Here is a 121896-nt window from a genome sequence, read left to right on the forward strand (position 1 = left end):
CAAATGGTATTTTCATTTTGTAAGAGATCCCACAGGCAGCAAAAGAATGTAGAGATGAGGGAGTCAGGTGGTAGCGCAGCAGCTTAAGCGTACTTGTGCGAAGCGCAAGGACCAGTCTAAGGATTCCCGTTCGAGCTTCCCACGCCCCTACCTACAGGGGAGTCGCTTCACAGTGATGCCGGTCTGAAGGTGTCTTTCTCTCCCCCTCTCTGTTTTACCCCCTCCACTCTCCATTTCTCTTTGTCCTATCAAACAACAACGACATAAATAACAATAATAACTACAACAATAAAAAACAAAGACAATAAAAGGGAAAATAAATATTTTAAAATATATATATTTAAAAAAAAAATGTAGAGGTGAATAAAAGGAAGACAGTCCTTACCCCTGAGCAGATTACAGTAGAAAGTGATGAACAAACTGTGTATGTATACACAGAACACTATAAAGCAGGGCTTGAGGTAAAAGTCAAAGCATTTGAGAAATGCAAAGATAGCAATAAGTATTCTCAGTAGAGAGGAGCTGGTAGAAGAGGCTTGTTGGGCAAGAAAGCATTTGTGACAACCAGTTAAAAGAATGGATAAAATAGTAATACTAGTAACAGGGTTAACACAGAGCTTGCAGCTGCTTGAAGGCCTGGAAGTGGGTTGAAGGCATAGAAGTGGGCTATGTAAGGCAGGAGTTGAGTCTAAATAAAGTGTGAAGAGATAGAGATGAAAAGATAAAGTGTGGAAAGGTTGTGAAGAACCTGGACTACCTTCTTTAATAATACAGTAAGGGAACCCTCAAAGAGTAGTCAGAATGCCTTGGGAGAACTATTGCAGTTTCCACTGGAGGGCAATGCGGACACAGAACTCTGGTGGTAGGAATGGTATGGAATTATACTGCTAATATCTTATAATTGTGTAAATCACTATTACTAATAAAAATTTAAAATAATAAAATTTTTTAAATAATCACAATGCCGGGGAGTTAACAGCAGGTTAAGCTCACGTGGCGCAAAGCACAAGGACCTGCATAAGGATCCCTTTTGGAGCCCCAGGCTCCCCGCAGGTCTGTAAAGGTCTCTCTTTCTCTGCCTTCCCCTCCTCTCTCCATTTCTCTTTGTCCTATCCAACAACAACAATAATAACTACAACAACAATTTTTAAAAAGGGCAACAAAAGGGAAAAATAAATAATAAATAATAAAATAATAAAAAATAAATAATAAATAATTAAAAATAATCACAATGCTAAAGCTGATCTCATAGAATAAATCATAATTAGTACGATACATTTGTAAGAATGAAATATAGAGGAGGTCCTGATTTCTGTCAGTGGACACAAGGATGGGAAAAGAAAAGAACTAAGCAAGCGCACTTAGACATAGTCTATGAAGCAGTGTCCTTTTGAAGTATAAATTAAATCAGAAGTCAGCAAACCAGTTTTGTCTAGGGCCAAAAAACAAACAATTAGGCACTGCCAGTCTTCAGTGTCTTTCACAAGTAGGTAGCTCTGTTATTGTATGCAAAAGCAGTTAATTAAGCTAATGTTAATTAAGCTAATGGAGATGACTGGTTTCAGCAAAACCTTACTTAAGAACATTGAGGTTTAAATTGCACATATTTTCCCTGTGTGATGATATATTCCACTTGTTTTAATTCTTTTGTTACCATTTGAAAATACAAAAAGCATTCTTCATTTGTGGACCATAAAAATAAAGGGCAGTAAGCCAGCTTTGGCCTGCAGGTTTGTGTTATGCAAACTTTGGGATTAGTTTTCCATGGAAGAAGCAGCAGCAAAGCCTCATGAACCCTGGGCTCCCTGGGTTCCCTGGGCTCCCTGAGTTTAACTGCCTGAGGTATTTAGGCCAACTTTACTGTTGCAATTTCTTTTCACTTTGGCAACTGCTATTTGCCTCAGATCTGTAAGTGTCGGGCTGTGCCCGCCGTGGAGAAGAGAGAGAGGAGATCTGGAGCGAAGAGGAAACACAAATCTTTATTTGCACTGGCACCTCAGAGTTGGGTGAGAGAGAAACAGGTTGGGCCACATGGAGGTAGCGAAAATGGCCGCCTCCTCATGCAGTAACCTTTCCTGCGTCTAAACACCCAAGTGAAGCGCTGGCAAGAGAGAGAGATGCAGAAGGAGAAGGGCTTTTATGGGAGCAGCTCTCCTGAGAATGGGAAGGGGGAGGAGTAGCCACAGCATTCCAGGGTAGGATAACAACTCTCGTGAGAATGGGAAGGGAGAGGAGCAACCAGAGCACCGAAACCATTGCGGGGAATAGACAATGCCCTGAGGGCACAACATGGTGGAACAGGTGCTCTGAGAATGTCCCAACTCTCCAGGAACTAGCAATAGCCCGAGGGGACAACATGGCAGATGTGACTGCATCTGCACAATTTCCCAGCATCTTCCCCTTTCCTTTTATCTAATGGCCAGGGCAACAGTCTGTAAAGTCTATGAACTACTCAGGGTCAGTCTATGAAAAACCAGCAACGTGAAGGGAAGGAAGCTGCTGTAAAATTGTCTAAAGTGTCCAAAGGGTATACCAGCAAGTCCGATAGAAGTCTCAGTCCAAAGTAGGCGACTAGGGGGAGAAATGGCAGGGGATGAAATGCTGCATGAGGAAGGTCAGCCTCTGGAATTCCGCTTTTCTGTAGAGTGAGCTGGAACTGCCAAAACGTGACAGGCAAAGCAGAAGCAGGAAAGGCAGACAGGCAGTAAAAAAGTTCTGTCCTTGGAGTCTGTGAATCAGGTTCTTCAGATCGCGTCAGGTGACATCTAGGGTTGGGGGGGGGGTGCCACTGTAGTCATGCCATCTAGTAGGTGATGTCAGGGTGTGCAGGGGTCCAGATGGTTTTTTCCGGGATTCCTGTGGAAGAAACACAAACAATCTGCTTCTCGTGGTTAGCAGGGCATCTGATTTGAATTTTTTATAGAAAAAGAGATTTGGTGCCTTAGCCAACTGAGTATTGGGGGATCTATCTTTCCTATTTATTTATTATTATTATTATTATTTGTCATGGTAATCAGCCGTTATCTGGAAGGTCCTGGGTGATTCATGGGGAAAAAGAACTTATCTTTTAACGAAGACTCTAAGGTGTAGGGAAGCAGGAACTTATCTTTTTTTTTTTTAGTATTTATTTATTGCCTTTTGTTGCCCTTGTTGTTTTATTGTTGTAATTATTATTGTTGTTGTTATTGATATTGTGGTTGTTGGATAGGACAGAGAGAAATGGAGAGAGGAGGGGAAGACAGAGAGGAGGAGAGAAAGAGAGACACCTGCAGACCTGCTTCACCGATTGTGAAGAAACCCCCTGCAGGTGGGGAGCCAGGGGCCTGAACCAGGATCTTTATGCCAGTCCTTGCACTTTGCACCATGTGTGCTTAACCTGCTGTGCTACCACCCGACTCCCAGGAACTTATCTTTTAACAAAGACTCTATGGCCATGCCAATAGCAACCTTGAGGGCACATGTGGCTCCCCACATGTAAGAGGTCCAGAATGGAACAAATTTTAACATAAGGCAATATTACAAATGAAATTATATAATGTAAATAAATCCCATGTGAGCTCATAGACAAAAATAGATGGAATGCCATTAGATACTGGGGTGCTGCTTTAATGTCTTTGTGTTTCTTCTCCCTTCCCTCTCACTTTTTCTCTTAAGATTTTGGGTTTGGGATAAGGTGGTCTATCAGACATGTGCAAAGATCTGATCTTGAGCTGCAGCACAGCAAAAATTAAATTTAATTTAATAGAAGAAGAAGAAGGAGAAGAAGAAGCAGAAGCAGAAGCAGAAGCAGAAGAAGAAGAAGAAGAAGAAGAAGAAGAAGAAGAAGAAGAAGAAGAAGAAGAAAAGGAGAGAAAGTGTGTACATACTTACCCACACTATTTTACACTCTCATTTATAGGAGAGTACGTCTAGTTCAAACACAAACAACCCACTCTCCTGTAGACATTCTCCAAGCTTTGTAGAAATCCTCAAGGATATCTTTGGCATTTCTGAATTTTCAGTGCTATTGTCCCAGACTGTCATCTCAGGGGTACACACATTTCACATTTCCCTCAAATAGTAGTCAGTACACTTCACTCTCTACCAAAGTACTACTCTCTTCCCTCCCTCCATCACTGCCGCTGGCTCCCTCTCAACCAACCCATGCCGTCAATTCCCTCTCAGCAACTGTCAGAGCTGCAGTTCTAGACCCAGGGTCATATTTGTTTCACATTTGCCTTTTCCCTGGCTTTGCTTCTTAAATCTCACAGAAAAGATAAGGTCCTCTTGTTAGAAATGTGAGAAACAAAATGTAACATAGACAAGTCAGGTAGACAAAGGAAAGCTTAAATCAGACTGATTATGAAGGGGTGCTTTCCCCTATATCAGGCAGGGAGCTTTAGAGCCCACCTCAGGGTAAATTAAAAGAGTTCCTTTTTTTTTATATTTATTTATTTTCCCTTTTGTTGCCCTTGTTTTTTATTGTTGTAGTTGTTGTTGTTATTGATGTTGTCATTGTTAGGACAGAGAGAAATGGAGAGAGGAGGGGAAGACAGAGAAGGGGAGAGAAAGATAGACACCTGCAGACCTGCTTCACCACCTGTGAAGCGACTCCCCTGCAGGTGGGGAGGTGGGACTCAGACCGGGATCCTTACGCTGGCCCTTATGCTTTGTGCCAGGAAGAGTTCTTATAGGGTCTAGGGTCAGGGCTATTTTTGGCAGAGTGGTCTTGAGGAATCTGGGATGTGTGTCCAATGCAGGCAGGAGCAAAATAAGTTCTCCTCATATGGGTGAGGGGTCTGCCTGGTCTTCAGTACATCTCAGTCTGTTTGAGCAAGGTAAGTTCTTTCCCTGTGGGTGAGGAGCTCAGGCTTCAATATATTTCCTTCATGTCTGGTGTTTATCCTCCTGACTGACTTTACTGAGTGTGATTTCCCCCTCTGGTTCAATCAATAATGTCACAGACAATATCTCTGCTTTTCGTCCACACTGTGTGCATACATAAAACACCATCATCCTCCCTTGATCGGCCATTCCCCCGGGGTTGTTTGCATACCTCAACTGATATGCAGAGCATTGCCCTGGGAACAGAGGAAGATGCCAGTATTTTCCTTCTTCAGCCTTCCAAGTAGGGCTTGCTTGACCACTTTCACAGACCTCAGCGGCTGTAAACATCCCTCACTCCTTAGATCCCTTCTTTGTTCAAAGGCAAACTGTCCTCTAGCCAGGAATTGAAGCTGCAGAAACAGACGAGGATAGTCTAAGGCAGTACTATACGACCCCATAGTCAGTGTTATAAACAAAGGGGAGCAGATATAATTCTTCCTTTCACATATCCTACAGTCTAGAAATCATTATTAAACACACACATAAAGAAATATAAACTGTGGGGTCGGGCGGTAGTGCAGCGGGTTAAGCGCAGGTGGCGCCAAGTGCAAGGACCGTCGGAAGGATCCCGGTTCGAGCCCCTGGCTCCCCACCTGCAGGGGAGTCAGTCGCTTCACAGGCAGTGAAGCAGTTCTGCAGGTATCTATCTTTCTCTTCCCCTCTCTGTCTTCCCCTCCTCTCTCCATTTCTCTCTGTCCTATCCAACAACAACGGCATCAATAGCAACAACAATAATAACTACAAGGGCAACAAAAGGGAATAAATAAATAAATATTAAAATAAAAAAGATTTAAAAAAAGAAAAAAGAAATATAAACTGTGTACTGTGATCAAACTGTAAAGGCGAGTTTAAAGTTTAAATACTGTTAAAGAATTTTCTGTTTACTCTTCATTAATATTGTGTAAGGAACACCAAAAAAGATGTTCTATCATGTCCTATACTGAGTTAATTACATTTAGGAGGTGCTTTGAAACCACATAAAAATGACTTGTCTCCTGTGGTCATTTAAATATTTTAAACATTCTTGTTGTTGTTGAAATTTCTGTTTGCATGTAGTTGCTTTGATATTCCATTTACATTCATCTGAAAGAGGTTCAGAATAAATTAAAATGTGATATTTTAAATAATAAAATTAATTATTTTTGAAATTAATACACATCATTGGCATCTGTAATTATTTAATATAAATAACAAACATTAAAATTATTTGTGATAAAATAATGAGAAAGATTATTCAAAATCTCTCATGTAAATAAATGTATCTTGGGTAGAGGTAGATAGCATAATGGTTATGCAAAGAGACTTTCAAGCCTGAGGCTCCAAAGGCCCAGGTTCAATTCCCTGCACTACCATAAACCAGAGCTAAGCAGTACTCTGGTGTAAAAAAAAAAAAAAAAAGATATAGATATATCTTATAAAATGACATTTGATCCTAAAATTCAAAATAACTAGGTATTAAAATAAAATGATGTGTCAAGTAATTATTTTAAATAACTGCAAATTTCAAGTATGTAAATACTGTTAAATACCTTATTATTAACTATAAATAAAAATGAGAATATGTAACAATTAAATAATATCTACAACAAATACAAATTTATAGCGCTGTTATATATTTCTACATTATGTGATATAAAATGTTATTTTATTAAAATTAATTATTAATATTAAATTTAATTTACAGGGCTAGAAAGTTGGGTTAGGTCAGAGAGTAGCTCCCAATCTTGAAAAAAAAAAAACCTATGAATAAAATTAACTGTTTACCCCATCTACCTGACCCAGGGCCCATCTATATTTATACTTAGCATAGGAGTTTGTGTAACCAGAGTCCCTGTTGGTCTGAGCTCGCAGTTCATGGCCACAATTGGAAACATTGCAGGCTGCACTCATTTCAGGACCAGTCTTAATTGAGTGGCATGGCAGGATGACCCAGCCTCCCTTTAGAGAGTAGGGCAGTCCCTACCATCGCTGCTTTATAGTGAGGGCAAGGTCCTGGGAAAGAAGACTTCTGATGACCTTCCTAATGGAAGTGACCAGTGATGGTGGTTTCTCCCTATTTCTCTAAGTCTGTTATTAAAAAGCCTGACAAAGAAAAATAAAAATTGAGTGGTCACCTATGGGATGTACTTGTTGAGCAGGCACCAATTCCTAATGATTACTATTTTGGGAAATAATAATAATAAAGAGCCTGGTGTCCTCCTGCTGGGGTGTAGCTTTAGGAGTGGTGAAGGAATGCTGCAGGTATCTCTGTCCCTGTCTAGCTCCTCCACTCTCAATTTCCATTCTCCAGCCATTAGCTTCCAAATACATAGATCCCAAGAGAAAGAAAGCAAGAGGGGATGTTTCCACAAAGCACCAGCTTAAATAAATTGTCAGTTCTTACGTTACTACAGTCCATGTTGGTACATCATGTGCTAATGCTAAAATGGCATCTGCTAATCATGCCCACGTGGCCCTGCCTTCCTCTTTATGGACTCTGACAAGTAACAGGCATAATTCATCACTTATTCCCAACAACTAGCAAGAGACCTACTGTGCTTTCCACCATGACTCAAAACCTCCACGTAGGATTTACACAAATGAACAACTGCCCAAAGACTCAAGTCTGGGGCCCCCAGCGTGGCATACATTTCTTACTATCCTTTAAGAAAATAACAAGTAGCACAGTACTGATTACAAAATGTTAAATCATGGGACAAGGTTATGCATGAACCCCAAACATGACTGAGAAATATGTTATATAGAGTGCTGAGCTGGTGTAGTGGCTCTGCACATGGACTGTGAGACAGACAGAGCTTCAGGTTCAAAGCCTGTCCTTACCAGATATAAGTTATATATTTGACTCAGACCCTGAAGGTGTCTCCATGGAACATATACCCGTAAAGGAGTAGGGCGAACAACAGATCACCCCCTTAAGGACCAGAACACTTTTTTAAAATTTTTTTTAATATTTATTTTCCCTTTTCCTGCCCTTGTTGTGGTTATTGATGTTGTTGTTGTTGTATAGGACAGAGAGAAATGGAGAGAGGAGGGGAAGACAGAGAAGGGGGAAGATAGACACCTGCAGACCTGCTTCACAGCCTGTGAAGCGACTTCCCTGCAGGTGGGGAGCCGGGGCTTAAACTGGGATCCTTATGCCGATCCTTGTGCTTTGCGCCACGTGCGCTTAACCTGCTGGCCACCGGGCAACTCCCAGAACCCTTTTTATAGTAAGTTTTATAGTACATCAAAAATTCTGGGTTACAAAAGAGCTGATTCAGCAGGAAGCAGGATTTTGGAGGTGGTAATTAAGTCTTATACATTCTAGACCTCATTTCAGTATCATTGAGGCTACTATGCTTTAATGAGTTATTCTTTTTCCGTCACATATCAAGGGTTAAAGATTAACCTGGCAGCTGTTGCTTCCTGAGAGCTATTGCTCTTTTTTTTTTTTTTGGAGGATTAATGGTTTACAGTCAACAGTAAAATACAACAGTCAACATCAATAACAATAACAACAATTTAAAAAAAGCAACGAAAGGGAAAATAAATAATTTTTTTTTTAAAAAAGAAATGTTTTTCAGCCTGATTGCACATCTTAAACACCTAGAAGAAGAACAACAAAGGAATCCTAAAGCAACCAGAAGGACAGAAATCACTAAAGTTAGGGCAGAAATAAATAACATTGAGAATAGGAAAACCATACAAAAGATCAATGAAAGTAAATGTTGGTTCTTCGAAAGAGTAAACAAAATCGACAAACCTTTAGCCAGACTCACAAAACAAAAAAGGGAGAAAACCCAAATAAATCGGATAGTAAATGAAAGAGGAGATATCACAACAGACACTGCAGAAATTCAACATATCATGCGAGGCTTCTATGAACAACTATATGCCACCAAGCTAGAGAACCTGGAAGAAATGAATGATTTCCTAGATACCTACCAACTTCCAAAACTAAGTAAAGAGGAAGTGGATAACATGAACAGGCCCATCACAGCTAATGAAATTGAAACAGTTATCAAAAATCTTCCCCAAAATAAAAATCCTGGACCAGATGGCTTTACAAATGAATTCTACAAAACTTTCAAAGAAGAACTAATACCTCTACTTTTAAAAGTCTTCCAGAAGATTGAAGACACTGGAATACTCCCTGCCAGCTTCTATGAAGCCAACATCACCCTGATACCAAAAGCAGACAGGGACACAACCAAAAAAGAAAACTACAGACCAATATCTCTGATGAACAGAGATGCGAAAATATTGAACAAAATTCTAGCCAACCGGATACAGCAGTATATCAAAAAGATTGTTCATCATGACCAAGTGGGGTTTATCCCAGGCATGCAAGGTTGGTTTAATATACGTAAATCAATCAATGTGATCCACCACATCAACAAAAGCAAGACCAAAAACCACATGGTCATATCAATAGATGCAGAGAAAGCCTTTGACAAAATACAACATCCCTTTATGATCAAAACACTACAAAAAATGGGAATAGATGGAAAATTCCTGAAGATAGTGGAGTCTATATATAGCAAACCTACAGCCAACATCATACTCAATGGTGAAAAACTGGAAGCATTTCCCCTCAGATCAGGTACTAGACAGGGATGCCCACTATCACCATTACTATTCAACATAGTGTTGGAAGTTCTTGCCATAGCAATCAGGCAGGAGCAAGGAATTAAAGGGATACAGATTGGAAGAGAAGAAGTCAAACTCTCCTTATTTGCAAATGACATGATAGTATACATGGAAAAACCTAAGGAATCCAGCAAGAAGCTTTTGGAAATCATCAGGCAATACAGTAAGGTGTCAGGCTATAAAATTAACATTCAAAAGTCAGTGGCATTCCTCTATGCAAACACTAAGTTAGAAGAAATTGAAATCCAGAAATCAGTTCCTTTTTCTATAGCATCAGAAACAATAAAATATCTAGGAGTAAACCTAACCAAAGAAGTGAAAGACTTGTATACTGAAAATTATGAGTCACTACTCAAAGAAATTGAAAAAGACACAAAGAAGTGGAAAGATATTCCATGTTCATGGGTTGGGAGAATTAACATCATCAAAATGAATATACTACCCAGAGCCATCTACAAATTTAATGCTATCCCCATCAAGATCCCAAGCACATTTTTTAGGAGAATAGAAAAAATGCTACAAATGTTTATCTGAAACCAGAAAAGACCTAGAATTGCCAAAACAATCTTGAGAAAAAAAGAACAGAACTGGAGGCATCACACTCCCAGATCTCAAATTGTATTATAGGGCCATTGTCATCAAAACTGCTTGGTACTGGAACATGAACAGACACACTGACCAGTGGAATAGAATTGAGAGCGCAGAAATGAGGCCCCACACGTATGGACATCTAATCTTTGACAAAGGGGCCCAGACTATTACATGGGGAAAGCAGAGTCTCTTCAACAAATGGTGTTGGAAACAATGGGTTGAAACATGCAGAAGAATGAAACTGAATCACTGTATTTCACCAAATACAAAAGTAAATTCCAAGTGGATCAAGGACTTGGATGTTAGACCACAAACTATCAGATACTTAGAGGAAAATATTGGCAGAACTTTTTTCCGCATAAATTTTAAAGACATTTTCAATGAAACTAATCCAATTACAAGGAAGACTAAGGCAAGTATAAACCTATGGGACTACATCAAATTAAAAGCTTCTTCACAGCAAAAGAAACCACTACCCAAACCAAGAGACCCCTCACAGAATGGGAGAAGATCTTTACATGCCATACATCAGATAAGAGTTTAATAACCAATATATATAAAGAGCTTGCCAGACTCAACAACAAGACAACAAATAACCCCATCCAAAAATGGGGGGAGGACTTGGACAGAATATTCACCACAGAAGAGATCCAAAGGGCCGAGAAACACATGAAAAAATGCTCCAAGTCTCTGATTATCAGAAAAATGCAAATAAAGACAACAATGAGATACCACTTCACTCCTATGAGAATGTCATACATCAGAAAAGGTAACAGCAGCAAATGCTGGAGAGGGTGTGGGGTCAAAGGAACCCTCCTGCACTGCTGGTGGGAATGTAAATTGGTCCAACCTCTGTGGAGAACAGTCTGGAGAACTCTCAGAAGGCTAGAAATGGACCTACCCTATGACCCTGCAATTCCCCTCCTGGGGATATATCCTAAGGAACCCAACACATCCATCCAAAAAGATCTGTGTACACATATGTTCTTGGCAGCACAATTTGTAATAGCCAAAACCTGGAAGCAACCCAGGTGTCCAACAACAGATGAGTGGCTGAGCAAGTTGTGGTATATATACACAATGGAATACTACTCAGCTGTAAAAAATGGTGACTTCACCGTTTTTAGCCGATCTTGGATGGACCTTGAAAAAATCATGTTGAGTGAAATAAGTCAGAAACAGAAGGATGAATATGGGATGATCTCACTCTCAGGCAGAAGTTGAAAAACAAGACCAGAAAAGAAAACACAAGTCGAACCTGAAATGGAATTGGAGTATTACACCAAAGTAAAAGACTCTGGGGTGGGTGGGTGGGTGGGGAGAATACAGGTCCATGAAAAATGATGAATGAAATAGTGGGGGTTGTATTGTTAAATGGGAATCTGGGGAATGTTATGAATGTTCAAACTATTGTATTTACTGTTGAATGTAAAGCATTAATTCCCCAATAAAGAAATAAATTATTAAAAAAAAAAGAAATGTTTTTGAAGTTCTCTGATTCTCTGATGGAAGTAACTCCAAGGGGAGTCTCAAACAAGATGGCTCAATTAAAACTACAAGCTTAAATCCGAAATACGAAAATATATTAAGATTGTTGACCAGCATAGCAGAAGTGAAAAGCACAATATTGGGCTTCTAAATTCTATTTTATGCTCTTCTGTAGTAATTTAATTCTTGAACAAATGTCAACATCGTATTCCTCTACTTATCCACTTGCTAAATAAACATAATTATTTTCTTTGGTAGTATCTGTGGTATGGAACTATACACTATAATCTTACAATCTTGTAACCTACCATTAATCACACAAAAAAATTTTTTTAATTGTTATTTCACTGTCATATGACTAGTTTGAAGAGATGTACCATATATATATGTGCTTAACCTTTAACCCAGTGCACTACTGCCCAGGCCCCTCGAAGAGATGTAACTGTAATCTTTTGGTTGCAATAATTTCTATTTTTTATATATTTATTTATTTCTGGTTAGAGACAGAGAGAAGTTGAGAAGGAAGGGGGAGATAGAGAGGGAGAAAGACAAAGAGACACCTGCAGCCCTGCTTCATCACTCATGAAGCTTTCCCCTGCAGATAGGGACGAGAGGCTTGAACCTGGGTCCTTGCACACTGTGATGTGAGTACTTAACCAGGTGAGCCACTGTCTGGCCCCTAGTAATTTTTATTTTTGTATTAATTTTGGGATTATTCTCACTTTTACTTGTTTATTTACTATACCCACCCATGGATCCCACAAATATTTACTGGATATCTAAACCCATTGTCATTTTAGATTTAAGATAGCCCATTGCTATCTTAAATCAAGACAAAGAAAGCAAAGAAAATTGCATATTGTTACCCCGGAAGTGACACAGTGGAAATGGCTTTGGACTCTCAAGAATGAGCTCCCAGGTTCAATCCTTGGCAATCCCTAGGATGCTTCCTCCCCCTTCTCTTCTTCCTTTCCTTCCATGTCCTCTTCCACCTCCATTTCCTTCCCCGCCACACACACACACATTAATTGACAAATATTTTTTATTGTTTTTATTTATTGCATAGAAACAGCCATTAATTGAGAGGAAGGGGTGATAGAGAGGGAGAGAAAGAGGCAGAGAGACACCTGCAGCACTGCTTCACCACTCATGAAGCTTTCCTTTTGCAGGTGGGGACTGGAGAGCTTGAACCCAGATCCTTGCACGTTATAACACATGTGCTCAGCCAGGTATGTCACCACTTGGCCCCGTAAATCTTTATTTAAAAGTAAAATGACCTTATTCAGCTTTTGCAGTCCTGGTGAGGAAGGTATCTAAGTCTAAGTAGACACTATTTCATTAGGAACTTTATGGTGTTTTTTTAGGTCTTTCTACTTGTTTGCTGCATATACTGACTCACTGCAATCTATTGTACACTTTTGCTTTCTTCCGGGATAGCCTGAGGGTGCTTCTTCCCGAGCACCTGCTCTCTGGGTTGGAGAGAACGCGACTGGAGCCAACCTAGGCTGCTGTGTGGGAGAGGGATCAGTGTTGGGACCATGTGTAAGCCTGATAGAGCTTAGGGAGAACCACCCCTGTCTTTGGATGGAGGTCTGAGAAGATAACCTCTTGGTAAGTCTCTCTCAACCGAGGTGAGCATAAGGGGGGAAACTCAGACTTGGTTCTTTCCTTCTTGACTCTCAGGCCCACAGAAACCCCAGTACTTCCCTCCATTAACTGCAGGCCACATGGCCACAGATTCACTTACTCAAAGTCACCTTCTGATCACAGAAGAACACACCTTATCACACACTTCATCACACACCTCAGACCCCAGACGAGAAATTCCAAACTATATGGCCTTTTGATATCCATCTTCTTTCTGTCTCACCCTACAGGTTTAACCCCTATGCTTCTCTCAAATACCTTTGGATAATTAAGTTGCTTGTGTCATGGAGAATAACTGTCTTGTATCTCATCAATTCCTGTCATACCAGCCCCCTACCTTAGGGGCATGCTGACTGTTAAGAGACCTGTAATTTCAGACATATTTCAACAACAATTACCTCCATTGCTTTTCTATTTAACTCATGTCCACTTTGCTAATAAACGGACTCTAGGATTCTGGGATTCTAGGACTCAGATTCTAGGCACGCTAAGAGTCCCCTGGTGTCTTTTACTTCGTGCCACCCGTCGTGAGTGAGAAAGAACCAGTCCGTTACCCTTCCCCTGGAGACCACCCCGCCGGAGAGGGAGATACCCCGAAAGATCAGGAATTTGTGTCGGGCTAGCTTCGCAGGAGAGAGACTCTTGGACTTGCGGAGCCAGAAAGCAATCCAATGTGTTTAATCAGAAAAGAAGCTGTATTTATACTGACCAAGAAGGAAATAGTAGGGTGGAAAACAGGATGTGACGAAGAGAGGGTGGAGCAAAAAGAGTGCAAACCAATGGGGATTAAACAGTGGGAAACAGGGTGTGACTAGGAGAGGGGGCAGAGCGAAGAAGAGTGGGGATTAAACCAGTGCCCTGCAGGCAGGGCAGGTCTCAGGTAAAACAGTGATTATGTAAACAGACCACAGGGTTAAGCAGGGGGGAGCTGGCAAACTGCCCAACAGCTTTCAGGTATAAATTTTGCCCTAATTTATGGATACATGTGAACATATGCCCTATCTCATGGGACCTGGTCTATATCTAGGTTTTTAGACTTTCAGGAGGGAAGCAATTACAGAAGCCAGACTTTCTACCTTCTGTACCCCATAATGTCCCTTGGTCCATGCTCCCAGAAGGATAAAGAATAGGAAAGCTATCAGGGGAGGGGATAGGATACGAAGTTCTGGTGGTGAGAATTGTGTGGAGTTGTACCCCTCTTTTCCTATGTTTTTTGTCAGTGTTTTCTTTCTTTTATTCTTTTGTTGCCCTTGTTGTTTTATTGTTGTAGTTATTATTTATGTTGTCGTTGTTGGATAGGACAGAGAGAAATGGAGAGGGGGGAAGACAGAAAGGAAGAGAGAAAGATAAACACCTGTAGACCTGCTTCACTGCCTGTGAAGCTACTCCCCTGCAGGTGGGGACCGGAGGCTCGAACCGGGATCCTTATGCGGGTCCTTGCAGTTTGCGCCACCTGCGCTTAACCCACTGTGACTCCCAGTGTTTTCTTTCTGTAAATAAAAATAGGAGGCATGCAATAGCGCAGCGGGTTAAGTGCAGGTGGCGCAAACCGCAAGGACCCGAGTAAGGATCCCAGTTTGAGACCCAGCTCCCCACCTGCAGGGGAGTCGCTTCACAGGTGGTGAAATAGGTCTGCAGTTGTCTTTCTCTCCTCCCTCTCTGTCTTCCCCTCCTTTCTCCATTTCTCTCTGTCCTATCCAACAATGACGACATCAATAACAGCAATAAAAAAAACAAGGGCAACAAAATGGCGAAGCAAAAAATTAAAAAAACAAAAACAAAACAAACAAAAAAAAACAACAGACAGAAAGAAAGTGAAAGCCACAGCAACAAATCTCCCCTCAGTGCAGTGGGGGCTATGTTCAAACCTGGGCTGTGCACATGGCAGTATACTATCACATAAGCTATTTTTCCTGTCCAGAAATTTTTAATATCTTACAATAGCACTGTAAGTTTTCTACAGTCTTAATGTGTCTGGTTCCGCAATTTGAATCTCTTTTTAAGTCATATTAATTCCTTGTGTCCTCACTATTCTTCCAGAGGACATTTTTCTATGGCCCTGATGAATTTACTATTTTTAGTCATACTTCACTTTCTCTTAGATGCTCTGATTGTTGAATTTCAAACCACTGATTATATCATAATGGTGAAAGTAATTTGCATAATAAGAGTGGCAAAGTAAATGCACAATCAACTAAATTATGATAACCATTCTGATAACATAATTAGGTCAATTTTTAAATTTTGATCTGTGATTGGAATGTATTATGTGGTACATATTCCCATGAGATACTCCAAGAAAAAAAGAAACTAATATTCAAATAAATGTGGAAGAATCTATACTTATTCTCAGTGAAAGTTTAGGTATTACTATTAGCATTGCTATTGATTTTATATTTGGAGACATGCTTCTAACTACATTATATATACACTTATTTGTAAGTCAAATCCTCAACTCCAAAAATATTACCAGGTAAATAAATTTCAGCCTAGAATTAAGAATGTATTGTATATCTTGAGTCTTTAAAAGTACAAATATGAAGTAACATATTAATATTTGAGAAATCTCTAATTAATAATAAAGTATGATTAATAAGGGGGCAGGTGGTGGCACACCTAGTACATATAGTACACAGCACAAGGGCCAGTGCAAGGATTCTGGTTTGAGCCACAGCTCCCCACCTTGCAGGGGGGGTTGTTTCACAATCGGTAAAGCAAGTTTATCTTTCTCTCCCCCTCTCTATTTTCCCTTCCTCTCTCAATTTCTCTCTTTGTCCTATCCAACAAAAACAACAGCAACAACAACAACAAAAATTAGAAAAACTGGCTGCCAGGAGCAGTGGATTCTTAGTGCAGGCAACCAGTGATAACCCTGGAGGCAAAAAATAAATATATATGCACATATACATATTATTCACAGATGATATTTAAAATTTGTTTGTTTTACCTTGGATTACCCAAAATTACTTGATTGCAAATTTTTTATTTTATGTATCATCCATTCACATGTTGTGACTCCAATGAATAAAATATTCTGGCTTAATAACATTTGACTAACATTAAAAATAAACCCCCACAATAAATAAAAGACACCCCCCCCAATATTTCCTTCAAAGGGGTTAAAAGATTGTTATCAGGAATACCTTGAATTTTTTTCTGACCACATTTCCCACTAGATGGTAGTGTTACATCAAAAACCTTCACAATAATAGTCCAGCAATTCCCAGTGTTCCTCGAATGTCTGCTCTCAGACACCTTCTAACCTTGTTTAGTGACTTTGTTGAAAGAACTCAAGTATCATCACTCTCAGTCTGACATGTTTTCCTTTTCACATAGCATATGTACGTATGAAAGTCATTGCCTTGTTTTCTTAACCAGAATGCTCTGAGAAGCTGTGCATAATTGATATTTGAGCAACATGGGTTTAAATAGTGAGGGTCTGCTTATGTAGATTTCTTTTTCTAGCTGTGAATTCTGCATTCATGAACTTACCAACCAAAAAGAATGCTGATTGACTCCTCTGAAAGTGAAATCCACGGGCACTAATACCCTCAAACTTTGGCAGGGAAGATGACAGGAATCCTGAAACCAGTCCCTAACTTGGATACCAAGAAATACCTGCAAGTGTTATGTGTGGAGGGGGTGGGCGACACAAAAGTTCTAGATGTATTTTCAGCTGTCCAGGAGTTCAAACCTATAGCCCCCTAGTTGTTCAGACTAGCCATACTTACACACTTGTGAAAGAAATTTTTCTAAAAAGTGTACACAAGAAGACAAGTCTCATGGCAGCACAAAAGATTCATTAAACCTTAGAATTTTTATGACTTACTAAACTCCCAGAAGGTGATAAAGTTTGTTCTAGAAACAGCTCAGCTCAGGGAAAATTTAGAGTCAAACTACAGAAATACATATGATTTAAATCTATTCTCTAGGCTCAATAGTGTGCTCATGACAGGGATATCGCTATTATAACTTGGAAGCTAGTTGGCAGGCTGGTGTAATGTTGCAACATGAAGTCACCTCACTTGAGACCTTTATTTTCAAGTGAGACAGCTCAGATGAAAGGAAAACAAGCCATTTGTCAGGAACATGGGAATATCTGCACAGCAGAGTAAAATATAAGCACATCTGTGGCTAATCATTTTTACTTTCTTCAATAGACATCTTTGTATCGGAAGCAAAACCCATTTTGGGGGTCTGGTCCTATTACAGTCTCCTTCCTATCTGGAAATGGTGACTATCCTACTCCTTGTACCAGGACCAGAAATTTATCTGGCTAACACTCTTAACTGTCCCCAGCATCATTTTTACAATTCCAGCACCTGGCAATCACCAAGGGAGCAGCCAGTTATGCCAGTGTACTGGAGAAAATATACAGGTCGCTTTAATTTTGCTGATACCTATTTTTTAATTTTTATTAGTGTTTTAATAGTGATTTACAAAATTATAAAACTACAGGAATATAGTAATACCCCACACCCACCACCAAAGTTCTGTGTTCTCCTCATCCTTACCTGATAATCACTATAGTTCTCATAAAGTCTTGGAGTCTGCAGTTTGGTTACTTTTATTTTATTTTATTTTTATTTATTTTTGCCTCCAGGGTTGTTGCTGGGGCTCAGTGCTTGCACCATGAATCCACTGCTCCCAGATGCCATTTTTCCCCCTTTTTATTGCCCTTGTTGTTGTAGCCTTGTTGTGGTCATTATTGTTGTTGTCATTCATTGATGGATAGACCAGAGAGAAATCGAGAGAGGAGGGGAAGACAGAGTGGGAGAAAGACACCTGCAGACACTGCCTGTGAAGAGTCTCCCCTGTAGGGTCCTTACTCCGATCCTTGCACTTTGAGCCAACATATGCTTAACCTGCTGCGCTACTGCCCGAGCCCGTTACTTTTTTTTTTGCAAGTTCATGTGTTTAAATTTTCTTTTTATTTCTTTTTTAAATAGTTTTATATTTATTTATTCCTTTTGTTGCCCTTGTTGTTGTAGTTACTACTATTGATGTCTTTGTTGTTGGATAGAACAGAAATTTTAAAAAAAGAAACAGAAAGAAATGGAGGAGGGGAACAGAGTAGAGAAAGATAGACACCTGTAGACCTACTTCACTGCTTGTGAAGTGACTTCCCTGCTGGTGCGAAGCCAGGGGCTCAAACCAGGATCCTTAACGCCGGTCCTTGCACTTTAACCTGCACTTAACCCCACTCTCGTGTTTAAATTTTCTATTTGACAAATACAAGTGAAACCATTTGGTAGTTATCTTACCTCCTTACTTACTTTACTAAGTATAATCACCTCAAATTCCATCCATTTTGTCCTGAAGAACACAGTATCATCTTTCTTAAATGTAGAGTAGTATTCCATTGAATATTGTTCCATAACTTCTTTTTTTTAGTTTTATATTTATTTATTCCCTTTTGTTGCCCTTGTTGTTTTATTGTTGTAGTTATTGTTATTGATGTTTTTATTGTTGGATAGAACAGAGAGAAGTGGAGAGAGGAGGGGAAGACAGAGAGGGGAAGAGAAAAACAGACACCTGCAGACTTGCTTCACTGCTTGTGACAACAATAACAATAACTACAATAATAAAACAACAAAGGCAACAAAAGGAAATAAATAAAATATTATTTAAAAGATTACTAAAACAGGAATATATTATAATTTTAAAAGCAATTGCTATGCATAGTAAATAACTTCCCCAACCAATAAGGCTCCCTGCACTGAGGGTCACTCACAGGGAACTTTGTAGGGTTAGGCAACGGTGTACCCAGTTGAATGCACACAATACTTACATAAAGATTTGGGTCCAAGCCACTGGTTCCCATCTGCAAGGGAAAGTTTCACAAATGGTGAAGCAATGCTGCAGATGTCTCTCTTTCACCCCTAATTCTCTGACCTATAAAAACTATAAAAAAATTTAAAAAAAAAAAAAACATTGATCAAGCACAGGGAGCTTGTGAATTCTGGTCAGAAGTATTAGTACATGTAGAAAATATCATATAGAGCCAGGGATGTGGTTCAGTGGTAGAAACTGTGCTTCACATAGTATGAAGTACTGGTTTCAGTGCCAGGCACCAAAAAAGAAAAAGGTCATGATGTGTGAGAATTAGCTTCATTTAACTAAATTTAAATGAAAACTCAATCAGCTGGACATGACTTGTTTTTCTGTAGGGAGATTACTAATCTTACTCAAGGCCCCAAGGTCATAGCAATCCTCTATCTTAAAGAATTCTTGGGGCGGGGGAAATAGCATAATGGTTATGCAAACAGATTCTCATGCCTAAGGCTCCAAAGTCCCAGGTACAATCCCCCACACCACCATAAGCCAGAGCTGAGCAGTGCTCTGGTGTTTCTCTCTCTCTCTCTCTCTCTCTCTCTGCATCTCTCTCAAAAATAAATTATTTTTTTAAAAAATGTTCATTTCCCACATTATGTAAAAAAAGAAAAAAAATCTTGATAGTTACCACAAAAGCACCAGAGTACTATCTGCTAATGTTAAGTACTCAATAAGTAAATGAACATTTATTTGTCAAATACAATTTACTTGCTAATAGATCCAGGACCTTACTGAAATAAACAGCCACTCTTGGCAATAAAATCCAAATCTTCAGGTTTGGAAAAAACAATCTTGACCTAAGTGGAAAGAGCTTGATCAAGGTCAAGTGGTCCCCTTGCGCCTGGTTCATACTTGATTTAGGGTTCATGTTCAACTCAACTAGGTATCATTCATTATGAAGATCACTTAGTATCACAGAAACCAATTGTAGATAGACAGAAACATGTAAATAGACCATTTTCTTTAAACTTTTGTGACCCTTTCAAAGCATGTTTGCTTCCCTTTTCCAAAAACTTGAAAATAAAGTGACACTGTGGATAAGGTATTAGACAGTTGATCCTAGCAGCTCTGGTTCTCTTTCTCTCTCAATAATTTATACCTTAAATTATATCTTATATCAAATATTTATTGAATATTTGCTACATAGAGTAATAGTCTCTGTCCACAAATAACAGACACAGACAAAACAGAAACTGTAATGTGAAGTCACACATTATTACATGATATGGGATATATATATATTAAAAAGTTGAAACAGTCCATGCTAACATACAGTACAATTTGGAAAATATTGTGCTGAGAGAAACCAGTCACAAGTAGTTATGTAGCATATGATTTCATTTGAGTGAAATATCCTAAATAGGGCAATTTATAAAGACAGAAAATAATTAGTGGTTGCCTAAGACTGGTGAGGAGACAACAAGGAAAAAGGAAAGGCACTATTAAAAGAAACAAGATTTTTTTTTTTGGGTGGTCCGGGAGGTGGCACAGTGGATAAAGCACTGGATTCTCAACCATGAGGTCCCAAGTTCAATCCCCAGCAGCACATGTACCAGAGTGATATCTGGTTCTTTCTCTCTCCTATCTTTCTTGTGAATAAATAAATTCTTTAAAAAAAAATTGGGGGGCTGATTAAAATGTTTCTTTTATTTATTTATTTAATTTTTTACGAAATCACTGATCAGCTCTGGCTTATGGTGGTGCAGGGGACTGAACCTGGACTTTGGAGCTTCAGGCACGAGTCTCTGCATAATCATTAAGCAGTTACCCCTGCCCAATTAAAATGTTTTAGAATTGTGATATTTATATAACTTTGTTATTATACTAAAACACCATTAAACTGTATGCATTTTTGACTTTGTGTGCAATGGTCTTGAGTATACATAACTCTACTACTTTAAGAAGTATAATCAGGTGCCAAGAGCCATTCTCTGCTTTATAGAAGATAAGCCTTTGAAACAACGAAAGCCCTCAAGATAAGTTTCTATTTCCCCCGCAGGTAGGCCATTTACCAGAAATCAAGTGACACACCACATAGTTATAGTTAATAGACATAGTTTCGGCTACGTATGTTGCAAGGGACATTCCACCCTGATAACTGCTCCCCCTCCTCCTCCTGCACTCCCCCTTCCCCAAAGCCTTATAATGCCTGTAAACACAATAAAATTTTGCAGCTCGATCAGAATCCTGTCTTGCTGTCGTTCTTTGTGTCTCCTGTCCCTTTCATTCCAGGTCCCAGGGTTCCTAGCCCCTGTTCTCGCCCCGCTGGCCGGGGCAATCAGGGGAGTCGGGCCAAAGCGCAGCAGGTTAAGCACACATGGCACAAAGCGCAAGGACCAACATAAGGATCCTGGTTTGAGCCCCCGGCTTCCCACCTGCAGAGGAGTCACTTCACAGGTGGTGAAGCAGGTCTGCAGGCATCTCTGTCTCTCTTCCTATCTCCCCCTTCTCTCTCAATTTCTCTGTCTCTATCCAATAACAAATAAAAAATTTTTTTAAAAAAAGTAGAATCATCACATCTGGTTAATACTGAAGAGTGAGTGGGAAGGCACAAGCATATAAAGCATAGTATCTTAAGACCACAGAAGAGTCCTTTGTTAGGCTATTGAGAATCATAACACTTAACAGTCACATTGTAGCTTTCCAGCACATTGCGGACAAGGGCTTGATTAAGAAAACCCTTAGGTTTTCAAAACAAATATCTATTGTGAATAAAGGGAAGGTTGAAGGGAAATGCTATTCCACCACTTTGTTAAAGCAATCATATTCTGTACTGAGTATTTAGCTCTTGCTCAGTAGTCTCCCTTAAAACATTTCCTTTGATGTTAGAGCAACCAGGATTTGCCACCAGGACAACACCTCAAACCAAACTATCTCTTCACCAACAAGCAGTTACAAGCAGCATTTCATTTGGTACCCTGGAATACATTCTCTAGAAAGCAAAGGCATAGTACTACACATGAATTTTCACTTGCAAGTATTCTTATAGGAATGCAGAAAGTGAGGAAGAGTTAACAATTCAAAATCCCAGGAAGGTCTCTTCTCTTAATCATGTGAGGCCATAGCTGTGGCTTCTGTAAGAAATAGTAGTCAGTTCCCTGGGCAGACAACTTCACCGATGTGTCCCAGAACCTCACCTCTCCAAAGCCCCACCTCACTAAGGAAAGATAGAAACAGGCTGGGAATACACATTACAGTGCACAAGAGCCCAGGTTCAAGCTGCTGTTCCCCACCTGCAGGGAGGAAGATTTAGGAGTGGTGAAGCAGAGCTGCAGGTGTTTTTCTGTCTCCCTCTATTACTCCCTCCCCTCTCAATTTCAGTCTCTAGCCAACAACAACTATATATATGGAGAAGAGAGGAGGGAAGGAAAGGGCAGGGGAGAGGAAGGGAGGGGAAAGAGGGGAGAGGAGGGGAGGGGAGAGGAGAGGAGGGGAGAAAAGAGGAAAAGAAGCAGGCTAGGGGCATGGGTTGACCTGTCAACACCCATGTCCAGCAGAGGAGCAATTACAGAAACCAGAAATCCAAACTTCTGCAGCCACAAAAGAATATTTGTCCATACTCCTAGAGGGATAAAGAATAGGTAAGTTCCCGATGGAGAGGATGGGACACATAACTCTTGTGGTGGGAACTTATGGGCATTATACCCCTATTATCTTACAATCTTGTAAATCATTAAATCACTAATTTGAAAAAAAAAAAAAAGGCTGAGGATATGGACCAATTTGCCAACACCCATATCCAGCAGAGAAGCAATTACATAACTCCCACCTTCTGCACCCCTCCCCTAAAATGGTGGTTCATACCCCCAGAGAAGAGCAATGTTATGGGAAGATGACCAGAAGGCCAATTCTACTAGGACCCAGAGGTGGGGGGGAGGACATTTGGAAGTAGCAACAGGTATAGGTGCGACTTGGAAAGTAGAAAAAAAGGGCATATATATAATAGTCAACCGTTATCAACCTTGGAAGAACTACTGTAGCTTGTAGTAAAGTGAATGGGGACATAGAACTTTGGTGGTGGTGGGAAGGTGTGGAATTATACCCCTGCTGTCTCATAATTTTGTAAATCAATATTAAATCACTAGTAAAAAGAAAAAGTAGTCAGATTCAGGGCACAGTAAAAACTGTTGTCACTAACGAATGTTCTCCAACTGTTACCATTTGTATTTCTTTCTTGCTGCTGCTACAATAACCAACCACAATCTGGTTGTTGGTTAAAACAAAAAAACAAGGTCTAGGGAAAATCCTGACACCCATGTGCTGCCTATGCAGACAAGATTGGCATTCCCAGGACTCAGTCAACCCATTTTTTCTTATATGCTAGGTAGTTATACAGTGGCAGAACTTGCACTTTGTGTCATTAATGCAATCAAAATGGGCATTTCCTAGGACTTAGTTCTAGTCCTTTTTTCTTTTCATATGTCAGGTGGATACAGTTAGAGTATCTGTATATTCTGGGGTTTCTCAAACCTCTCCCTCAAGCTCAGATCTTTGTTTAGAACTTTCAACTTTAATCATTATCTGGATGTCCAACAAACATGGCATATTCCATTATGTTCCAACTTTCCCATCCACCAAGAGTGGCCAAAAACTAATCTCCCTTTCCTCTTATGTTATCTGTTTTAGAGAATAATAATAATGATATATCCAACCGCCCAGACTCAAATGAATATGTATTAAATGAGTCTTATTGTATATATGCCAAGCTCCTAACTTGGCACAGACTGTTGAGCTATAACATTAAAACAACCAGAACTGTTTCTTCACAGCCATTGAAACCAATTGTTTTAGGCACAGTATAGGGCATTCCAAATATAGGGATATCTAGGTTATTATATCCAATAAAGAAAATTAACTAAGGTTAGATCACAACTAAGACTGTCACCAGAAGACACACTATTTCAGACAGTCATTCCACAGTTGTCAAAAATATTTATTTTAAAAAAACAAGGCAAAACAATAATAATAAAAAAAATCTTTAACCAGAAAGTCTGATTAAGTTTAATATTAATTCAGGTTCTCAAAAACATCATATTGAGGGGAAACCAACAGGTGCATCAGAAAAAAGCAGGCAGCTGCTGACAATTCTTTGGTGGAAAAGTAAATTGCATACTTACACAGCTGCCCTAATGATTAACAAGCCCTAGTTTTGTTCTTCAAAAATGCATCTCAAGATATACCAAAGAAACCATACACACCTCAAACAGTACAAAAATTTAACAATGAACTCTGAAGAAACAGAGAGAGCCAAATATGACAATACACATGAATAACTTATAAAACCAGCCTGTAATCCTACAAAACTGAAATGAGGAGACCTCATAAATGCCATGATACATAGAATAGCAAAATAGCCCAAAGTACTTTCATAATAACTAAACCACAAAAAGGACATATTACAATACTATCAACATGTAGTTTTTCTTCTGTTATCATTATATATATATTTTTTAGGATGAATGTGTTCTACTCCATTATCATTGTTTTATTTTTATCCTTTCCCTATTTGTATTTTTCCTTTGGTTTGGCCAGTTGAACTCAAAAAGGTTTGGAACCTAAAGTGAGTATCAACTCTTACTGGAATAGCACTTGGGAAGTGCAATCCTAGAAAAGGCAAATCATAACGGAAGTAGCTTGACAAAGTTAATCATCTGTTGTCAATGTGACAGTGTCCCCCATGTTAAATCACTAGGTTAATGGCATCTCATGGCCACATCAGATAACCCAGTATAATAATGGAGTGTTCTCTGGTGAGGAACTAGAGTTCTGTGCAAACACCTACCTGCTTAAGCTTTCAATAAATACAAAACATTTTAAACTATTTCAGTACAATAAATTAAAAAATATTGCATTTCTATAGACCTGTTTTGCTTCTTAAACTGGCTTGGGGCGCTGTTCATGATACAGAAGGTACAGTTAATTAGTTGCCACACCAAGCTCCTTAGACTTCAATATTTCCCGCTCTTCAAGCCTCAACACTTTTTTTGCAGCAATAATGGTATTTTTCATTAGCATCGCCACTGTCATGGGACCAACACCCCCAGGAACTGGAGTGATATAACCAGCTTTCTTCTTGACTCCTACATTAGAAGCAAAACAAGCAAAGGAAATGTGTATTTTAGCATATGTAAAAAACATTCCAAGAATAAAGTCATTCATTATTCATACACTTTCATGTGCCTTAAAGTCATTTAAAAAATCCCATCTGCACTATTCATGATTAAAGGCTTATAAACATACTAACAGTATATACATAATAAACAAAGGTGTTCCATGACTAACCTATAATTAAATAACCTATAATGTATCGTGCATAGTTTTCCATATTAAGCAAATTCATTTTAAAAATATTTTATTTATTTTAATAGGGGAGAGAGAGCAGAACACTGCTCAGCACCAGTTTATGGTGGTGCTGAGAGACTGAACCTGGGACCTCAGAGCCTCAGACACAAAAGTCTTTTGCATAGCCATTATGCTATTTCCCTCAACCCCCACATTAAACCAGTTTTAAAAAGAACCATAAGGAGGAAGTTGGGCGGTAGAGCAGAAGATTAAGCACACAGGGTGCAAAGCGCAAGGACTGGCATAAAGATCCCGGTTCGAGCCCCCGGCTCCCCACCTGCAGGGAGTCGCTTCACAGGCAGTGAAGCAGGTCTGCAGGTGTCTATTTTTCTCTCCCCCTCTGTCTCCCCTCCTCTCTCCATTTCTCTCTGTCCTATCCAGCAACGACAACAATTACTGACATCAGTAACAACAACAATAACTACAACAATAAATAAAACAACAAGGGCAACAAAAGGGAATAAATAAATAAATAAATAAAAGAACCATCTCCATTTGGGGAGGTAGAGCAGTGAATAAATCATTGCACTCCAATCTCTAGCATGAGGTCCCAAATTCACTGCTTAGCATTGTATGTGTCAAAGTGATGCTCTGTGCTCTCTCCTATCTCTTGCATAAATCTCTGTAAAAAAATAAATAAAATCAAACATCTTAGGTTAATTGGGAAGCATACCTAAAATAATAATACACAGTACCTACCCACAACATTTTAATAAGTTTTCTGCATACTTATTTTAATTACTTATTATTCATTCAAATCACCAAGCATAGTAATTTTCTTTCTTTTTATTTCTATATTTTCCTTTTTTTTTTTTTAATTTTATTTTACCAGAGCACTGCTCATCTCTGGCTTATGGTGATGAGGTGGATTGAACCTAGGACTTTGGAGCCTTAGACATATGTCTTTCTTCATACCATTAAGCTATCTCCCCTGCCACTATAGTTTTCTTTTTTTCTTTTAGTATTTTATTTATTTTATTTTTGAGAGAAATGCAGAGAGAGGGAGAGAGACAGAGAGAAACACCAAAACACTGCTCAGCTCTGGTTTATGGTGGTGCGGGGGATTGAAACTGATATTTAGGAGCCTCAGGCATGAATCTGTTTGCATAAACATTATGCTGGCAAACGCTAGAAGAAGAACATTATGCTGTCTCCCCCGCCCTGTAGTTTTCTAAAAAGAAGTAAGACATAAGGGTTTTTAACCCAGTCTTTAAAAATCCTTAAATTATCTAAGCTTGGAACTATTTTATTTATTTATTTATTTATCTTTTTGCCTCAAGGGTTATCGCTAGGGCTCAGTGCCTGCACTATGAATCCACTTTCCTGGAGGCCTTTATTTATTTTTTCTTATCTTTATTTATTTATTAAACAGAGACAGCAGAAGTTGAGAGGGAAGAGAGTGGTAAAGAGAGACAGAGGGAGTCGGGTGGTAGCACAGTGGGTTAAGCGCATGTGGTGTAAGGATCCCGGTTCGAGCCCCCGGCTCTCCACCTGAAGTTGCTTCACAAGTCGTGAAGCAGGTCTCAGGTGTCTTTCTCTCTCCCTCTCTGTCTTCCCCTCCTCTCTCCATTTCTCTCTGTCTTATCCAACAACGACGACATCAATAACAACAATAAAACAAGGGCAACAAAAGGAAATAAATAAATATTTTTAAAAGACAGAGACACCTACAACACTGCTTCACCACTCTAACATTCTGTGATCTTCCCTCTCAAGAAAACAAGAAATTTATAAAACTCTTTAGGAGATTCAAGTGGTTTAGGAAAATGACTTCATTACATATTTATACTTGCAAAATGTCATAGTTGTTTTCATTATTTAGTAATCCCACGGAAAAAAACAACTCTGAAAAGTTTATACCTACTCTTTATAATTTTATGTACAAAAATATGATATTTTAGAGTGATATATTAATTTTTTAAAGATTCCTCTTAATGATTTTTTTAAATATTTATTTATCCCCTTTTGTTGCCCTTGTTGGATTCCTCTTAATGCTTATAAAGCATGTTAATGTGGTATTACCAGGGTAAAGTTAAGGGGAAATTTAGTGAACTCTCCCAAAGGTAGCCTTTACTGCTTTTATTTAAAAAGGGAAAAAAAAAAACAGATGAGTAGCTGAGTAAGTTGTGATATACATACACAATGGAATACTACTCAGCTATTAAGAATAACAAATTCACCTTCTTCAATTCATCTTGGCTGGAGCTTGAAAGAATCATGTTAAGTCAGAGATGGGAGGATAAATATGGGATGATCTCACTCACAGCAGAAGTTGAAAACAAGATCAGAAGAGAAAACACTAAACAGAACTTGGAATGGAGTTGGTGCATTGCACTAAAGCAAAAGACTCTGAGGTGGGTGTGGGGGAAGGGTTCAGGTCCTGGAACATGATGGCAGAGGACTTAGTGGAGGTTGTATTGTTATGTGGAAAACTGGGAAATGTTATGCATGTACCAACTACTGCATTTACTATCAACTGTAAAACATTAATCCCGCAATAAAAAAAATAATAAAAGACCCTGGGTTGGGGGGGGGGGGTTCAGATCTTCAACCATGATGGCAGAGGAGGACCTAGAGGGGGTTGAACTGTTATGTGGAAAAATGAGGAATGTTACACATGTACAAACTACTATATTTTACTGTTGACTGTAAACCATTAATCCCCTCAATAAAGAAAAAAATAAAGCCATTCTTACCTTCAAAATCCACATCTCCAACTAACTTGGGTTTACCAGTTACAGGATCCTGAACTCTATTTATTCCCACGTCAATGACAGTAGCTCCTTCTTTGATCATATCTGCTGTGATCAGATTTGGAATGCCTGGGAAGAGAGATAAGAAGGATCAGGGGCCAGGTGGTGGTGCACCTGGTTAAACACAGGTTGCAATGTGAAAGGACCTGGGTTCAAGCCCCTGATCCCCACCTGCAGGAGGCAACCTTCATGAGTAGTGAAGCAGTGCTACCAGTGTCTCTCTCTCTCTCCCTCTGTCTCCCCCTTCCTCTCAATTTCTAGCTGTCTCTATCCAATAAATAAATAAAGATTTATTGGGGGCAGGGGTAGGTAGCACAATGGTTATTATGTAAAGAGACTTTCATGCCTGAGGCTCCAAAGTCCGAGGTTCAATCCCCTATACCACCATAAACCAGAGCGAAGCAGTGCTCTGGTAAAAAAAAAAAAAAAAAAACCCAAGGTTGGTATTGTTGGATCATAAATAAAGATTTATTAAAAGGGGAAGCTGAGGAAGGATTACTTTTGTTCCAAGGAGTCTGGAAGAATTTTCATTGTTTTTTGTTTGTTTTTCCTTTTGCAGCTAGCCTCACTTCATGGGATTTTACCACTCCTTGAACATAGAAACATGTGCACTCAACCAGGTGTGCCACGACCTGGCCCCGAGATTTTACTACTCCTAAACTAGCATTTTTAGGCCAACATTTTGTCCCCATTCTTTTTTTTTAAATATTTATTTATTTATTCCCTTTTGTTGCCCTTGTTTTATTGTAGTTATTATTGTTGTTATTGATGTCATTGTTATTGGATAGGACAGAGAGAAATGGAGAGAGGAGGAGAAGGCAGAGAGGGGGAGAGAAAGACACCTGCAGACCTGCTTCACCACTTGTGAAGAACACCCTGCAGGTGGGGAGCCAGGGGTTCGAACCTGGACCCTTACGGTGATCCTTGTGCTTTGCGCCACCTTTGCTTAACCCACTGCACTACCGCCTGACTCCCTCTCTCCCCATTCTTCTCATAGAAAGAAAAAGACACCACAACAAAAGAGCTTCTCCCCAATGCCACTGTGCTCCCATATAGTGCAGGAGGGCTCAAACCTGGGTTGTGCACATGTTACGGCCCATGCCCTGGCCCTTATTAGCTGTTTTATAAAAACAATTAAAGCAAGGAACCATGTAAGCTTATAGCAACTAAAAATATTGAGGCTTTTAAAATACTATTCTCGCATTAAGTCTCTAACAGAACACCAGAAATTCTGACCACAAACTCACATCTTTATAGGCAAGTTACCAGTATCATTCCTAGGAGAATACTGACTGGAATGGTTTTCAAGCAAGCAAATTCTAAGAATCCCAACCTCACTCTTTTTTTTTGTAAATATTTTTTATTTATTTTTCCTTTTTTGTTGCCCTTTTTTTTTTAATTGTTGTAGTTATTGTTGTTGATGTCATGGTTGTTGGATAGAACAGAGAGAAATGGTGAGAGGAGGGGAAGACAGAGAGGGGGAGAGAAAGATAGACTCCTGAAGACCTGCTTCACCCACCACTTGTGAAGCCACTCCCCTTGCAGATGGGGAGCTGGAAGGCTCGAACTGGGATCCTTACCTGCTGCGCCACATGCGCTTACCTGCTGCGATACTGCCCAACTCCCCCCAACCTCACTCTTATATAGTGAAGTCCACAAGCCTCTCCCACATAGTCTTACCTGCAGCAGAGATGACAATATCTGCAAGAACTGTATGCTTCTTCAGCTGCTCTTTGGGAGTATATCGATGAGATATTGTAACAGTTGCATCACCTATGGGTTAAAATATTGATGTCTTGACTTCTGAATCAAAGTTGAATTAGGCCTCAACTAGTCATAAAATATAGAAAGTCAACATGTCTGAAGAACTGACCTAGTTAAGGAGCCATACTATCTGAACAGCCACATAACATTTACTTTATCTTATCATTTACTTTTTCTAAATGAGTACTTGACATATTAAAACCTTTTGCTATTAATCCTTGCTCTGTTCCTTAGGAGTTATATAATTAAGTTTATTCCTTATCCTGTGTAAGAGTTTTGCAAGAATTTTATCTCTTCTAAGCAAAATAGAACTAGAATTACCCAGGTTTTTCTTAAGGCATGTTTTTTTTTTTTTAATGAGGCTAGAGATGAGTAAACCATTTGTTTATTTATTTATTTAAATATTTATTTTGATAGGACAGAGAAAAATTGGGAGAGATGAGGAAGTTTAGAGAAATTGAGGGCTTGGGGCTTGAACCTGAGTCCTTGCATGGTAACATGCAGTGTATGCCACCATCTAGTCCTAGAAAATATATGGAAAGACAAAGTTTTTCCATTTGGTCATAATCATATGTGATAACTGGTTCATGAGGCTTTCTCTCAAATTATAGAATGATACATTACAGAAATATCAATTTAATTATTTGCTAAGGTCCAGCTTTTTTGTCCTACTAAATTACACAGAATGGGATACAAGCTTTGAATTAGAACTGATTCTTAGCTCTATCAAAGCCATACTGGAAATTTCTCATTGCCTATAACCACACTTAAGCTTAAAAATCAAATTTGCTTCTACATGTGTCCACTACTAGTTTCCTAATAAAGGGATATAAAACAAATGGTACTGAGTATAATGTCTTCTACTAAGATTAATTCCCTAATATCTGTCCACAAATAGCATCAAAAATAGCAAAGTTTAATAATAATTATAAATATCCATAGGACAAATCTGCAAGTTTTCACATAAGAGAACACTCTTCTGAAAGTTTCTTTTTTTTTTCCCTTTTTTTTTTTTTTACCAGAGCACTGCTCAGCTCTGGCAGTGTAGGGGACTGAACCTGGGACTTTGGAGCCTCAGGCATGAGAGTCTGTTTGCATAACCATTATGCTATCTACCCCTGCCCTCTAAAAGTCTCCTTACCTCCAGGACGTTCATGTGCCCCATCTGTGTGTAGTAACATTGCAATGGGCATTCCAACATTTTTTGACCTTCCAGCCACAACTACATTCTTCCCTAAGGTTGGAATGCCTAGAGGGGAAGAAAACAAACAAACAAGAATTTGCATCATGGGCATTGCTAGCTGACTCTCTGGAAAAAGGTATAGGGGGGGCCAAAGGAAAAGGGAAGTAGATGGCCTAGGACACAAATCTAGTTTTGATAATAAGTAAAGTCACTCCACTTACTGCCTCCTCAGTCAAAGAAATTGAAGAAAACAGCGTGTAAGGCACAAAGTATCATACATATGTGTACTCTGAGTTCTATTAAAACTTAAGTATCTTCTATGATGTTTTGGATTAAACTGCAATAGTACCCAGAAACAATAGCAAAGCCATAATTGAGGGGAGTAGGACCAGAGAGAGTGGAATAAGAGTTCCTCTTCTTTGCTACTATAGAAGTTTTTACCATTTGCAGGTACTTTTTTTTTTTTTTTCCAGAGCACTAGTCAGCTTTGGTTTATGGTAGTGCCCAGGACTGAACCTGGGACCTTGGAGCCTCAAGCATGAAAGTCTTTTTACATAAACATGATGCTATCTCTTTGGCCCACCACTATTTACAAATATATATTTATTAATTAAGAATGGAGAGAGAGAAAACCAAAGAATCACTCTGGAATATGTGATAGCTGGAATCAAGCTTAAGACCTCATGTTTTTAAATCCAGCACTTTTACCACTGTACCACCTCCCAAGCTGTGCAGTTAGCACTTTTATAAAACTAACAGACACAGAATTATGAAATGGGGGGCCAGGTGGTGGCGTACCTGGTTGAGTGCATATGTTACAGTGCACAAGGACCCAGGTTCAAGCCCCGAGCCCCCACCTGCAGGAGGAAAGCTTCACAAGTGGTGAAGCAAGGCTGCAGGTGTCTCTCTGTCTCTCACCCTCTCTATCAACCCCTTCCCTCTCGATTTCTGGCTATCTCTATCCAATCAATAAAGATAATTTTAAAAATTAAAAAAAAAAAAAGAATTATGAAATGTACCTACCAGTTCGTTTAATTATTTCCCATACTCCCCATGGGGTAGCTGGTAACATAGAATACTGGTCCAAACACATCCGCCCTACATTAATCACATGAAAGCCATCAACATCCTTGTCTGGAGAAACAGCATTGCAGATCTTTCTCTCGTCAATGTGCTCTGAAAAAGAAGTGAGGGCAAAAGCCTTAAATCACTGTTGTTAGCACCACTTGACTCCAGTCCATGTGTTTGTCACAAAAACCTTACATACCCTTCTATGACTTGCCTGTGTAACTTACTTCTACATCAATGCAGAAGTAACACGGAAGCAAAGCCAAATACCAACGTCAAAGCTTCTTGGGCTGCATTTCCCTATGGTCTTCTGTATCAAGATCTCAATACTGAATGAGCAAGTAATTGGCATGCTGAGTAGATGTACTCTGTATCAAATGAAATATTCACTCTCTTGAGTTTTCCTTCCCTTTAAGTCAATCCACACAAGATGTCTAATAACCAAATCGGGTCACGCTTCAGAAATCATTTTATTTATTGACTCCTGTTGCTACCAAGGTTATCACTGAAGTTCAGTGCATACATGACGAATCCGCCAATCACAATGGCCAATTTTTTTTCTTTTCTTTTTCCTTTTTTTGGGGGGAGGTGGGATAAGACAGAGAGAAACTGAAAGGAGAAGGAGAGGCAAAGAGGGATACCTGCAGCACTGCTGCATGGTTCATGAAGCCCCATTCCCTTGCAGGGGGATCCAGGGCTTGAACCCAGACCCTTGTGCATGCTAATGTGTGTACACTCAGTCAAGTGCGTCACCACCTGGTCCCAGAATCATTTTAGATAGTGGAGTCAAACTCACCTGGAAGAGGTAACTGAACAAGAAGGCCATCTACATTATCATCGTTATTCAGTTTATTAATTAAATTCAACAGCTCCTCCTCTGAAATTGAAGCTGGTTTCACAATTGTCTCACTGTTAATACCTGTAAGAAAATTGTATGGTTAAAAAATATGAAGGCATTTGCTGAGCAATGTTATGTTGCCTGGCATAGTCTACTATATTTATTAGCTGAGAAGCTTCATGCTTAGGGAGAAACCTAAAAAAGTAACTTCAGAATATACATATACACTAGAGAGCTGGGAAGATAGCATACTACTTACACAAATGACTTTGATGACTAAGATACCAAGTTCCCAGGTTCAAACTCAGTATCACCATAAATTAAGAGTTGAGCAGGACTCTACTTTTTAAAAAATTATATATACTCACACAAAACACACACACACACACACACACACACACACACGTATGCTAGCTTGACTCTGTTCCTTATGGATTTTTGAAAATATTTTGTTTATTTATCTTAATGAGAGAGACAGAGATGAGACTGCTGCTCAGCTCTGGCTTATACTGATGTTAGGGATTGGACCTGGGACCGCAGAGCCTCAAACATGAAAGTCTTTTGCATTACTGTTGTGCTATCTTCCCCCAGTCCCTTTGCTCTTTGTATATATTGGGCTATGCAACCTTCACCAACCTTTCTTTAGATAGGAGAGGACACCAAGGCTTAGCAAAGTTGAAACACAAGCCAGTAGTGCTGAAGCCAATCTTTCCAGTTTCATTGTTTGTGTTCTTTCCACTGGACTATGCTACTTCCTAATTTTAGTGAGTTGTGACTTACTATTTTCTAAATATTCTAATGGGTTTTCAACGGAAAAGGGCAGAAGATATTAATCCTGTGATTAAAAAAAAAAAAGGGAGTTGGGCAGTAGCTCAGCGGGTTAAGTGCACGGGGCACAAAGCGCAAGGACCGGGATAAGGATCCCGGTTGGAGCCCCCAAATCCCCACCTGCAGGGGAGTCGCTTCACAGGTAGTGAAGCAGGTCTGCAGGTGTCTGTCTTTCTCTCCCCCTCTGTCTTCCCCTCCTCTCTCCATTTCTCTCTGTCCTATCTAACAACAATGACATCAACAACAACTACAGTAACAATAAAAACTAAATTTAAAAAATTTAAAAAAAAAAGTATACTAAGGACTCAGTCCAGCAACAATGGCCAGCTACATAGATCTTCAGAAAGAAAGGTCACTGACCTAAGGTGAATGAGCAAACTCTGATGAATCCATTTAACTCTGGTTTCCTATCACATGGAGCAAGAACATAAGCTTCTCACCACCCAGACCCAATTATTCTGCAGCTGAAACCCCTGTAACTTCTAACCTTAATGATTTAACTGGCTTTGGAAATGAATACTTGGTGAAGAAATCAAGATTTACTTTCCAGAAGTCAGAGTCATTTTCTTCACATCTATGACAATGTGACATCTAGGCCACATTACTGAGGTCTCTTTAGTCATCCATCTCCCTAACATTTAGCCTTAAATTACAAATGCTCAAAAATCTCAGCATTGGGCAGGGGTAGATAGCATAATGGTTATGCAAACTGACTCTGATGCCTGAGGCTCCAAAGTCCCAGGTTCAATCCCCTGCACCACCATAAGCCAGAGTTGAGCAGTGCTCTGGTAATTAAAAAAAAAAAAAAATCTCAGCATTGACTGTCATCATTGCTTAAGAAAAGTAGAGTTTGAAGTTACTATCAAATGTTAAGACTAACAGAAGTTAGCACAGAAGGCAACGTATATTTACCATATTTTCACTGTTGTAAGTATTCAGAATAATCCATCTTTATATCAAAGTTTTAGATAGAGTTCAATTATACTAGCTCCTCTGCTTGGCTTTTCCCCAAGAAAAAGGGATAATAAAATTACTATTATTAATAGTAATTATTATTAGTAATTAGTTACTAGTAATAATTAATTATTATTAGTTTGCCTCAAGAAGTTGCAATTTAATAATAGAGTCTGAGAGTGATACATACCTACATCTGCAGCTGCTCTCGTTTTATTGAGGACATAGGAATGACTTGCAGGATTCTCACCAACCAGAACCACGCTGAGGTGAGGCCGTTTGTTGCCCAATGCCACCCACTGCTCCACCTCCTGCCCCACTTCCTGCTTGATCTGCTGGGCAAGTTTCCTTCCAGAAATGATAACAGCTTCATTTCTGTAGAATACAACAGTCACAAAGTCAAATAGCTTGAATTTTTGTGGAAAGTAAAGATCAGACTATTGAATGGTGTTATCTTTTAACATTCTTGTTTTTTAGGTGTTTTTTTTTAGTATTTTTAATATTTATTCCCTTTTGTTGCCCTTGTTTTATTGTTGTAGTTACTATTGGTGTTGTTATTGATGTCGTCGTTGTTGGATAGGACAAAGAGAAATGGAGAGAGGAGGGGAAGACAGAGAGGGAAGAGAAAGACAGACACCTGCAGACCTGCTTCACCACTTGTGAGGCGACTCCCCTGCAGGTGAGGAGCCAGGGGCTCAAACCATGATCCCTAAGTCCTTGAGCTTTGAGCCACCTGAGCTTAACCCGCCGCGCTACCGTCCGACTCCCTTTATTTATTTTTTTATAGGCAGAGAGAGCAATTGAGAGGGGGATGAGGGAGAGAAAATGACCTGCATCACTGCTTCACCACTCATGAAGCCTCTCGACCAAAAGTTTGAACCCAGATCCTTGCATATAGTAAAGTGTGCACTCAACCAGATATGCTAACACGTAGCCCCTAAACAGTGCTATTAAATACCAAAACTTCAACTTAGGATAAAAGTTGCTTAGTGCCTAGTCTATGGGATGACTGAAATTTGAAGGACAGATTCAGGATGGCAAATCTATGTTCAGCGATATGTTTAGGAGAATAAAGTTGATTGAAATAATTATTATCACTAATCTGAAGCTCGGAATTTAAATAACTGACAGCAATTGGCAGTTAAGTCTCATATTCATATCTGCCTATATCTTCTGCCACATCAATCGCTCTTGACCACCGACAAATTGACATGTGCTGATAATATCCAGTCATGTGGTCTGGGAGGTGGCGCAGTGATAAAACTTTGGACTCTCAAGCATGAAGTTCCCGAGTTCGATCCCCGGCAGCACATGTGCCAGAGTGATGTCTGGTTCTTTCTCTCTCCTCCTATCTTTCTCATAAATAAATAAAATCTTTAAAAAAAAAAAAAAAGTCAGCTTTCAGATCATTTTCCATTCATCCAATTAGTTCTTAATTTCCACCAAGCTTTTAAAAATGTAACTTGCTGTGCAATTAACCCAATAAACAATATATGGGGATGATCAAACCTCAGTTGCCCAGTCCCCACAACCACCCCAGGGAATAGACTTTCACTGGTAATAGGAGTTAGGAGGGAGACTAGAGATTTCATCTCATAGTGACAGTGTGTTCCTACCACAAGGCCCCACTGCCCATATACAGATGACAGAGCAGGAGTAAGTCTGAAGCCAAGAACAACAATTTTCACATTGGCCAGCAAACCGGTTTGTGCAAAAGTTTAATTACAACAGGAGCAGTGATAATTAACTTGACCAACAACAGTTTCTCTCTTCCCACACTAGACCACATTTCAAACACTAGAGCTACAGAGGACTTATTGATAGGAGCACAAGAAAAACATACAAAGAAACTGAAACAGACAAATAGTAATCACATTCATGGTAGATGAGAGGATGGAATAAGAAAACTACTGTTAAGGGTTGAGGCAATAAAAAAGTTCAAGACCGGGAGTCGGGCTGTAGCCAGCGGGTTAAGCGCAGGTGGCGCAAAGCACAAGGACCGGCATAAGGATCCCGGTTCGAACCCCGGCTCCCCACCTGCAGGGGAGTCGCTTCACAGGCGGTGAAGCAGGTCTGCAGGTGTCTATCTTTCTCTCCTCCTCTGTGTCTTCCCCTCCTCTCTCCATTTCTCTCTGTCCTATCCAACAATGACAACAATAATAACTACAACAATAAAACAACAAGGGCAACAAAAGGGAATAAATAAAATAAATAAAAAAAAAAAAAGTTCAAGATCCCGTAGAATCTTCAGTTCCACTATATTTAGACCTCGAAATAGCCCTCTCTTCCCTTATCCCTTGGTTATGGAACTATTCCTCTTCCAATATGAGAAGCTTCCTTTTCTTTTATTCATATATTTGTATATTGTCATCACTGGGACTTCACCATTCAAGGCCCAGGCTAACTTTTTTCCACAGAGAGAAGGAAAGCACAACATCCAAGCATCCTCCAGTGTAATGGGATTGTACCCATTAAACAAGTGCACTGTCCAGATGAGCTGTATTTGCTGGCTCATGGCTTTCTTATTTTTCTTTTCTTTTATTCCTTTACTTATTTAATTTATTCATAAAATAAAAAATAGAAAATATCAACAAAACCAGAGGATAAGAAGGGTACAATTCCACACATTTCCCATTATGAAACTTCCATATCCCATCCTGGAGTCTCCACTGGAAGCGTTCCTATTCTTTATCCCTCTGGGAGTATCTTCCCAGGATCATTATGGGGTGCAGAAGGTAGAAGGTCTAGCTACTGTAATTCCTTCTCTGCTGGACATCGGCATTGGCAGGTCGATCCATACTCCCAGCCTGTTTCTATCTTTCCCTAGTGGGGCAGGGCTCAGGAGATGGGTGTCCAGGGAACAGTGGTGAGATCATCTGTCCAGGGGAGTCAGGTTGACATCATGGTAGCATCTGCAACCTGGTGTTCTTTTTTTCTTTTTTTAAACCAGAACACTGTTCAGCTCTGGCTTATAGGGGTGCAAGGAACTGAACCTAGGACTTTTGAGCCTCAGGCATAAGTCTCTCTTTACATAACCATTATGCTATCTACCCCCATGTAGTTTTCTTCTTTTCTTTTTTTTAACTCTAGGATTATTGCTGGGGCTCAGTGACTAAACCACACAATCCACTGTTCCTTGAGGCTATTTTTTCCCTTTTGTTGCCCTTGTTGTTTTATCATGATGTGGTTATTATTACTGTTGTTACTGATGTTATTGTTGTTGGATAACACCATCAATATATCCTGGAGCTCCACTTTCCCAGAGCCCCACCCTAGTAGGGAAAGAGAGAGGCAGGCTGGGAGTATGGATGGACCTGTCAACACCCATGTTCAGCGGGGGTTGGGGGGAGTGGGGGGGTGTTCATACTCCCAGAGGGTTAAAGAATAGGAAAGCCATGGGGAGGGGGATGAGATATGGAGTTCTGGTGGTGGATATTGTGTGGAGTTGTACCCCTCTTATCCTATGGTTTTGTCAATTGTCTCCTTTTATAAATAAAAAGTGTTAGATGATAAAAATATCCATCAACATTCTTGATCTATATTAGTACCAGAATACCTACCCCAAGTAAAAATGTACTCCCAACCAGAGAATACTATAAACTGGAAGACTCCTTAAAAGGGGATTTGGTGATCTAAAAGACCTGTGACTACCACACAAAACAAGGATCACTGAATATTGAAATCGTTGTCTGGGAGATAGCTCAGTGGATAAAGCACTGAACTCTCAAGCATGAGGTCCTGAGTTCAAGCCCCAGCAGCACATGTACCAAGGTGATATCTGGTTCTTTCCCTCTCCTCCTTTCTCATTAATAAACAAAATATTAAAAAAAAGAAAGGAAGAAAGAAAGAAAAAAAATTGAAATCAAGTGGTAAGAAGTGACAGTGATGTCTTTAATTTTGATCAAATCTCTTGGGCTTATAGTCTGATCAAAAAGGAAAAGGTTGGGAGTTGGGCTGTAGCGCAGCAGGTTAAGCGCAGGTGGCACAAAGCGCAACGACCATTGTAAGGATCCCGGTTCAAGCCCCCAGCTCCCCACCTGCAGGGGAGTCGCATCACAAGCAGTGAAGCAGGTCTGCAGGTGTCTATCTTTCTCTCCCCCTCTGTCTTCCCCTCCTCTATTTTCTCTCTGTCGTATCCAACAACAATGACATCCATGGTGACTACAACAATAAAACAGCAAGGGCAACAAAAGGGAATAAATAAATAATAAAAAAAAATTTAAAAAAAAAAAGGAAAAGGACTGCTAAAAAAAATTTTTTTTTAAAGTTACTGTCCAACTTAAAAGTCACTGGTGTGGGTCCACTGACCTTTATTAACTAATCTGAAGTTTCAGTCTCCCAAAAGTAGAAATGTAGACTAACCTGCCAAGTTATCAAAGTGCTCTACAGACAACCTACCCAACATTCTGCCTTCCCCAAAGGTGGTTTTGACCATAGTAATATTTTTTTCTCTTTTGCTAATGACTTTATCCCATCCTCTTTCTGACTATAAAATAATTCCATTTTGAGTAACTTTTTGCGGCACCATTCTACTTGCTAGATAAAATGCTGCCCAATTAATGAAATCTTTTAGTCAATTATATATTTTCATATGTGTTTAAGTAATAATAAAATAACTTTAAAAGGCTTGGGACAATCATTTATATTGAATGAAACATAAAAGGCTGGGGATACTGCAAGGACTGGCATAAGGATCCCAGTTCGAGCCCCCAACTCCCCACCTTCAGGGGAGTCGCTTCACAGACAGTGCTGCAGGTCTGCAGGTGTCTATCTTTCCCCCTCTCTGCTTCCCCTCCTCTATGCTATCCAACAATAACAACAACAGTAGCAACAAGGACAACAAAAATGGGGAAAATGGCCTTCAGAAGCAGTGGATTTGTAGTGCAGTCACCAAGCCCCAGCGATAACCTGGAGGCAAAAGAAAAGAAAAAAGAAAAAAAAAGGCTGGGGATATAGTTAAGTGGTAGAATGAATATTTCCCATATTTGAGGCCCTGGATTAATACCCTAGCACCCTCCCTTCTTCATACACAAACACACACCCTGCCTTAAAAAAAAAAATATATATATATATATATATATATATATATATTTTATATATATATATAAAATATATATATATATATATAATATATATATATATATATAATATATATATTTTATATATATATATAAAATAATACAAAGGGCTGGGACTGGAGCTCAGTGGTAAAGTATTTCCTATGTATGAGGCCCTGGGTTGAATTCCTGGCACGCCTACCCTCAAAACATAAACTGGGAGTCAGGCTAAGCGGGTTAAGCGCATGTGGCACAAAACGTAAGTGTTGGCTTAAGGATCTTGGTTCGAGCCCCTGGCTCCCCACCTGCAGGAGAGTCACCTAACAAGCGGTGATGCAGGTCTAGAGGTGTCTCTCTTGCTCTCCCCTTCTCTATCTCCCCTCCTCTCTAGATTTCTTTCTGTCCTACCCAGCAGCAACATCAATAGCAACTAGGGTCATAGGAGCTTCAGACAAGAAAGACTTTCTGCATAACCACTATACCGTCTCCCTAACCCTAGGTATTCATATTAAAAAATTAATTTCTGGGAAAAGTCACCTCCGGAAGCAGTGGATTTGTAGTGTAGGCACTGAGGCTCCAGTGATAACACTGGAGGCAAAAAAAAAAAAAAAACTCCCTTTTGAATAGCAATAAACTTAGTACATTTGAGCTGAAATGATAAGCTAACGTATAAAACACAGGGTTCTAGGAGAACCCAGTACTCTAAGTCCCAATGGCAAATTCTGGATGTTGAGTCAATTTGTGCAAAAAAAAAAAAAAAAGCCTGCCAAATAGTAACAATAACCAAAAACAAAGCTATAATGCAATGATTATGTTTCATAATATAACTGTGTTCTAGCCCTCCTCCACAGCTCCACAGCTCGCCAATCCTGTCAGTCTTGTCAGTGAAATCATCCCTTTTGACTCCTATCGTTTCTCTTGCCAAAGGGCAAATAAGGGTTACAACTCCACACAATTCCCACCACCAAAACTCTGTATCCCATCCCCTCCCCTTATAGCTTTCCTATTCTTTAACCCTCTGGGAGTATGGACCCAAGGTCATTGTGAGATGCGGAAGGTGGAAGAAGGTGGAAGGTGGAAGGTGGAAGGTGGAAGGTGGAAGATGGAAGGTGGAAGGTGGTCTGGCTTCTGTAATTGCTTCCCCGCTGAACATGAGAGTCAACAGGTCGATCACAGGTCAATCCATACTTAACAGGGAATTTTTTAAATTGGGGGAAATTAATGGTTTACAGTAGATACAGTTACTGGTACATGTGTAAATTTCTCCGTTTTCTACAAAACACTCTCACCCCCAGTCTAGGTCCTCCTCCACCATCATGCACCAGGACCTGAAAGCCCCCATCCCCACCCCCAGAATCTTTTACTTTGGTGCAATACACCAAACCCAACTTCTATTTTGTGTTTCTCCCTTCTATTCTTATTTCTCAACTTCTGTCCATAAGTGAGATCATCCCATATTCACAGTCAGTGAAGCAGGTCTGCAGGTGTCTATCTTTCTCTCCCCCTGTCTTCCCCTCCTCCCTCCATTTTTCTCTATCCTATTCAACAACAATAACAACAACAATAATAACCACAACAATGATAAAACAACAAGTGCAACAAAATGGAAAAAAATAGCCTCTACGAGCAGTGGCACAAGCACTAAGGATCCCTGGAGGCGGGGAAAAAAAAAAGGAAAAAAAAATTGCCTTCAGGAGCAGTAGATTCGTAGTTCAGGCACTAATCCCAGGGATAACCCTGGAGGCAAAAACAAAAACAAAAACTGGGGCTGAGCAGTGATATACCTGCTTAAATGGGGCAAAGCGTCACAAATGGTGAAGCAGCGATGCAGGTGCCTCTCCCTTCCTCTCAATCCCTTCCTCAGTTTCTTTCTGTCCTGTCATATTAAATAAACATATAAAAATTAAATATAATTCAAGACAAATCCACACCACTAGCATCTTCATTTTTCTCCTAATTCAATAACTTACAGTTCTCTAATTTTCCATTAAAAAATAATATTAGGTATATTTCACAATTAATGATTAATGATTCTTGTCCATTTAGAAAAAGAAATGAAAGGAGAGAATGTTACTGGAGTGAGCAAACTTGTCTCATTTTTTAAAAATAATATCAGGTATATTTCACAATTAATGATTAAGTTACTTTGGGAGAAGTTTAGCTTTCTACCAATTAATGGAACCGGTAATGAATGAACTTACTAAACACTAGACATTTTACAGTTACCAGTTATAATCATGTCATATATATGAGAGGAAACTGAGGACAGTACACATAAAATTCAAACTCCACACTTCTGCCTTCATTTTCCGCTTACACTCCCCTCTCCTAGGTTACTGTACTAATCTCTCTAACCATGAATATTATCGCCTGAAAGCCTTCATGCACCCCCAAAAAGAATACATGAAGACTCATAATTTAATAATAACAGTAATACTGTAATACACTTACTAGTCAGCAGTGATCATGGCAATACTAGGAACTGCAAATGCACCTAATTCCTTCAGAGATATAGAAGACTTCTTGTCCATTTAGAAAAAGAAGTTGGGAGTCCGGCGGTAGCACGATGGGCTAAGCGCATGTGGTGCAAAGCTCAAGGACCGGCGTCTTTTCCCTGTTGCTGCCCTTTTTCTTTTATTGTTGTTGTTATCGATGTCGTCATTGTTGGATAGGACAGAGAGAAATGGAGAGAGGAGGAGAAGACAGAGAGGGGGAGAGAAAGATAAGAAACCTGCAGACCTACTTCACCGCCTGTGAAGTGATGCCCCTGCAGGTGGGGAGCCGGGGGCTCGAACCGGGATCCTTAAGCCGGTCCTTGCACTTCGCGCCACGTGCCCTTAACCCACTGCATTACCGCCCGACTCCCATAAATAAATATTTTTTAAAAAGAGAGAAAAAAAAAGAAAAGTGAAAGGAGAGAATGTTACTGTAGAGTGTGTGCAAACTTGTCTCATTTTTTTAAATAAAATGCTAGAGGATCTTCATAAATAATGTTTCAGTCATGACAGCCTCAGGCACATGTGGTCAAAATTCAGGAAGGGGAAAGATTGGTGAAGTGCGGTCAGTGATGCAAGATAGGGTTGGGTCAGAATGAGACCAAAGAAAGCCTTGAAAGTCTTCTGAGTCTTTCAAGAATGCACTAATAAAAGAATAAGAGTTCTGTTCTTCAAAGCATCTTGGACATCTCTCTAGTAGTTACTTTTATACTGCATGGATATTACACTGGTGTTCTACCTCTTGGCAGGTATGTGAGAGTCCCATTAAGCAAAGAACTGGTTTTTACCGTCTGATATCTCACACCCTAAAAGGACAGCTAATAGATTTATGTCTCTGACTTTAGGCTCTAAAGATTTGCCAGGATTTAGGTAGAGAAATCACACACTCACACACACACACACACACACCTTCTTCATCTTCGGTTTAGAAAATTTGAGTTCCAGAAAGATCATGAAAACCCAAAGAGGTTTCCATAGGTCATCTCAGTTTACTCAGTCTAGTACTGTCCAGTTCGGGATGGGTTGCAGTGAAAGCCTTGATGACCATAACACGTTTGTTCTCTTGGGAGCGAAAGAGGTTGCTAAAAGAGCAGCACCAACCACACCCACCTCCAAGAGGAGGAGGGAAATGTGGGTACCCAGCGAGCAAGCCGACTCGGGGATTTCATCAGACTGCACCAATCCCCTGCGCCGCTAGGGTCCGCAGAAGGAATTCTCTCCCCAGCTCGCCTGAAAGCATCCTGATTCCCCAGAACAGCTCGGCATCTCGGACCAAGAGCTGTCCGTAGATACTGGTCACTAAGCTAAATTGCATCTTCTCATACCTACTACCGGGGTGCCTCAGAGCCGGTCTGCGTCTCGGCTGCGCACCAGCGACCCCGACCCGCCAAAAGGCTGGGAAGTGCCTGGCTCCAGACCACCCCGCCGAAAGAGGAGCGTCCAGGTCCCAGGCTGTGGCACTGCTCAGCAGCCACGTCGCCCCGAGACACCTCTCCTCTCTCGGTAACTACTACTGCCCAGGACGCGCGGATGCTCAGGAAGAACATCCATCTGCACCCCTCGGGAGTCCCGCCAACCCTAGCTAGGAAACACCAACACCACCACCACCACCACCCCTGAGATTTTCGTGGAGACCCACTTCCTCAACTCGCTTACCGAAATGCCGAGAGGTGGAAGGGTTGATGAGGGAGGCGGCAGTTCTGCGCGGGCCAGAGCAGCCGAGTGGCCAACCTGGATAACAGAGGAGCAGCAGCCATGGCCAGAGCCAGCGACAGCGGCAGCGCCAGTGCCGGTACCGGGAAAGAAGCGCGCGCGCGGGTCGCGCGCTAGTACAGCAGCCGCGTGGCAGGCCCCGCCTCCCGCTAGCACACATTGGCCCCTGACGCCCTCCACTTACAGTCTGTTGGACCTACTGGAGCTGGAAGAGCCAATTGGTTGTCGTCATTAAACGTAAACGAAGTCCTGTGCTGCCCTGCTTTTTGATTGGAGCTGACGAGCGATGCCCTGATAGACTCGGAAGCCACAGTAGCACTCGGTGATTGGCTGGAGAAGGCAAGCCCCCTGCCAGAAGCAGCTGGTGTTACCCTAACCCCACCAACGTGATCGAAGTCAGTTCATTCATTAAGAACAAATACTAGATTGACTACAGTGTGCGAGGTACTGTCAAGGGAGGATAAAGAGACGAGAAGAAAAATTACCAACTAATAAACGTAGAGGAAAGATTGAGTTCGAAAATAATCATTTGGCAAAGTCATAGTAAAAATTAAATCTGAGATCATAAACCTAGAATGTGAAATCAATCCAGGAAAAGGTAATATTCCTAACCATAATTCTTAATCTAGTAGTTATTAATCTAATCGTGCTAAAATAGCAAACAAAGCCAAACTATCAACACAATCTACAAGACTGATATCTTTTGATTATATCAATGTCATGAGAGAATGAATGAGGAAATAGTCTTGATTCAAGGAAGTTCTGGAACAAACTTTTTTTCTTTATCTTTCTCTGTTCCTCCTATTTCTTCCCTCTTTCTCTGTCTGACTATAAAAGCTAATGTAATACAATTGGCAAAACATTAATACAATCTATAGATCAGCTCATTTCCTAATTTAGTGAATCATATTGTAAAAGAATGTACTTGCTTTCAGAGATAAAGAAGCATCGTATCCACAAGTTTCAAATGGCTCAGAAAAACATATAAATATTGATATGTCAGGGTAGCTATAACAAAATGACAAAAACTGGGTAAATTATTCATTTACTTTTTTACAGTTTTGGAGGTTAAAAATCCAAAATTGAGGCTGGCAGGTGTCTTACCCAGTAAAGCACACAAATTATCATGTGCAAGGATCCTGATTCAAGCTTGGGGCCACCACAAAGGAGCACCTGCAGGGGTGGGGTTAGGGGCCTGGGAGAGTATGGGGGTTGCTACAATGTCTCCTTCTCTTATTCTCTAGCTCCCTCTGTCTAGAGAAAAGAAAAACGAATTGTCACAAGGGGAAGTAGAGTTGTACAGGACTAAGCCTAAAAGGTAACCCTGGTAGCAGGAAGAAGGAAAGGAGGAAGGGAGAAAGGGAGGGAAGTTCAAGATCAGGATGTCAACTAGTTTGGTTTCTCTTGGGTCTTCTCTTCTAGACTTGCATATAGTTCCCTTTATCTTAGTCTGTTCACTGTAGCAGCATGGAACCTCTGTTGTCTCTTCTTGTTTGTCTTTTTAGGACACAAGTCAGAATAAATTGGGATTCACCCTAACCACCTCATTTTTAACTTTATTGCCTTTTTAAAATAACTTTATTTCCAGGCTGGCAAAATAGTGTACCTGGATAGTGTTCCTGCTTTGCCATTCTGGAGATGCAGGTTCAAATCCACCCCCCCCCCAGCAGCAAAGAAAGCTTTAATGATGTGGTCTCTCTCTCCCTTCCCCTCTCCTTCTCCTTCTCCTTCTCCTTCTCCCTCTTCCTCTCTCTCTGTCTGTCTGTCTCTTTATTCCTTCTTGTATCTGAAAAAAGTCATCCCAAAGTAGTGAAGTCCAAGTGATAACAAAAACAAACAAACCTTATTGCCAAAACAAGTCAGGACACTAGGGCTTCAAGTTTCAACATGGAGGGGGCTGCAATTCAGTACACAGCCATGTATAATGCCATGTATAATGTATAATAAACAGATACAAAACACATGGCAAATGTAACATATCAATAACTGGGTGGAGAATAAGAATTGCTTGAACTTTTCCTACAACTTTTTGATGTGTCTGAAATTATTTCCAAATAATTTTAAGATGAATAAGATTTCTGGTAGACATACAGTGATCAAGAACTGACAAGGATATGGTTCTGAGAAGCCTCAAGGCAGCAGGTTTCAGTGGCTGAATTAGTCAAAACATGTCCTCCAGAAAATGGTGACTCACCAAACCTGTTCCCAGCAAGCCTTGTGAGGAGGGCCTGACCGAAACTTGAAATTTGTGCAGTGACTGTGAAAAGGGAAAGGAATCAGACATGTTTGAATTTTGAGGAACCCAAACTTCTTACCAGTCTAAAATTTTGAAAGTTTTCTTTTCCCCAAATATGAGTTTCCAAGAGTGAAACCATGAGAGCATTGTATACTTTTTATTTCACTATACTTAACAAAAGAATTAGTGTCTGTACTCCCACAGTATTATGTTGAATACTGTTCTAAAAAAAAAACATTTTATGCTCCAACCTTGAATTTTTCACCCTTGTAATCTAGAATTCCAATTTAATGTTCCATGGGGGGCGATGTGGTGAGGAGGGAGATATCTCACTCGGTTGAGTGCACACATTATTATGCTTTGAGGACCCAAGAATAAGCCCCTGCCACCACATGGAAGCACAATGCAAAGGGGAAGTTTCATAATGAAGTAATGCCGTGGTGTCTTAGCTTTTCTCTATATGTCTTTCTCCCTCTTTGTCTCTCATCATTAATCTAGAAAAGGAAAAAGTCCACCTGGAGCAGTAGAATTGTACAAAGTCTTAGCAGCAAAAATAAGAATAATAATTACATGGGATGAAAAAACTCAACAATTCTACACTCAGGTCCCAAAACGTTTTTTTTTTTTTGGCACCAGGGTTATTGCTGGAGATCGGTGCCAGCACTATGAACCACAACTTCTTTTTTTATATATATATAATTTATTTCTTTATTGGGGAATTAATGTTTTACATTCAACAGTAAATACAATAGTTTGTACATGCATAACATTCCCCAGATTCCCATTTAACAATACAACCCCCACTATGTCATTCATCATCCTTCATGGACCTGTATTCTCCCCAGCCACCCACCCACCCCAGAGTCTTTTACTTTGGTGCAGTACGCCAATTCCATTTCAGGTTCTACTTGTGTTTTCTTTTCTAATCTTGTTTTTCAACTTCAGCATGAGAGTGAGATCATCCATATTTATCCTTCTGTTTCTGACTTATTTCACTCAACATGATTTTTTCAAAGTCCATCCAAGATCGGCTGAAAACGGTGAAATCAACATTTTTTACAGGTGAGTAGTATTCCATTGTGTATATATACCACAACTTGCTCAGCCACTCATCTGTTGTTGGACACCTGGGTTGCTTCCAGGTGAACCACAACTTCTAGTAGCCAATTTTTTTCTTTTTGTTTTCTTTCTAATTTTTTTAAAATTAGATTGGACAGAGAGAAATTGAGAGAGGATAGGGAGATAGAAAGAGGAAAGCAGACCTGCTTCACTGCTGGTGAAGAGGGGGGGCTTGAACCCCATTCCTTGCACTTGGCAATAAGTGTGCCACTGACCTGCCCCCTCTGTCTACTCTTTTTTTAATGATTGTTTAAATGTTTTAATTATCTTTATTTATTTACTTGATAGAGATACTCAGAAATTGAGAGAGAGAGACACCTGCACTGCTTCACCACTTGTGAAGCTTTCCCTCTGCAGGTGGGGAGTGGGGGCTTGAACATAGGTCCTTGTGCACTGTAGCAGGTCCCCACCTTTAGGGGTAAAGCTTCACAAGTGGTAAAGCAGTGCTGCAGCTTGTGGGACTATGTGAAAGCTTGGTAGAGCTTAGGGAAAACTCCCCCATCCTTGGATGGAGGTCTGGAAAAGAAACCCCCTTGTTAGCCTCTCTCATAGGGATGAGCAAAGGGGAAAAAAATCTCATAGACTTAGTTTCCCCTTGTAAGACTCTCAAGCCCACAGAAATCCCACAGAAACAGGTTATCTCATCCCTATGAGAGAGGCTAATCCCACAGAAATTAATGATTGGGCCAGGCCGGGTGTTGGTGCACATTAAGTGCCGATTAAGTGCACATAATACCATGAACAAGGGCATGAATCCACCACTCCTGGAGCCCATTTTTCCCCCTTTTGTTGCCCTTGTTGTTGTAGCCTCGTTGTGGTTATTATTATTACCATTGTTGATGTTGTTTGTTGTTGGATAGGACAGAGAGAAATGGAGAAAGGAGGGGAAGACAGAGAGGGGGAGAGAAAGATAGACACCTGCAGACCTGCTTCACCGCTTGTGAAGCGACTCCCCTGCAGGTGGGGAGCCGGGGGCTCAAACCGGGATCCTTTGCCGGTCCTTGCGCTTTGCGCCACGTGCGCTTAACCCACTGCACCACCGCGCGACCCCCGATCAAACATTTATTAATAGTATTGATAGTATTCTGCACACAGTATTCTGCACAGCAGGTGGAACCATTGTCAAGACAAAAAGACATCCAACTGAATGGGAAAACGTCTTTACACACCATACATCAAATAAAGGACTAATAACCAAAATATATAAAGAACTCACAAAGTTCAGCAACAACAAAACAAAAAAAGAAAGAAAAGAAAAAGGAAATTCCTGAGCAGTTTGGGAGGTAGTAACATAAGCACTCAACTCTGAAGCATGAATCCTGAGTTCTTTCCCCATCATCACACATGCTAGAGTGATGATCTGATCTCATTCTCTTTCTCTCATAATAAATACGTCCTTAAAACATGAAATGAAAGCCTATCAAAATAGCTCACTCGGATAGTGAGCATGCTTTGTCACATACACAACTCAAGTTTAAATCTTGACCCTATGGTGCTAAAGGAAGCTTTGGTGCTGTGGTGTCTTTTTTGTTTTTCTATCTGAAAAAATCAGATAGAAAAACAAAAAAGTTGTGTAAGGTTGGCCTGGAGTAGTGAAGCCCCAGTAATGACAAACAAGGAAGATAAAGAGGAAGAGGAGGAAGAGGAGGAGGAGGAAGAATAAGAAAAATGAAACAAGTACAAGTCAGAGATATATAGTCTAAAGGCCTCAGCTTATAAGGTGAGAGAAAGTCTTTAGCTCCATTTGGGGCTTACATCAAAACTTTGACTCCAGTCATCCACTTCATGTGGGCCTGAATGTTTCATGAACACATTAAAAAGGAATATGGGGGAGTCGGGCAGTAGCAGAGCCGGTGAAGTGCACGTGGCGCGAAGGTCATTGTGGGGTGCAGAAGGTGGAAGGTCCGGCTTCTGTGACTGCTTCCCCGTTGATTTTTTATTTATGAGAGAGAGTGGGGATCGGGTGGGGAAGAGAGTGAGTCAAGGTATCACTTTGGCACACATAATTCCAGGCTCTGACTTCATGTTTGAGGAGTCAATGCTTCATTCCATTGTGCCGTCTCTCAGATCACCTGTTCCAAGCATTATATATAATCCTTATATATTTTACATAGTATGTATTATAATATATATATGTATATGTATTCCCTGTATCTAATCACCTATATGCCTACTTTACAGATGAGGAAACTGACGCACAAAGAGTCTAAGTTACTTGCCCTAAGTGCACAACTAGTAAGGGCGAAGAGTCAAAGTAGCAATAAAAAGCGGCAAAAAATATATAAAAGATGCTAAATGCTTTAGGGTCACTTGGGTCTCTCCATGATAAAAGGCAATACCATCTAAATTTTTTTAGCTATGTTTTCTTCCTTGTTTAAAAAAATCTCTTTTGGGAGTCCGGTGGTAGCTCAGCGGGTTAAGCGCACGTGGTGCAAAGCCCAGGGACCAGCGTAAGGATCCCGGTTCAAGCCCCCGGCTCCCCACCTTCAGAGGAAGTGGCTTCACAGGCGGTGAAGCAAGTCTGCAGGTGTCTGTCTTTCTCTCCCCTCTCTGTCTTCCCCTCCTCTCTCTATCCTATCCAACAATGACCACATCAACAACAATAACTACAGCAACAAAACAACAAGGGCAACAAAAGGAAAAATAAATCATAATAAAAAAAAAAACTCTTTTATCCACCTTCTGCATCCCACAATGACCTTGGGTCCATACTCCCAGAGGGTTAAACAATAGGAAAGCTATCAAGGAAAGGGATGGGATACAGAGTTCTGGTGTGACAATTGTATGGAGTTGTACCCTTCTTATCCTGTGGTTTAGTCAGTGTTTCCTTTTTTATAAATAAATAAAAAAAATATTTTAGAGAAGTGTATTCTTCAATGAGAACTGCATGATATGGCTGGGTGACAAAGGTTTTCATGAGGACATCTGGTTCCTGCCTGAATCTTTCCTCCCACACTAATGATTTTGACAGTTTACCTTCTGAGTCACCACAGAGATGCACGATGATGAGGACACTGTCATATTTCCTGTTGGTTAAATTTTTATTATTTTTTAAAATTTATTTATTTATTTTTGACTTTTTCAGATAGAGACAGAGTGAGAGACCACAGCACTGAAACTTCCTTCGATGCAGTAAGGGTAGGGCTTGAACCTAAGTCACGCATGTAACAAGGCAGAACACTAGCCAAGTTTCACCAGACCAGTCACCACTTTAAACTTTACCTCAGTCTTCATCTTAAGTGGAACTTAAAGACCATTCAATAGAACTAATTTTTTTTTTTTTTTTTACTAGAGCACAGCTTGGCTTTGGCTTATGGTGGTGCAGAGGACTGAAACTGGGACTTTGGAGCCTCAGGCATGACAGTAGAATTGGCCTTTATTCTTTTTTCTTTAAACTTCCTGTTACTTCGTTTATTATTACTTTCCTCTTTTCTTTTCTTTTCTTTTTTCTTTTCTTTTTTTAACCAGAGCACACTACTTGTGCCTCAGGTATGAATATCTATGGTGCCTCCACTGTGGTACTTATCACCTCACACTTTATTTTATTTTGCAATACTTTATTTTTATTTTGTTATTTACTGGATAGAGACAGAGAGAAATTGAGCGGGGAGAAGGAGATAGAACTGGGGAGAGGCGAGATGGGGGTTAGCGCAGCGGGTTAAGCGCAGGTGGCGCAAAGCTCAAGGACTGGCGTAAAGCTCTGGGTTCCAGCCCCTGGCTCCCCACCTGCAGGGGAGTCGCTTCACAAATGGTGAAGCAGGTCTGCAGGTGTCTATCTTTCTCCCCCCTCTGTCTTCCCCTCCTCTCTCCATTTCTCTCTGTCCTATCCAACAACAACGACACCAATAACAACAACAATAATAATAATTACAACAATAAAACAACAAGGGCAACAAAAGAGAATAAATAAATAAAATTTGAAAAAAGAAATCTTAAAAAAAAAAAAAGAGGAAACAATTTGTTTGGCTTTGTATGTTAACTCTCTTTTCAGTCACCAGGTTCCAGATGCCATCAGGATGCCGGTCAGGCTTCCCTGGACTGAAGACCCCACCAATCTGTCCTGGAGCTCCGCTTCCCCAGAGACCCACCCTACTAGGGAAAGAGAGAGGCAGGCTGGGAGTATGGACCGACCAGTCAACGCCCATGTTCAGTGGGGAAGCAATTACAGAAGCCAGACCTTCCACCTTCTGCAACCCACAATGACCTTGGGTCCATGCTCCCAGAGGGATAGAGAATGGGAAAGCTATCAGGGGAGGGGGTGGGTTATGGAGATTGGGTGGTGGGAATTGTGTGGAGTTATACCCCTCCTACCCTATGGTTTTGTTAATTAATCCTTTCTTAAATAAAAAAATTAAAAAATAAAAAGAAGAAGAAAAACTGGAGAGAGACAGAGAACTGCAACCCTGCTTCACCACTTGGGAAACTTCCCCCCTGCAGGTAGGGACCAGGGGCTCGAACCTGGGTCCTTGCGCTTTGTAACATATCGCTCAACCAGGTGTACCTCCTCCCAGCCTCCCCTCTCACCCCCCCCCCCTTTATTTTGTTTGCATGGTTTGTTGATTTTGCTGCCAAGGCTTTACTGAAGCTTCATGCCTGTTGTATGCTTTACATTGGGTTCTAATTCTCCCCCACCGAGAGAATTAGATCAGTCTAGTTAGTTTCGCAGGCCTGCTTGGCCCCGCCCCGAAGGAACCCCGCCAGAGTTCCTGAGTTCCTGAGTTGGAGAGTAAGAGAGAGTGCTTGCGCCGCCGCAAAGAGACAGCAGAGTTCTGTCTGGTGATTAGTTTGTCTTAGTTTATGAATCGTTGTTCCTGAATAAAAAAATACAGCTTCCCTGCCCAGCCGTTGTCTCCGCATCTCTGTTACCCACCCGTGAAGCTACCCGCCCGGCCAGAGCCTACGAATTTTAACAACACATGCCTACACAATTCCACAGCTCCTAGTGGTGGACTTTTCTTTCTTGCTTGTTTGCTTGCTTGCTTTTTCTTTTTCTTTTTCAGATATAGAGTGAAAGACAGAGAGGGAGAGAGAAATAGAAAGGAGGAGAGACACCATAGTTCTGTTTCATTACTCATGAAGCGTCCTTCCCCATGTGATGGGTGGGGGCTGGATCCCTGGCCCTTGTACATGGCAAAGTGTGTGCTTCAAAGAGGTTAGCTATTTCCAAGGGCCTGCTTACCTTTATTCTTAAACTCTTGTCTTGTTTTCATGAGATCCTCTCCTAGTTTCCTTCCTGGTTTTCTGCTGCTCTTTTCTCACCCTTCTTTCCCAGTTTATTTTCCTCTGTGTGACCATTAAATATTAGGGTTCCTTCAAGCTCTACCCAGACACCATTTACTCTCAAGGTTTCCCTCGGCTATTATATCCACTACCACAGTTGTGGGGAAGCAATTACAGAAGCCAGACCTTCCACCTTCTATGCCCCATAATGATCCTGGGTCCATACTCCCAGAGAGATAAAGAATAGGAAAGCTAACAGGGGAAGGGATGGGATATGGAGTTCTGGTGGTGGGAATTGTGTGAAATGTACCCCTCTTATCCTATGGTCTTGTCAATATTTCCATTTTATAAATAAAAAATAAATCCCAAGTTTATTTTCATTTTTATCTCTTCTCTGAGCTCCAGATGTCTATAGATATCTGAACTGTAGATATTTCATAATTAATACATTCAAAACAGAATGATCGACCCCTAAAGCTGCTTTTTCTCCCATTATCTTTCTTTTTTAAGATATTTATTTATTAATTAAAGTCAAGCTCCTACCTACTTTGAAGTCTTTGTTGACTCTGAGCAGACCCTCTGCCCTTTCTCTTTCTTCATTGGGATAACTCATCATGAGTGATCAACTTAAATTACATCTCTTAAAACACATCTGAATCTCTTAGTTCTTTCCTATTAACCTCTCTTAGCATTTTTTTTGTTTTTGTTGTTTTTTTTAAAAAATTTTTTAAAGCTTTTTTTTAAAAATATTTATTTATTCCCTTTTGTTGCCCTTGCTGTTTTATTGTTGTTATGGTTATTGCTGTCATTGTTGTTGGATAGGACAGAGAGAAATGGAGAGAGGAGGGGAAGACGAGAGGGGGATAGAAAGACAGACACCTGCAGACCTGCTTCAACACCTGGGAAGCGACTCCCCTGCAGGTGGGGAGCTGGGGGCTCAAACCGGGATCCTTACGCCGGTCCTTGCGCTTTGCGCCACCTGCGCTTAACCCGCTGCGCTACCACCCTTGTTGTTTTTTAATTGCCACCAGGGTTATTACTGGGTCTCAATGCCTGCATGACGAAACCACTGCTCCTGATGGCCAGATTTCCCTTTTTTTCCCTCTCCCTTTTATTATTATTATTATTATTATTATTATTATTATCATTAGATAAGACAGAGAGAAATTGAGAGGAGATAGGGAGAGAGACACTTCCAGCACAACTTAATCACTTCTGAAGCTTCCCTCCTGCACTTGGGGAGAAGGTGCTCAAACCTGGATCCTTGAGCATGATAACAACTGGACTCAACAGGGTACACCACTACATAGCCCTCTGGTAGTGTTTTTAAAATGTATGTGCTTCTAGTAGTAACTGTGTAACTATTTGATTCATATCTATTCTCAGATAGAAGTATATAATTATGGGGGCCGAGTGATGGCACACCTGGCTCAGCACAGTTTACCAAGTATAAGGACCCAAGTTTGAGCTCCTGGGGGAGTGAGGGGAGGGACAAGCTTCATAGGCAGTGAAGCAGTACTGCAATTATCTCTGTCTCTCCCTCCCCATCCATTTTTCTCTATCCTGTTAAATAAATAATAAAAATTATTGGGGCCAGTTGTGGAGCACCTGGCTGAGCGCACGTTACAATGCACAAGGACCCAGGTTCCAGCCCCCAGTCCCCACCTGCAGGGGGAAAGCTTTGCAAGTGGTGAAACAGTGCTGCAGGTGTCTCTCTGTCACTCTCCCTCACTATGTCCCCCTTCCCTCTGGATTTCTGGCTGTCTCTATCCAATAAATAAATAATGTAATAAAAATAATAATTAAAAATATTTTTAAAATATGCATAGGAGCTGGGTGGTGGAGCACCTGGTTGAGCGCACATGTTACATAGCGCAAGGATCTAGGCTCAAGCCCCTGGTCCCCACCTGCAGGGGAAAAGCTTTGGGAGTGGTGAGGCAGGGCTGCAGGTGTCTCTCTGTCTCTCTCCCTATCACCCCCTTCACTCTCAATTTCTGGCTGTTTCTATCCAATAAACAAAGATTTAAAGAAATGAAAAATAACTATGTAATTATTTTTAATATGATTATTTGACTAATACCTATATTTGGGCCAGAGAAATGGCTCACTGGCTACAATGTGTTACTTGTTTTATATACAGCCTTAGGTTCAAGCCCTGACAATCACATATAGGGTGCTGTGATATTTAGGGGAATTCCAGGATTATGGTATCATTATCTATCTATATATCTATCTAAATTAAAAAGTGGTCTGGACCAGTGAAAAAAATTAAATGACTTAGTTATCTATCTACCATATATAGTCAACTATATATGACTGAAGATGTCTCATTTTGACATTTTCAAAGACCTCCACATGGCTGCTTTGCTGGTAAGTTTGCAGTGTCTGATAAGTTGGACTTCTCTTTCAAAATTGTTATTTGAGTACTGAGATAGTAGGCATGGATAGCTTATACTTTATTGTTTGTCTTCCCTCTCCTACTTATGACAGGAACTTGAATGTTCCAAGAGAACCCACTGAGAAAGCTAGGAACTTTGCTGTGACCAGACTGGGAGGAGCCAGCCTAGGCTGTTAGGGTAAAACTGGAGTTTTGCAAATGATGAGACAGAACAATCAAAATGAAACTGCAAGGCTGCAGATCCTGCCCAAGGGAGCTGGAAAGAGGAACTATGTAATGAGTGGGGTGGATGGGGGGTGGGAGAGGTTCAGAAAATACAACACTAGTGTGTTTCTAATTTGTTGTTTAGCTTCTGCTTTCAGCATCTGCTCTGGCCAGATGGTGTGCAGTGATCTCTCTAGCCAACTGAGCCAAAGAAAAGAGTAAAAGCTCCCCAGTTTTTGTACAGACTGTCTGGGGTGGTACAAATTGCCCTGCAGTAATTAGCAATATTTTCTCTTTTACATCTTTTTCTCTGCGACATCTCCCCCCCACCCCCATAACCTCTTGCCTCAAATCACATCTTGATTGTCTCCAGGGACTCTATTGTTATCCTGTTGAAATATTTCTCCTTCTTTATATTTTCTATTCATATTATTTATTGGATAGAGACAGAAATTGAGAGGGAAAGGGGCAGGGAGAGGCAGGGAGACAGCTGCATCACTGTTTCACTGTGAAGCTTTCCCTTTGAAGGTGAGGATGGGGGCTTCAACTCAGGTCCTTGCACATGGCAATATATATGAAGAACCAGGTACGCCACCACCTGACTTCACTTGTTTATGTTTTCATTAGTGACCCACATAGTCAACGACTGCCACCTCTCCAGCTTCAAAGGAGGTCTCGAAACTTTACATCAGGCTCAACCTGACGCTGTTAACTGCTACGGAAGAAGGGCAAACGCTAGAAGAAGAAGAAGAGGAAGTGATTTAAGATCACTAATGAAAACTAATTGTTTTGCACAATTAACAGATTTAAGAAGCATTTTCATACCTACCCTTGGTGCTTGTGAGTGTCTTGTTGAGATACTGACCCAGGATTTTCCCCCCAAATTCCTGAGACTCCCCACCTCTACTCCATCCCCAAATCCTGAAATATTTTCATAATAAACAACTAATCTTTCATATATTCACTCACAATTCCCCAACTTGTAAAACAATCCCACAGAAAGGAGAGAAATGTTTTCACAAAATCACCTAACAAATATTTGCTATTGTTGCTACAGAGATAGCTTACTGAGTAAAGTGCCTGTATTGCCATGCATAGGAACTAAGCTTGAGCACCAGTGCCACATGGGAGTTATACTATGGTTACTGAGAACCCCTCACGAGTGGTGGAACAGTACAATGGATGTCTCTTCCCTATCACTCTTTTCCTCTCTACCTCCCCTTTTCTCTCAATTTCTGTCTCTGGAATAAATGAGTATCACCAGGAGTGATGGATTGGTACTGCAGGCACCCAGTTCCAGGCATAACCTTGGTGGAAAAATAAATTAATAAATAAATAAGTAAGTAAGTAAGTAAATAAATCCAAAGAGATAATACAAAGGTTGTACACCGATCTTTTATTACTGAGCTTCCAGAGTTACCAGGTTCAGTCTCTGGCACCACATAAACCAGAGCTGAGATAAACCAACCTGAGCAGTGCTCTAATATCTCTCTCCTTTCATATCTCTCTCTCTCTCAATTTTTTTTAAAAAAAAATTTGGCTTTGTGTGAGGGAGTGGGATGAGTACAGTGCTCTGGATGATGAATGTTTAAGAAAAAAGGGTTGGTGATATCTTGGAGATTGTGAATGAAGACTTACTAGTCCAGAATCCCCTTTTGAAGTGCTTATGATCCTTTAGGGTGTCTGAGTTAAATTAAAAGAAGTTGAACATAAATGTCTTTTTTTTTCCTACCATAGAACTACTTAGTTCTGGCTTATGGTGAGTAATTTGAACCTGGGATTTGGGAGCCTCAGACATGAGTCTCTTTGCATTAACTATTATGCCCTCTCCCTAGCCTGAAAATAATGTTCTTAACGGCCAATAAGCATGTGAAAAGATTCTGAACATAGTCCTAAGTGCAACTCAAAATCACAGTGAGATGCCACTTCACACCACTAAGATAACTATAATCAAAATGATAAGACAGTAGCAAATGTTATTAAGGATATGGAAATGCTAGAATCCTCAGACACTTGCTCTTGGATAAGTAATATGGTGCAGCTGCTTTTGAAAATAGTCTGCTGGCAGTTTTTTTTTTTTTTAAACTAAATAAATATAGTTACCATATGACTCAGCCATCCCTGGATAGACCCAAGAGAAATGAACACAGTTGTCCACATAAAAACTTCTGTAGAAATGCTTATAGCAGTGTTTTTCCTAACAGTCCAACAAAATTTGTGTGTGTGTGTGTGTATACCAGGTGCTGGTGCAAAGTACATTTGAATGAATAAGCAAACTGTGGTATAGACACACAATAGGATATCATTCATTTATAAAAATGAAATATTGATACATCCTGCAGTAACTAAGAACCTCAAAAGTATTAAGTGTAAGAAGCCAGTCACAGAAAAAAAAAACACATCTTATATGATTCCATTTATTTATTTGTTTGTTCTTGTGGAGTCAGGGTCCCATGCATGTGTGATTTCACTGCTTCCAACCAGAAGTTCCCCCCCCCCCCCATTGGGACAGAAACAAAAAGATATGCTGTAGAAATCCCCTCTGATCTCAAGGCACCTCCCATGTGGTTACAGTCTTGGCAAGACACCATCATACCCAGTATGTTACCTCTCCAGCCCATATTATTCCATTTGAATGCAATGTCTAGAATAAGCAAACCCATTAAAAAAAAAAAAAAAAGCTAGGTTGGCTGGTGAAATAGCTCACTTGGACTGCTTTGCCATGTGTATGACCCAGGTTTGAGCCTGGCTCTCACAACATTGGTGCTGTGGTCTCTCTTCTCTCTCTGCCCTTCACTCAGCAAGCAAACATTGGAAGCAGGCAGGCAAGCAAAGCTAAGCTAGATCCGTCGGTGCAAGGACTTGGGAGGAGGAAGGAATGGGGAGTGACTGATAATGGGTTTCTATTTGGGGCAATGGAAAATGTGCTAGATAATGTCAATGGATGCACAATTTTGTAAACACGGGGGGGCCATGGGAGAAACTTTTTTAACGCCATTAAAAAATATTTATTTATTCCCTTTTGTTGTCCTTATTTTGTTGTAGCTATTATTGCCATTTTGATGTCTTCACTGTTGGACAGTACAGAGAGAAATGGAGAGACAGAGAGGGAGAGAGAAAGACACCTGCAGACCTGCTTCACCGCCTGTGAAGCGACTCCCCTGCAGGTGGGGGGCAGGGGGGGGGCTCGAACCGGGATCCTTACGTGGAGAAACATTTTAAAGAGTGACTTTTACTCTTTGTGAATGATAATCTCAAATGAAAAAAATCAAATTAAAGAACTAAAGCGCGCTGCTAGAGGACTTGTCATGCAGAAAGCAGGCATGGAACCCAGCAGCAGTAAGCTGAACCCAGGATAGAGTCAGGCACTCAGGGGCGACCGAGGTCCAGGGTCTCCGCGGGGCTCGCGGATGAGGAAGTCGGGGTCTGGAGGCCGCTGATTGGCTGAGCAGGACGAGACAGCTGGTGCGGTCGAGCCGACTCGGTGGAGCGTGGGGCGGAGCGGAGCGAAGCTTGGACTCGCGAGACTTTGCTGGTTCCGCATTTCGGGGCGGCAGGGTGGGGGTGGCGGCTGAGGCGGGCGCGGCGGCTGGCAACGGCTCGACCCCCCCCTCCCCCGGCTCTGAGCAGCGACCACCTGGGCTTCCGCCCCCGTACGGACAGAGGGCCGCTCTCTCCTCCGGGGCTCCGGCGCCCGTTCGGTTTCCTAAGCCGCGGGGCTCCCGTCCCCATCCGCCCGGAAGATGAGTTTCCTCTTGTGAGTGTGGCGGGGGGCCGAGGGCTCGGGGCTGCGGGGCGAGGTCGGCATGCGGGCTCGGGCGCCCGAAGTGCGGGCGGGGCTCCGGGCCGGGCGGCGGGTGCGGGGTTCTCCCCCCGCTCGGGGTCCCCGGCGGAGGCCGGAAGGGGCGCCCGGGGCCGACTGAAGCGAAGGTGGAGGTGAAGCAAGGGGAACAGGAAGGCCGCGGGGCCGGCCGCGCCTCCAAACTTTTCCGCCGCGGGGCCCCTGGGGGCGGGCGGTCGGGGCGGGGGGCAGGCCGGCCGGCCCGGGGCTCCCGGTCTCCGCGGCTGCCGAGTAACCAAGCACCCAGGCTGACTTGGCCATTTAACGCCACCGCACGTCCAGATCTGTTATCGTCAGTGTTAAGTCGCCACCCCCCGCCACCACCTCCCCCAGCAGATCTGGAAGCTTGAAGTTTAGCTCCGTCTGGCCCGTGCCGACCAATTCTGATCCGACCTGCTGGGACACTCGGTGTCTTTGCATTTCTCGGTAGATTCTTGCTTTCTAGTCAACACCCCCCCCCCCCCCGCTACCCCCAAGAAGCTGACCCGGAAAAGCAAGTGTGCACAGGCTGCGAGAGTTCGTGAGCACCTGAAGGGCTGAGAAGCATTGCCCTTAACACTCTGTGTCTTGCATTTTGGTTTAAGATAGGTTGTACGGGTTTCTCCTTCCAACCTACCTTCCTCTTTTTTTTTTTTTAATTGACTATTTATTAGATCGTTATTGGATAAAGACAGCCAGAAATCGAGAGGAAAGGCAGGTGGTAGAGAGAGACACTTACAACACTGCTTCATCCCTCGCAAAGCTTTCCCCCTGCAGGTGGGGACGGAGAGGAGGGGGCTTGAACGCGGGTCCTTGCACATCATAACATAGGCGCTACCAACCCAGTGTCTGTCTGTCTGTCTGTCTGTCTGTCTGTCTGCCTGCCTGCCTGCCTGCCTGCCTGCCTGCCTGCCTGCCTGCCTGCCTGCCTGCCTGCCTGCCTGCCTGCCCGCCCCTAGCACTGCTCAGCTCTGGCTTATGGTGGTGCTGGGCCATTAAATTTGGAACCTCAGAACCTCAGGCCTGAGAGTCTTTGAGCATCACCTGTCGTCCCAGTCTTCACATTCGTTTCTCTGTAGAGACATCACACGCATACCTAACACTGCTATTAAATTACATGTTTCATAACCAGTTTTCTGCTCAGTTCTTGGTAGTATTTAACCACTATAATATAGCATTGAATTGTATCAGAGCACTGCAACATTTTACAGTTCCACCAGCACTGTATTATTAGCTTCAATTTCCCAACATCCTCCCTAGCAAATATCTTTTTATTTTTATTTTCTTACTTATTTTTTTTTTTAGAATTAACTATTTTGGATAGAGATAGAAATTGAGGGGTAGGAGGTAGGTAGCATAATGGTTATGCAAAGAGACTCCTCTCATGTCTGAGGCTCTGAAGTCCCAGATTCAGTCCCCCACACCACCATAAGCCAGAGCTGATCAGTGCTCTGGTGAAAGGAAGGAAGGGGAAGGTAGAAAGAAGGAAAAAGGGAGGAGGAGAAAGAGAGACCTGAGAAACGAAGAAAGAAAGATTGATTGAGGGAGGAGAGAGAGACCTGCAGCACTGCTTCACAGCTCATGAATTTCCCTAAGTTGGACCTGAACCAGCTTCCTTGTATATTGTAATCTGCTAGAAATGCTACTGCCCAGCTCAGCAAAATTATCTTTTTTATTTTTTTTCTTCCAGGGTTATTGCTGGGCTGGGTGCCTGCACCATGAATCCACCGCACCTGGAGGCCATTTTCCCCCTTTTGTTGCCCTTGTTGTAGCCTCGTTGTGGTTATTATTATTGCCATTGTTGATGTTGTTCGTTGTTGGATAGAACAGAGAGAAATGGAGAGAGGAGGAGAAGACAGAGAAGGGGAGAGAAAGATAGACACCTGCAGACCTGCTTCACCACCTGTGAAGCTACTCCCCTGCAGGTGGGGAGCCCGGGGCTCGAACTGGGATCCTTAGGCCGGTCCCTGCGCTTTGCGCCACATGTGCTTAACCTGCTGCGCTACCGCCCGACTCCCCAGCACAATTATCTTTTTAAAAACTGAGGTAACATTGGCTTATAACATGTAAGTTTCAGGTATTATAATTAGACTTACGTAAAGATCACTGCCCACTACCTGGTATTTAAAGTGAAACAAAATAAACAAAAACTAAAAGCTATTCAAGAGCATCAGAGATGTGTAATTAGTAGTGTACCAGACTTTCATGTCTGAGATCCCAGACATCCCAGGTTCAGTCCTCAGCACTACCATATGCCAAAGCTGAGCAGTACTCTCATCTTTCATGAGAATGATTAATCTTAACAAAAACCTAACTGAAGTGAGTGAAATGATAATCTCATTGTGATATTAATTTGTATTTTCCTAATGAATGGTGATGCTGAGCATCTTTTCCTGTACTTAAAGGCCATTTGTATATTGTCTTTGAAATAATGTCTGTTTAGATCCTTTGACCGTAAGATTTGTTTATTTAAAGCTTAAAATATTTTTTATTGTATTGTTGTTGTTATTGATGTCATCGTTAGATAGGACAGAGAATGGAGAGAGGAGGGGAAGACAGAGGGGGAGAGAAAGACACCTGCAGACCTGCTTCACCACCTGTGAAGTGACTCCTCCCCTGCAGGTGGGGAGCCGGGGGCTGGAACCATGCTCTTTACGCTGGTCCTTGGGCTTTGCACCACCTGTGCTTAACCCGCTGTGCTACTGCCTGACTCCCAGATTTATTTATTTTTAATATTTTAAATTATCTTTATTTATTGGATAGAGACAGCCAGAAATTGAGAGAATGGGAGGGGGGAATAGGGAGAGAGACAGACACCGGCAGCCCTGCTTCACTACTTGCAAAGCTTTCCTTCTACAGGTAGGGACAGGGGACTTGAACCTGGGACCTAGCACATTGTGACATGTTCTCTCAACCAGGTGAGCCACCACCCAGCCCCTTAAGATTTATTTATTTAAAATATATATTTTCTTTATTTATTTTGGCTAGAGACAAATCGAGGTGGGGGATAGAGGTGGAGAGAAAGAGAGACACCTGTACACCTGTTTCGCTACTCATGAAGCCTCCCCCTGCAGGTGGGAACTGGGAGCTTGAAACTGGGTCCTTGTGTACTGTATCATGTACACTCAAGTGGGTGTGCCACCAGCTGGCCCCTGAAGATTTATTTATGAGAAAAAATAGAGCATCATTCTGGCATATGTAGTGCTGGCAATAGAACTTGGAGCCTCATCCCTGCAAGTTTAGTGCTTTACCCATGGTATCACCTGCCAGGTTACTTATATGGGTAGACATATAAGATGCATTTGGAGTGGGGATTGACTTGCTGGGCATTACATATGTGCAGCTTAACCATTCTGGGACTTTTTCAAGTAGAGAGGGAATGAGAGGAAGTGATAATGGACCAGGTGGTGGCACACCTAGTTGAGTGCAAACTTTACAATGTACAAGGACCCGGGTTTGAGCCCCAGGCCCCCACCTGCAAGGGAAAAAGCTTCACAAGTGGTGAAGCAGTGCTGCAGGTGTCTCTCTCCCTCTCTGTCTCCCCCTTCCTTCTCGATTTCTGGCTGTTTCTGTTCAAAAAATAAAGATAAAAATATTTTTCTAATGATAACACAGCACTAAAGCTCTTAAGGAATATCAGGAGCTCGCATTTGCGTTGTGCAGATGCAGATATGTGAGATATATCATCTTACCAGACAATTTTCTAACACTAACTTTACTTATTTTATTTTGGATAAAGACAGGAATTGAAAGGGACTAGGGGGAAATAGAGAGGGAAAGTGAGAGCTACCTTCAGCACTACACAGCTTGTGAAGTTTTCCCCCGCAGGTGGTAACTTGGAGCTTGAACCCGGGGCCTTGAGCACTGTGTGTGCTTAACCAGGTGCCTTACCACCCAGCCCTCAGACAATTTTTTAAAAAATATTTATTTATTGTGGTCCGGGAGGTGGCACAGTGGATAAAGTGCTGGACTCTCAAGTATGAGGTCCTGAGTTCAATCCCCAGCAGCACATGTACCAGAATGATATCTGGTTATTTCTCCCTCTCTCTCTCTCTCTCTCTCTGCCTATCATTCATGAATAAATAAATCAGTAAATAATTATATATATATATATATATATATATATATATATATATATATATATACACACACACATACATACATGTAAGAGAGAAGGAATGAAAATCAGAACCATGACTCTAGCATAGTCAGTGCTGAGCGATCAAACTCATCAGTGTGTGTGCGTGTGTCTATTAGTGGGGGCAGGGAGAATCAGAACATCACTGGCACTTACTGTGCCTGTGATCAAACTCAGATTCAGAACTTTATGCTTGAGAGTTCAGTACTTCATCTTGTGTCACCTCCTGGGACAAAGGAGATTTTCACATGAGATAGAGAACGTGTCACATGCCAGAGGGCTACCGCAGTATTTGTGACACTGGGGAAGCTCAGGTATAAAAGTATTAAAGGGCTACTTTTTACCATAACCCACACTTAATGTAGTTTTTAAAATTTCTGAACAGCTTTTCAGGTGTTCATTGGTTACAGTATTTAAGATTTATTTATCTTGGGCTAGGGCAGTAGCTCATTCTGTTAGGGTACAGAACTTAATGCCTGAGGCCCCAGAAGCCACATGTTCAATTCCTGATGCCACCTTGTGTCACAGTGGAGCAGTGCTCTGGCCTCTCTCATAATAAATATTTTTTTAAACATATTTCTTTTTATTTATTTATTCCATTTTTGTTGCCCTTGTTTTATTGATGTAGTTATTGTTGTTATTGATGTCGTTGTTGGATAGGACAGAGAAATGGAGAGAAGAGGGGAAGACAGGGAGAAAGAGACTCCCCTGCAGGGGAGGAGCCAGGGGCTCGAACCAGGATCCTTAAGCCAGTCCTTGAGCTTTGTACCACCTACACTTAACCCACTGCGCTACTGCCCGACTCCCAATAAATAAGTATTTTTACAGTACTTTTAAAGCCTTTTGCCATTATGCTATCTACTCATGCCATTAGACTTCATTCTTGAAGTCTCATCTCTGTGTGAGCTCATCTAATACTAAGAATTCTTTTAATGTGTTCATCACCTCTCCTTCCTGTCCTCTTCGTCATCCTGGCACTGTTTATAGAGTGTTTTTTCTTTTTTAATGTTATTCTCAAAACAATTTATTTGTTTAAAGATTTTATTTGTTAATGAGAAAAATAAGAAGAGAGAAAGAACCAGACATCACTCTAGTACATGTGCTGCTGGGGATTGAACTCAAGACATCAAGCTTGAGAGTCCAACGGTTTATCCATTGAGCCATCTCCCGGACCACTCTCAAAACAATTTATATGACTTCCATCCAGTGCTAACATTTGGCATACTTTTATTTTAACCTAACAGCAGCAGCCGCTCTTCTAAAACATTCAAGCCAAAGAAGAATATCCCTGAAGGGTCTCATCAGTATGAACTCTTAAAACATGCAGAAGCAACCCTAGGAAGTGGGAATCTGAGACAGGCTGTTATGTTGCCAGAAGGCGAGGACCTCAATGAATGGATTGCTGTTAACAGTAAGTTTCAGAGTTCTTATTTGTAGCTTGTGTTACTGAGTAGAGATCTGATAAGAAAGGATAGAGCTGTGGGGTGATTTCTGCAGATGGTGGCAAAAATTGCTGAGTTAAGGTTGATGGCTGCAGAATCGGTCTTTCCTTGTATTATTTTGCTCCTTTTCCTCAAACACACACCTCTCCTCTGCCTCCATATGCAGAAAAGTCAAGTATAGTTCATGTGACTAGTGGCTTGATTGCTGTGACTTTTGAATAGTAAGAAGGAAAAGAAAAACGAGATTGAGGGGGAAAACAGGTCCACCTGAGCTGAGTCACTTTGAGTTCAAGAAAGTAAAGGCATGGCATAGAAGGAAATGTGGAGGCTCTATTTCTGTTTCTGATGTCTTCTGATACGCCTTTCTCCTCCCCTAAATGTGGTTTAAAATTGGACCCAGTACACCGGTACAGGTTTGTTTTTTTTGTTTTTTTTTTGATTTCTTGATAGGTTTCCCATTATAGGTTTTTCTTTGTTTGCTGAAAGGACTAGTTCATGTTTTTCACACTATATATTTTTCTGATTTTATTTATTTATTTACTTACTCGTTTTCACCAGGACGACACTGTTGAGCTCTGGCTTATGGTGGTGTGAGGGATTGAACCCAAGGACTTTGGAACGTCAGGCATGAAAGTCTCCTTGCATAACTATTTTACTTTTACTGTCTCCCTCACCCTGCTGATCATATTCTTTTTTTTTTCCTTCTATTAATTTTTTATTTGATTGGACAGAAAGAATTTTTTATTTGATAAGACAGAGAGAAGGGGAGATAGGGAGAGAGAAGGAGAGACAGCTATAGCCCTGCTTCACTACTTGTGAAGTTTCCTTTTTTTTTTAATTAATTTTTATTTATTTATTTTTTATTTAAGAAAGGATTAATTAACAAAACCATAAGGTAGGAGGGGTAGCTGATCATATTCTTAAGGCATCCACTATTGTGTTTTGTTCCTCGTTTTACTTCCTGTAAATATTAGTGCTAAAGCAGCACTGTCCAGCAGAACTTTAATTAAGTTCACCTGTTTTTTTTTTTTTCTTTTCTTTTATTTTATTTTATTTAAGAAAGGATTAATTAACAAAACCATAGGGTAGGAGGGGTACAACTCCACACAATTCCCACCGCCCAATCTCCATATCCCACCCCCTCCCCCGATAGCTTTCCCATTCTCTATCCCTCTGGGAGCATGGACCCAGGGTCATTGAGGGTTGCAGAAGGTAGAAGGTCTGGCTTCTGTAATTGCTTCCTCGCTGAACATGGGCGTTGACTGGTCGGTCCATACTCCCAGTCTGCCTCTCTCTTTCCCTAGTAGGATGGGTCTCTGGGGAAGCTGAGCTCCAGGACACATTGGTGGTGTCTTCAATCCAGGGAAGTCTGGCCGGCATCCTGATGACACCTGGAACCTGGTGACTGAAAAGAGAGTTAACATACAAAGCCAAACAAATTGTTGAGCAATCATGGACCCAAAGCTTGGAAAAGTGGAGAGGAAGTATTAGGGAGGTACTCACTGTAAACTCTAGTATACTTCTGCTTTCTTACTTTGGTGCCATACTCCAAACTCAGTCAATTTCTGCTTTGCGTTTCTACTTCTTTTTTTTTTTTACATGCATAACATTCCCCAGATTCCCATTTAGCAATACAACCCCCACTATTTCATTCATCATTTTTCATGGACCTGTATTCTCCCCACCCACCCACCCACCCCAGAGTCTTTTACTTTGGTGTAGTACTCCAATTCCATTTCAGGTTCGACTTGTGTTTTCTTTTCTAATCTTGTTTTTCAACTTCGGCCTGAGAGTGAGATCATCCCATATTCATCCTTCTGTTTCTGACTTATTTCACTCAACATGATTTTTTCAAGGTCCATCCAAGATCGGCTGAAAACGGTGAAGTCACCATTTTTTACAGCTGAGTAGTATTCCATTGTGTATATATACCACAACTTGCTCAGCCACTCGTCTGTTGTTGGACACCTGGGTTTCTTCCAGGTTTTGGCTATTACAAATTGTGCTGCCAAGAACATATGTGTACACAGATCTTTTTGGATGGATGTGTTGGGTTCCTTAGGATATATCCCCAGGAGGGGAATTGCAGGGTCATAGGGTAGGTCCATTTCTAGCCTTCTGAGAGTTCTCCAGACTGTTCTCCACAGAGGTTGGACCAATTGACATTCCCACCAGCAGTGCAGGAGGGTTCCTTTGACCCCACATCCTCTCCAGCATTTGCTGCTGTTACCTTTTCTGATGTGTGACATTCTCACAGGAGTGAAGTGATATCTCATTGTTGTCTTGATTTGCATTTCTCTGACAATCAGAGACTTGGAGCATTTTTTCATGTGTTTCTCGGCCTTTTGGATCTCTTCTGTGGTGAATATTCTGTCCAATTCCTCTCCCCATTTTTGGATGGGGTTATTTGTTGTCTTGTTGTTGAGTCTGGTAAGCTCTTTATATATGTTGGTTATTAAACTCTTATCTGATGTATGGCATGTAAAGATCTTCTCCCATTCTGTGAGGGGTCTCTTGATTTGGGTAGTGGTTTCTTTTGCTGTGAAGAAGCTTTTTAATTTGATGTAGTCCCATAGGTTTGTATTTGCCTTGGTTTTCCTTGTAATTGGATTCGTTTCATTGAAAATGTCTTTAAAATTTATGCGGTAAAAAGTTCTGCCAATATTTTCCTCTAAGTATCTGATAGTTTCTGGTCTAACATCCAAGTCCTTGATCCACTTGGAATTTACTTTTGTATTTGGTGAAATACAGTGATTCAGCTTCATTCTTCTGCATGTTTCAACCCATTGTTTCCAACACCATTTGTTGAAGAGACTCTGCTTTCCCCATGTAATAGTCTGGGCCCCTTTGTCAAAGATTAGATGTCCATAGGTGTGGGGCCTCATTTCTGGGCTCTCAATTCTATTCCACTGGTCAGTGTGTCTGTTCATGTTCCAGTACCAAGCAGTTTTGATGACAATGGCCCTATAATATAGTTTGAGATCTGGCAGTGTGATGCCTCCGGTTCTGTTCTTTTTTCTCAAGATTGTTTTGGCAATTCTAGGTCTTTTCTGGTTCCAGATAAACATTTGTAGCATTTGTTCTATTCTCCTAAAAAATGTGCTTGGGATCTTGATGGGGATAGCATTAAATTTGTAGATGGCTCTGGGTAATATATTCATTTTGATGATGTTAATTCTTCCAACCCATGAGCATGGAATATCTTTCCACTTCTTTGTGTCTTTTTCAATTTCTTTGAGTAGTGACTCATAATTTTCAGTATACAAGTCTTTCACTTCTTTGGTTAGGTTTATTCCTAGATATTTTATTGTTTTTGTTGCTATAGAAAAAGGAACTGATTTCTGGATTTCAATTTCTTCTAACTTAGTGTTTGCATAGAGGAATGCCACTGACTTTTGAATGTTAATTTTATAGCCTGACACCTTACTGTATTGCCTGATGATTTCTAAAAGCTTCTTGCTAGATTCCTTAGGTTTTTCCATGTATACTATCATGTCATCTGCAAATAAGGAGAGTTTGACTTCTTCTCTTCCAATCTGTATTCCTTTAATTCCTTGCTCCTGCCTGATTGCTATGGCAAGAACTTCCAACACTATGTTGAATAGTAATGGTGATAGTGGGCAGCCCTGTCTAGTACCTGATCTGAGGGGAAATGCTTCCAGTTTTTCACCATTGAGTATGATGTTGGCTGTAGGTTTGCTATATATAGACTCCACTATCTTCAGGAATTTTCCATCTATTCCTATTTTTTGTAGTGTTTTGATCATAAAGGGATGTTGTATTTTGTCAAAGGCTTTCTCTGCATCTATTGATATGACCATGTGGTTTTTGGTCTTGCTTTTGTTGATGTGGTGGATCACATTGATTGATTTACGTATATTAAACCAACCTTGCATGCCTGGGATAAACCCCACTTGGTCATGATGAACAATTTTTTTGATATACTGCTGTATCCGGTTGGCTAGAATTTTGTTCAATATTTTCGCATCTATGTTCATCAGAGATATTGGTCGGTAGTTTTCTTTTTTGGTTGTGTCCCTGTCTGCTTTTGGTATCAGGGTGATGTTGGCTTCATAGAAGCTGGCAGGGAGTATTCCAGTGTCTTCAATCTTCTGGAAGACTTTTAAAAGTAGAGGTATTAGTTCTTCTTTGAAAGTTTTGTAGAATTCATTTGTAAAACCATCTGGTCCAGGACTTTTATTTTTGGGGAGATTTTTGATAACTGTTTCAATTTCATTAGCTGTGATGGGCCTGTTCATGTTATCCACTTCCTCTTTACTTAGTTTTGGAAGTTGGTAGGTATCTAGGAAATCATTCATTTCTTCCAGGTTCTCTAACTTGGTGGCATATAGTTGTTCATAGAAGCCTCGCATGATATGTTGAATTTCTGCAGTGTCTGTTGTGATATCTCCTCTTTCATTTACTATCCGATTTATTTGGGTCTTCTCCCTTTTTTGTTTTGTGAGTCTGGCTAAAGGTTTGTCGATTTTGTTTACTCTTTCGAAGAACCAACATTTACTTTCATTGATCTTTTGTATGGTTTTCCTATTCTCAATGTTATTTATTTCTGCCCTAACTTTAGTGATTTCTGTCCTTCTGGTTGCTTTAGGATTCCTTTGTTGTTCTTCTTCTAGGTCTTTAAGATGTGCAATCAGGCTGTTTATTTGTGCCTTTTCTTGTTTCCTAATGTGTGCTTGTATAGCTATGAACTTCCCTCTTAGGACTGCTTTAGCTGTGTCCCAAATATTTTGATAGCTTGTGTCTTCATTTTCATTGAACTCTCGAAACATTTTGATTTCTTCCTTGATTTCCTCTTTGACCCAGAAGTTGTTAAGAAGTGTACTGTTGAGCTTCCACATTTTGGCACTGTTACTAATCTTTTGTTGATTGTTAAGTGTTAGTTTAATTCCACTGTGGTCTGAGAAGATGCTTGGGATGATTTCAGTGCTCTTGAATAGGCTGATGCTGTCTTTGTGGCCTAACATATGGTCTATCCTTGAGAATGATCCATGTGGATTTGAGTAAAATGTGTATTCCAGTTTCTTGGGATGAATGACTCTGAAAATGTCCAATAGTTCTAGTTTATCTATCTCTTCATTTAGCTCCCTTATGTCTTTACTGATTTTCTTCCTGGATGATCTGTCAAGTTCAGATAGTGGGGTGTTGAAGTCCCCTACTATGATTGTGTTACTGTTAATATATTGCTGTAGCTCTTTCAGTAGAAGTTTGATGTATTTAGATGGCTTCTCATTGGGTGCATAGATATTAATAATTGTTAAGTCCTCTTGATTGACTGATCCTCTGAGCATTAAGTAGTGTCCATTCCTATCTTTTTTAATCTTATCTATTTTAAAGTCTATCATGTCAGATATGAGAATAGCTGTTCCTGCCCTTTTTTGTGGGCCATTGGCTTGTATGATAGTTTTCCATCCTTTCACTTTAAGTCTGTGTTTGTCTTGTTGAGTTAGGTGAGTTTCCTGTAGACAACATATTGTTGGGTTGTGTTTTCTGATCCATCTTCCTACTCTGTGTCTTTTAATAGGTGAATTCAGGCCATTCACATTTATTGATATCAAAGATTGAAGATATTTTAACGCCATTCTTGTAGAGTTTTAGAGTGTTTTGATATATGTTCTATTTGTGGTGGTCTGGTTGTTTATAGGAAACCTTTCATAACTTCTTTCAAGGCAGGCTTGGTGATGGTTGCTTCCTTCAACTGTTGCTTGTCTGAGAAGGTTTTGATGCTTCCATCTAGTCTGAATGACAATCTAGCAGGATATAGTATTCTTGGCTGAAAGCCTTTCTCATTGAGCACTCGATAGATATCTTGCCATTCTCTTCTGGCCTGTAGTGTTTGTATGGAGAAGTCTGCTGCTAATCTTATGGGTTTTCCTTTGTAGGTGACTCTTTGTTTTTCTCTTGCAGCCTTGAGGATCCTTTCTTTATCCTTATTCCTTTCCAATCTAAGTATGACATGTCTTGGTGTCTTTAGGTCTGGGTTAATTCTGTTTGGGACCCTCTGGGCTTCTTGAATCTTTATGTCTTTGGTGTTGTCTAGACTAGAGAAATTTTCAGCTATTATCGCCTGGAGAACGCTTTCTTCCTCCCCTTCTCTTTCTTCCTCTGGTAAGCCAATAATGCGTATATTGTTTCTTTTGAAGTCATCCCATAAGACTCTGTTGTTGTTTTCAGCATCTCTTAATCTCTTTTTGAGATCTCTTACTTCTTCTTTAGTTGTCTCTAATTCATCCTCAATCTTGCTAATTCTGTCTTCAGCCTCATTGATTCTATTCTCTCTGCCCTCTACTGCTTTCTGGAGTTCATCTATTTTGTTGCCCTGCTCTGATACTGTTTTAGCTTGTTCAGCTAGTTGCCTTCTTAGCTCAGCAATTTCAGCTTTCAGCTCTCTAATAACCATGAGATTATTAGAATTTTCTTCCATATTCTCATTTGTTGTTCCTGCATTTCTGATTACAATTTTTTCAAATTCTTTACTCACTCCTGTTATTATTTCCTTAGCTAATGTTTGGATGTTGAACTCGTTGTTTTGTGCTTCACCCTCTGGAGGACTTTTAGCTGGACTCTTGTCCTGGTTCGAGTCTCCATTATTTTTTCTTGTTGTTTTAACCATTTTATATAAGTTAACAGTTTTTTCAATCCCTGAGTTGGAGTTCAGTGGTGTAAAAGCCTTTTTTTTTTTCCCCTGTAGGCTATGGTAGCCTGAGGGCTTTTAAACTATCAATAGGCTTCTTGGCTTAATCAATGACTCCTGACCAAGAGATAAAGCAGGGTGTGGCAGAGATAATCCAGTGGTTATGCAAAGAGACTTTCACAGCCCTTCAGCTATGCCACCGAGGTATAGGTCTTCTCCTGAGTTTCCCGGTTAGATCTCTGTGCCCTCCCTGTTGCTGCTCCAGATTCTGAGGGTAGTAGCAATGGAGACTCAGAGTTGTACTTGGTGAGTCTCTGGGGAGTCCTTTCCTCCCTTCAGCTGTCCCCTTGTTGGTGGAGCAGACTGGAGGTGGTGTCTCCACTGACAAACTGTCGAACTGTTAGCAGTCACTTAATCTCTCCTTAGGCCCCTCTCTCCTCTCTGTCACCAGCCACGCGTGTTTGTACTCACGGGTGATTTACTGGGTTTCTGTGGTCATTCTAGTCCTGTCTTGTTTCGGTCCGGGTGGTCTCCTTTGGTATTCCTAGTTGATCCAGGAGAGGAGAGGAGAGGAGAGGAGAGAAAGCGATCTGCTGCTCGTAGCTCCGCCTCCGGAAGTCCTGTTTTGTTTTTTAATATTTATTCCCTTTTGTTGCCTCCAGGGTTACCACTGAGGTTCAGTGCCTGCACTACAAGTCCACTGCTCCTGGAGGTCATTTTTTCCCCTTTATGTTGCCCTTGTTGTTTATCGTCGTTGTTGTTATTATTGTTCTTTATTGCTGTCATTGTTGTTGGATAGGACAGAGAGAAATCAAGAGAGGAGGGGGAGAGAAAGATAGATACCCACAGACCTGCTTCACCATTTATGAAGTGACCCCCATGCAGGTGGGGAGCTGGGGGCTCCAACCAATCCTTACGTCAGTCCTTGTGCTTTGCACCATGTGCACTTAACTCACTGTGCTACCGCCAAGCCCCCCTATTATTAATTATTTTTTAACCAGAGCACTGCTCAGCTCTGGCTTGTGTGGGGGATTAAACCTGAGACCTAAACGTCAGGCATTAGAGTTTCTTTGTATAATCATTATGCTATCTACCCCTGAGAAGTTATTTATTCATTATTATGTTTTTAACCAGATATCTTTTATGTTCTCAATATTCATTAAGCCTAAAATTTTTGTTGTGGGGTAGTTTTTAAAATGTTTGTTGATAAAGCTGATAAGCCTTTTTCTTTCCTTAAAGGTATTTTTTAAAATAATATATTTTTTTTCTGTCTTTCTCTCCCCCTCTCTGTCTTCCCCTTCTCTCTCCATTTTTCTCTGTCCTATCCAACAACAACGACATCAATAATAACTACAGCAATAAAGCAACAAGGGCATCAAAAGGGAATAAATAAATAAATAAAAACAAAAAATTTTTTAAATTTTTTTTTCACTTTTATTTTTTATTACTATTATTTATTGGATAGAGACAGCCAGAAATAGAGGGAAGAGGGAGACAGAGAGGAAGAGAGACAGAGAGACACCTGCAGGACTGCTTCACCATCTGTGAAGCTTTCTCCCTGCAGGTGGGGACTGGGGGCTTGACCTGGGTTCTCATACATAAAATAATATTTTAATTTTTGACACAAAAGGAGAGAAAACCAGAGCATTACTGTCACATGCAGTGTGTTACCACCCCAGGGCCTTATAATCTTTCTTTCTAAGTGTATTCCATAACACTACTCATTTTTTTTTTTTTTTTGATAGGACAGAGAGAAATGAAGAGAGGAGGGAAAGACAGAGAAGTGGAGAAAAAGATAGAAACCTGCAGACCTGCTTCACCGCTTGTAAAGCAACCCAGGTTGCAGGTGGGGAGCCTGGGGCTCGAACCCAGGATCCTTATGCCGGTCCTTGTGCTTTGCGCCACCTGTGCTTAACCCGCTGTGCCACCGCCCGACTCTCCACTACTCATCTCTTAACACAATTTATATTTCCTGATCCAGATTCATAAGAAACTAAGAATGTTTTCATCTCCTTGGATGAAATAAAATTGTATATTCTAATTTTTAATGCGTTTATTTTTATTTTATTTGCTAGAGACAGAAATCAAGAGGGAAAGTGGAGATAGGAAAAAAAAGACACTTGCAGCATTGCTTACAACATGTGAAGCCACCCCTGAAGGCTCCAACCTGCGTCCTTGAGCATAGTAATGTGTGTGCTCATCCAGGTGTGCCATTGCCCGGCCCCCAAAAGTGTGTTTTAATGGTATAATTATTGTGTTCATTGCCACTTAGTTATGAATTGCTTTTCTTTCTTCTTCTTCTTTCTACCACCAACGTTATTACTGGGGCTTGGTGCTGACACATAACAAATCCACTGCTCCTAGTGGCCATTTTTTCCTATTTATAAATAGGATAGAACAGAGAAATTGAGAGGGAGATAGAGAAAGGGAAGGAGTAGGAGAGGGAGGAGAGAGACCTGCCAACTGACTTCACTCATGAAGCGTCCCACCTGCAGGTGGGAAGCAGGGGCTCAAATCTAGGTCTTTGCACATGGTAATGTATGCTTAACTGGGTGCACCACCACCCGGCCCCTGTTTTCTTGCTGGGATTTGTTGATGAAAAATTTAGTATACGGTGGCTTGAATAGTGGTGTAGCTGGTAGAGCCGCTGACCTATGAGCATGAGGCCTGATTATAAGCCCAAGCATTCTGTGTACCAGAGTGTTGCTTTGGTTCTCACCCTCTCTTTCTCTCATTAATAAATAATAAATTGAACACATATTTTTTAATTTTAGTGTATTAAAAGTGAATATGTGGGGGGGGTTGGGCGCTAATGTGGCTGGTTAATCATACATGGTGCAAAGCGCAAGGATCCCTGTTTGAGCCCCTGGCTCCCCACCTGCAGGGCAAGTCACTTCACAGACAGTGAAGCAGGTCTGCAGGTGTCTCTCTCTCTCTCCCTATCTCTGTCTTCCCCTCCTCTCTCCATTTCTCTCTGTGCTGTCCAACAACGACAACATCAACAATAATAACTACAGCAACAGTAAAAAAACAAGGGCAACAAAAGGGAAAATAAATAATACAAAAATTTAAAAAGTAAATATATGTTAACAGTTAAGTGTGACAATTTAAAAAGAAAAGCATTTACAGTTTTTTCTGAGTGTTGAATCTCCTAAGAACTATGCCAATAACTTATATGCATTGTCCATTTTCCCTTTATCTGAGAGATCTCATGTTTTGGTGCACTATGCAGACCTTTTACAAAATTTTATGGCTATCTTTCTAGCTGTGGATTTCTTCAATCAGATCAACATGCTATATGGAACTATTACAGAATTCTGTACTGAAGCAAGTTGTCCAGTAATGTCTGCTGGTCCAAGGTATGTAATACTGCCTGTTACATAGGTTTTTGAATTAGTGACTAAAACTAATCACTGAGATGAATTAAATAATAAGAGACTTGTTTTTTTTTTTCCTGTGTTATTTTATTTCATATTATTTTCTTAAAATGTGTTTACGTAGAGACTAGAGCACATCTCAACTCTGGCATATGGCAATGCCTGGTTGGGCATGCAAGTCCTTTGCTCTTAAAGTGCTGAGCTCTCTCCCTAAATATAGAATTTACTTATCTAATTATGTAAAAGTAGTTCTACTTTGGGATTTTTTGCATTCTTACCTAGTTGTATGCTTCTTAGTGTTTTGAAACTATAATTGCATTGTATCAATAATAAGTAGGACTGTTCAATTATGAGAGTAAAAATGATTTGAGTTAGGTTTATCTTATGTTGCAAAAAAAAATCTGTGCTTGGCTCTGAGTGATAGTGCGTCTGATTGGGTGCACACATTACAGAGTACAAGGACCAGTGTTCAAGCTGCTGGCCCCCAGCTGTAAGGGGGAAGCTTTACAAGTAGTCAGTGCTGCAGGTGTGTGTGTGTGTGTGTACACACATATGTTAATCCTCTCAATTTCTTTATCTCTATTTAATATATATATACATTAAACTTTCAGCTTAAAAAAATCTGTATTTTCAGTTTTACTGACATTTATAGTTCTGTTTCTAGTTTGTGTTTTCACCTTGTAAGAAGAGTGTTTAGTTGACTTTGATATTCAGCCCCCCCCCCCCCCCCGTTCGAATTTTAGTTGTTTTTTTTTTTTGTTTTTTTGCCTCCAGGGTTATTGCTGGGGATGTTGCCTGCACTATGAACCTACTGCTCCTGGAGGCTATTTTTTTCCCTTTTGTTGCTTGTTGTTGTTTTATTGCTATGGTTGTTTTGTTCTATATCATTATTGCTATTCATTACATATTTGTTAGAGTAAACAATACATTCAAATGAGTGATGAAGTCTGTATTTTTTTTTTTTTTTTGCCTTAAGGGTTATCACTGTGGCTTGGTACCTGTACCATGAATCCACTGCTCCTGGAGGCCATTTTTTTCCGTTTTTGTTGCTCTTGTTGTTACCGTTATCGTTATTGTTATGGTTGCCATTGATGATGTTGGATAGGACAGAGAGAAATGGAGAGAGGAGGGGAAGACGGGGGAGAGAAAGATAGACACCTGCAGACTTGCTTCACCACTTGTGAAGCGACTCCCCAGTCGAATGTAAAACATTAATCCCCCAATAAATAAACTGAAAGAAAAATTAACTACAGGGGAGTCAGTCTGTAGCACAGCGGGTGAAGCGCAGGTGGCGCAAAGCACAAGAACTGACAGAAGGATCCCGGTTTGAGCCCCTTACTCCCCACTTGCAGCAGAATCACTTCACAGGCGGTGAAGCAGGCCAGCAGGTGTCTCCATTTCTGTCTGTCTATCCAACAACAACGACATTAATAACAACAGTAATAACTACAACAATAAAAATAAACCAAGGGCAACAAAAAGGGAATAAATAAATATTAAAAATAAAACAAAAAAATATTTAACTATAAAAATATCAAGAAATGTTAAAGATGAGATGGAACTCTTTATTTCACATAGTGTTAAGCCAGGTTGTGACTGATGGGATTAATCTTTTGTGCATTTCCTCCCAGTATATTTTTCTAATAAATTATTGATTTTATATGATGTTACGTTGTATGGAGTTATTTACTATTTAGAAAAAAAAAGTCTTTTCTGGATTTGCTACACCTAAAAAATGGAAAAGACATCCTCAATTTTTTTTTTTAAGATTTCTCCTTTTTTTCAACATTTATTTTCATTTTTTTTTTAAATTTGATTTTATTTGATATAACAGAGAAATTGAGAGGAAGGGTGAGAGAGAGAGAGACAGAGACATACAGCCCTGCTCCACCACTTGTGAAACTTCCCCCTGCAAGTGGGGAGTGGGAGCTTGAACCCTGATCCTTATGCAGTGTGATGTGTGCACTTAACCAGGTGCCTCATCACCTGACCCCTCAGTGAGTTTATAGTCCTTTCATTATAGTATTTTAGGAGGATATCTTTGTTTCTTTTTAGTTTATTTTTATATTTTTTAGATTTTCTTTATTCGTGAAGATAGGAGGAGAGAGAGGGAGAGGGAGAGAAAGAACCAGACATCACTCTGGTACATGTGCTGCTGGGAATTGTGACTTGTTTGGTGAGCCAAGTCCTCAGCACCCTCTGCTTAATAGATAGAAATACTGTTCTTTTATCTTCCACACAGCTATTATAAAACATCCATTCTGTCACGTGTTCGGCTGCTACATTTCCTTCTTTTCTTTCCAGTTATTAGGAACTATCATAATGCTTCTCTAGGGAACACTTAGTGATCTTTAGTAGAACTCTAAGTAATTTACTGTATACAATTATTTCTATCTTATATAACTTAAATAATTTATAAATTAAATTTTACTTTATACTATATGTGTGCTAAGCTATATGATCTCTGTTGACAAAATCTGAACCTACCTTTATTATAAGTTGTATGTTCTCAAAAGATTTTTTTTTCTTTAGATATGAATATCACTGGGCAGATGGTACTAATATTAAAAAGCCAATAAAATGTTCTGCACCGAAATACATTGACTATTTGATGACTTGGGTTCAGGATCAGCTTGATGATGAAACTCTCTTTCCTTCTAAGATTGGTGAGTTAATGTTACAGGATAATCATTTTCCCAATTCCTCTAAAAATTTTTAATTTTAGTCACGTTTGTGTCTGCTTGTGTCTTTTCACCATTCCTACATGTTGATTTTTCTTCGTTAGATTCACTTCATTCATGAGAGACAGGAGAGAAATCAGAAAACCACTCTGGTAGATGTGTTAGTGGGACTTGAACTCTGGAGCTCACACCTGCCAGTCCAGAGCTCTACTGCTGGGCCACATAATTTGCTATTTTTAAAATATGTTCTGGCTTATTGATTGTTGTCATACAGACAGATTTTTTTTTTTTATTTAAGAAAGGATTAATTAACAAAACCATAGGGTAGGAGGGGTACAACTCCACACAATTCCCACCACCCAATCTCCATATCCCACCCCCTCCCCCGATAGCTTTCCCATTCTCTATCCCTCTGGGAGCATGGACCCAGGGTCATTGAGGGTTGCAGAAGGTAGAAGGTCTGGCTTCTGTAATTGCTTCCTCGCTGAACATGGGCGTTGACTGGTCGGTCCATACTCCCAGTCTGCCTCTCTCTTTCCCTAGTAGGATGGGTCTCTGGGGAAGCTGAGCTCCAGGACACAATACAGACAGATTTTATATGTTTCCCCAGGTGGCTTTTTTTTTTTTTTTGGTCACTAGAGCTTCAGTGCTATAGGCCTACTTTTTTTCAGGTAAAAAGACAGCCCAAGATGGAGAAACTTCACAGTACCAACGTTTTCCTTCATTGTGGTAGGGACTGGGCTCTAGTCTGGGTTACACACTTGACAAAGGAAGCACATTATCCAACTGAGCTATCTTGCTGGCTCCTCCAGGTTGCCTTTTGTCTTACTTTGTTCATACTGCATTTTTACTATTATGTGAATTTCTTGATTTGTCTCTTATAATTTCTGGATTTTAGACAGCTACTAGAAATGTTTTTCCTAACAATTAAAAAAAATACTTGTCTATATTTTCATAGTACTTTTGTGTTTTTGATTTTACATTTAAATATTTTTCTTTTTTTTAACATTTTTTTAATTTATTTATGAGAAAGATGGGAGAAGAGAGAGGAAGAACCAGATATCACTCTGGTACATGTGCTGCCAGGGACTGAACTCAGGACCTCATTCTTGAGAGTCCAATGCTTTATCCACTGCGCCACCTGCCGGACCACTAAATATTTTTCTTAAACATTCATTTTATGAGAGACCTACAGTGATACCTAGAGCCAGGATCCCAGGATGGTAAAGCATGTACTTTACCTGCTGGGTTTCCTCCCTGGCTGCTATGTTTACACCTTTGGTATAAGCTTTTTTTTTTTTTTCCCTTCTAAACTTTTCCTTCCTTTTTATTTTTTCCTCCTAAACTTTTCCTTCCTTTTTTTCTTTTTTTTCTCAAATATAAATGCAAGGGAGATTTTCCAAATACCATTTTTAAAAAGATTATTAAGGAAAAACACAAAGAAAACACACCTGAGCATTACTCTGGCACATGTGATGCTAAGGATCAAACTTGAGACTTCATAATTATAAGTCCAACACTCTAGTCACCTAGGTAGTTACATATGTCTTTTCTCTCCTGATTATCATATCTGTATACCAAAAATGCCCTATATATTTTTATACTTTTAATTTTTTATTTCTGCTTTTATAGAAGAGATCATAGAGTTCTGAATATATTTAGAACTAGTCTTCTCTTTCAGAATACTAACAGCTTTTTGGGGCTGTTTGCTCTTCCAAAGAACTTAAAATCATTTTTGTCAAGGAAAAGTCTCTGAGATCGTTACTATGATTTCATTCAGTTTATAGTTTAATATAGGAATATCTTGTTCCGTTGATAAGAACAAGGTATATTTATTCATTCATGTATTTCACTTATTCTTACACAGTTCTATAGTTTACTTTAATGCTAATCTTTTAGGTTTCTTAGTTAATTCAAAGATGCTTAATGTTTTATGTCTGGTTTCCAACTGGTTATTCAGACTGTAGAAATTGTTTTTTGTTTTTTTTTTATAGAAATTTCATAACTGACCAACAGGGTTTGATGACTTTTTGTATCGTTCTAGGCTGGTTTTCTTAGGTTTGTCTGTTTGCTTTTACTGTTTGAGCTAATATTATAAAAATATTTTTTTAAATGGGTGACTTAAACTGCAGAAATATTTCTGAAGATTGAATATCCAAAATTGGGGTGGTAGCACATTCTGATTATGGTAAATGCCCATTTGGTGGTTTCTCTAATCCTCCTGTGGTAGAAGGAACCAGCAGATTCCCTGGGGCCTCTTTTATAAGGACATTGATCCCATTCATGAAAGTTATGTGTTGTTTTTCCTATTTATTTATTTTTATTTCATTATTGGGGAATTAATGTTTTACATTTGACAGTAAATACAATAGTTTGTACATGCTTAACATTTCCCAGTTTTCCATATAACAATACAACCCCCACCAGGTTCTCTGTCATCCTTCTTGGACCTGTATTCTCCCCCCACCCACCCACCCAGAGTCTTTTACTTTGGTGCAACATGCCAATTCCAGTTCAGGTTCTACTTGTGTTTTCTCTTCTGATCTTGATTTTCAACTTCTGCCTGAGAGTGAGATCATCCCATATTCATCCTTCTGTTTCTGACTTACTTCACTTAGCATGATTTTTTTCAAGATCCATCCAAGATCATTTGAAAACAGTGAAGTCACTGTTTTTAATAGCTGAGTAGTATTCCATTGTGTATATACTTGCTCAGCCACTCATCTGTTATTGGACACTTGGGTTGCTTCTAGATTTTGTCTATTACAAATTGTGCGGCTAAGAACATATGTGTACACAGATCTTTTTGGATGGGTGTGTTTGGTTCCTTAGGATATATCTCCAGGAGAGGAATTGCAGGATCATAGGGTAGGTCCTTTTCTAGCCTTCTGAGAGTTCTCCAGACTGTTCTCCACAGGGGTTGGACCAATTTACATTCCCACCAGCAGTGTATGAGGGTTCCTTTGACCCCACAACGTCTTCAGCATTTGCTGCTGTTACCTTTTCTGATGTCTGACATTCTCCCAGGAGTGAAGTGATATCTCATTGTTGTCTTGATTTTCTACATTTCTCTGACAGTCAAAGACTTGGAGCATTTTTTCATGTGTTTCTTGGCCTTTTGTATCTCTTCTGTGGTGAATGTTCTGACCATGTCCTCTCCCCATTTTTGGATGGGGTTATTTGTTTTCTTGTGGTTGAGTTTGGCAAGCTCTTATTTATTTTGGTTATTAGTTTCTTGTCTGATGTATGGCCTGTAAACATCTTCTCCCATTCTGTGAGGGGTCTCTTGGTTTGGGTAGTGGTTTCTTTTGCTGTGCAGAAGCATTTTAATTTGATGTAGTCCCATAGGTTTTTGTTTGCCTTAGTCTTCTTTGTAATTGGATTTGTTTCATTGAAAATGTCTTTAAAATTTATGTGGAAAAGAGTTCTGCCAATATTTTCCTCTGTGTATCTGATAGTTTGTAGTCTAACATCCAAGTTCTTGATCCACTTGGAATTTGCGTTTGTATTTGGTGAGATACAGTAGTTCAGTTTCATTCTTCTGCATGTTTCAACCCATTTTTTCCAATACCATTTGTTAAAGAGACTCATTTTTCCCCATTTAATAGTCTGGGCACCTTTGTCAAAGATTAGATGTCCATAGGTGTGGGGGCTTACTTCTGGGCTCTCAGTTCTATTCCACTGGTCGATGTGTCTATTCATGTTCAGTACCAAGCAGTTTTGATGACAATGGCCCTATAATACAATTTGAGATCTGGGAGTGTGATGCCTCCGGTTCTGTTCTTTCTTCTCAAGATTGTTTTGGCAATTCTAGGTCTTTTCTGATTCCAGATAAATGTTTGTAGCATTTGTTCTATTCTCCTAAAAAAATGTAGTTGGAGGGGCCAGGTGGTGGCTCACCTGGTTGAGCACACATGTTACAGTGCGCAAGGACCCAGGTTCAAGCTCCCGGACCCCACCTTCAGGGGGAAAGCTTTACAAGTGGTGAAGCAGGGCTGCAGGTCTCTTCTCTCTCTGTCTTTCTCTTTTCTCTCCTCCTCTATAACCTTTTCCCCTTTGATTTCTTGCTGTCATTATCCAATAAATAAATAAAGATAATAAAAAAAAGTTTTTAAATAAATTTTTAAAATGTAGTTGAGATTTGATGGCGATAACATTAAATTTGTAGATGGCTCTAGGTAGTATATTCATTTTGATGATGTTAATTCTTCCAACCCATGAACATGGAATATCTTTCTACTTCTTTGTGTCTTTTTCAATTTCCTTGAGTAGTGACTCATAATTTTCAGTATATAAGTCTTTCACTTCTTTGGTTAGGTTTACTCCTAGATACTTTATTGTTTTTGTTGCTATAGTAAAAGGAATTGATTTCTGGATTTCAATTTCTTCTAGCTAAGTGTTAGCATAGAGGAATGCCACTGACTTTTGAATGTTAATTTTGTAGCCTGACACCTTACTGTATTGCCTGATGATTTCCAAAAGCTTCTTGCTGGATTCCTTAGGTTTTTCCATGTATACTATCATGTCATCTGCCAGATAGGGAGAGTTTGACTTCTTCTCTTTCAATCTGTATCCCTTTAATTCCTTGCTCTTGCCTGATTGCTATGGCAAGAACTTCCAACACTATGTTGAATAGTAATGGTGATAGTGGGCAGCCCTGTCTAGTACCTGATCTGAGGGGAAATGCTTCCAGTCTTTCACCATTGAGTGTGATGTTGGCTGTAGGTTTGCTATATGTAGACTCCACTATCTTCAGGAATTTTCCTTCTATTCCCAGGTTATGTTTTTGTTTGTTTGTTTGCTTGTTTTTAACCATGGTCTTGAGTGGTGCCAGAGATCAAATCCAAGACCGCATGCTTGATAAGATTTATTTCTCGTTATCCAAAGAGTAATGATAGCTAAGACATTTGGGGGAGGGAAGACAAACACAAAAATCAACTTAGACTAAATACACTAAATTTGAAGCTATTTAAAAGCAATTGAGAAATAAACAAAATGCAAGGAAAAAATGAAGCCTTTTATTTTCTGAAAGACTGAAGAAAATAAGCTTATCTGTTTCTTTAAGTAGTGTATTAAACAGCTTTCAGGCCATGTAATCTAGATCATTTTGGAAACAGGTCCCTTTTTGTGAGTCTATTTACTGTACCCAGTTCCTTTCTCCTGTCCATGTTTTCCAAGATATTTTGACCTAGCAACTAAAATTCTCAGGTAGGCAGAATTATATCCCTGTCTGCAGTGCTTGTACCAGAGATGTAAACGTAGCAGCCAGGGAGGAAACCCAGCAGGTATAAAGTACATGCTTTGCCATCCTGGGTCCCTGGCAGTGGGCATCATTGTAGGTCTCTCATGCCCTCTCCCATGTCTTTTCTAAGGATGTTTGATTATATATTTATGCAAGATCTCTTTTTAAAATATCTTTAATTCTTTTTATTTATTGGATAGAGACAGAGAAATTGAGAGGGGAGAGGAAGAGAGACAGAGACACCTGTAGCCCTGCTTCACCACTTGTAAAACTTTTCCCCCTGCAGGTGGGGAGTGGGGGCTTGAATCTGGGTCCTTGTGCACTGTAACATGTGCTCTCAACCGTGTGAGCCATGACCCAGCTCATCAAAATCTCTTTCTGCCTGTGAATCACATTATTATTATTATTATTATTTTAATATTTATTTATTCCCTTTTGTTGCCCTTATATTGTTTTATTATTTTGGTTATTATTGTTGTTGATGATGATGTCATTGTTGTTAGGACAGAAATAGAGTGAGGAGGGGAAGACAGAGAGGGGGAGAGAAAGACACCTGCAGACCTGCTTCATCACCTGTGAAGCAACTTCCCTGCAGGTGGGGAGCCAGGGGCTTGAATCAGAATCCTGGTGCAGGTCCTTGGGTTTTGTGCCACCTGTGCTTAACCCACTGTGCTACCGCCTGACTCCCTCACACTTTTATTTTAAACATTCATTTATTCATTACTGAAAGAGGAAGAGAGTGGGGACCAGAGCATCACTATGCCTTTCCAGGGATCAAGTTCAAGACTTTATGCTTTGAGAGTTCACCTCTGTATCCAGTATACTACCTCTTGAGCTGCTATTTATTTATTTTTAAAAAAGGGAATTTGGGGGGAGTCGGGCGGTAGTGCAGCAGGTTAAACACATGTGGCGCAAAGCACAAGGACCGGCGGAAGAATCCAGGTTCGAGCCCCCGGCTCCCCATCTGCAGGGGAGTCGCTTCACAGGCGGTGAAGCTGGTCTGTGGGTGTCTTTTCTTTCTCTCCCTCTCTGTCTTCCTCTCCTCTTTCCATTTCTCTCTGTCCTATCTAGCAACGATGACCTTAATAACTACAACAATAAAACAAGGACAACAAAAGGGAATGAAATAAAATTGAATTTGGGCTCAAAAGTCAGCTGAGCCCACCCAAAAGGGAAGTAATAAGCAAACAAGGATGTGCTCTTTCTCTTTTGCAGGAATGATACCTTTTCTTATACTATAGTAAAATGAAAATAGCACTTAACATTTAATTAAAACTAGAACTAGTAGGTAGGTCACTTGGTGGAATGTACATTTTACCTGAGGCCAAGCCCTCCAACCACCACATGGGAGCACCACACAGGAAGCTTCAAGAACTGTGGAGCAGTGCTGGGGTCTCTCTCTCTCTCTCTCTTTCTCTCTCTGTCTCCTCCTTCCTCCTTCCCTCCCTCCTTCCAACTTGGGGGAAGTAGTACACTAGAAGTGGAAACGCCTGCAGGTGTGAAGCCCCAGCTAAACCTGTTGAAAAAAGAAAGTTGACTTTTTAGAATAATTCAGAGGATAAAATACTTTAAATTTATTATTTTTTGGATAGAAACAGCCAGAAATCAAGAAGGGGAGATAGAGAGGGAGAGAGACAGAGAGATAGATACCTGTAGCCTTGCTTCACTACTCATGAAGCTTTCCTCCTGCAGGTGGGTACTGAGGGCTCGAACCTGGGTCCTTGCACACTGTATTATGTGCTCAACCAGGTACACCACCACCTGGCCCAAAATACTTTTCTTTATAGGCTAGAGACAACATCTGGCTATGTAAAGGACTTTCATGCCTGAGACTCCAAGACCCCAGGTTCAATTTCCAGCACCATCATAAGCCAGAACTGAGCAGTGCGCTGTTTTTTCTTTGTCTTTCAATCTATATCTCGCATTAAAACAAATAAAATTTTCTCAAATATTTTTCACTTGTAGATAATAGATTATTAAGACTCATAGTTTTCTTACTCTTTTCTCTTTTTTGAAGAATGTTTCTGTCTCTTTGGCTGAGAGTGTGTGTACATAAATGTCTGTTAAGAATTACATGTTAGGGAGTTGGGCGGTAGCACAGAGGGCTAAGTGCACATGGTGCAAAGTGCAAGGACTAGCATAAGGATCCCGGTTCGAGGCCCCGGCTCCCCACCTACAGGGGAGTCACGAACAGTGAAACAGGTCTGTAGGTGTCTGTCTTTCTCTCCCCTTCTCTGTCTCCCCCTCCTCTCTCCTTTTCTCTCTGTCCTATCCAACAATGACGGCGACAACAATAATAACTACACAATAAAATAAGGGCAACAAAAGGGTATAAATAAATAAATAATTTTTAAAAGTGTTGAACTCTTTTTTAAAAAAATATTTTTATTTATTTATTATTGGATAGACACAGAGAATTGAGAGGGGATGCGGAGATAGAGCGGGAGAAAGACAGAGACACCTGCAGCCCTGCTTCACCACTTCTGAAGCTTTCCCCCTGCAGATGGGCTCCGGGGTCTTGAACCTGGGTCCTTGCTCACTGTAATGTAAGCACTTAACCAGGTGTGCCACCACCTGGCCCCATAAGTTAATTTTTTTTATAAAAAGAATTACATGCTAGAAAAGACTATATTGTCAAAACATTACCGCTATGGGTAAATTATAGAAAGAAACTTCGGTATACATAAACTGTGCTAATTTTAACTTTGATATAGCAGCATTCTACAGAACTCAATGCCTGTGTCTGCTATTCCAAGACAACCAGAAAAAGTGAAGAGTCTCATATGCTTGGTTTTGAAGTGTTTTTTTTTTTTTTCCCTCTTTTAAAAGAATTAAATAGAAAGTAATCATTTGTCAATGGGTGAATTTGTGGTGGAGTAGCTTGCAGCACAGTCTGAACTTCATTCTGTTAATGTAGACAAGACACTAATAGATACATATTTGGTTACAGGTGTCCCGTTTCCCAAAAATTTTATGTCTGTGGCAAAAACCATTCTAAAGCGTCTGTTCAGGGTGTATGCCCATATTTATCACCAGCACTTTGATTCTGTGATGCAGCTGCAAGAGGAGGCTCACCTCAACACCTCCTTTAAGCACTTTATTTTTTTTGTTCAGGTAAGTCAAACCATATTGATGTTTGTATCCTTTGACGTGCTTGGATTGGTAATTTTAATAAAGAGCTTTGTCCATTTTTTTTTTATAGATACACAGTTAAGCATCTTCAGGGTTCCTTTTTCTACATTATTTCAGTAATATGTATGACAGCATAGAAAATACCACTTCTATTTTTGGCCTTTATTTCTGGCCACCAGGTGTCCATTTAAGGTATAATAAGGAGAACCAAAAACCCAGAAAGCCTGTGTACACCCTCCTGTCTAACCCATTGCCACTTTTGAGTAAAGGGATGCTTTGAAAAATGTTTGCAGTTAGGTTATTTCATAAGACGTTTATGACTGGAAAGTTGAAAAGTTTATTAAGTCAAAGAATATGTTGGGTGCTGTCTTGGGCTGAATTGCCAGAAATCCCAGCACTCAGGCCAAATATTAGAAAGTCTGTAGCTAGAAACTTCAAAAAAGAGCATCCTCCTTCAGATGCATGGCCTGATGTTTCATGAGCTCTTTGTTGGAATTGAAATTTTTGAAATTCTAAATAATTGGGGAGTCGGGTGGTAGCGCAGCAGGTTAAGTGCACGTGGAGCAAAGCTCAAGGACCGGTGTAAGGATCTCGGTTCAAGCTCCAGCTCCTCACCTGCAGGGGAGTCGCTTCACAGGTGGTGAAGCAGGTCTGCACGTGTCTGTTTCTCTTCCCCTCTCTGTCTTCCCCTCTTCTCTCCGTTTCTGTCGGTCCTAACAACGACATGAATAACAACAACAATAACTACAACAATAAAACAAGGGCAACAAAAGGGAGTAAGTAAATAAATATTTTTTAAAAATCTAAATAATTGAGTTTATTTTAAGTGTATCAAAGAATTGAAGCTCCTCCTGCCCAAGAAGTGAGGCTCCTATTGATGTTAACAGCTGCTTGTTGAGTAAGTCCCCTTCTGTTTAAAAAACAAAATAGTAGTAGTAGAGGTCACCCTAATATTTAGTAATGCTCACAAAGATCATTACTAATCTTTTGGATTTCAGAAAACTAAAGCTGAGATTCTTCCCTAAATGACACAGAATTTTAGCCATGGAATTCTTTCTTTTGAAATTTTATTTTTCTCTCCCCCCCCCCTTTTTTTTTTTAGGAATTTAATCTGATTGATCGTCGTGAGTTGGCACCACTTCAGGAATTGATTGAGAAGCTAGGATCAAAAGACAGATAAATACTTCCAGAGCACAGTTACTCTTCTGCTTCATCTACTGCTAGAACTGTCTCATTGCTACTTGTTATAGACTAGTGATACAGACTTCACCACAAAACAGGATAACTGGATATCTATTGTCTGTGTCTACTGATAAAGTTATTCCAAAGGTAGGTTGACCTGCAGACTGAGAAATCAAGGACGCAGCTGAATCGAAGCACTGTGTGACCACTTCTGCTATTTTTGGAGTGATACTTGTTTGTAGTATGTGATGAGTAACATATATAGCTTTTTGTTTGCTTTCTTAACTAGTGATTTCTTTGAATGACAACATAATTGATATTAAGAGTTTTTACCAGTAATTTATTAACAAATTTCCAGAACAAATTTTCTACTAAAACAGTTGGATCAGTTTTATTCTTTTTTTATTTTAAAATTAGAACAAGTGTTTTCAGTTTTATTAAGATTTAAAGCATCTGTGTTACTTTGGATGACCTCTTAATTTGGCTGTTTATGTGTTAGTTTTTTATAGCTCAGAATATATAGATCTATATATTTTTCAAAATCCATGATTGCCGTTTATGACACGTGGTATTGGAGTAGCCAAAGTTATTTCTGAACTAATTTTATTATTTAATTTTTATTTGAGATTTTATTCATATTAACCTACATAAATCTTGAGAATTATATATATCAAATAATTTTTAAAGACCTCTACCAATGATGTTGTAAAGTTTTTATTTTGAAATGCTACATCCAGATTAGTTTGTAGTTTTAGGCTGAAAAAAAAAAAAAAGAAAACTCTCCTCAAATTAGGACAAATATAGGTCTCAAAACCACTATTTTTCTTTACATTGTTTTTTTCAGTGGTATTAAAAGTCTGGATAGGAGAATGGAGGAAGGTAGACTACTTTATAGGGTTTTTGTTTTTTTCTTTTTTTTTTGGTATTGAGTTCCTTTTGAAATTCTATATGTGACTTTTTTGTGTGTGAAATTAAAAGTAGTGTAGAAGTGCACATTTCCCCAGTATAGACACAATTTAAGAAAGAAGAAAAAAAACATAAAGGTGCATACATCTTGTAATACAACTAAGAATTTGGTATACTGCCTATGAGAGGGAGAGGGAGAGATAGAGAGGGAGAGAGAGAGAGGGAGAGAGAGAGTGTGTGTGTGTGTGTGTGTGTGTGTGTGTGTTTAAAGGAAGCAGTGGGAGGAATAAATGAATGATATAAAAATCAACTTCAGGGCCAAGGATGAGTAGTTCATTGGTGAAGCATATGCTTCACATGTGGAACCTGAAGTTTGACGTCTAGCATCCAAATTTTTTTTCATTTTATTAATAGACGAATGGATTGGGAACCCATTGGGATTTTATCCTGGTTTTTTTTTTTTTTTTTTTTTTTTTTTTGTATCAAGACTTGAAGTTTTCTGGTATAAGGAAAATTTCCCTTTAAAAAAGAAAACTCCTAATTTTCATTTTGATTATAGGATTTAGTAAACTCTAGCTGAATGCTTAAAATGCACTAAAGCATTGTAGTGCTAATAAAGACCTGCCTGCCATGTTAGTAAAGCTTTGAAGTTCCTCAGCTGTGATTTTTGCAAAATAACATCCAACTTCCTCGATGACTTTGATAAATAATAAATTTAATAGGGTTGGTACTTATTTTTATAATTCCATTGGACTTTAGTGACAAAAATTACTTAGAAACTTCATTTTTGCAGCAGCTCATTTTCAGTAAAGTCTTTCTAAACAGAACTTAAAGGAATTGAAACACTATATCTAATTTAGCCTGAAACCATTCATTGAGGAATTAAAAAGTGAGATCATCACTTGAGAAAGAGAAAAACTCTCAGTGAAACAGTACACACTTAAGTTTACCCAAAGGCCCTACCACATATTCATAAATGATCAACACATATTTGTGTTGATCATTTATGAACAAGAAAGCAGGCTTTGAAATACCACCTAGAATGTTACTACAGTCTCTGTAGATGTAAGACCTCATTAAAGATAATTTTCTTTAAGTCTGAAAGGAGTGAAGTCACTTTACTCAGCAATGGTTGTACTTTCATCATCTCCAGCACATATATTCTCAAACAAAAGCACTCTCACTTTCATCCATTTATTTTCAGTGATAGAAATACACCTTCTGTTTATGACTCATCTCCAAAATGAGCCAAAGATGGCCACACACTAGAACAGCAAAAGTATCTTATTAATGGGACATAAATAATTTTAATTGTTAGCATCCAAGACCAAAAAGTCAGAGCAGGCAAAATTTGGAGGTAAGAAAAGAATGAGAAAATGGTGCCTTCCTGACTTGGTTAAAGGACCAACCTTTGATAAGAATTGTAAGAAAATCTTTTCTTTTTTTCCTTCCCTCTCTTTGATCTCCCTGTGCCTGGGTTCTGCCTGTTCTATAGCATTCACTCCCCTTCTTCATCAGAAGTCATCCACTCTCAAGTCATCTTGCCCCTCACACTTGGTGACTTTACAGTCATGGGAGTGAGAGTACCTGCTAAAATGACGCATTTAATCTTATGGTGCTTTAATTTCCAAGTTAAAAAAAAAACTTTTTGACAGTGATGTGCATAATTTTAAGTATTGGAACTTCTTATACTTCAGATTTTATGAGGGAGCCAATTGTATACTTTATTCTCAAGATTGTGAATAAAGTAATTTTATGGGACTTTCAGCCAACCAAATATTTTCTTTCACCTTTGACCTACAGAGCCTTAATTAAGCCTGCTAGAGAAATGCAAATCATGGCTTTGATAACAACAAAGGGAAGGTTTTCCTTGTAGTATTGAGGCCAGAGAAACTATCCTGGTGGTCATTTTAACTTTTTCAAAGCTTGAGATTTCTTGATTATACTGTTCACCCTGAGCAGTGAGGTTATACAAGTAGAACCTCTAAATATAAACACCATTACCTCAAACATTAAAAAAGAAAAATGAGACCCAAAGAGTGTAAATCCTAAATAGTTATTTCTAAGCAGCCCTAGTCATAGTGCTGGTGTTGTCCTTGCCTGGCTTTAGGTGACTGTCATCTGTCCCCAAAAAATGCAGGTTGGGACATCAAGTTCAGCACTTTCAATAGGGATGTTTCCTCCTGATAGCAGTTCTGTAAGTGGATTTGGTTTTTACTGTTGTAGAATTCTGGCAAAGAGAAGAAATAGTGGTCTCTTAGTCTTCCTGTGTTTTGCATTAGGTTTTAATATTACTAGCTGTAAATGACTTTGGTGGGGGTCTATTACATGTGGGAGCAATAATTGTGTTGAAGCAACTGCATTGAAATTCATTTGTTTTCCTCTCATTATCTGATCCTATTCCAGAAAAGTATTCTGTAAGTCCAAATGGTGGATTGCCAGCGTGCTGTAGATTTATTATACAACAACATTCTGTGTTTGGTCACCATTGAAAATAGTTTGCATAAGTTAGTCTTTTTACCACCTAAATATTTTTTAAGGTTCTTTACATAAAAATTTATGTTGTATTTTTAAACCTCTAGGGGCTCTATCTATTTTTCTAAGTCAGTTAACTGAACGTAAGAAAAGTATTTTGTATCTACTTTTGTAATTTCATCTGAATAAAGTATATTGAAAGAAATGACTGCTCAAATTATGTTTCCCAACACATTTCTATTTAGCTTTGGAAACTTATAAATTTTGCAAATCCTACAGATTTTGAATACAGCATAGTTCTGGAAGTTTGCTTATCATTTGGTAGCTAAATATTTTCTTAAATCTTAGAAGAAAAGTTTCTGGGGAGTTGGGGAGGTGGCGCAAACCGCAAGGCCCGGCATAAGGATCCCAGTTCAAGCCCCCAGCTCCCCACCTGCAAGGGAGTCGCTTCACAGGCAGTGAAGCAGGTCTGCAGGTGTCTTTCTTTCTCTCCCCTTCCTCTCTCCATTTCTCTCTGCCCTATCCAACAATAAATAAAATATATTTTTTTAAAAAGAAAAGTTTCTATTTTACTTTTTTTTTTTTTGTAACCAGACACTGTTCAGTTCTGGCTTATGGGATTGAACCTGGGACTTTGGAGCCTCAGGCAGGAGAATCTCTTTGCATAAGCATTATGCTATCTACCCCCCCTCCCCCATTTTACTTTTATTTTAGCCATTTCAGGCTGCACTATTCTGGGAAGATCTGATAAAGATAGAAGGATGTGTGGGGGAGGGGAGCCATAGCACCAACGCTTCCTTCAGTGTGGTGGGTCCTTGGCACAAGAAAAGAAAGTTTCTAGGGAGTGGTAGCACAGCGACTTAAGCACAAGGACCGGCTTAAGGATCCTGGTTTGAGTCCCGGCTCCCCAACTGCAGGGGAGTCCCTTCACAGGCGGTGAAGCAGGTCTGCAGGTGTTCTCTCCCCCTCTCTGTCTTCCCCTCCTCTCTCCATTTCTCTCTGTGCTACCTAACAACAACAATAATAACTACAACAATAAAACAGGCAACAAAAGGGAATAAATATTAAAAAAATAAAATACATTTTTAAAAGAAAGTTTCTAAGTGAACTAGGTTGGGCCTCTGATTACAGTGTTAAAAATCATGCCAGCAAATATATATTTCTACCGTGATAACTCAGCTACTCAGCTCTTCTTATATAACATTCCTATATAAGGAATTCCCCAGCATTGTAGGAGAAATAATGTTATTTTTGAGATGTCCAAATGACAGTTGCCTGATTTTAGGTCTATTTAAGAGCAGTGCTAAGTTTGTTTTGATCTTTTTTGAGTAGAATTAAGATTTGTTTTTTTATTTTATTTTATAGAAATTGAGAGAGGGGAGAGGAAGAAAGAGGGATGCCTGTAGCATTGCTTTATTGCTCATGAAGCTCCCCCTTAAAGGTGCTTATGCAAGGTGACAATTATGCTCCACTGGGTGCACCACTGCGTGGCCCCAAATTGAAAACTTTGTTTAAAAAGGCAAATTTATCATGCAAGTAACACATACAGCTAAGTACTTTTTTTTTTTTTTTTTTTCCTCCAGGGTTATTGCTGGGCTTGGTGCTAGCACTACAAATCCACCGCCCCTGGTGGCCATTTTCTCCATTTTATTGGATAGAACAGAGAGAAACTGGGGGGTGGGGAGGCAGGGAAAAAGATAAGACACCTGCAGATCTGCTTCACAGTTCTTGAAGTATCCCCTGCTGCAGGTGGGGAACCAGGGGGCTTTTGCTTAGTACTATGACCACTTAGCTGGGTGCACCACCAGGTACACGCTTGGCCCCTGGTAGCACATCTTATATACAGCATGGGTAAGCTAGCAATCAGTTTCAGGTTGTTTTGTTTTTACAGGTATTTTTGTAGTAGTAGTAATAGTAAAATAGGTTGCAAAAATGTTGCTTTTGTAACAGGATCTAAAGGCTAAAAATCTGAAAGCCTTCAGACTTTATAAAATAGTAGAATAACCCAGGTAATTTCGGGGAGAACCAGATTTGGATTTCTATGTAGCACAATCAGAAAATGTCCAAACCATGCATTTGGTTTCTGTTAGCAAGTTGACATTGCTGTTGTGAATGTCCACACTACATCCTGCACCTTTACTGCTAGCCACTAGATGTCAGTCTCTGCCTCAAGTTAGATGCATCTGCTCTAACCAAAATAACTTCTGAGAAAGATACACAACAGATTCTGGGTTATACACTTAGGTCCTGGACCCAGGAAGAACTAAGGAAAAGTTTTGGGGTTTTATTTGGTTTAGAGTTCACCAGATTTGGTATTTGGACCAGAAACTTGCTTCTCTGTTAGCTTTTCATTCCTGCTGTTTCTACTGTATTAATGGGTAAGGAATTTTTTTTCCCTTTTTTTGAAAAAAAAAAAGGGGGGGGGGAGGGGTGTGCTGACTCCTGTCCTGAGGACATAAGAAACACATGTGACAACTAGAGTAATCATTTACTTAAAGTGATTTAATAACAATAAAAGGGAGTTTACATTGAATGAAGACTTCTGAGGAGCCGGGTGGTGGCACACCTGCTTGAGCGCACATGTTGCCATGTGCAAGGACCAGGTTCGAGCCCTCAGTCCCCACCTGCAAGGTGAAAGCTTTTCATTTCAAATGGAGAAGCAGTTCTGCAGGTGTCTCTCTGTCTCCCTATCATCCCCTTCCCTTTTGATTTCTGATCAAGTAAATAAGATTTAAAAAAAGACTTCTGAGCACATTTTTTTTAACTTAGACCTTTTTCATAGATTTGCTGAGTGAAGGAACTAAATTATTTGTATAAATTCTGGAAAAACTCCTTAGCTTATGACTAACGCTGCTTTTTAAATCAGAATACTGCTCAACTCTTATGTTGGTGCAGGGGGGTGAACCTGTGACTTCAAAGCCTCAGCCATGAAAGTCTTGTGTAACAATTCTACCTCCCCTGCCTGACTAGAACTTTTTGTAATGGATTTGAGAGAACTAGAATAGTTGTCTGAAACACATGACCTCAAGCTGCAAGTGCTATACTCTTCTGCCATGCCACCTCTCCGACTGCTGACCAGTACTTTGAATATCACTTTGTTAGGGGAAGCTACTACATATTTTAGGGAAGTCCTTTACAGGTAATTTCATTCAATCCTTACAACAACCTGGAGAGGGGTTGGCAATTGAGAAATAGATACGAATTGCCTGTTTTTTTAGACCATGCCACAAAAACGCAAGATTTCAAAGGGCTACCATATAGGGAAGTATGCCTTTTTTTTTTTTGCCTCCAAAGTTATCGGTATTTTTTCCCCTTTTGTTGCCCTTGTTTATCGTTGTTATTGCTGTCATTGTTGTTGGATAGGACAGAGAGAAATCGAGAGAGGAGGGGAAAAAAGGGAGAGACATCTGCAGACCTGCTTCACTACTTGAAAGCGACCCCCCCACACACACAGGTGGGGAGCCAGGTGCTCAAACTGGGGTCCTTAACACTGGTCCTTGCGCTTCTCGCCATACACGCTTTAACCCGCTGCACCACCGCCCAGCTCCCGAAGTACGCCCTTTTCTGGGCTGCATTTGTAAAAAGAATTATACCTATGAATGCAAGTAGGATCTACAAAATAAAGATTATTGCAATTAGAAATAATCCCAATGACTCAGGAGCTGCAGTAGATAAAGTCTTAAGACTCTCAAGCATGAGGTCCTAAATTCAGTCAGGAACCTAAGTGGTCTTTCTAAAAATGCAAATCTATAAATTCCTCCTCTGTTGGAAATCTTTCCATGACATCTTTTTCTGTGGGAATAAAATCCAAACTCCTCAGTTGAGAAGCCAGGTTGCGGGTGGCGGGGTGTGGGTGGGAAGGTCCGCACGATGATGCGGTGGGGATGGGGAGGTGGGTCCTCTTCCTAGACTGAAGATGAAGAGCCTGCTGAGGAGTCTAGGATCGCCAAGTCTAGGGGGTGCGAGCCGTGTGCTAGGGGCGAGTGCGGGGACCCGCGCCCCACAGCTTCGGGGCGGGGCGGCGAGCAGGGGGCCGCGGCGGTTCTGGAGCCCCGCCCAGGGCAGGTGCGGCGCGGGGCGGCTCGGCCAGTGGCCTCCGGGCGGCAGGGGGCGGCCGCGCCCCGGGCGGAGCTTCTCATTTCCCGGCTCGGCGGCACAGCGACCTCGGGCGGCGTGTGGCTCCGGCCGGGCATGGCGGCGTGGAGCCCGGCCGCAGCAGCGCCTCTGCTCCGCGGGATTCGCGGGGTGAGAGCTGGCGGGGACCGGGATCGGGACCGGGCCGAAGTCCCCGGGGCTGGGGAGCTGCGAAGGGACCGCGGGGTCTGCAGGTTTCGAGGACGGGCTCCCGGAGGTCGCGGCGCGGGACCCCGGGCGGGCTCTCCTTTCTTTCTCTCCTTGGATCGTACATGCCGTGGCCCGGGCCACCACCTGGGAAAAATGTCAGACAGCGGCCGGGCGCTGGGGATGCCGTGGAGCCGGGCGGAGGTTGGGAGAGTTGGCAACAGACTGAAACAGTCATACTACAGCCCAGGAAAAAGCAAGGCTGATGTACCTACCGAACCGAGGACTTCGGAGTCATAACCCCGAGTCATGACGTGGGTGTCTGGTCTGGTGGAGGGGTCTGGGTGCTGGGAACATCTGGCCTCAGTGACCTTGACCGTCTCCACAACCCATTCCCCCCCAGTGGGTGGCCAGCAGAGGGCACTCTTCAGGAGCTCTCCTGATGTTCTCCCGGGTCCCGATTTTATCTTTACTTCATTTTCTTTATTTTTTAAATATTTCTCTATTTTTTATTATTGAATAGAGACAGAGAAATTGAAGGGGGAGATAGACACCTGCTGCCCAGCTTCACTACGTGTGAAGCTTTCTTCCTGTCGGTGGGGACCAGGGGCTTGAACCTGGGTCCTTACGCACTGTAATGCATGCACTTAACCAGGTGCTCCACCGCCTGGCCCCCTTTGCCTCATTTTCACCCACTGTTTTTCACGTTCACATTTTCCCTTCTTCCTCGCAAGCTCCTGGGCCTGCCTCCCCAAATAACTGTACTGGTGACTCAGCGTGGACAGTGGGCCTCAGGGGATTTTGTTGGCTTTTTTTCAGGGCCACAGGCCTCAGATCTGCGGAGGAATAGGAAGTCTCCCAAGGAATCTGCAGTACTAATCACCCTCAACCCTTAGTGTTACCATAGCTTCTATGACACCTGGCCACCTTCTGCCTTTATTCGCCTACTCCCAAAGGCTCTGTCCTCAGAAGAGGTACCACCCCCACACTCAGTCCAGAACAAAGTTTCTGACCCTCTACACAGCACTCAGAAGAATAATTCCAGACCTTTCTCCTGACCTGTATTTCCGCTACCTGTCAGAATCAAGGTTTCTTTGCAGGTGCATAGTGGGCATATGCTCTTTGTGGTGTGGTTCTTCCCCTGATTATCCATCAGTCAATTCCTCCTGGGTTCAGCTCAGGAAATGTGCAGTAACAGGGCAGACCGGGTCTTGGCCTTTGAGACCAGCTGGTGAAAGAGTCTAGAGCACAAGTCATTTGAAAGGTACTTTAAGATTCCATAACGTGGGTGGGGGTAGATAGCATAATGGTTATGCAAAGACACTCTCATGTCTAAAGCTCTGAGGTCCCAGGTTCAATCCCCCGCACCACCATAAACCAGAGCTAAGCAATGCTCTGGTAAAAAAAAAAAAAAAAAAAAGATTCCATAACATGACTGAGGGTTAAAGGGGTGGTACCTTCAGCTCCAGCACTGAACAGTCAGTCAGCGCTGGTGTTCTCCCACCCGCCATGCTCCAGAAGGGACCTATATCTGTTGCTACTTCATTTGTAATAATATCTCCTGCATGGGCATTATTCTTAGCTAACTTTAAAGGACATTATTTTACACAGGTTTCTTAGGCACCAAGAGGTCAGGTAACAAATGTCCAGAATCATTAGCCTGGTATTCTAGGTCTGCCATTCTCAGTTTTCATTCTCCTTTTCAGAATATGCTCAGCTCAGCAAAGGGACTGCCAAACGGTGTTTTCCTTTTTTTTTTTTTTTAAATTTATTTTTTATATTTATTTATTCTCATTTGTTGCTCTTGTTTTATTGTTTTAGTTATTGCCGTGGTCGTTGTTGGATAGGACAGAGAGAAATGGAGAGAGGAGGTGAAGACACAGAGGGGGAGAGAAAGATAGACACCTGCAGACCTGCTTCACTGCTTGTGAAGCGACCCCCCCTGCAGGTGGAGAGTCGAGGGCTTGAACCCGGATCCTTGTGCCGATCCTTGAGCTTTGTGCCACATGCGCTTAACCTGCTGCGCTACTGCCCGACTCCCACGGTGTTTTCCTTTGCCCCAGTTGCGATGCATTCCCATCAGAAGCACTGACTCCCTCTGGCAGCCTTAAGGGAGGTGTTGCGAATTGTGAATGACCCAGGAAATATTCCTCCTGCAGCTTGTTTCTACTTTCTCTACCCAATGAGGATTTAGTACAACTGCAGAGGGTAACAGACTTATTTAGCAGTAGGTCATACTTAGCCTACTGGAGAGAGTATGAAGTGTTAATCAGGCCAAAAGGATGGGTACAACTTGACCCCGGCACCAGTAGTGCTGAGTAGCAGACTACAACTGAAGCAGGCTGCCTGGTCCCTCCTGCTTTGCACCTTCCTTACAGATTCCAGTCATTGCATATTACCTTAGTGTCTCAGTTTTCTCACCTGTGAAGCTGTCTTTATACTTGCAGCTCTTGTAGCAGTATCTTGAGGCATTAAAACATATGTTGAAGGGGGTCGGGCAGTAGCGCAGCGGGTTAAGCACACGTGGTGCAAAGTGCAAGGACTGGCATAAGGATCCCAGTTCAAGCCCCCAGCTCCCCACTTACAGGGAGGTTGCTTCACAAGCAATGAAGCAGGTGTCTATCTTTCTCTCCCCCTCTCTGTCTTCCCCTCCTCTCTCCATTTCTCTCCTGTCTAACAATGACGACATCAATAACAACAACAGTAACTACAACAACAATTAAAAAAAAATAAGGGCAACAAAAAGGAAAAAAACAAATAAAAAAAGAAAAGGAAAAAAATCTGTTGAATTAAGTTTGTCTAGAGTCAAAGCGAATTATTTAGTCACTCCCCTTCCCATCCACCCCCCCCCCACGCACACACACACACACCCACACAAAGAGGTCTGTTTTGTATACTGAGAAGCTTAAATAGACAAGTGGTACATGCCGTCCCTCTGACTGCCTACAGCCCTGCTGATAATGCCTTGGGCCTTGCACCAGGCCCTAGCCTATTCATCTTCCACTGCTATGACTTTAATCTCTGTTCTGTGACAGCTTCCTCTTCTCCACTGTGTCCAGCGGACTTTTGCCTCTCAAACTGAAGGGGAGCTCAGAGTGACCCAAATTCTGAAAGAAAAGTTTCCTCAAGCTACAGCTATCAAAGTCACTGACATTTCTGGTAAGATTTTTTTCCTCATCTTTTCCAGGAGTTTATTAGAATTGAACCCTCTGGACCTTGGAGGAGGGAACTTGGTTACAGTGGTTTCTCAGTATGTGTGGTTTTGGCAGATGGACCTCAGCCACTCCCATCTGATAGGGTGGAGGTGGGGGTGCAGATACAGAGAGAAACTATATAGGAGAGAACTCACCTTAGCCAACCTGGACCAACGTGGATGAGGTCCCTCTCTGTCACCCAGGAACTCGTGTTTTCGTCTTCATTTTGACTGTGAGATGACCTTACTTTAATGTCCCCACATTCTTCTGACACCTAGCATGTCAGAGCTGAGGCAGATCCCAGGAAGGTTTTGTCCTATAGAAACTGACTCCGGGCTGGGTGGCGGTGCAGCTGGTTGAGCTTACAAGTTATGATGTGCAAGGACCCAGGTTCAATCCCCTGGTACCCACCTGTAGAGGGAAAGCTTTGCAAGTGGTCAAGCAGTACTACAGGTGTCTTTCTGCCTCTCTCCCTCTCTACCTCCCCCTTTCATCTAAATTTCTGGCAGCTATTCAATAAATAAATAAAGATAACAAATAGTTTATTTAGAAGAAGAAGAAAGTAACTGACTCACTTTCCCTCAAGGAGAAGCCAGAAAGACCAGAGAACCTTGCTGGCCTCCTCGGGAGGAGGTGACAGGCCAGAACCCACAGCAGACTTTGTTCAGAACTCAATAACCAGACCAAATCTTTCTCAGACAGTAATGACCACTGCAGAAGTTTAGGCAGACCGTGTGTTCAGAGCAAGCTGAGGAGTCAACTTTTATAGCCCCAGGCTCGGGGAGATATGACTTTTTTTTTAATATGCATATTTTTTATTTTACTTATTTATTCTGGATAGAGACAGAATTTGAGAAGGGAGGGGGACAGAAAGGGAAAGAGAGAGACACCTGCAGACCTGCTTCACCGCTTGTGAAGCAACTCTCCTGCAGGTGGGAAGCCAAGGGCTTGAACCCGGATCCTTATGCTGGTCCTTGTGCTTTGCACCACGTGTGCTTAACCCACTGCGCTACTGCCCTACTCCCAGAGATAGGACTTTTATCTAGACTCACATGTGGAACAGTTTGGCAGGGTAAGATAGCCTCAACCTGCACCTCCCTGAACCCAGAGGCAGGTTTTGCCACTCAGCTTTGACTGAGGACTCACTGGCTTCTCTGATGACATGACATTTACAAGGTTTGGGAGGAAGTTTAGGAAGTGGTTGTAATTCTGGAAAGTCTCAGCAATTAATCTGTCTAAAGATCCCTTGGAATACTAGGTTGCACTAGCATTCTGTACTGTCTCAGGGCATTACTGAAGCCTCTGTAACTGGTTCTGCACCTGTTCTCAGTGTAGGTAAGGCAGAGCTGAGTCTTGACCTCCTGCCCAGCCCTATATGAAATGCAGAAAGGGAACTGGGGCTTGACACCTTGGCTTAACCCAGGCTTGGACACCTAAAGCACATAATACAAACAAAGCCTGCTGAATCCATTGCATTTCTCTTCTTATTTGTTTTCTTCTGTTTATTTATTTATTTATTTTTCCTTTCTGCTTTTTACACTGTATTTCTCATACAGTGACTTGGTATTAAAAGCACAGGGGACAAGTTCTTTATTATTTCTTCTTTCTTTCTCTCTTTCTTTCTTTCTCTCTTTCTTTCTTTCTTTTTGCCTTCAAGGTTATTGCTAGGGCTCAGTGCCTGTACTACAAATCCACTGCTCCTGGCGGTCATTTTTTCCATTTGTTGTTATTGTTTTTGGATGGGACAGAGAGAAATGGAAAGAGGAGGGTAGACAGAGGGGGAGAAAAAGACTTCTGCAGACCTGCTTCAGCGCCACTACCACCCAGCCCCCTTCTTTCCTTCTTTTTAAAGAGTTAATAGTGAGAGGGGAGAGAGAGAGAGGGAGAGGGAGAGGGAGAGAAAACCAGAGCATTACTGTGGCACATGGAATGATGGGGATTGAACTTGGCATCTCATGATTGAGAGTCCACTGCACCACCTACCAGGATACTCCCTTGTTATTTCACTCATTGCCATCAGCTATCAGCACTACCTTGCTAACTGTATGGAGACAAAACTTTGTGAGCAGGGTGTGGATGGACCCACCATAAACTGCCTGGAGAGCTTCACTAGAAAGTGGCTTCCCCCCTGCAAAAGCCCAGGATGAGACACTTGACGCCGCTGTTTATAAAACCACACAGCCCAGTGGTTAGCACACCCCTGGGTAAAGCAACCACTTTGCAAAAGAAAGAGCCCACTCAAACAGTCTTAGCTACTTCTTTTGGAACAGTACTATTAAAAGGACTTTTATGGATCAGGCAACATTTTATCTCTTTAAAATATTTGTATCAGTTTATTGGATAGAGACAGATAAATCGAGAGGAAAGGAGAAAGAAACCTGCAGCACTGCTTCACCACTTGTGACACTTACCCCTGCAGGCGAGGGCATAGGGCTTGAACCTGGGTCCTTGTTCATTGTAACATGTGCTTTACTAGGGGCATCACCACCCGCCCCTGGATTGTACAGTATTTCAAGGATGTTTGAGTCAGTGGCTATCTTACCTGAACAGATGAAACACTTTCAAATATGTGTTTATTTCAGGAGGTTGTGGGGCCATGTATGAAATCAAAATTGAGTCAGAAGAATTCAAGGAGAAGAGAACTGTCCAGCAACACCAGATGGTAAATCAGGTGAGTAGAAGCATTAAGATGTTTTTGCTAGTGAAACTCAGCTTCTGCAAAGGCTAGTAGTGGTAGGTCTGCTATTTCTTGGCAGTCCTAGGAAAAAGTACGGTGATAACACTGTCATGTAGACAGGATTCAGAACCTGAGAAAAATATAACCTAAAATTTCTAGAATCAAGGTGTGAGCAAATATGAGTTTCAGTATTTAAAAAAAGCCACGGGGGGGGGTGGTGGTTTGCAATGATCCCGGTTCGAGCCCGGCTCCCCACCTGCACGGGCATGGCCTCACTAGAGGTGAAGCAGGTCTGCAGGTGTCTGTCTTTCTCTCCCCCTCTCTGTCTTCCCCACCTCTCTCCATTTCTCTCTGTCCTGTCCAACAACGACGACATCAGTAACAACAATAATAGCTACAACAACAATAAAACAAGGGGAAAAAAAAAAAGCCACCCAGTAGTTATTTTGTGTTTTTTTGGGTTTTTTTTTTTTTTTTTTGTCTCCAGGGTTAACGCTGGGACTTGATGCATACACTAAGAATCCACTGCTGCTGAAGGCTATTTTTTTTTCCTTTTGTTGCCTTTGTTGTTTACCATTATTATTATTGTTCTTGTCATTGCTGTTGTTGTTGTTGAACAGGACAGAGAGAAATCGAGAGAAAAGGGGAAGACAGAGAGGGAGAGAAAGATAGACACCTGCAGACCTGCTTCACCACTTGTGAAGCGAGGGGAGCAGGGGTGGGGTGGGAGGGGGGGGGGATGGAACCGGGATCCTTATGCGGGTCCCTGTGCTTTGCGTCACTTGCACTTAACCGGCTGCACTACCGCCGGCCCCTATTATGTGTTTTATTGTATAATGTTGCCAATATTTACTGCTGGTTTTTTAAAGGGAACTTTTTAATTGTTTTATTTTATTCTTTTTTTTTTTTTTTTTACCATAGCACTGCTCAGCTCTGGCTTATGGTGGTCCAGCCTCAGACATGGAAGAGTTTTGCATACCCATTTTGTTCTCTCAGTTTTTACTGGGTTCAGCATCTTAAACAAGTTCATTTGCTCCCTCTGATATTCTTTTTTTAATATTTATTCTCTTTTGTTGCCCTTGTTTTATTGTTGTAGTTATTATTGTTGTTGTTACTGATATTGTCGTAGTTGGATAGGACAGAGAGAAATGGAGAGAGGAGGGGAAGACAGGGAGAGAGAAAGACAAACACCTGCAGACCTGCTTCATCGCTTGTGAAGCGACTCCCATTCAGGTGGGGAGCCGGGGCTCCGACCTGGATCCTTACGCCAGTCCTTGCACTTTGCTCCACCTACGCGTAACACACTGCACTACCGCCCGAGTCCCCACTCTAATATTCCATCTCCCATTTTGAGCTGTTGGCTTCTCTTTCTATGTTGGTATCACCTTCTTTTACTGGAGATAGACTTTTTCTTCTTGATGGGGAGCATAACCCCCAGCCACCCCTATCTGATTATTTTAGTATAAGGACTGAAGAAACAAGGCTCCTTACTGAAAATCCCAAGGGGGATTCTGGTTGGCTTCCTTTGGATGGTGTGACACTGTGGAACCAATCATGCTGAACCAGTGGCACATAATGACCTCAGCACTAAGCCGATTGGTAGTCCCCCAGTGGTACATGATTAAAGGACATGTTCCTCATGAAATCTGAGATTGCTGGACAGCCTGGGGAAAAATGTACACTCTACTATAATTAGGAGGTTTGCATTCACTATAAAAGGACTTTGTCTTCTTTTCTGCACTGATTATAAATCTAGAGGGTCCAAGTCTTCCTCAGTACTGTAGCTCCCCTCCTGGAACTGTGAGGGGCCACATACAGCTTTAACTGTGATATTCCACTCACATTTTGGGTTCTGAAACCATTTATAACCTTAAACAAACCTTATAATGACCTTATTAAATTATTTTGGGTCTTTAAAAATAAATTTAGACTTTATTTTATTTGACAGAACAGAAAAATTGAGAGGAAGAGGGGGAGAGAGAGAGACACTTGCAGCACTGCTTCACCACTCATGAAGCTTTCTCCCTCCAGGTGGGGACTGGGGGCTTGAACCTGGGTCCTTATGCATGGTAATACACACACTTAATCAGGTGAACTACCACCGCCACCCTTAATTTGACTTTTATTATTATTTTTTTTTTAATTTGCTTTTTTTCCCCTTTTGTTACCCTTGTTGTTTTTATTGTTGTTGTAGTTATTTTATTGTTGTTATTGATACTGATGTTGTTATTGGACAGGATGGAGAGAAATGGAGAGAGGAGGGGAAGACAGAGAGGGGAGAGAAAAACAGACACCTGCAGACCTGCTTCACCGCCTGTGAAGTGACTCCCCTGCAAGTGGGGAGCCGGGGGCTTGAACTGGGATCCTTTATGCAGTCCTTGAGCTTTGTGCCATGTGCTGTGTGCTTAACCTGCTGTGCTACTGCCCAACCCCCTCTTAATTTGCTTTTTAAAGAGCAACTATTCACTGTTGGAAATAGTACAACATGGGAATTAGCTTACAAATTCATCATTAGGACACTGGCCAAGAAGCTATGATAGATCTCTAGAAGCAAATAGTGTGTTAATGTAAAGAAGAATGAGATTGCTTTTTATACCTGATATTGAAAGCTATGTAGTGTATAGTGGAGGAAGCCTGGTGTGCAACAATGCTTTTGAAATGCTACCATCCACAGCCTGAGAGGTAGCGCAGTGGATAAAAGCACTGGACTCCCAAGCATGTGGTCTTGAGTTCAATCCCTAGCATTACATATATTATAGAAATGTTCTCATTTTCTCTCCTCTTCTCCGTTCTTTCTATAAGGAAACAGATATTTTGGGGCCAGGCAGTGGTACATCTGGTTTAGTGCACACATTACAGTACATAAGGGTACAGGCTCAAGTCCCTGGTCCCCACCTGCAGGGGAACAGCTTCACAAGTAGTGAATCAGGACATCAGGTATCTCTCTGTCTCTTACCCTCTTATCTCCCCTCCCCTTTCAATTTCTCTTAGTCTTTATCCAGTAATAATAAATATATGGGAGTCGGGTGGTTAAGCGCACGTTGCGCAAAGCACAAGGACTGGTATAAGGATCCTGGTTCAAGACCCCAGCCCCCACCTGCAGGGGAGTCTCTTCACAAGCGGTGAAGCAGGTCTGCAGGTGTCTGTCTTTCTCTCCCCATCTCTGTCTTCCCCTCCTCTCTCCATTTCTCTCTGTCCTATCCAACAACGATGACATCAATATGAACAATAATAACTACAACAATAAAACAACAAGGGCAACAAAAGGGAATAAATAAATATTTAAGGGAGTCGAGCGGTAGCTCAGCAGGTTAAGCGCCGGTGGCGCAAAGCACAAGGACTGGCGTAAGGATCCCGGTTCAAGCCCCTGGCTCCCCACCTGCAGGGGGGTGGCTTCACAGGCGGTGAAAGCAGGTCTGCAGGTGTCTTTCTTTCCTCCTCTCTGTCTTCCCCTCCTCTCTCCATTTCTCTCTGTCCTACCCAACAACGACGACATCAATAACAACAACAATAACAACAACAATAAAACAAGGGCAACAAAAGGGAATAAATAAATATTATTTAAAATTTAAATAATAAATATATATTTAAAGATGATTTTAAAAATAGGAAGGAAATATTTAAATAGGGGAATACATATTCTATTTTATATACTTGAATATACATTTGCTTTAATCCTTGCAAAGATTCACAAGAAACTAACGATTCTCAATTTTGGGATGGAAGTTATTACTGGGGGGAGCAGGACAAGTTATGAGAGTGGGAAGATAATACACCTTTATTTTGTTTTTAAAAATTTATTGGGAGTCGGGCGGTAGCGTAGCAGGTTGAGCACACATGGCACAAAGCACAAGGACCGACATAAGGATCCGGGTTTGAGCCGCCAGGCTCCCCATCTGCAGGGGAGTCTCTTCACAAGCAGTGAAGCAGGTCTGCAGGTGTCTGTCTTCCTCTCCCCCTCTGTCTTCCCCTCCTCTCTCCATTTCTCTCTGTCCTATCCAACAATGACAACAACAATAATAACTACAACAATAAAACAATAAGGGCAACAAAAGGGAATAAATAAATATTGAAAAAAAAAAGATTTATTTACATGGTGTGAGTGGAAAGAGAGAAAGAACCAGAGCATCATTCTGGTACCTGACATGCCAGGGTTCAAACTTAGCTTGTAGGTTCCTCATTCTAACCACTATGCTACCTCCCAAGACACTGAAACTTTATTTTTTGTTTGTTTTATTTTGTTTAATATTTTAATTATTTATTGGATAGAGATAGAAATCTAGAGGGGAGGGGAGGGGAGGTAGAGAAGGAGAGACAGAGACACCTGTAGCACTGCTTTACCACTTGGGAAGCACTTAGGTGCTGGGGACTGAAACCTGGTTCCTGGCATACTGTAATATGTGTGCTCAACTGGGCATGTCACCACCCAGTCCTGAGACTTGCCTTTTTATACATTTTGGTCTTTCAGCCATGTTAGATACTGATTCAAAAATTAAATATATTTTTTTAAATAAAAAAGGAAAATTATGAGCGGGGGTAGATAGCATAATGGTTATGCAAAGAGACTCTCAAGGCTCTGAAGTCCCAGGTTCAATTCCCTGCACCACCATAATCCAGAGCTGAGCAGTGCTCTGGTTAAAAAAAAAAAAAAAGAAATGGGGAATTTACAAAATCACCCATGGATTTATAAAACTTACACAAAAATTATCATAGAGATGTGGTGTAGTTGGTTTTTTATTTTAAGATTTATTTATTTGGGGGCAATGGTAAAGCATGTACGTTATAGCACACAAGGACCCCACTTCAAGCTGCTGGTCCCCACCTACAGGGAGAAGCTTCACAAGCAATAAGACAGTACTGCAGGTGTTTTTCTCTGCTCCCTCTTATCTCCCATACCCCTCTCAATTTCTCTTTGTCGCTATCCAAAACAGATAATAAGAAAGAAAGGGCATGGGAGTCGGGTGGTAGCACAGCGGGTTAAGTGCAGGGTGGCGCAAAGCACAAGGACCAGTGTAAGGATCCCAGTTCGAGTCCCAGGCTTCCCAACTACAGGGGAGTCGCTTCACAGATGGTGAAGCAGGTCTGCAGGTATCTATCTTTCTCTCCCCCTCTCTGTCTTCCCCTCCTCTCTCCATTTCTCTCTGTCCTATCCAACAACGACGATATCAATAACAACAACTACGATATCAATAACAACTACAACAATAAAACAAGGACAACAAAAAGGAATAAATTAATACTTAAAGAGAGAGAGAGAGAGGGCACGAGAACTAGACCATTATTCTGGTAAATGTGTTATCAAAGATCCAACTCAGGACCTGATGCTCAAACATCCAACACTTTGTTAGATGTTGGTGTGGTTAGTTTCACAAAGTAAATGATGCTGCTCTTTTCCTTGCCTAGGCACTCAAAGAAGAAATCAAAGGGATGCATGGATTGCGAATTTTTACCTCCGTCCCCAAACACTGAGCACAGCCTTGCTGCACATATGCTGCTGCTTCAACCCTTGGAAAAGCTTGACTGACTCCACTGTCTCCTATGGATTTGCCAAAAAAAAATATATATATATATATATATACATACATATATAGTTGATCTATTCAACATTTTGTTCACAGACATTTCCATATTATTTTAGAAGAATATGCTATCTGTTTAGATATTGATTAAAGACAATTGACAGCTAAAGCTTTTGAAGAGTCATTGGTAAGGCATGCATTCTACCAGGTGAGCTCTCTCCAGGCCCCTTTAAACTCGAGTCATTGGCTACTCTTCTTAATCCCTTTTGTTCAAACTTGTCTCATTCAGACAGTCCTTTGGCTCCAGAGGCAGAATGGAGTGCCAGCTACTTTAGTCTCAGTCGGGAGACTTTTCTTCTCTGTGAAACTGCTCAGGCCTCTTAGGCTTGTTAAAAAGAAAAGAAGAAAAATCCTCTGGTTTTGCTGTTCTCACAGTTTACTACTCTTTCCCTTCCTCTCTAAACTTTTTTTTTTTTTTTGCCTCCAGGGTTATTGCTGGGGCTTGTGCCTACACCAGGAATCCACTGCTCCTGGAGGCTATTTTTCCTCCCTTTTGTTTTTTTTATTGTTGTTGTGGTTATTATTATTGTTTTTATTGATGTCTGTTGGATAGGACAGAGAGAAATGGAAAGAGGATGGGAAGACAGAGAGGGGGAGAGAAAGACACCTGCAGACCTGCTTCACCGCTCATTAAGTGAGCCCCCCCACGTAGGTGGGGAGCCAGGGGCTCAAACTGGGATCCTTATGCTGGTCCATGCGTTTTGTGCCACATGTGCTTAGCCCGCTGCACTACCATCCGACCCCCCAAACCTATTTTTTAATATTTATTTTTCCTTTTATTACCCTTGTTTTTTATTGTTGTAGTTATTATTGATGTTGTCATTGTTAGATAGAACAGAGAGAAATGGAGAGAGGAGGGGAAGACAGAGGGGGAGAGAAAGATAGACACCTGCAGACCTGCTTCACCACCTGTGAAGAGAATCCCTTGTAGGTGAGGAGCCGGGGGCTCGAACCGGGATCCTTAAGCCGGCCCTTGAACGACTACGTGCGCTTAACCCGCTGCAGCCACCGCTGGACTTCCCCCAAAAAAACATTTTTTTAAATTTTTATTTATTTATTTATTTATTCCCTTTTGTTGCCCTTGTTGTTTTATTGTTGTAGTTATTATTATTGTTGTCCTTGTTGGATAGGACAGAGAGAAATGGAGAGAGGAGGGGAAGACAGAGAGGGGGAGAGAAAGATAGACACCTGCAGACCTGCTTCACCGCTTGTGAAGCGACTCCCCTGCAGGTGGGGAGCCGGGGTTCAAACCGGGATCCTTATGCCGGTCCTTGTGCTTTGCGCCACCTGCGCTTAATCCGTTGCGCTACAGCCCGACTCCCCAAACATTTTTTTAAAGAAAATATATATGGAGTCCGACTTGGGTTTAAAAACCTGCCCCACCTGTGGGAGTGACTTCACAGGTGGTGAAGCAGGGCTGCAAGTGTCTCTTCTGTCTTCTCCTCCCCTCTCAGTTTCTCTCCCCTATCTAATATGGAAGGGAAAAGGGGGGGAGGGATTGGAGAAATGGTCACCAGGAGGTGTGGATTTGTGATGCAGGTACATAGCCCAAGCAATAACCTTGGTGACAAAAAAAAAAAAAAAGAATAATCTTGAACCCTTAGTTTCTTACCCACTAGATGACCTCTGAGGTCTCTGGAGTATCTAGAATAGGGCATCATGTCTGAGGATTCTCTATCCTTTGAGTTTTGGTCAGAGACAGAAGTTGAAAAGGCACAGGCAGGTGAAGAGAATCCCTTCTCCCAGGACAGAAATTGAAAAGGCACAGGCAGGTGAAGACTCAAGCTAATCAATCAGTGGTCTGGTAGATGGTGCAGTGGATAAAGCGTTGGACTCTCAAGCATGAGGTCCCAGATTCAGTCCCTGGCAGCACATGTACCAGAGTGATGGTTCTTTCTCTCTCCTCCTATCTTTCTCATTAATAAATAAAGGGAGTTGGATGGTAGCACAGTGGGTTAAGCACACGTGGCTCGAAATGCAAGGACCGGTTTAAGAATCCCGGTTTGAGCCCCCGGCTCCCCACCTGCAGGGGAGTCGCTTCACAGGCAGTGAAGCAGGTCTGCAGGTGTCTGTCTTTCTCTCCCCCTCTCTGTCTTCCCTTCCTCTCTCCATTTGTCTGTGTTCTATCTAACAGTGACGACATCGATAACAACAACTGTAACAACAATAAAAAAAACAAGGGCAACAAAATGGAAAAATAAATAAATAAAATTTTTTTTTTTAAAAAGAGCCAATCAGATAAGCCCTCCCTGGGCTTTGAATTGGGAGCAGGTGCCTTGAGCTGCACATAGAACATCCCTTCTTGTAGCTGTGGCAGTAGTGTTTGGGGCTCTTGGTCATGGTGACCACAGGATTGTAACAGGGCCCATATCACAAGCTGCAGTCTCTGGAGTCCATGTTAGTGGTCACCATGTCTGTGTCTGCCCCATGGCTGGACTCTGGCCACTGAGCCTTCCTGGCTTGCCAGCTTCTGAATACAGTAAATTATGCCACTGCTCTTAAATGCTTTCACTAAATCTTTTCTGCTAACATCAGTGGTCAGAATCTAGCTTCCAGTGTAGAGCTTCATGTTACACCTGCCCTTTGCAGGGTAGCTCCTGCCCTGCTCCTACTTCCTTGCAGTTTTCCCTCAGAGCTGAGACCTTGCAAATGAATGGTTTCATCACTCCCAGGCTGCTTTTCATTTAAATAGAAAGACACAGAAAGAGAGTTCCCCCCACACACACACACACACAATTCTGTGGTTCTCTTTCATGTGTCGGTGTTCAAATTTGGACTGCATACAGAGCAAAACACACACCCTCCCCAGGGAGCTGTCTCTGGCCCCTGAACAGCTTTCTGAGAAACCACTCCCACTGCCACTCTCAGTCCTCAGTACCCAGCCTGACCAATAGAAGTTGACCATCTATTTCCCTAAACTCCTCCTTTATCTTCCATGTAGCTGACCACCAGGGAAGACAGTACTGAGTATTGGTTACCTAAGAAATTAGAGTAGAACGGACCCAAGTTCAGTCCCCTGGCTGTAACTTGCAGGGGAGAAATCTTCACAAGCAGTGAAACAGTGCTATAGGTATCTCTTTTACTCCTATCTTCCCCTTCCCCATTAATTTCTCTCTGTCTCTATCCAAGAAATAAATGAAAGAGAGAGGGGAAGGAAGGAAAGAAAAGAGAGTATGAGATAAAATAGCTTGGGTCCCAAGTAGAGCAACACAAATTTAAAATATCCCATTCACATAATGTGCCTCCAATTTTTGGTTTAAAATATTCTTGGGCAGGGATAGATAGCATACTGGTTATGCAAACAGACTTTAGTGCCTGATGCTCCAGAGTCCCAGGTTCAATCCCCTGCACCACCATAAGCCAGAGCTGAACAGTGCTCTGATAAAAATAAACTAAATAATTTAAATATTCTCTATTCTGGGGAGTTGGGTGGTAGCACAGTGGGTTAAGCGCAGGTGGCGCAAAGCAGAAGGACTAGTGTAAGGATCCTGGTTTGAGCTCCTGGCTCCCCACCTGCAGGGGAGTCGCTTCACAGGTGGTGAAGCAGGTCTGCAGGTGTCTATCTTTCTCTCCCCCGCTCTGTCTTCCCCTCCTCTCCATTTCTCTCCTATCCAATAACAGCAATTAACTACAATAAAACAACAAGGGCAACAAAAGGAAATAAATAAGTAATAAAATATTTTTTTAAATATTCTCTATTACAAGTATGGTGGAGAGATTTGTTGTCCTGCCAGGACAGATCTGCCTTCTACATAGAAAAGAGTTAATTGGAGAGTTGGGTTGTAGCGCAGCGGGTTAAGTGCATGTGGTGCAAAGCACAAGGACCGGCGTAAGGATCCCGGTTCAAGTCCAGGCTCCCCACTTGCAGGGGAGTCACTTCACACTCGGTGAAGCAGGTCTGCAGGTGTCTATATTTCTCTCCCCCTCTGTCTTATCCCACCTCTCTCCATTTCTCTCTATCCTATCTAACAACGACAACAACAATAATAACTACAACAACAATAAAAAGACAAGAGCAACAAAAGGAAAAAGAAAAGGAAAGTTAATTGTATCAAAGCTGAGAAGACTGGATAAAACAAGATTCCTGAAGCACCCAACCAACTCTCAAAGAGTTAGCTACCACAGAGGACAACTTGTAGGTGGTTGTGGTGAGGAAGTGCCTACAACCAGCCCTAGAGTCCAGAAGAAGGCAATAATTAGAGAATAGATAAACCAAGGAATAAAAAGAGACCTGGTGGTCCGGGAGGTGGCACAGTGATAAAGCTTTGGACTCTCAAGCATGAGGTCCTGAGTTTGATCCCCCGCAGCACATGTGCCAGAGTGATGTCTGGTTCTTCAAAAAAAAAGACGAAGAAGAACAGAGGAGTTGGGCGCTGGCTCAGCAGGTTAAGCACACCCGGCGCAAGGACTAGCGTAAGGATCCCGGTTGGAGCCCCTGGCTCCCCACCTGCAGGGGAGTCGCTTCACAAGCGGTGAAGCAGGTCTGACAGGTGTCTGTCTTTCACTCCCCCTCTATGTCTTCCCCTCCTCTCTCCATTTTTCTCTGTCCTATCCAACAACAACGACATCAATAACCACATCAATGTTAAACAACAAGGGCAACAAAAGGGAAAATAAGTAAATCTATAAAAAAGAGAGACCTGGGGCCAGGTGGTGGTGCACCTGGTTAAGTGCACACAGTGCGCAAGGCTCCGAGTTCAAGCCCCTGGTCCCCACCTGTAAGGGGAAAGCTTCACAAGTGTTGAAGCAGGAATGTAGGTCTCTCCCACTCAAGACCATGTCCTTTCACATGGTAACGTGTGCGCTCAACTGCATATGCCACCTCCTGACCACCCCCCCCCCCCATAAACATTTTAGTTTAGTTTAAGCCCGGAGACTGGGATTCAATGAGCAGAGCTGGCACCAGGGGTGGGGGTGGGGGGGAACGCCAAGCTCAGTGACGGTAGAGCGGTTCCAGCCCACGTTGGCCGCGTTCACTTGGTAGTAGTTGATGAAGCTCCTGTCCGGCTGATGCGCAGGCGCCCGGCCAGCAGGTCACACAGCAGCATGCTGTAGCTACAGTGCGGTTCTGGGACCCGCTGATCTTGCAGATGCTGTACAGGCTGCAGAGTGCGCACGGCTCGCTGGAGCCGCAGAAAGCCTTGAGCTGGTCCGGGACCACATGCACCGCGATGTACTGGGCTGGCTTGCCTGTGGCCTGTGCCTGGTCTTGGGTGAGCTTGGAGAGCAGCCCTTCCAGCACGGAGGCCCGGATCATGTTGATGTTCACCACAAACAGGCATGATGGTGTAAGAATGGGCCTTTTTATTTTATTTTTATTTTTACTTTTATTGGCACCAGGGTTATCTATGGGAATTGGTGTCTACATGACAAATCCACCACTCCTAGTGAAGGCTTTATTTTTATTTATTTTCTTTTAAAAAATATTTTTAGAAATTAATTTTTTAATATTTATTCCCTGTTGTTGGCCTTGTTGTTTTATTGTTGTAGTCATTATTGTTGTTGGATAGGACAGAGAGAAATGGAGAGAGGAGGGAAAGACACAGGGGGAGAGAAGGAGAGACACCTGTAGACCTGCTTCACTGCCTGTGAAGCGACTCCCCTGCAGATGGGGAACCAGGGGCTCGAACCGGGATCTTTATGCCGGTCCTTGCGCTTTGCTTTTAACCCACTGCGCTACCACCTAGCTCCCTTATTTATTTATTTTTAAATCTTTTTTTTATATTTTTATTTGTTATTGGATAGAAATGGAGAAAAATTGAGAGGAGTGGGGGAGGTAGGGAGAGGAAGACAGAGAGATACCTGCAGCCCTATTTCACCACTTGTGAAGCTTTCCTTCTACAGGCTTGAACCAGGGGCTTGAACTTGGGACATTGTGCACTGTAATGCTTGTGCTTAACCAGGTGCGCCACCCCCTGGCTCCTAAATCTTTTTAAATTTTATTTTGGATAGAGACAGAAAGTGAGAAGGGTGTAAGAGACTTTTTTTTTGGGGGGGGGGAGTAGGAGATTAAGAGGGAGAAAGACAGAGAATCGCCTGCAACACTGTTTTGCTGCTCGTGAAGCTTCCCCCTGCAGGGGAAGCTTAAACCCAGTCCTTGCACATTGTAATGTGTGCACTCAACCAAGTGTGCCAGCACCCAGCCCCTCAGTGATATTATTATTATCTTTTGATACAGAAATTGAGAAGGAAGGAGAAAGAGAGACTCCTGCAGCCTTGATTCACTACTCATGAAGCTTCCCGGCTGCAAGTGGGGGACCATGGAGTTGAACCCCAGTTTCTTGTACATGGTAATGTGTGTGCTTAATTGCATGTACCCACCCCTCCTTTTTTTTTTTTTTTTTTGGTCTTTTAACAGAACACTGCTAAGTACTGGCTTGTGGTGTTGGGTATTGAACCTGGAACATACGTGCCTTAAGCCATACAAGTTGATTGTATAACCATTATGCTATCTCCCTGAACATTAAGTTTTTTTTTTAATATTTATTTATTTATTCCCTTTTGTTGCCCTTGTTGTTTTATTGTTGTAGTTGTTGTTGATCTCGTTGTTGTTGGATAGGACAGAGAGAAATGGAGAGAGGAGGGGAAGACAAAGAAGGGGAGAGAAAGATAGACACCTGTAGTCCTGTTTCACCGCTTGTGAAGCGATTCCCCTGCAGGTGGGCAGCCGGGGGCTCGAGCCAGGATCCTTACACTGGTCCTTGTGCTTAGCACCACCTGTGCTTAACCCGCTGTGCTACCGCCTGACTCCCGACCATTAAGTTTTATATCTTTAAGTTCAGATAGTGAGGCATTTTCCTTCCCAGTCCAGCTTGAAGAGTGTGGGGGAAGGCCTCTAAAGAACCCCCTCTTGAATTAGGAGCTGTGCTGCATTAATCAGGTGGAGTCTGGAACATGTCATTGTGCAGCTTCTCTCCTGGCTCTGTGTGGAATGGAGAGAGGAGCAATTGCTTCTCCAAAGAAGGAGCTAGGGGGAGTCCGGCGCTAGCACAGTGAATTAAGCGCAGGTGGCGCAAGGCAAAAGGATCTAGGTTCGAGCCCCTGGCTCCCTACCTGCAGGGGAGTCACTTCACAAGCTTCACAAATCTGCAGGTGTCTGTCTTTCTCTCCCCATCTCTGTCTTCCCCCTCCTCTCTCCATTCTCTCTGTCCTATCCTACAACACGGACATCAATAACAACAACAACAATAACTACAGTAATAAAACAAGGGCAACAAAAGGGAATAAATAAATAAAACTGAATTACCATGTTAAAAAAAAGAAGAAGGAGCTGGGAAAAACAACAGGTGTTATTGACTGGGTGAGACCCAGCAACCCTCCTGAGAGTCTGGGGACACCAGAAAGCCCCCACTCTACCCTCTGTTTTATCTCACATCCACCTCAGGAGATGCTTCAGGTCCTGTGAAACTTGTTAGTCCTACCACTGCTACATATCTGCTTCCAAATCATACAGCAGTACAGTAACATAAAAAAGGAAAAAGAAAGATTTATTTATTACTGAGATAGAAGAGAGAACCAGAGAAGCACTCTGGCATATGTGATGCTAGGGATTGCATTTGGACCTCATACTGGAGAGTCCAATGTTTTATCACTGCACCCCCTCCCAGACTGCAGCAAACACTTAAAAAAAAAAGACTGAATTTTATTTGTTTCACCAGATAGGTAAAGAGAGGCCAGAGCAGCTATCTGGCATATGCAATGCTAGGCATTGACCTTGGGCCCTCATGCTTATAAGTCAGAACCCTAGCATTGCCAGCTCCAGATTACAATAATTTAGTTTCTAAATCATGTTGAGTGAAATAAGTCAGAAACAGAAGGATGAATATGGGATGATCTCACTCTCAGGCCGAAGTTGAAAAACAAGATTAGAAAAGAAAACACAAGTCGAACCTGAAATGGAATTGGAGTATTACACCAAAGTAAAAGACTCTGGGGTGGGTGGGTGGGTGGGGAGAATACAGGTCCCCAAAAAAATAATAATAATAATAATAATAATTTAGTTTCTAAGTAACCTCCAGATGTCATGCTTGTTTTCCCCTCACAACTAAAATGAAGTTTTGAGCCAAATCACAACGCTTCTGTGTGTGGGGGGGGGGGGGGGGGGAGTGGCTTAAGGGGGAAGGCTGGGTGAGTTGCTGGGGTTTCACTGCTTTGGACCAGCTTTTTCAGATAGAAAGGGGGACAGACATTATAGCAGCACCAAGGCTTCCCCTAGTGCGGTGTGGTGTGCTAGGGGCTTGAAGCTGCATCAACCACATGGTAAAACTGATGTCCTTCCAGGAGTGGTATCCCCCGCCCCCAAGTTTCTTTTCAATTGATTGAGAAAGGAAAAGAAATTGTTTAATCCTTACTAGCCAGAGTATATAGCATTGCACCTGATTAAATGCTACTTGTGGAAACTGCTGAATTCAGATGACACATTTTCTGAGCCAAGGATACTTTAAAACCAATATGGTTTTCCAGCAGAAAATTCAAAGCATCTTGAGGTAAGTGGATAATGGGAGAATGAGTCGATGAGTCGGGCCTAGAGCTCCCAAGAACTTCCTAGTAATCTCAATGCAGAACCAATGGGACCTGAAATCCCAGGTAAGCAAGGTAAAGTTCATTAGGAAAAGTTCCACACGTGTAGACATGTATGGGTCCATTGGAAAGACAGAAAGGTCCTGTTACTTTTTTTTTTTTTTTTTTTTGCCACCAGGGTTATTACTGGGGCTTAGTGCCAGCCCTACAAATCCACTGCTCCTGGAAAACTTTTTTTTTAAAAAAGATTTTTTTTTTTTTAGTATTTATTTATTTATTCTCTTTTTTTCCTCTTGTTTTATTGTTGTAGTAGTTGTTGTTGGATAGGACAGAGAGAAATGGAGAGAGGAGGGGAAGACAGAGTGAGGAAAGAAAGATGCAGACCTGCTTCACTGCTTGTGAAACAACTCCCCTGCAGGTGGGAAGCTGGGGGCTCGAACCAGGATCCTTATGCCGGTCCTTGCGCTTTGTGCCACCTGCGCTTAACCCGCTGCACTACTGCCCAACTCCCCCCTTTTTTTAAAAAAAAAATTTCTATCTTTAACAGGACAGAGAAAAAATTGAAAAGGAGGGCGATAGGAAGAGAGAAAAATAGACACCAGCAGACCTGCTTTACCACTTTTGAAGTGTCTCCTGCAGGTGGGGAGCAGGGACTCAAACCCTGTTATTTATTTATTTATTTATTTATTTATTTTGAAACCATAGCACTCACACTGCTCAGCTCTGACTTATGGTGATGCTAAGGACTGAGCCTGAGACCGTAGAGCCTCAGGCATGAAAGTCTCTTTACATAACCATTCTGCAGTGTTCCCAGCCCATGTCTGTTACTATTTTTTAAAAATCTTTTTTTATTTTTTTAAATTTCTTTATTATTGGGTAGAGACAGAGAGAAATTGAGAGAGGAAGGGGAGATAGAGAGGAAGAGAGACAGTGAGACACCTGCAGCCCTGCTTCACCACTTGTGAAGCTTTCCTCCTGCAGGTGGGGGTCAGGGGCTTGAACCTGGGTTCCTTGTGCACTGTATGTGAGTACTTAACCAGGTGCGCCACCGCCTGACCCCTCGTTTATTTTATTTATTATTGGATAGAGACAGAAACTGAGAGGGAAGGAGGAAATAGATAGAGGGACAGAGATACCTGTAGCCCTATTTCACCACTTGTGAAGCTTTTCTCCTGCATGTGGGGACCAAGGGCTTGAACCTGGTTCCTTGCACACTGTAATGTGTGTGTTTAACCAGGTGTGCCACTGCCTGGCCCTGGTCCTGATACTTTAAAAAATGTATTTATCTATTCCTTTTTGTTGCCCTTCTTGTTTTACTGTTGTAGTTATTATTGTTGTTATTGATGTCATCATTGTTGGATAGGACAGAGAGAAATGGAGAGAGGAGGGGGAAGACAGAGAGGGGGAGAGAAAGATAGACACCTGCAGACCTGCTTCACTGTCTGTGAAGCAAGTTCCCTGCAGGTGGGGAGCTGGGGACTCAAACCGGGATCCTTATGCCCGTCTTTGCACTTTGTACCACCAGCGCTTAACCCACTGCGCTATCGCCTGACTCCCTTTCCTGATACTTTTTTTTTTAATATTTATTTTATTTATTTATTCACTTTTGTTGCCCTTGTTTTATTGTTGTAGTTATTATTGTTGTTGTCGTTGTTGGATAGGACAGAGAGAAATGGAGAGAGGGAAGGGAAGACAGAGAGGAGGAGAGAAAGATAGACACCTGCAGACCTGCTTCACCGCCTGTGAAGCGACTCCCCTGCAGGTGGGGAGCCAGGGGTTCGAACCGGGGTTCGAACCGGGATCATTATGCCGGTCCTTGTGCTTTGCGCCACCTGCGCTTAGCCCGCTGCGCTACAGCCCGACTCCCCCCTGATACTTTTAAGAGCTTTCTTTTCATACCTTTTTTAAAGTTATAGGGCATATGTACTATGATTAATGACTTTCACATGTGCAATGTAAACACAGCTTGAGGGGGGCTTGGCGGGTGGCGCACTGGTTGAGCACAGATGTTACCATATGTAGGAACCCAGGTTCAAGACTCTGATCCCCACTTGCAAGGAGGAAGCTTCATTAACAGTGAAGCAGTGCTACAGCTCTCTCCCCCTCCTCCCCTCCCCTCTTAATATCTCTGCATCCTGGGAGTCGGGCGGTAGCACAGCGGGTTAAGCCCAAGTGGCCCAAAGCACAAGGACCGGGGGGGGGGGGGGGGGGGGGGGAGGGAGGATCCCGGTTGGAGCCCCCGGCTCCCCACCTGCAGGGGAGTCGCTTCACAGACGGTGAAGCAGATCTGCAGGTGTCTATCTTTCTCTCCCCCTCTCTGTCTTCCCCTCCTCTCTCCATTTCTCTCTGTCCTATCCAACAACGATGACAGCAATAATAACTAAAACAATAAAAAACAACAGAGGCAACAAAAGGGAATAAATAATATGAAAAAAAATCTCTATCCTATTGTATTGGGGGAAAGGTGGACTGGCACTTGTTTCTCCAACATTTAAAAATTTCAGAAGACAACAAATAGGGAGGCGGAGCTACGAGCAGCAGATCGCTTTCTCTCCTCTCCTCTCCTCTCCCGGATCAACTAGGAATACCAAAGGAGACCACCCGGACCGAAACAAGACAGGACTAGAATGACCACAGAAACCCAGTAAATCACCCGTGAGTACAAACACGCGTGGCTGGTGACAAAGAGGAGAGAGGGGCCTAAGGAGAGATTAAGTGACTGCTAACAGTTTGACAGTTTGTCAGTGGAGACACCACCTCCAGTCTGCTCCACCAACAAGGGGACAGCTGAAGGGAGGAAAGGACTCCCCAGAGACTCACCAAGTACAACTCTGAGTCTCCATTGCTACTACCCTCAGAATCTGGAGCAGCAACAGGGAGGGACACCAGGGCACAGAGATCTAACCGGGAAACTCAGGAGAAGACCTATACCTCGGTGGCATAGCTGAAGGGCTGTGAAAGTCTCTTTGCATAACCACTGGATTATCTCTGCCACACCCTGCTTTATCTCTTGGTCAGGAGTCATTGATTAAGCCAAGAAGCCTATTGATAGTTTAAAAGCCCTCAGGCTACCATAGCCTACAGGGAAAAAAAAAAAGGCTTTTACACCACTGAACTCCAACTCAGGGATTGAAAAACCTCTTAACTTATATAAAATGGTTAAAACAACAAGAAAAAATAATGGAGACTCGAACCAGGACAAGAGTCCAGCTAAAAGTCCTCCAGAGGGCAAAGCACAAAACAACGAGTTCAACATCCAAACATTAGCTAAGGAAATAATAACAGGAGTGAGTAAAGAATTTGAAAAAATTATAATCAGAACTGCAGGAACAACAAATGAGAATATGGAAGAAAATTCTAATAATCTCATGGTTATTAGAGAGCTGAAAGCTGAAATTGCTGAGCTAAGAAGGCAACTAGCTGAACAAGCTAAAACAGTATCAGAGCAGGGCAACAAAATAGATGAACTCCAGAAAGCAGTAGAGGGCAGAGAGAATAGAATCAATGAGGCTGAAGACAGAATTAGCAAGATTGAGGATGAATTAGAGACAACTAAAAAAGAAGTAAGAGATCTCAAAAAGAGATTAAGAGATGCTGAAAACAACAACAGAGTTCTATGGGATGACTTCAAAAGAAACAATATACGCATTATTGGCTTACCAGAGGAAGAAAGAGAAGGGGAAGAAGAAAGCGTTCTCCAGGCCATGATAGCTGAAAATTTCTCTAGTTTAGACAACACCAAAGACATAAAGATTCAAGAAGCCCAGAGGGTCCCAAACAGAATTAACCCAGACCTAAAGACACCAAGACATGTCATACTTAGATTGGAAAGGAATAAGGATAAAGAAAGGATCCTCAAGGCTGCAAGAGAAAAACAAAGAGTCACCTACAAAGGAAAACCCATAAGATTAGCAGCAGACTTCTCCATACAAACACTACAGGCCAGAAGAGAATGGCAAGATATCTATCGAGGGCTCAATGAGAAAGGCTTTCAGCCAAGAATACTATATCCTGCTAGACTGTCATTCAGACTAGATGGAAGCATCAAAACCTTCTCAGACAAGCAACAGTTGAAGGAAGCAACCATCACCAAGCCTGCCTTGAAAGAAGTTCTGAAAGGTTTCCTATAAACAACCAGACCACCACAAATAGAACATATATCAAAACACTCTAAAACTCTAGAAGAATGGCGTTAAAATATCTTCAATCTTTGATATCAATAAATGTGAATGGCCTGAATTCACCTATTAAAAGACACAGAGTAGGAAGATGGATCAGAAAACACAACCCAACAATATGTTGTCTACAGGAAACTCACCTAACTCAACAAGACAAACACAGACTTAAAGTGAAAGGATGGAAAACTATCATTCAAGCCAATGGCCCACAAAAAAGGGCAGGAACAGCTATTCTCATATCTGACATGATAGACTTTAAAATAGATAAGATTAAAAAAGATAGGAATGGACACTACTTAATGCTCAGAGGATCAGTCAATCAAGAGGACTTAACAATTATTAATATCTATGCACCCAATGAGAAGCCATCTAAATACATCAAACTTCTACTGAAAGAGCTACAGCAATATATTAACAGTAACACAATCATAGTAGGGGACTTCAACACCCCACTATCTCAACTTGACAGATCATCCAGGAAGAAAATCAGTAAAGATATAAGGGAGCTAAATGAAGAGATAGATAACCTAGAACTATTGGACATTTTCAGAGTCATTCAGAGCAAGTTGTGGTATATATACACAATGGAATACTACTCAGCTGTAAAAAATTGTGACTTCACTGTTTTCAGCCGATCTTGGATGGACCTTGAAAAAATCATGTTGAGTGAAATAAGTCAGAAACAGAAGGATGAATATGGGATGATCTCACTCTCAGGCGAAGTTGAAAAACAAGATTAGAAAAGAAAACACAAGTCGAACCTGAAATGGAATTGGAGTATTACACCAAAGTAAAAGACTCTGGGGTGGGTGGGTGGGTGGGGAGAATACAGGTCCATGAAAAATGATGAATGAAATAGTGGGGGTTTTATTGCTAAATGGGAATCTGGGGAATGTTATGCATGTAAAAAAAAAAAAAAAAAGAAGTAGAAACGCAAAGCAGAAATTGACTGAGTTTGGAGTATGGCACCAAAGTAAGAAAGCAGAAGTATACTCGAGTTTGCAGTGAGTACCTCCCTAATACTTCCTCTCCACTTTTCCAAGCTTTGGGTCCATGATTGCTCAACAATTTGTTTGGCTTTGTATGTTAACTCTCCTTTCAGTCACCAGGTTCCAGGTGTCATCAGGATGCCGGCCAGACTTCCCTGGATTGAAGACACCACCAATGTGTCCTGGAGCTCAGCTTCCCCGGAGACCTATCCTACTAGGGAAAGAGAGAGGCAGACTGGGAGTATGGACCGACCAGTCAATGCCCATGTTCAGCGAGGAAGCAATTACAGAAGCCAGACCTTCTACCTTCTGCAACCCTCAATGACCCTGGGTCCATGCTCCCAGAGGGATAGAGAATGGGAAAGCTATCGGGGGAGGGGGTGGGATATGGAGATTGGGCGGTGGGAATTGTGTGGAGTTGTACCCCTCCTACCCTATGGTTTTGTTAAGTAATCCTTTCTTAAATAAAAAAAATAAAAAATAAAAAAAAATTTCATCACACATTATCTCAACAAAGAACTGAGGAAAGAGCAGGATTTTCAGGAATTTTAAATTTTATTTGGGAAAATTGAGAACATTCACATGTTAGGACATGAGAGAGAATAAGACAGAGGGAGAGGGAGACGAGAGAGGGAGAGAATAGCAGAGCTAGTACTCATGATGACCTGGACAGTCAGAGAGCTAGAGATGCTCAAAGGTCTAGCTTCTAACACCCAAGCCCCGCCTTCACCTTTCCAAGCCACACCTGAAACCACTCCTGTTTTCTGGGCTGTACCCTCCAGGTATCTCCTGTCCCTCAACACTATCAACTATAAGAAAAATAAAATAAAATAGCATGAGGTAACATAGCTGACTGGAGGATGGTTAGTACTAACATCAAAGGGCCGGCGTTTAGCCTTACATGCTTTTATCGGTTACCCTGCCCAGGGCCAAGGAGCCTCAGCAGTATGTGTTACCAATGAGTTGTTTTGTTTTTAGAGGAGGATTTACAGTTTGCAGCTGGTGTCCTTGTCCTTAGGTTTTCTGTCTCCACACTCCACCTTTCAGTCCTGATCATCAACCCACCTGCAAGGTCAGCCTCAGGAAAGGCGGAGACATTCATCTTTCCCTGATCTGTCCCATATAGATAGGTAGGTGCTTGCAGCCTAGGAAAGTCAGCTTAAGAACAACCCCACCCCCCACCCCCAGCCCAGATTTTTGTCCCCTGGGTTCCTAGAATGTTCCTTACACCCCTGAATAGACCCCCACCCATAGCAGTCATGGGACAGGTTGACCTGCAGCCTGGGAGGGGTCCTGGGGTCCTGCTAGGCTTTACTCAGACACAGCTGTGCTAAGGGCTCAAGGAATCCAATTCTCTTGGGAATCCCCTAGGTGTTGGAGGGCAGTTTAGGGAAAGCAGCACCCCTCCCCCTATACCCTGCAGGAAGCCAGGAGAGGGAACCAAAGGAAGCGCCAGTGTGTCTGTAGCCCGTACCAGCACCTCCTCCCTACCTGACTGACTGCAAAGGCCATAAAATGCAGATGGCGCACCTGGAGACAAAGGCTGAAGCACATTCCCCCGAAGGCCCTGCCCGTCCTCGGAAAGGACTAATTAGTAAAAGCTGGGAAGACTAGGAACCCCAGGGGCCTTCTTCTCTCTCCTTCTGGGGGAGTAAATGTGCGAGGTGGGGGTGTCTACATCCCTCGATAGCTTGTGCTTTCTTCTCCTTTTCTGTCCTTACTTTCTCTCAACAAATGCTCATTCCCCTTGCGAGAGATGGTTAGGTCTTCTCTTCAAAGAAACACAAATAGAACAACTGTTTAGTACAAACATTCTTTTTTATAAATTGTTAATCTAGGACCACCTGTGGCCAGTGGTTTTGTATTCTTTAGATCAGATCATAGTTCCTTGCAGTGCTTGCTAATCCTCCAGCAGAGATCCTCAGACTCTATTCCTCCTTTTCTTATTTAGACAATGGGGAGATTGTGAGCTCTGAAGCCCAGCCCAGGGATGGAAGAGACAGTTCTGCATCAGGTATAAAAGATGGGAGAAGGGTGGGGGAAGGGGGGTGGCTGCTGCCTGACTACCCCTGTTGATGGCATGCCCTTTTGCAAAAGAATAAATGCCTTGCTTCAACTCCTTATTTTATGCTTTGACAAGTAATTTTAATCGGACGTAATTTACAATACCCTGAAATACAACTGGTCTTCTTGTGATTCTCCC

General features: G+C 41.4%; 3 protein-coding genes and 1 pseudogene across 6 annotated transcripts; 2 read left to right on the forward strand and 2 right to left on the reverse strand.

The window, feature by feature from the left end:
- Positions 1-23968: 23968 nt before the first annotated feature.
- MTHFD2 (methylenetetrahydrofolate dehydrogenase (NADP+ dependent) 2, methenyltetrahydrofolate cyclohydrolase) lies at positions 23969-44185 on the reverse strand. The gene is made up of 8 exons (XM_007518935.2): positions 43995-44185; positions 34977-35161; positions 32963-33085; positions 32122-32274; positions 31057-31164; positions 29832-29924; positions 28095-28220; positions 23969-25136 (listed from the first exon to the last, which is right to left on the reverse strand). The coding sequence occupies exons 1-8, from the start codon at positions 44093-44095 to the stop codon at positions 24973-24975; spliced, it is 1053 nt and encodes a 350-aa protein (XP_007518997.1). The 5' UTR covers positions 44096-44185; the 3' UTR covers positions 23969-24972.
- A 14548-nt stretch (positions 44186-58733) lies between these two features.
- Positions 58734-90480, forward strand: MOB1A (MOB kinase activator 1A). 3 transcript variants are annotated; one of them, XM_007518937.3, is made up of 6 exons: positions 58734-58985; positions 64434-64597; positions 74546-74639; positions 77190-77323; positions 85531-85694; positions 86815-90480. In XM_007518937.3, the coding sequence occupies exons 1-6, from the start codon at positions 58972-58974 to the stop codon at positions 86890-86892; spliced, it is 648 nt and encodes a 215-aa protein (XP_007518999.1). In that variant the 5' UTR covers positions 58734-58971; the 3' UTR covers positions 86893-90480. The 3 variants fall into 3 exon arrangements, with proteins under 3 accessions (XP_007518999.1, XP_007518998.1, XP_060043054.1); XM_007518936.3 differs by having other exon boundaries at positions 58746-58985; positions 64431-64597; XM_060187071.1 differs by lacking the exon at positions 58734-58985 and adding an exon at positions 73356-73485 and having other exon boundaries at positions 64440-64597.
- A 3885-nt stretch (positions 90481-94365) lies between these two features.
- BOLA3 (bolA family member 3) lies at positions 94366-106115 on the forward strand. Of its 2 annotated transcripts, XM_007518938.3 has the most exons (4): positions 94366-94520; positions 97592-97715; positions 100333-100421; positions 105831-106115. In XM_007518938.3, exons 1-4 carry the CDS (start codon positions 94467-94469, stop codon positions 105894-105896), a joined length of 333 nt encoding a protein of 110 aa, XP_007519000.1. In that variant the 5' UTR covers positions 94366-94466; the 3' UTR covers positions 105897-106115. The 2 variants fall into 2 exon arrangements, with proteins under 2 accessions (XP_007519000.1, XP_016041818.1); XM_016186332.2 differs by lacking the exon at positions 100333-100421.
- A 4754-nt stretch (positions 106116-110869) lies between these two features.
- On the reverse strand, positions 110870-111534 carry LOC103109834 (macrophage migration inhibitory factor-like; annotated as a pseudogene).
- Positions 111535-121896: the final 10362 nt, after the last annotated feature.

Source organism: Erinaceus europaeus, chromosome 3 (genome assembly GCF_950295315.1).
Source record: "Erinaceus europaeus chromosome 3, mEriEur2.1, whole genome shotgun sequence".
Taxonomy (NCBI): Eukaryota; Metazoa; Chordata; class Mammalia; order Eulipotyphla; family Erinaceidae; genus Erinaceus; species Erinaceus europaeus.

Excerpts from the sequence above, each read along its gene's own strand:
- MTHFD2 (XM_007518935.2), bottom strand. The coding sequence starts at position 44,095 with ATGGCTGCTGCTCCTCTGTTATCCAGGTTGGCCACTCGGCTGCTCTGG. Across the intron at positions 33,086-34,976 it reads GAGAGCAGCTGCAGATGTAG|GTATTAACAGTGAGACAATT; the intron begins GTATGTATCACT and ends ATTTTCTTACAG. Across the intron at positions 25,137-28,094 it reads TGGAGATGTGGATTTTGAAG|GAGTCAAGAAGAAAGCTGGT; the intron begins GTAAGAATGGCT and ends CTTCTAATGTAG.
- MOB1A (XM_007518936.3), top strand. Across the intron at positions 74,640-77,189 it reads GTAATGTCTGCTGGTCCAAG|ATATGAATATCACTGGGCAG; the intron begins GTATGTAATACT and ends TTTTTTCTTTAG. Across the intron at positions 85,695-86,814 it reads ACTTTATTTTTTTTGTTCAG|GAATTTAATCTGATTGATCG; the intron begins GTAAGTCAAACC and ends TTTTTTTTTTAG.
- BOLA3 (XM_016186332.2), top strand. The coding sequence starts at position 94,467 with ATGGCGGCGTGGAGCCCGGCCGCAGCAGCGCCTCTGCTCCGCGGGATT. Across the intron at positions 94,521-97,591 it reads TGCTCCGCGGGATTCGCGGG|CTTCCTCTTCTCCACTGTGT; the intron begins GTGAGAGCTGGC and ends GTTCTGTGACAG. Across the intron at positions 97,716-105,830 it reads CAAAGTCACTGACATTTCTG|GCACTCAAAGAAGAAATCAA; the intron begins GTAAGATTTTTT and ends TTCCTTGCCTAG.